Consider the following 137,699-nt stretch of genomic DNA (forward strand, 5'->3'; position numbering starts at 1 on the left):
CTCCACAACCTCGCCAATATTTGTTATCTTCTGTTTCTGTTTCCTGATAGTAGCCTTCCTAATGGGTGTGAAGTGATATAGCATTGTGGTTTTGTTTGCACTTCCCTAATGACTAGCGATGCTGAACATCTTCTCATGTGCTTATTGGCTATTTGTGTATCTTTTTTGGAGAACTGTCTGCTCATGTTCACTGTCCATTTTTTTAAATTGATTCTCTTTTGTTGCTGTTGAGTCGTACTTTATATTTTATGGATATTAATCCATTATTGGATATATTATTTACAAATATTTTCTCCCATTTTGTGGATTGCCTTTTCACTCTTTTGACTGTGTCCTTTGATGTACAAAATTTTTAAATTTGGGGGAAGCCCAATTTGTGTATATTGTCTTTCATTGTCTGTGCTTTTAGTGTCTTATCCACCCCACCCTACCCCCCACAAACCATTGCCAAATCCAATGGCGTGAAGATGTTTCCTGATGTTTTCTTCTAAAAGTTTTATAGTTTTAGCTCTTAAGTTTAGGTTTTTGATTCATTTTGAGTTACTTTTTGTATATGGTTTAAGGTAAAAGTCCAATTTCATTCTTTTGTAATGCGGATACCCAGTTTTCCCAGCACCATTTCTTGAAAAGACTGTTCTTTGTCCATTGAATAGTCTTGGCACCCTTGTAAAAAGTCATTGATCACATGTGTAAGAGTTTATTTCTGGGCTTTGTATTCCATTCTTTTGGTCCTTATGTCTCCCCTCTGCCAGCACCACATTATTTTGATTACTACAGCTTTATGGTAAATTCTGAAATCAGGAAGTATGAATTGAGTTCTCCAACTTTATTCTTTTTCAAGATTGTTTTGCCTACATAGGATCTCTTTGGATTGCACGTGATTTTATGAAGTTTCTTTTTTTTTTAATTTATACAAAAATGTCATTGGGATTTTTATAGAAATTGCATTGAATCTATAGAACTCTTTGCATAGTATTGTCATCTTAATGATATTAAGTCTTCCATTCTGTGAACATGGGATAGGTTCCCATTTATTTAGCTCTTCTTTAATTTCTTTTAGCAATATTATGTGGCTTTCATTGTACAAGTCTTTTGTCTCCTTAATTAAGTTGATTCCTAAGTATTTTATTCTTTTTGAGGCTACTGGAAATGGAAATGTTATCTGAATTTTTTTTCAAAGTTTTCGTTAATAGTATATAGAGTTGCAATTGGTTTTTGTGTTCTGATTTTGTATCTTTCAACTTTGTTGCATTTGTTTATTAGCTCTAACAGGATGTGTGTGTGTGTGTGTGTGCGCGCACGTGCGCGTGGGTGTGTGTGTGTGTATAAGCTTTATGGTTTTCTACATATAAAATCATGCCATCTGTGAAAAGAGATAGTTTTACCTCTTCTTGAGAGATAGTATTACTTCTTTTCCATTTTGGTACTTTTAATTGTTTTTGTTTCTTGTTTTTTTCTCGCCTAATTGCTCCAGCTAGAATGTCTACTACTATGTTGAGTAAAAGTGGTGAAAACAAATAAAAGCGGCAGTTAGCCTTCAGAACCCACAATTTGGATATTCTGGAGGACAAGGCCCAGGCTCTAGCATGTTGCACCAGAAACTCAGTCTGCGCCCTCATGCTGCCAGCCGCAAAGAGTGGGGATGAACGTGGTAGCCAGTGCCACCAGGGAAGGTTCCTACTAGAGTCTGGGGTTCCAAAATAGTTACCGCAGACCGTTCCTGCCAGTTCAACAGACGTTGAAGTGAAATGATGGAGTCCTAGAGCTTCCTGTTTTGCTATCCTCGGTGATGTCCCTCTCCCAAAAGTTGGATTTCTTTTTCTTTCCTGTTCACTCCTTCTAGCCTGATAAATCTTTGTTTCAATAAGGTCAAGGTCTTGGGGTAAATTCTTTGTGGGACAGTTGGTTTCCTTTTGTTTCAAAGTCACAGCCTTATCACTGATCTTGGTTGGCTCTGTGGCACTTTTATGTAAATCAAAAAACCTGAAGGGTGAGTGTAGAGAGCATTCAATTACGTTTTCTTTGCTTCTCAAATTGATATAAATCCAAATTAGGCCAAATTTTTTAAATTTATAGAAATTGTTTACATTTAAAAGCCATGAAGGACTCATTTAAAATATCTTTTTTTTTTCATGATAAGTTAATGAAACAATGTTTTAGAAAGAAACATTTTTGTTTCATCTGTACTGTTTCATAACAAACTTTTTTTGTCAGTCAGGTCTTAGCCTAATGGGGGGGAAAAAAAACCTTGCCCTGTGTCCTACATTCTTAGCACCTTTTGCATTGTTAGAATAATCTTAAATTTAGAATGTTTTTAAAATAATCAGTAACAGGACTATATCACATTTCTTATTAGGAAGCAGTTTATAACTTTATCACAAAGATGATCAATCTTGGGGCTTTCCACTTGAAGATAAACTATTCGTTTAAAATTAAAGAAAAAATGCAATGTTTCCAGCAGCCTTCGTTTTCGAATTGCTAATCTTTAACACACTCCAGGTGTGGGTTGGCTCTCTAATTACTGATATCTGCATCGATATTCTTTTTTATTTATTTTTAATTTTTTTAACATTTATTTATTTTTGACAGACAGACAGAGCATGAGCAGGGGAGGGGCAGAGAGAGAGGGAGAGACACAGAATCTGAAACAGGCCCCAGGCTCTGAGCTGTCAGCACAGAGCCCGACACGGGGCTCGAACTCATGAACCGCGAGATCATGACCTGAGCTGAAGTCGGAAGCTTAACCAACTGAGCCACCCAGGCGCCCCTGCATCAAGATATTCTTAATTCATGTTCTACTTGTGAAAAGTAACAAAGATAGATGCTTAGGGATTAATATTGTGTCTAATGAACATTTTTGTTCTTCAAGAAAGAATTCCACCCATCATGTAATGAATATACGTTCTTTTGACCAAATGAGCAGAGTTTCTCGTGCCAAGAGGTCCCTTCCAAAGTTGAAGAACCAGCATGATTGAGACAGGGCATCAAGGCTTTATCACAAATCTTGTGTCACTGTTTTCTCTGTTTTTCTAGAGCAAGCCTTCTAGAACTTTCCCCCTCCTAGCCCTGCTGAGATTCCCTCTTAGGTTTAACCTCTCGCTTTTCCTCTGGCCGAAGCACCAAAGCTCTGTGAGAACTGTGTCTTTTGAAGCTAAGAAAAAAGGGGACTCTAAGCAGTGAATATAGAGAATGAGGGGTATCTGTTTCAGCCCTTAAGAAAATGTCTCCAGCGTCAAACTGTCCTTTTCAGTGCCTGTCATTTCTGTCCCTTCAGGGCTGCTGAGGCACCGCTGGTTCAGCTGCTTCTCAGAGGGAACCCCGGCTCTCCGGCCCAGGTAATGGCCTCCGGCTGGCTCTTCACCAGCCCCATCTGAGCCGGCCCTGACGCACAGAGCTGTTTCACTTCTCCCCTTCCCAGCTCGCCCAGCCTGGCTCCGCGTTTCTCACCGTCACCCTTTCACCGCCCCCCCTTCCTCACCCCTCTCCCCCATGTGTCTCTTTCTTCCCTTCCTCTGTGTCTGCTCTTCTCAGAAGTTAGCTTACAAAGCAAAGTTGTAACGTTGAATTCCTGTTTTTCCAACTACCCTCATGTGACAGGATATCTCCTTATTGGAGGTTTTCCCTAATTTCAGAAGCCCTTTAAAAGTGAGAGCTTCCTCCACACTTCTTTTCAGCAGGGCAGCTCTAAGAACACAGTAGGGGAAGGGGTGATTGGGTGCCTGCGTTGTCTGGCTTCCTGCTTACCCCCTCCTCTCCAACAGTGGAAGGAAAGGATAAACTCTGGGCCATGAGGCTGTCCCTGCTCCTGGTTTTCGCCTGTCTCGTTCCGGTGGCTGTGCAGCTGTTGGGTAAGTTGACCGAGGTGACGGCTTTCTGACTTGGGGCCTGGAGGCGCACCTTCCTCTTTGGGTCAAGGTTAGCGGGGTCCTCTCAACGCTTGCGGTGAGGAGGAAAGCAAAAGTCCTCTGCGCCACCAGCTCTGGGGGAACCTGGTCGCCTCCTCCTGGCTGCCGGGCCTGGAAGCTGGGGACCTTGAGCCCAGAGGCTGCTTCTCAGGCCAGATGTGCCACCTGGTCCCGCAGAACCCCTGTCTCCTCCTGACATCCCCCAGTTCCCATTGTTCCTTCCCTGGTCTGTTCTCCGAGGGATTTCCTCTGTGTTTTGTGCATTCTCGCTTTCAGTTCACAGTATTTCTGTCTAACCTGCAAGAAATAATCTTGTGAGTGTTTTTGGCCACAAGGAGGGTGGGTCCTGGTGTCTTTCCTGGTGGTGGGTTTAAGGACAGGATCGTAGATCATCCTCCAAGGAGGGATTCCATGAGATTTTCACCATGCTGCTTTTTGCCTGTGAGCAAACCTTTTAATCATCCATAGTTTTTATAGCTACAAATTTCACCCTTATCAGTTTTCTAAGTTGTTCAAACTGATTTATACTTGTTTTCTTCCTCCCTTTTTTTTTTTTTTTCTGGAGACTGGCGATTACTTAGGAGGAACAGATTCACAGCTTTTCAAATCCTCAAAGACATTATCAAGTCTCTCTTTTCTGTCTCTCTAGACTCAACCTGCTTAAACTTCAGAAAGAGGGTGCCAGTTAGAATTTGCATTCTCAGTTCCCTTTGGAAATGAGATCGAAAGGGCTTCACCTTTGAAATTCTGGTTCCTGATCCCCCCGTTTTCTCCCAAATCAGCACACGCCGTCTGTGCCCCTTCTGTGCCAACGGCACTTTGTGTTCTCCATGTAACTGTGGGGGCGCAACTGGGACCACACAGATAACACAGAAACCCCAACCACCAGCAGACTGCCCGGGGAGAGTGCTGACCACAGAAAATGTGAAATCATGACGAGCATTAAGTTGCAGTGATTAGAAAAACACAAGCCAAGGCACCCTGCCCCTGCCGGGAAACTACTTAATTACTCTGTTTTCATTTCCTTGTTTATAAAATGGGGAGCATGATGTTATTTGGCCCTGTGTTTTGTTTTCTTTTTGAATTCATTAAACATTTTTTTAATATTAATTAATTTTTTATTTTAGAGAGAATGCATACACAAGTGGGGGAAAGGGGCAAAGGGAGAGGGAGAGACAGAAAGACAGAGGGAGAGAATCTTAAGTGGTCTTCATGCTCAGCACGGAGCCTGATGTAGGGATCAGTCTCACGACTCAGAGATCATGCCCTGGGCTGAAATCAAGAGTTGGACGCTCGAATGACTGAGCCACCCAAGCGCCTGTTGTTGTTGTTTTTAAATTTATTTATTTGTTTAAGTAATCTGTACACCCAATGTGGGGCTCAAAACCATGACCCCAAGATCAAGAGTCCTATGCTTTTTTGACTGAGCTAGCCGGGAGCCCCTGTATTCCCCTTGTTTTTGCAAGGATTCCGTGAGTTGCAAAATGTAATTTGTTTGTTTGTTTATTTATTTTTGAGTGAGAAAGTGGGGGGAAGCAGGGGGAAGAGAGAGAGAGAGAGAGAGAGAGAGAGAGAAAGAGAATCTCAAGCAAGCTCTACGCATGGAGCTGATGCAGGGCTCAGTCCCACAACCCTGGGATCATGACCTGAGCCAAAATCAAAAGTTGGGTGCTCAACCGACTGAGCCACCCAGGCACCCCTAAAATGTGTAGAACATAGGATGGCCCATAGGAATTGCTTGGCAAGTGCTAGCTATTAAAAGCAGGGACTTCTGGTTCCCACAGTAATCATTAACTATCCAATAAAAGCAGTATATTAAGCATTTAAGCGAGAGGTTTCCCAAGAAACCAATGCTGAGAAAGATTCTTGGAGCTTAAGAAGATATTTGGCCTTATTGCTGGCTACAAAGCTTATCTCTCAATGTGTAAGGGGGGCTGGAGAGGAGATGCTTAACGTAAGCGAAAGAACGCCATGGGGTGGGTTTAGAGGTTTAGACATCATCACAGTATTCATGTTGCAAATCTGTCTCATGGAAGGGAGTTCATATATTCTTCATGGGCCCCAAAGGTTAAAACTAAAGCCAGTGAAAAGCTTTTAAGCGTTGCCCTGTCTCAAATAGAATAGTCTGCTTAGGAGTAAGTTCCCTGTCTCTGAAGGTCTTCAGTTGGAACCTGGACGAACAATACGAAGGTTCTGTGTGTGACCTGAATTTCTAACCCAGGGCAGTCCAACAGAAACATCATTGGCCACATTATGGAGCCACACTCAAAAAAAAAAAAAAAAAAAAAAAAGTAAAAGAGAAACAGGTGACTTTGATTTTACGAAGATCTTTAATTTAACCCAATATATGCAAAATATTGTCAGTGAACATGAATGACAATAAAACATTGGAATAGTTTCACACTCATTTTTTAAAAGTTACTTTTTCAAAACACAGTATTTTATACTTACAGCCATGCATCAGTTCAGACTGGCCTCATTCAACTGTACAATAGACCCTTGGGGCCACGGGCTACCATATTGGGCAGCCTGGCTACTGATTTTCTTTATATTGACTCTTAGTGCTTTGGGGCAAGAAATGTTTCTCAACTTGCTTAGGAATTTTCCCCTCCTTGAGACAGCAGGATGCCTTACTCTGATGAATGTCTTCCTCTTCAGAGGCACAAATACAGGGGAAGCAGGGAGGTGCTGAAGGTGATTACTCAGAGAATAAAAAGCAAACAAAAACATGGGTAAGGGAGCTCCTTCCCCAATTTTTTTTTTCAACTTGAGAACCTATAATTCTGATTTTACCTTTTTTTTTGGCTCAGGCAGCACATGAACAGAGGTTAGTTGCTGGTGCATTAGCAATAGACCAAAGGTTGTATCAATTCCCTGCACCCCCTGCAGCCTCTTCCCTGGCTCCCTACCCATTAAGAAAATCCATGGAAAGTTCTCCCTACTGTCTGTCGTGTATTCTTTTTTTCAACCCAGAACGCTTTGTCCCACCTTCCTGAGAGCATCCCACATCATCAGCACCATGAACATCCACACCATACCTTGAGGGGTCAGGAGGCTCAGCTTGAGGGGGGGCAAGTTCTTACCCTTCTTGCCCTGCTACCCATTCAGCAGGAGGAATCACATTCGGCACCAACGTTTAGATCTCAGTGGGGATGTCGTCACAGTCAGACACAGTGAGAGATGCTCAGACACGATGGTTGGACCTCAGCAGAGAGGCTTAGCTCAAAATGGGATGGTCTGACTCATAAGCAATGGTGTGTTGGTAAACTTAACAATTAGTTCTCAGAAGAAAAGCACTGATGTGGGGCACTTAACTAATTGCCATGGTGGAACATTCCTGCCATGGTTGATTTCAAACTACCGATGTGATGGCCCTGGAGGCAGAGCTGGAAAAGATGCCAATAATAGATCTCACTAGCCAATGAGTGTAAAAAAATACAGTGAATTTGATCTCCGGTGGTCTTGTGCTGCGTCCAACCTCCTTGTTTTATAGGTAAGAAAACTGAAGTCCTGACATGTTAGGTGATCTTTCCAGAGTCTCACAACTAGTTACTGGCACAACCTGTTTAGTGCTTAAGACTCCTGACTCCTAATGGAACATTCTTTCTATTAAACAGAAGCAATTTTTTTTTTTTTTTTTTTTTTTTTTGCTGAATGAATGATTGGTTTAATACCAATCTAGGATTTCTTCAAGAAACTATTCCCCACTGCTGTTCCCTTGGTCATTTTAATTTTCATAAAATTTTCTTTATAATATTTCTACTTTTCTTGATTTCTAGCCCCGTCGTTTCTTCCTTTACTTGTGACTTCTTTTAGATGCCAGATTTAAGACATACTTTCTAAAGTTACTGAGCAAAACCAAGTCCTTATCATCTTTCATTTTTCAGTTCTTGTTATATTTGTCTATTTTTCCTGTTAGTGTTCCAAACTTCCTCTGATTTTTCTGAAATTGAGAGATGGAGACCTGGGTGTGTAAGACATTGCAGATATAGGTAAGATGGCAATTGCCTTGTTACATGACAATTCAGCGCCTGAGGAGGGTGTTGAACCAAATTTCTAGGTAGGAAGAGTCATCATTGGCTAGATGTGAACTTCACAGAGTCAAATGTGCTCAATCTCAGTTAAAGACAAAGACGCCTGTCTTCAGAAAGGAACTACAGGGGCACCTGGGTGGCTCAGTCAGTTGAGCATCTGACTTCGGCTCAGATCGTGATCTCGTGGTTCGTGAGTTCAAGCCCCACATCGGGCTCGCTGCTGTCAGCCCGTCAGCTCAGAGCCTGCTTTAGATCCTCTGTCTGCCTCTCTCTGCCCCTCCACTGCCTGCACTCTCTCAGAAATAAATAAACATTTAAAAAAAAAAAAAAAAAAGGAACTAGAGATCACAGGCATCCTTTGACACTCACATCTGGTCTCTGAGACTGAATCCCAAGCAGCTAAGGGAGAACTAGGAAGTCACAGAGGCCACAAAAGGAGTTGAACGAAAGGAAAGTAGTTTCTACTTCCTATGTGTCTCTACATAGCAAAGAGGGAGTCAAACTGATGTGGAAATGAGAACAGTTGTGTCCGCTTTCCTCTTGGCCACCATCAAGCATTGTTGGATGGAAAAGTTGTGTGGTTAGTTTGATCTAGAGGAGTGTAGTGGAAATCAGACCGACCAAAAGCGAGAGTAAAGAAGGTAAGAAAGCAAGTGCCCTTTCAAAAAGAATTGAAACTGACATGGAAAAAATAATGCATTCTAAGACAAATTTGCCCAGTTACAAACCAAGTTAAGGTCATTCAAGCTAAGAGCACTTTCAGATCCTTTATCACATTAATTAATCACTTTCAGGTCTTTAATCAGATCCTTACAACAGCCCGTGTGGTAAGATGGGTAAGGGGTAGTAGCCGGCTTTTACTACAGGAGAAAACGGGCTCAGAAGTCAGCTAGCCAGGAGGGACCAGAGCTGACTCCTGCCAGTGTCTTCTGACTCTGAGGCTAAGAAGTAGACAGAAGTTACCAGCCGGAGTGTGTTGACCAGGAAAGACGTACATGTGCTCAAAACAACAGTATGTCAAAGAAGGGCTTAGTCCTTCTGTTTGTACCAATTGTTTAGACTTCTCACCTGGGGAGGGGAAGGAGGGCATTAACACTGGAGTGTTTACTATATGCAAAGGGACATGCTGGGTGTCTTACCTCAATTATCTCATTTAGAAGTTCATAGCAACTCTCTCAGGGAACATTATTATCCCTATTTTACAGATGAGGAAATCGAGGCTGGAATGATTAATTTAACTGAGGCAACACAACGAGGGAATGGTGGAGCCAGAATTTGATAACAAGTTTACTGACCCCAAAGAATATACCTTTCTCCACCACATCACGTGTCTCTTGAGTTTGGAAACTCTGGAGTCTCCACCATTTCTGTTCTTCTGTCCCTTTCTCTGGGCCACTGCAACATCTCTATCTGCTCTAGTCGCATCCTGTTCTGAACCACTTCACGCTGTCTTCAAGACTGATTTCCCCCAAGTCAATGAGAACAGTTGCCGCGTTTCTAGCAATTTCTGTGTCAGGAACTGTTCTCAGTGCTTCATTTAGATGATCTCACTGAATTCTCGCAACAACCAGCAGATCTTGTTATTCTCCCCTCATTTTTCAGATGGGGAAAAGGAAGCACAGGGTGGCTTAGGAACTTGACCAAAGTCACACAGCCAGTGAGCATCAGAGCTCTGATCGTGTCATGATCAGAGCGCCGCGATACCTAAGGATTAATTAGCATGGCTGCGAGGGGAAGAAGATAGAGTGGCCTAGTGTCAACACCTTACCTACAGGTTTTGTTTGTCTGTCTGAGAGTTGGGGGAGAGGCTGGCATTCTGGGGTTGAAGATCCAGGAGAGAAAGGAAAGGAGAACGTGTGGAGAGACAGAAGGGGATAGAATCCAGGATACGGGTAGAGAGATCAGCAGACCGAGGGAGAGCTGCTGAGACAAGAATGAACTAGCCCAGGAAGGGTAGAGATATTCATATCTTTAGGAAAGGAGACAGGAAGTTGGAGGAATGTCTAGCTCCTGACCTCTCCTTTCTCCTCGAGGTCATAACCCATATTGGATTCAGAGCTGTACCTCCCCAAATAGCCGAACGCAGTGACTTAAATTATTGGGTTCTCTGACTATTCAGTGAATAAATGAAGGAGCAAAATGAAAAATAAAATAATTCTCAATTTTTCCTCTATCTTTTTTTATTTATTATTTATTTATTTAAAACAAATTTGGGGGGCGCCTGGGTGGCTCAGTCGGTTGAGCGTCTGACTTTGGCTCAGGTCATGATCTCGTGGTTCATGAGTTCGAGCCCCGCGTCGGGCTCTGTGCTGACAGCTCGGAGCCTGGAGCCTGCTTCAGATTCTGTGTTCCCTCTCTCTCTGCCTCTCCCTGACTTGTGCTCTGTCTCTGTCTCTGTCTCCCTCTCAAAAATAAACATTAAAAAAAATTAAACAAATTTTTAATGTTTATTCATTTATTTAGCGAGAGAGAGTGCACACATGCATGCATATGAGAGGGGGAGGGGCGGAGAGAGAGGGAGAGAGAAAATCCCAAGTAGGCTCTGTGCTGTCAGCACAGAGCCCAACACGGGGGTACCATGACCTGAGCCGGTATCAAGAGTCAGACTTCTGACTGACAGAGCCACCCAGGCATCACTCCTTTATTCTTTTGTTCAATCTTCCTAAACCTAACACTGTAATCCTTAGTCTTCTCCCTGCCCCCAGCACTTGGCATATTGTTTTTTTGCATATACTACGTGCATGATAAGTATTTGCTTTTCGCCTAACTTCAGTTCTGGGAGGACGCATATGTAGGTTTTACGTTCATTTACTGAGGCTTATGGACAGATTTCTTTGGGTTGCTCAAGACGCTGTCTCTGACGGTGATTTGAGTGAACTAGTTTACTTGGGAGACAGTCCCAGGAAACACCAGCAGAGGAGGGGGGAGCTGAGACCAGAAGGGAAGGTGCCAGTGACCACTGTGGACAACTGGGGTTCAGCCCTGCTGGGGCGCTCTGGGGGACAGTGTAGAGTATGTGCCTTAGCATCATCCCGCCCACCATGCCAGGGATTTGGGGCGTTTATTTCATCGATTGCTCTCAGTCACTGGTGAAGGGCTCCTCCTGGGGGGCCTTAGTTCTCCGACCTTTGTCTTTGAAGTGTGTAGGCACAGTGGGGCGGGGGCTCTGATGACCAGAAAACGTCCCCCAGGCTCACAGATGTTGTGCTGGCATTGGGGAGTGGGGCTGCCATGCACCGAAATGGCAAAAGGCAAGAAGAAATAAGTGGATTCCACTTATTTCTTCTTTGCCAGCTTCTCTATGTTGCGAAAGATTGCTTTTCATGTTTGCATGTCAGCGTCTTATTTCTTGATACTGGGGAAAGTCTGCAAATGTCTAAGGAAACATAGCATATAATAGTCATATCTCTAGATAGTCCCATTTAATAACCTAACTTTCTTTGCTTGTAAATTCAGAAATCTAATTTATTTGCTCAATGTTATGGAAAATTTTAAAACTGTTAAAATATGCTTGAAAGAATACTCACACTCGTGTTACTGGATATCTCCTCTTCGGTTATGTTGACTTGAGATATTGAATTGAAACTTACTGCTTCTTTCCTAAGTGTATTTTGACCTTTGAGGTTTCTGCCTTTGAATTAACATCAGGCGGTGTGAGTTTAGTGGCAGGGAACTTGTCTCTGGTTTGTCCTTTACAATGTCACCAGCACAGTGCCTGGCACATATGTGTTGAAGAATTAATATGAAATTAGGCAGATCGAGTTAAGATGCAAGGAGGGTCTCTTCAATTCTGCAAAGAAATTTCTGATGTGTAAGTATTTAAAAAGCAAAAAGAGGGGCGCCTGGGTGGCTCAGTCGGTTGAGCATCCAACTTCGGCTCAGGTCATGATCTGGCAGTCCGTGGATTTGAGCCCTGCGTCAGGCTCTGGGCTGACAGCTCAGAGCCTGGAGCCTGCCTCGGATTCCACGTCTCTCTGTCTTCCCCTTCCCGGCTCGTTTCTCTCTTTTCTCTCTCTCTCTCTTTCTCTCTCTGTCTCAAAAATGAATAAACATTAAAAAAAATAAAAAGCAAAAAGAAAGAAAAATACTCATTCGATCCCATAATTGAGATGGCAAAGAAATGAATCCATTGATTCAGGTGTCTTCATGTGTTAGCTTTGCAGTGCTTACGATATCAGGATTACTCTAGACAAAAAAAAAAAAAAAAAAAAAAAAAAGAATGTTTGTACATATAAAACATTGGTGGGGTTGATAGTGGCAAGAATGGCACAAAATGCCTTTTGGTCAAGGCCTTGAATCACTTTCAGCAGAAGAAACGTGACCTTTTAAATCAGAGACATTGCGCATAGAACCATGATAAAAGCAGAACTCCGTGTTGATAGTTGGGGAGAGGAATAATGTATGACTGTGAAATCATAAAGTGATAATTTTACATTTCCTTATATTGTTTAACAATGACAATATCAAACTTACACTGCTCCTTACTGTCAAAGATAAATAAAGGAAATCAGAATAGATACGTTTGAATCGAAATAGCTTTTCATTTGCAAGTACTCCTTAAAAATATTTTTTTAATGCTTATTTATTTTTGAGAGAGAGAGAGAGAGAGAGAGCAGGGGAGGGGCAGACAGAGAGGGAGACACAGAATCCGAAGCAGGCTCCAGGCTCTGAGCTGTCAGCACAGAGCCTGACGCGGGGCTCAAAAACCCACGAACTGTGAAATCATGACCTGAGCCAAAGTCAGACACTTAACCAACTGAGCTACCCAGACACCCCTCCAAATACACCTTTTATAAAAGTTTATAAATTGCTCCTCAGTAAAAATAAATGTTCAGGGGGAAAAGTAACATTAAATATACTCATCATCCTCAGTCAATTACTAAATAAAATAATGTATCTGGGTTACTAGTCAAAATGCTTCAGACTTAATTAATATTCTTTCATGCATTCAACTAATATTTGTTGAGAGGCTAGTATGCTCCAAAAAGAGAGGATAGAGTACTGAGCCAGAAAGGCTAGCTCTTTCTACTTGTAGAATTTGCATTTCAGTAGAAGGACACAGACAAAATATAATTAAATGGATTTTTTAAAGTTTATTTATTTATTTTGAGAAAGAGAGCACGTGTGGGCAGGGCAGGGGGGGTGGGGAGAGAGAGAAGCCCAAGCAGTCTTCAGCACAGAGCCTGCTGATGTGGGGCTTGAACTCGTGAACTGTGAGATCATGACTTGAGCCCAAAACAAGAGCTAGATGCTTAACCGACTGAGCCACCAAGGCACCCTGATAACTGAAGGGATTTTTTAAAAAGAACATATTTTAAGATGGTTATGAATATTATATAGAAAATAAAAGAGCACAATTAGGATAGTCTACTCACTAAGGAGTTGACACTTGACCTGGGACCTTCACGAGCATCCCAAGAATAGGGAACTCAAAATACGAAGTTTCCAAAGTGGAAGCGAAGTGTTTGAGGAACAGAAAGGCCTGTGGCTGGAAGGTGGTGGGTGAGAGCAGGGACGGCCGGCTGGATCATGCCTCTCCTAGTGAGCTACGATGTGGAAGCTGGATATTTTTCTCCTTTGGGCAGCCGTGCACTCTCGAAGGGTTGACACTGTTGGGAAAATACCATTAAAAACAAAATCTCCTCTCAACCTAGAAAACCTCCCCACAAAGGTAGAAGAAAAAGAAAACAATCTGATTATTGAATGAGCATTCAACTGGAATGCAATGCACATCACGGGCAATCTGCTAGAGAGACTACAAAGACAGACAGAAATCTGACTGTATTATACCGTTAAGTGGGAACAACCCATTACATTAGGTAGGATTTGAAATTCGGAGTCAGGTGGCAAATTAGGCCCATCTCACCCAGGAAACTCCTTATATTGCTAGGCAATATAAGGAAACTTAAAATTATCACTTCATGATTTCACAGTCATATGTTATTCTTCTCACCAACTGGTCAACACAGAGTTCTGCTTTTATCATGGTTCTGGGTGCAGGTGTTATCTTCTTTGATAATTGCATTTCAAAGAGAAGACGACCAGAGTCAAGACTATGGTGGCATGGTCTAGGGCAGTGGCCATGGAGACAGACAGAAAAGAATGGATTAGAGTGTATGTATTAGTCAGGGTTCTCTGGAGAAACAGAACCAATAGGATGTGTGTGTATCTCCTCTCTCTCTCTCTCTCTCTCTATCTATCTACCTATCATATATCTATCTACCTACCTACCTATCATCTACTATCTATCTGTCTATCTATCTATCATCTATCTATCTATCATCATCATCTTCTACCTATCTTTTGAGAAATATTTAAGGAATTAGCTCATGCAGTTGTGAAGGCTGACAAGTCCAAAATCTACAAGGGTAGCCTGGCAGACGGGAAACTCAAGAAAGAGTTGACATTGCAGGTCAAGTCCAAAGGCAGTCTGGAGAATTTTTTCTTTTTCAGGGACCTCAGTCTGTTATCTCTAAAGCTTTTCAGCTGACTGGATGAGGCCCACCCACAATCTGGAGGGTAATCTGCTTTACCCAAAGTCTATTCAAATGTTAATCTTATCAATCAAACAAACAAACCTTCCAAGCAACATCCAGACTGGGGTTTGACCAAATTTCTAGGTACTGTGACCTAGCCAAGCTGATACATAAAATTACCTATCACGGTGTATTTTTGGGTAGAGCCAATAGATTCTGCTTTTGTTCTAGAAAGCGGAGAATCCATGATGAGTCCTAGGTTTTTGGCTTATGGATATGAATGGATGATGGTGCCATTAATGAAAAACAGAAGACTGGATATTTGGTCATTAAGTGCCATCATATGCAGAGAAAAATTAAGATAGAGCCACAGATGAAAATTAGTTACATAAATTACAAGTCAAATAAGTATAAAAACCTCTGAAGGAAGAACACTAACTGTGCCCAAAGACATTCAAGCACCTTACCTTAAACAGCTGGCTATGAGCTGGTAGCGTGACTGAATCTGAGTGGTTTATAAATGCTGGCCGTGCAGTGATGCCGAAGTATGAGATGGAAGATATTATTGTTGATGAGATAGATGTTACTCAGCAAAACTATCTGAAAAGTGGAAGGTATGTGAAGATAGAAAACAACAGTTGGGATAGAAAACACAAATTAAAGGTAAAGGGCTTAGAGATGAGTTCAAAGATCTATATGACAAAATTTCTAGACTTCATTACCATTTAATTTTTTTATTGAAAAATTTTTAATATTTATTTATTTTTGAGAGAAAGAGAGAAAGAGAGAGAGAGAGAGAGAGAGAGAGAGAGACAGAGTGCAAGCAGGGGAGGGGCAGAGAGAGAGGGAGACACAGAATCTGAGACAGGCTCCAGGCTGTGAGCCATCAGCACAGAGCCCGATGCAGGGCTCGAACTCATCAACCGCGAGATCATGACCTGAGCCAAAGTTGGACGCTCAACTGACTGGGCCACCCGGGCGCCCCCAGACTTCATTATCATATTCTATTAGAAGAGCCTAGATTTACATTTGTGTGTGGCAAATTATCATAGTAATTGACTTCTAAACTTTTTGTTTTCCTATCTCCTGTGTTTTATCATGAACAAAACACCATATCATGAGTATTTTCATTTTATTGCCAACGCAGAAAATTCCTCATCTTGTCACATGAGGACATAGGCAGTAATAAGATGAGATCAAGTCTGGGAAGGAGTTCAGCTACTTGGGAGGAGCTGCGGCTTGGACATCGCATGTTCCGTTGACAGATGTCGACTCCGGAGAAGCCAAAAGGAGCAGGTGTTCTGAATTGAGACTCTATTGAGTCCCAATTCCAAGAAATCAAACCAGCAGAAACGAGAAACCCAGCCGAGGAACCCGGCTAAGGTTCAAAGTGGCACCAGATTAGGAGGCCAGACGGATTAGAGGCAGGAGGTCTCTCGCAAGTGTGGGACGAGAATGGAGATGGGAGCGAGGCAGGGGAAAATAATCTTTCAAGGCAAACGTCCATTGTAAGCCCTAAATTGATGGTCCAAGAACTGACCTCAGAATGTAAGTGGTGCTAACCCCACAGGGGTGTTGAGGACAGTAAATAGAATATGGCTTGTGAAAATGTTTTGTAAACTGTGAAAGGACTCTGCTAGTGGCACTTTTATTCCTTTGCTGTATTTCACTGATGGTTTGATTAAAAATAATGAGCTAATTTAGTCAGACCCTCAAACATCTGCAATACTACTGGCTCATTTTGAAAGACCACTAAAGTAGGAGGAATTTAGTAACACTCCAGAAGTAGTGTTTGATATTTAGGTCATAAAATGAAAAGTCAGTTCTTTTCATTAGTCTATTCTTAAAAAGAGAAACAAAAAAGAAAACCCTTTACATGAATTTAGTTTTCATGTAAGGGGAAAAAATATGCTTACCAGATCCTTTTTTTTCTCCTCCTCCTTCTTCTCCTCCTCCTCCTCCTCCTTCTCCTCCTCCTTCTCCTTCTCCTCCTTCTCTTTCTCCTCCTTCTCCTCCTTCTCTCTCTCCTTCTCCTCCTTCTCTTTCTCCTCCTCCTCCTCCTCCTCCTCCTCCTCCTCCTCCTCCTTCTTCTTCTTCTTTTTGGCAAGAGGAAGTTCACTTTTGCCAGCTAGCAGCTCTGTACTAGAAGTATAAGCCATCTCCACATACTAATTTAAATCATCAGCCCCAAATTACGAGAATAAAACAACACCGTTATATGTAGTTATTCTCATAAATATCCCCTCAAATGGTATAAGAACTTGCATTTATTTAACCTTTACTGCAAACTTGACACATTGTTACACTTACAGGTACATTTTTGCATCTTTTTGTTATGCAAAGGCTATCTTGAGCATGCCAATAAAATGAAAGTTAAAAGTATATAATAGATACTAACTTACCTCTAGATGCTAGATCTCTAAGTTACCTATTGTTGTAAGGGAAAACAAAACAAAACAAAACAAAACAAAAGTCTTCTCTAGTAGGGCTATCCAGAAAGCACTTCGTTCAAAAATTTGCTGGATATAAAAGCAAACACTTCCTAAAATAAAATCAGTTATTTTCGAAAACCTCCCTAATGTTAGAATTCAAATAGAGTTTCCTCTATCTCAAAGAGAGTAGAGGTGAATCAGTCTTCAAAATTCTATTCTGGGGAACACATGCACCTAATTTTATAGCTTATTATATTCATATCTAACTTTTCTTTTCTCAGATGGATATTATTTCTTTCTCGGTTATCTAATTTTTATGTTTACTCCACTACCCTTTGTGTGCATTTAAGGCAGGCCTTTTCCTAACGCTATAGGAGTGAACTCGCAGGTCTTGAGGATTTCCAGCTGATTGCTGGGGGCCATGCGACTGGCCCTTCCCCCCTGTCTCTCTCTCTAGCTTCATGGACCCCCTACCCCCTTCAAGGGAGCTGAGCTGTCTCAGGCAGAATTCATATCACCCCTTCTCCCAGGATCAGTTTTACGGAGAAGACATTAGGAATTTTGACCTAAACTATTCTTTGTCACATGTATCCCCTTTAACATCTTTTCTTTCTTTCTTTCTTTTTTTTTAAACAGACACGAGGCAATTTTTAATATATAATGAAGATCACAAGCGCTGCGTGGAAGCATTAAGTCCCAGCGCGGTCCAAACAGCCGTTTGTAATCAAGACAACGAAGCACAGAAGTTCCGATGGGTGTCTGACTCGCGGATTATGAGTGTGGCGTTTAAATTATGTCTGGGGGTACCATCAAAGACGGATTGGGTTGCTGTCACTCTGTATGCCTGTGATCCAAAGAGCGAATTTCAGAAATGGGAGTGCAAAAATGACACGCTTTTGGGGATCAAGGGAGAAGATTTATTTTTTAACTATGGCAACAAACAAGAAAAGAATGTTATGCTTTACAAGGGCTCCGGCTTATGGAGCAGGTGGAAAATCTATGGAACCACAGATGATTTATGCGCCAGGGGTTATGAAGGTAGGAAGCATGGACCGTCTTGCCTTCCTTCTGTCACATTTTTCTCATCTTCTTAGTTGGAACCTAACTGGAGAAAATAGGCATATTCTTATTTAGTAGAATTAGCAACTGATGATGTTTGCATTTTGAACTATCTTCTATGAAAACATGACAGTGAATACATGGTAAAAAGTCCTGAATGATGCTTTAGCAATTTTTAATTAATGGAAAGACTGTTTTTTTTGTTTTTGTTTTTTTTTTTTAAGAAAAGGCTTTTATGTGAGGTTGGTTCCTTAAGCTCTTGAAGGTTAAATAAAATCAGAGTATTTCGTTTTCTTTGATCTGGGCCAAATTTCATTCCTCTGGTGGCTGTGCACAGAAACAACAAAACAAAGATAAAGCAGAACTTGAAGCCTTTTACAAAGCTTTCTTGAGTCAGATGATGTTATCACCACATTCCAGGTTTGGACACTTGATTATTTGGGAGTGTTATCTACAACAACCTCAAGGTCAGAGGAAGAGCCTGCCTTTTGGGATAAGAGATTACCTGTTTCCAAAATTACTATGTTACTGGGGCTGCAAAGATTGCTTGAACCTGGTTATCATAGCTAATCAGAGCACCAGAGTTCAGTCTTTCTGAGGCCATAACATGTCAACTTTCCATTTTCCTTCTTCTTTTTTGAAATTTTAAAATGTTTATTTATTTTTAAGAGAGAGAGGTGGGGGGCGAGGGACAGAGGGACAGGGAGACATGGAATCTGAAGCAGACTCCAGGCTCTGAGCTGTCAACACAGAGCTCGATGTGGGGCTCAAACTCAGGAACTGTGAGATCATGACCTGAGCCGAAGTCAGACGCTTAACTGAACCACCCAGGTGCCCCATCCATTTTCCTTCTTTATAAAGAAGAGGGAGAGCAGAAAGAGAGAGAGAGAGAAAGTGTTCAGAAAGAGACTATTCGGGAGCATTTATTGAACATAATGAAGGTTTAGAAGTCATAGGAGAGATAACATTTCAAGAGAAACTTGGTTGAAAACTATAGCCGGACAAGAGTGAACCAAAGTTGAATAAGTTAAATTCCACAGATCGTAAAATAGTCCCGAGGGATTCAAAACACGAAGATTGGTGCTAAGACACGGGACTTCTTATTTCATTTAAAAATACATCACTGGAGGGGTGCCTGGGTGGCTTGGTTGGACACCGGACTTTGGCTCAGGTCATGATCTCATGGTTCCTGGGCTCGAGCTCCACATCAGGCTCTGTGCTGATAGCTCAGAGCCTGGAGCCTGCGTTGGATTCCGTGAGACAAGTATGCAGAGGGTTTAGCATAGTGGTTCTCAAACTTTAAATATGCTTAAGAATCACCAGGAAAGCTTGTTACAAGTGAAGATACCAAGGTTCCCCTCCTACCCGGACTCTGAATCAGCACATGAGGGGAAAGTCCAAGAATCTATTGAATTGTTTTTATGAACACCTGGGTGCTTGGATGAAGATGGTCCATTGACCACCCTTGCTGCTCTCCAAGCCTTTCTCAATACTTAAGATATTCCTGCTGGAAGATCTAGGCTTTCAGAGTGATCTTGGTATCTGCTCACTGTAGAGTACACATTTATCTGAAGACAATACAGGGGTATATGTAGAGCCTGTCTCTCTAAAGAAAACCTGGGGGAGACAACTGGCCGAGGTCAGGGACTATTTTAGAATAACAGAATCAGAATTACAGACTTAGAAGAATCTAAGTGTTGTCTGGGAGTTTGGACCACAGTGGAAGAGAAACTGACTGCAATTACATGGCTTGCCAGTGAAAGTGGCTGGACTAGAATGTGGTTCTTTTGGCTTCGTCAGGGCATTGTTAAATACATCAGGTTTGGGGCACCTGGGTGGCTCAGTTGTTTAAGCGACCGACTTCGGCACAGGTCATGATCTCGCAGTTCGTGAGTTCAAGCCCCGTGTCGGGCTCTGTGCTGACAGCTCAGAGCCTGGAGCCTACCTCAGATTCTATGTCTCCCCCTCTCTCTACCCCTCCCCTGCTCACCCTCTGTGTCTCTCTCTCAATAATAAATAAACGTTAAAAAAAATAAAAAAAAAATATATCAGGTTAGTCCTGAAAAGCCCATTTCTGATTGATATCTATAAATCCAGTGTCGACAATTTCTTGGCTAATTTAATGAACAGTACAACTAGCCCTGAGGTGGTCTTAACAGATTTTCCTCATACGAAGGAACAGGAACCCCAGTGGTTATGAGTGGCATAATCATATCTAAATCTAGCCTGTCCCCTATATGAGATATGATTTGGAAAACTAGTCCTGTAACTTAGTGGCACAAAAGCCAGAATTGCGTTTTGAAGTGACTAACTACTAGCTAATTGGCAAAAAAGTAATTTTGAGGTAAATGAAAATAAACCTGGCTTTGTCAGAAGGATGGGATAAGTGCATTAAGGGGGAAGGAAAGAGGGTAAGGAGCTTAACATGCGTTTTGATTTTAAGATATGTTGGGTATTGTGCTACATGTTTTACAAACTTTATATTGTCTAAATGAATTTTGAGATGTCTTTTTTTTTTAAGTTTATTTATTGAGAGAGAGAGAGAGAGAGAGAGAGAGAACAAGCAGGGGAGGGGCAGAGAGAGAGGGAGAGAGAGAGAATCCCAAGCAGGTTCTGTGCCGTCAGTGTGGAGACTGAAGTTGGGCTTGAACCCACAAACTGTGAGATCATGACCTGATCAAGAGTCAGAGGCTTAACCGACTGAGCCACCCAGGTGCCCTGAGATATCTTTTAAGAACTGTTTAAAGGCATAGGATCTGCAAAACTTAATTAGGACAACTTAATCTAGGACAAATTCTGAATATCAGCTGGTGGCAAGAGGCTAAGTACGTTGCTATAGAAGGTTGTTATTTCCCCAAATTGTTATTTCCTCTGTCTCTTGTGTTTGAATTCAGTTTTAAGAAAGCAGATATTAATCGTAAATGGTTTTCGGTGCTTTCTTTCCATGATGTGGATTAGAGAGTTATGCCCAACTTCCAACTCTTTCTCAGAGTCGTTGTTGAGGGACTCGAGTGGAGGCTGGCTTGACAGGATTTAAGTAGGCGGGGACTTAAGTTTTGACTGTGCGTTTGAGTTATACAGCTATAAGGTTATTTTTTAATCTAGAGATCGAATAGTTCTGTGATTCCAAGCAAGAGGAAGGATGGGCTCTTCCCTGTTTTGGAGGAAATGCAGAAGTCAGGTGTCAGTATAGCTGACTACTTTTGCCTCATGTGAGGCAGGAGGCAAATCTGTCCTAAAAGACAGTGGAAATGAAGTGGTCCTAGAATTGTTTCTGATAGAGACTGCTGTGTGTACTCAGAAAAAGACTGGGGTAGAGACAGAAGGGAAAGAAAAAGGGATTCCCTGGGTGGGGACCTCAGGTGTGATCTTCTTTCGGCATCCTTCTTATCGGAAAGTCAACCTTGAGAAGATTGACTGACATTCTAAGTGCACGTCGATATGTCTCTTCTAGACATGTACACGCTGCTGGGCAATGCCAATGGGGCAACCTGTGCATTTCCATTCAAGTTTGAAAACAAGTGGTATGCAGACTGCACGAGCGCTGGGCGATCAGATGGATGGCTCTGGTGTGGAACCACCCCAGATTATGACACAGACAAGCTATTTGGATATTGTCCATTGAAATGTAAGTAACGGTCCCACCAAGAAAATTTGGCACATTTCCCACGTCAGCGTAACGAGCACATGTTGCGTTTGTTGAGAACGTTTTCCCTTCCAAAATTCTTTCCCACTTATTATCTTGTCACCCTCCACCACACCCCTGTACGGGTGTCATTGTCCCCGTTTTATAATGGAGAAAGTGATCCATATTGGCCGAAGACCAGAACACAGATCTTCTGACTCTCAGCCCTGGGCTGCATCACATGATCGCTTTATTTCCACCAACTGCTTCTTTCCTTCACTTTTTCCTGTTCCTGTAGGTTATTTGCTAAGACTTTAGGGCAAATTATACTGTACACGCTGCAATGTCTACTTAAAACTGCCCTCCCAGGGATTTGCCTTTATTAAATGATAGCCCCAAAATAAAACTTAATGCCATGAGCATGTCGTCTGGTGGAGACAGAGACATGTGAGGGGCTCCTCACTTTTGTGTCTCCGTTCTGTGAAAATGATAGTAATGAATAGTAATGGCAGTGACTTTAATTTCATTTAAAAAGAGAATCATTTAATTCAACATAGCTATGAATCAAATGGAAGAGGATTATTTTCATGCTCGAAGGATTTTTAAAAATGAAAACGCAAGAATACAAAAACAAGTGGCTTTGCATGATATTGATGGGAAGCAGCCAGAACATGAGTCCTGGGTAGTCTTTCCATACTCAAGAATCTGTAAAGAAACAGAGGAGCAGGTTCAGGTGGGATGGGGGAGGGGCCTCAAATGGGGAGGCGGGGCTGGGGCTGATGGAGTCGGTGAGCGAGGGGTTCTTTGCTCCACTTTCCCTTTTATCCCACCTCCTCTGTCTCCTGCTAGCTACCCCCTTCCTTTTTACTCCCTAAATGTCTTACTCCCTGCCGCCCTTGCTCCTTCAGGCTTTCTGGGTCGCAGTAGCTTCCATTCTATGCTGTTACCCAGAACTCTTCCTCCTGCTGGCCTGCAAAGGGGTGGGATCCGGGGTGGAATCTGGGTACACTAGCAGCCTGGCATGGCCGTAAGCCCACGTCAGCTGCAAGAGCATTGCTTACAGCTGAAGTTTGGGGACCATGCACCCACCCAACGATCGCATTATTCCGAGCAATATGGGGAAGTAATTCACAAAAAAAATATTGTAGTTTCTCAAGTTAGAGCCAGAATTCTAAGAAAAATCCTTGTTTATCTCTCTCGATACACAATCCCGCTTAAAATGAATGTGATTTCTCAGCCTCGCATATTATCATAATGCTCTACTGGGGGCAGTCCCTATGTCCTGGGTGAATATCGACAAAAACTCACAGGCTTCCCATTCAGAGTGACACTGCTCTCCCGTTCTTGGGGGGAAGTAACTGTATTCACGTCTCTTAGAACCACTTTAGAGGTTTGATTCCCATGAAAGGTTTACAGATGTCTGATCTCTGTATTAGAAGTGTTTTCGTCTGAATCGAGCTATTTTTTTCCCCTAAGATAAAGCAAGACTTGTTTTCCAAAGGTAAGGAGCGTCTCTCACCTTTACTTAGTAGGAATGGTATTTTCTAAATCTGTTATCATGGAGTCTCTTGGGGATGTGGATTTCCCAGGCCTGACTACAGCATCTTGGACTTAAGTGGTATTGATGAAGGTGTTGTTAGATGTATATATGATTTAATCAATCGTTAAATGGAAGACAGATGGTTAATCACTAATCACACACACATGAAAAAAAACCCACAAAAACCTCACAACCTTGGGATAGATGTGTGTTGGATGGGTGTCCTGAGTATTCTCTCGCGTCCTTGTAATTTATGCCTTCAAAACCTATGCACACACCTTTTTTCTTGTTCAATGTAAAAATAAGATAACTCTAGGAAATGAAAGTGTCTGATTTCAACACGCATTCAACCCGTAAAGCACATTTTAGGCATCCCATGCCTTTCTTAAAGGGCTTTGCAATTTCCCAGTTTACTTCATTTTCCTTGCTTTGGGTTCCTTCCAAAAGAACATTTGATTTTACGTTAGCCTTAATTTAAACCTTAAGGTTAAGGTTTAATACAGGAAGATGAGGTACTGGCTTTTGACCTCGTGACACTTTCATATGTGCTCTTCTTCCTTGTCCATCGCATTGTTTATGACAGTGTTTCCCTTCTGTTTAGACATCTATTTTAAAGCATCGTGAGAACCGGAAAAGAAAAAGACCCTTTCTCTCGATCCTCCGTAGCTTGCAACTTGAGCTTGCTTCATCGCTTGTGCTGGTTCACTGCAGGAATTTGAACGTGAGGGGGGATGTAGTGTCAGCAAACCTATGCAAGCAGTGAGAAATAGATTTCAATTCCTTGACCTCAAGAGCCAAACATACTTTCTTTTAAATGAAGAGTCATACTGCATTCCCTTCTTTGGTTATGTATATCCCCAGACATGAAAATAACACCCCCCCCCCCCAACTTTCTTGGGATGTCTCACATTTTCTACCGTATCAGGCCTCCAGATTTCTAAAAATAGGGGTTTAAAACATCTCCATCTTCAGATGAACTCCAAACCAGTCTGATTCGAATGGTCTCGCTTACGTGGACAAGACTCCATTTGGATATGGAACTACGTGATCATTTAAATTTAACGTCACCAATTCAAATTTATTTTATTTTATGTATCTTTTTAAAGTGTATTTATTTACTTCCTTCCTTACTTATTTTTGAGAGAGAGAAAGAGAGAGAGAGAGAGAGAGAGAGAGAGAGAATCCCAAGCAGGCTCTACATTGTCAATGCAGAGCCCAGTGCGGGGCTCGAGCCTATAAACTCCAAGATCATGACCTGAGTCAAAATCAAGAGTCGGACACTCAACCAACTGAGCCAATCAGGCGCCCCTCCAATTTATTTTTATCTAAGTATATAATAATTTTATAATGAAAGCTTCTTAGAAATTTCTGTGTTGTTGCCTGAATGGAATTTTGATATATTTTTCTTCCTCTTTGGTGTGCAAAGGAACCCCAAGTTTCATGTCATACTCTGTGGTATGCGTATGAAAAAGGTCACTTCCTTGTCACATACAAAGATTTATGGCAAAAAAAAAAAAAATTAAAAAAAAAAATAAAAAAGGGGGCGCCTGGGTGGCGCAGTCGGTTAAGCGTCCGACTTCAGCCAGGTCACGATCTCGCGGTCCGTGAGTTCGAGCCCCGCGTCAGGCTCTGGGCTGATGGCTCAGAGCCTGGAGCCTGTTTCCGATTCTGTGTCTCCCTCTCTCTCTGCTCCTCCCCCGTTCATGCTCTGTCTCTCTCTGTCCCAAAAATAAATAAAAACGTTGAAAAAAAAAATTAAAAAAAAAAAAAAAAGATTCATGGCAGCATAGGGCTACATGCTAATTGGAAACTGGCCGACGTCGTGGCAGGTTGAACACCTCTTAGAAAATTTGAGAAGTTACATAATTCCTTCTCTTTCTTACAAACAAGTGAAGAAATTATTACTGCCTATGATTTGTAGGTAGAAATTTGTAGTATTAAAAAGACAAGAGGGAAAGTTTCATAACATGAAGCACACAGAAATATTTCATTTGTTGACTAATTTCCCCAACATCTTATACGTAACACACTGTAAACAATATTTATCTCTACTATTGACCTTTCATAAGGTATAACTAAGTTTATAGAGTATATTGGGAATCATAAAATAACAAAGGAAAAAATAAGCTACAAGTATTATTTTTTGCCCTGAAGGAAGAAAAATTAACAATCTGCATCTATTATTGCCTGGAGCTGCCTCGATTTAATATATCGTAGAGACAGGAAAATGAGACTTGAGGGGTTTACAATTTAAGGACAAACCACTAGTGAGGTGACATTGCCTGAATGCACGTCCAGGTCAGCCTGGCGGTGGCATCCATGACTTTGCCTTCTAATGCCTGTGACTTTGGTCTAAAAAGACCCAACTAGGACGTGCAGGCAGAATATCCACTTGCTGAGAAAAGACATATATTTTCTTTTTTTCCTTATATGTTTTTTTTCTAGACTAAGGAGCGCAGGCCGGCATCTCTATTCTTGCTTAGTATTTGCAATTGCCCCACTCCCCAACTCACCTGATCCCAAACCTCCTGACGGACAAGTAGGGAGATGATGCCTCTCTTTCCTTGCTTAGGCATATGACAAAAATTGGATGTGGCTCATCTTTTGAAAACTCCCCTCTTCATTAAGGGAGTGAAGAAAATCTCATAGGCACTTTAAGGAAAAGGAAAGAAAGGAAAAGAAATAAGCTGCAGGAAATAATGCTACTATTAGAATTGCGTACGAAACATTGTTCCCTGAAAGTCTTTTCTCCGCCTAATGCAGCCAATTCCATTTAACTTCTTTACAGTTGAGGGCAGCGAAAGCTTATGGAACAAAGACCCGTTGACTGGCATTTCCTACCAGATAAACTCCAAATCGGCTTTAACTTGGCATCAGGCAAGGAGGAGCTGCCAACAACAAAGTGCCGAGCTCTTGAGTATCACGGAAATCCACGAGCAAACGTACCTGACAGGTAATGGCAGGAAAAGAAAAGGAAGTTGTAAGTAAGTTCATGATGGTTCCACTTCCATCCGCTGGAGCCTAAGAGCAGCCAGCTTAGGGGATTATAGACGGACATCATGATGGAGTCAGTCCTGAACAGGTGCCATCCCAGGGTATGACCCACTGGCCCCTGGGATGGCAAGTGGCTTTTGTCTCCTCAGCCAACCCTCTTCCATCCGTTGCGACAGTCTCTCTAGAACCTGCGTTGAGAAGGATTCCGGGAGTTAATCTGGGTTCAGAGTAGAAGACGTCTCCGTCGCTAGGGGATGTTCTTGGACACAGTAGGGCTGCTATGCTGGTCAAACGTTCCAGGTCCAACCTGAAGCCCAAGGTTTTCTGTCAGCATCATGGCATTCAAAAGGATAAAATGAAGTAAACGCTCCCGCCACAAGCAGGGACCAGTCAAGAGCGGCTCTGAAACCCTGCGTTCCTTTTGCTTCCTGTCTCTCCAACTCCCTGACCGTACTGGTTTTCAGGCCTTATTGGCATTCTTTCCTCAAGGTGTTTGCTTTTGAAGCATTTGTTCTTGTAGGATTATGCAGATGAAAAGAGCCAATGTTTGCTTGAGATGAAAGTATTTGTTCTAGCTTCTGAGACCCACACTTGGGGAACAGAGAGAGATTAGGAGCAGAAAGGAGTGGGGAGAATAAGCATCCTCAATCCCCTGTTCCAGAATCCCCTCCCTCCAGGTCCCCCTTTCTCTGCTACCGGATTAACATATCCCTGAGCCTATGACTCCTGTGTTCGAAAAGCCCTTAGTGACTTCTTATTTTCTACCAAGTAATTAACAAAACACCTTTGCCTGGCATTCAAAGGCTGTCATCTGCCCCCTGACAGATGCATTTTGCAGTCTTGACAGAAGGGTTTGGGTTTCTCATCTTTTTTTTTAAGTTTTTTTTTTTTTTATTGTTTATTTATTTTTGAGAGAGAGACAGAGTGGGAGCAGGGAGGGGCAGACAGAGAGGGAAACACAGAATCTGAAGCAGGCTCCAGGCTCTGAGCTGTCAGCACAGGGCCCGACGCGGGGCTCGAACTCATGAACCGTGAGATCCTGACCTGAGCCGAAGTGGGATGCTTTAACCGACTTAGCCACCCAAGAGCCTCTGAGTTTCTCATCTTTATCTCATACTTTCTCACCACCACATCTTTAAATCTCCTGCCGTTTCTCGTACCTGGAATTGCCAAAATTTTATACAGCTGAAATGCAATCTTATCCATTTCCATCTGCGTTTCCCTTATTTGTTTAGTGCTTTTATTTATTTTTGAAAGTTTATTCATTTATTTTGAGGGAGTGAGAGAGCGAGCATGTGCGCACGCATCGGGGAGGTGCAGAGAAAGAGAGAGAGGGAGAGAGAGAATCCCAGCAGGCTCCGTGTTGTCACCTCAGAGCCCAACTCGGGGCTCATACCCACAAACACTGAGATCATGACCTGAGCCATACCAAGAGTTGGACGCTTAACCAACTGAGCCACCCAGGTGCCCCTGTTTACTGCTTTTATAATAGCTGCTTACCTATATGTCCCACTTCCCCTACGAGATTAGAAATACATTTATTTGTTGTCTTTCATTCATTTATTCAACAAGGGGGCTGGTATCTGTGTGTGAGGTATTATGCTAAGTCATAGGGACACAATGGTGATCGAAGCCAGTCATGTCCTCTCTACATGGAGCTTAAAGTCCAGTGGGGAAAACAGACATAAACAACAGATAAATACACGTGCCACAGAAGTGCTGCGAAGAAAGCAAACTGAATGCTATGTGGAGAATGGATTATACGAGCAAATGGCTGATATGAGGAATGTCTCATGAATATTTATGACCCCCAAGCCCCAAAGAGATTCACACAGAACCTTCCAAGGAAGAGAGTCTCAATGAATGTCTGGTGACTGACAAATGATGGTGCAGCACACACAAAAAATAATTATCTAGAAATCCAGCCTCGTGCTTGGATGGGCGGTCAGCTTACGGCAAGGAGACAGTAAGTTCGGTGGTTCTTAACTGTGAAGTTGCTTAAATCACCGGGGAACTTTGTTAAAACAAAGATGTGTGGGCACAAACTCCAGAGATGCTGGATCAGTAGGTGGGGCCCAGGAATCGGCATATTATCAGCCATCCAGCTGATTCTGGGGCATATTCACGAGACTGACAACAGAAAAGCAATCTGACCTCGCTGTGTATTCATAAGCTCAGAGAAGGAATCGTGCCTCAGTCTGCTCAGTTATTCGGTTTTGTGTTGGTTTGGGGGGCCTTCCCAGTGTTGAGACATAGTATCAGAGTGATTAATACTTACAACCATGCATAAAATTAAGGACAGAAAGCCCAGAAAGAGACACAACTAATTTCACGTAGATGATCCAGGGAGAGAAGGGATGATTTAAGACAACCCTGGTGTTATCTGTGCACACTGGCGTGGGTGAGAGAAGAACTCTCTCAGAGTTGAAATGGTTTCTGAGTCAGTGAGAGAAAGACAAATACCGTATGATTGAACTTGTATGTGGAATTTAAGAAACACAACAAAAGAGCGAAGGGGAAAAGAGAGAGAGAAACCAAAGAAAGAGACTCTTAACCATGGAGAACACAATGATGATGGTTACCCGAGGGGAGGCGGGTGGGGGATGGGTGAAATAGGTGATGGGATTAAGGAAGGCACTTGTGAGGAAAATTGGGTGAGGTATTCTGGAATTAAAATAACAACTTTACAAAGAAGTTGAAATGGTTTCAATTGGCTTTTTTTTTTTTTTTTTTTTTTTTTAGGGGAATCTGTGGGTTGTATTATCTTGACTCATCCGAGTTTTACTGGATTTTTGGCTTTCTGGAAGCCAAGGCACTGAACACAGGTTACTTTTTCACTGCCTTCCCCAGCTGCCTAGAGGAAAGGGGTAATGCTGGCGGGAGGGACAGCAGCTGCGGCAGGAAATGCTTTCCTAATCAGCCAGAGCTATTATTGTGTCCCTCAGGAGAGCCAACAAGCCTGAAGAGATTCAGAGGCTCAGTTCACCTCAGATACTTGTTTGAATCTTATCCAAGCCTCCGGAATTTTAGTCAGCAATTTTTAACTGAAATCTGGATAAGAATGACTTCTCCAATGAAATTTGGAGTATTTCCTGCTTTTCTTTAAGTCAAAAATATCATGGATTGGGGGGAAAAAGTCTGAAGGGGAGTTCATGAAATAAACAGCATTTTGTTTTCTGGAGGGAAGATATTCACGGCATTCAGGATTTATTGGGATGTATCGGGGGAAGAATCTGGAAAACAACGGTGTGAGTGAAGGACTGTGATCTATTTGGGGCAACAGGTCGCTAAAAACTAAACAAAACAAAACAAAAATACCCACAAATAGTTACACTCTTAAGGCTTATTCTATGTGAGGATTGTGAGCAGTAAATATAATTTTTTTTAAAAAAACAGTCTAAGTAGGGGCGCCTGGGTGGCTCAGTCGGTTGAGCGGCCAGCTTCAGCTCAGGTCATGATCTCACGGTTTGTGGGTTTGAGCCCCGCGCCGGGCTCTGTGCTGGCGGCTCAGAGCCTGGAACCTGACTCCAAGTCTGTGTCTCACTCTCTCTCTCTGCCCCTAACCCACTTGCATTCTGTCTCTGTCTCTCTCAAAAGCAAATAAACATTCAAAACAAAACAGTCCAAGTCATTTTTATGACACTCAGATCCAATTAGCTGTCATTTATTGATCGGCTCCTGTGTGCCAGATGCTGGGCTTTGTTTCTAAACCTCATGCCCACCTCCTAAATGAATATTATTGTCTCCGCTTTATAGATGAAATAACAGACTAGGGAGGAGAAGGTTGAAACTTGCCCAGTGCCTCCTGTTCAGAAAATAGTTGCATTGGAACCAGGTACTGTGTTTCCATTTCACTCTGCCCGGGTCCTTCTCACAAAGTGAGCAAGGCTCTGGTGGTCCCCAAAGCACTACAGAGAACCCTAATTTAGGTGTGAACAGCTCCCTGTTTCAGTGAACTTAACCTAAACTAACAGTCTGATTTCCCTTTGCCTGCAGGGTTTACCGCTCTGCCCGGTGGCACCTTCTTACATCACCCACACACGTTGCATTATATCCTCACTTCCGTCTCTACCCCCAAAACGCTGGGACACTATGTAATCCTCAATGCCTGAACCAGAGTTCTAACCACATATGTGCAGGGTTAAGATTTACAGAACCGAAATAAGATGTAGGAACTGAAAGCTGGCTCATTACCCTGATTGTTTTAGGGGCTGGCTGGAAAAAGAAGTGGACCATGATACAGAAAAGATGAAAACAAAGTGTAACACTGGACACTAACACATCATCTATTATACCTAAGCGCAAAAGCAGGCGTATCACCGTTTCAGACTAGTGTGCAGAAAAATCAAGAATTGAAACGTTCAGCGTGCGGAAGCGATCCTCTGTGTAGTAACGCTAGCAAAGCCTTGGTCTCTCTATGAAATTACAAAACCACATTCAAGAAAGAAATCTGTGGATGACGACCATCTTCTTTAAGTGACCTACTTAACACAAAATTTGAATTTTGTTTCTGAACACACTTCTTGCCGATCCTGATTCAATAAGGAGTTAAAATAATAGTCAGATAGCTTACAGTTATCGGGCACTTGTTACACGTTAGGCCCTGGTTTGAGAGGTATTTATGAATTTTGCTCTTGAAAATAAGCCTACCAGTACCTAGAGCAGGTGCGGGACGTCAGAGGATAGATAATTCCCTGAAGAAGCTATCACCTTTTCTCAGTATGCCAAACACAGCAACGTCAGATGAAAATCTACTTTACTTTTTCCTATAGGCAGTGAATTCTTTACAGTTTTGAAAAGTTACATATGCTTATATTCTTAACTAATAAATTGTTTACAACGCCAGAGGATTTGACTTCGGGAAATAGCTGTCTTTAACATTTGTGAAATGCTACTTTTGGCATCGTTTCCTCTAGCATATGCCTCTGTAGGTACAGAGAGAATTATTATTCAAGTCACTGCAATTGTAAATCATTTATGAAAAAAGTCATTCAGGGTTCAATAGTATTTCATGGAGTGATCATTAACATATAATGTAGTATCCAACCCTAGAAGGACATATCTTTTATTTATTTATTTATTTTTTTTTTTTAACATTTATTTATTTTTGAGACACAGAGAGACAGAGCATGAACGGGGGAGGGTTAGAGAGAGAGAGACACACACAGAATCTGAAACAGGCTCCAGGCTCTGAGCTGTCAGCACAGAGCCCGACGCGGGGCTCGAACTCACGGACCGCGAGATCATGACCTGAGCTGAAGTCGGACGCTTAACCGACTGAGCCACCCAGGCGCCCCTAGAAGGACATTTCTAAGGCAGTCTGGTAGACGAGTATTTCCTCTTGACACATTATAAGTTACCTGTTATGTAAATGAGGTAGGACACTATTTTTTAGTTGGTTTCTTTAACTTACCCTAAAGTGATCTAAGCAATCATATGGTACTCAAGATAGTTTTAAAAACTGTATTTTTACTATACACAAAACATAATTACTAAACTAAAAGGAAACCATTGATAAGATGACTAATTATAAAATTGATTTAATATGAGTAAATTTTTATCGCTTTAATATTATGTTTTAAGTGAAAGCAGTCATATTTGGTGCCACTCATCCCAGAGATTTAAGACTAAAGAAATATAAAGACTTCCCCTTTTGATAATGTCGTCTCCTTGGTATAGTTTACAGTAAACATTTCTAGTTTTTGGTAAGATTTCAACTTTGGAGAACCAAAAGTTGAGTCTTCGCAGGTGACAAGAGTGAGTTCTGGCATGGGCTGTTGTTTGGGAAGGAAGGACACGTATCAGAAATATCTATCTAGGTCGTTATTGTGTATTTAAAGGTGTCCTAACATTTAGAGTTATCTAGAAAGGGTAATATATCTAGAAGGGGTAGTAACTCACAGGTAAGTTTAATTTAAACAGGAATTGAATCCACTGGAGAAACCACACTGACCCTAGGTTCCAATCCTGATCCACTAATCCTCCCCGCGTGTCTTAATCTCTCCGTCTCTACGTTCTTCCTCTGTAAAATGAAGGAATTGGGCTAGATACCTCCCAAGGTACATAAAGTACCAGCATACAAGAGCTGTGCTAACTCAAACTTTGTTTCCAGAACGCTTGGTATAAATGAGTGAATCTGCATTAATCTTCACTGATTTTTACATTCCAGAGTTTAATTTCATCCTGCTGTTATTTTCTTATTTATTTAAAGAAATCTACACAATAGGGTTTACTTCTCAGTAAGTAACTCCAGTATTGAATTCAGTTCGGTTTGTTAAGCCTCAGTCCACCTAATCACAACCTAATCAATGTCCTCAAGTGGGTATTTTCACCTCCCTTTGCAAGTACCTCTCCGCCAGATGCTAAGTCAACTGAGTGCAATGTTCAGGTCACATGACCTCTAAGACAGCCATTTGCACTCTTATGGAAGTGGGTGTAATAAATGTGAGATATGATTATTTGCCACTGAGTCGCTGTAACTTCCATTCACTTGAATTGGTCACACGAATGTGTGCCTATATTAAGCTAATGAAAAATTGGGGAAAATGGTAGCGACTTTCAGAGAGCTCAGCTGGTTACATCAGAACTGGAGAGTCTGGGCTTTGGTGTCATGAGACACTATCATGGTTTGTGAGGATTAAATGAACACGTACAGCGCTCTAAATAGAGTAAGTGGTAATTCTCACCTTTGACAAGAATACCCACCTGAGGGCGCCTGGGTGGCGCAGTCGGTTAAGCGTCCGACTTCCGCCAGGTCACGATCTCGCGGTCCGTGAGTTCGAGCCCCGCGTCGGGCTCTGGGCTGATGGCTCGGAGCCTGGAGCCTGTTTCCGATTCTGTGTCTCCCTCTCTCTCTGTACCTCCCCCATTCATGCTCTGTCTCTCTCTGTCCCAAAAATAAATAAACGTTGAAAAAAAAAATTAAAAAAAAAGAAAAAAAAAAAAAGAATACCCACCTGAGTTTGGTATTTTATTAAAGACAAAGGACAGTTTTGTGTTTGATGAACTCTTCAACGAACTAAAAGGAATATAGACAGAACAGAGAACTGTGGTTTTTAAAAACGTTCAGGTAGTAACAGATGAGAGTATTTGACCCTGGAGGGCTGAGGTGCTTGTGGCTTGTTTTTTTAATCCCAGATCAGGCCTGGCACAGAGTTCGAAGCAATGTAATTATGATTTATGAAGTGCCTAAGCAAAGCGTTGTTCCTGTTAGCCAAAGATTTTGTGCTTAGAATTTAAGCAAAATCTGAATGAAAAGAAAAAGTGAGTTTTAAAAATGTCATGAAATGAAATTCTTAGAATAAGTCCTGGAATGTAAGACTGGGTAATAATTTATGAGACTGGTGAATTGAAATGTTTATTAAACATTTTTATGGTAGAGGGGGCCTGGGTGGCTCAGTTGGTTGAGCGTTCGACTTCCAGCTCAGGTCGAGATCTCATGGTCCGTGAGTTCAAGCCTTGCGCCTGGCTCTGTGCTGACAGTTCAGAGCCTGGAGCCCGAATTGGATTCCATGTCTCCTTCTCTCTCTGCCCCTCCCCTGCTCACACTGTCTCTCTCTTTCTCTAAAAACTAAATAAACATTAAAAAAACATTTTTATGGTAGAAAACTCTGAATTTTATCCAAAATAAACCTTGCGCTCTAAAATGAAGTAAAAATGTTAATGTTTGGTGATAGAGAAATGAAAAGCACGTTCATACTGGCGTATAGGCGTATTCAAGGCGGTGGGTTGAAGCCTGGTCAGATCTGGGCTAGAAGTTCGGCAGGAATCTTAATAGATCTTACTAAGAATCTTACACTCTCACCTCCGTTTCTGTATCTGCCAATGGAGACAGTAGTTGTGCTTACCTCAGGTTGTTAGGAGAATCAAAGGAGAAATGTTTAGGCATGGTTTTTTATTACTTCCTTCAAATACATTTTGAGTCAAGTGCTTAATTGTGCACTTGATTTCATTGTCTTTTCCAAATGTCAGTCTGGTTTTTGTTTTTGCTTTTATTCTATAGGATTAACCAGTTCCTTGACTTCCGGACTCTGGATTGGACTTAACAGCCTGAGTTTCAACAGTGGCTGGCAGTGGAGTGGTGGGAGTCCATTCCGGTATTTGAACTGGTTACCAGGTAGAGTTCAGCTTGCCTGTGGATAAACTCATCTAAATTCAATTTATCTGGATACCATGGAGATCTTCATCATCTCACATATAGAGCTCAAAGAAAGGAATTGGGAGACCTTACCAAATTTAGACCATTTCTCATGTTGCTTTGAAATCTGCCAACGTGATTTGTGGATACTAAAACCTTAAGGTTATACCTGCTTCCCAGGATAGGGATTTGTCTGAGAGGATAATCACACAAATCAATACAGGATTCTGTGAAAGTATATATTTTCTGAGTATCCTTGATTTGCTAGGTATTATATTCAAAATCAAATTTTTGAATTTTACAGTGTTCCAATTGAAAGTGCATATGTATAAAATGTATACTTATGAGATATATATACTATGTAATGCTATGTAGTGTATTCGAAGATTTTATATGTATTTATATTTATACACACAAAAAGTATGAAATTAAGCAAATATAAATTATTTGGGGCTGGACAATTTCTCACTGTGAGCCTTGAGATATTTGCAACGTATCTGTCATTGTCATAATGATCTTAAGGTCTACATTAACATCATTTTCTCCTGTTGTTAATCTAATAGAGTTGGATTAAAACAATATTTCAGCCACAGATGATGATATTCTATACTAGCACAATAATTTATTAGCACTTTTGTTGGCAATTTTTAGTTTAATTGTTAAACACACACACACACACGTGTGCGCACACACACACACACAAACACACTTGGGTGATGATCAAGACTTTAACAGCGTTCTAATTTTTTGGAAGACAGAAAATGCTCGGAACTAACCAACTAATCATTGGTTTAAATTGATTTGCTTTTAACTCTGAAATTCCATTTCCAGTGCGTTCCTTCCATGCACAGTTACGGGACTGTCACTAGAGTCATCTCTATTTGCCTCTACAACATGGGAAATCAACATTGTAAGGCAATATCAGATGTCAGTTTTGTGGGTGAGGATTAAAGTCCAATTAAACGGGAGAATGGCAGTTGGGCTCAATCAGATCAATCAATAACGATCATATTTTTTTTTCAGGAAATAGAGTTTACTCTTTGTTGCTTAGTTATTGTATGTTGGGCAAGTCACTTTATTTACCTTAAAGTTTTGGAGTGATGACTGTAATATTTAATTTGCATTGCACTTGCATTCCCAGAGTTCAGTGAGAAAAGAGGGGGTATAACTTCAGTGAAAGTGAGGGATGAAACTGGAATATTAATGAGAAAGGAAAAGAAATTACACCAAATTCCTGAGAAGTAGTAGGCACAAGATCAAATCACCTTCTGAAATAATAGGAGAGTTTCTTCCAACTAAAATTAGAAACCTTGTGGAATATCAGCAATGGTCATTGCATAAAATTTTGATCAAGCAACACATAACCATGGTAGCCATTTACAGACAATTAATTGCTGTATTAAAGTCCTTATCACTAACAGTGGTTCGCTTTGTATGCTATTTCACTACTTCTAAAAATTTCTGACAAAAGCTTTACGGAGCAGGTGATGTGATTCTCATCTTGCAGGAAGGGAAAGTGAGGTCCAGGTCCGGGTTATATACATGTCGCAGGTCGCAAAGCAGAGTCATTAATAAATTGTGGCTCATCACCTTGGCTTCAGGTGTGAGACAGAACTAGTTTTCAGAGTACTGGTTTTAAAATCCTACATGAACGAGCAAAAACGCACGAGAGATGTGGGTATCATTGCCTGTATCCGTTGCCTTCCCGACGTTGACTTTATCTGGTTCTTTTATCAGTTTTCAGTAAGATAGGGGATGAGGGGTTAGCAGTTAAAACTCTTCGGTAGACTGGGTTGAAAATCTTGAGAAACAATCTTAGTTTCGCGTTTACTTGATTGGCGTTTCCTGTGTCATGTTGCTTCTCAAGCTTTCCTCCTCTTGTCTTTCTCCTCTTCACTGTCATCCTCTCTGTCTCCTCTCCGTAGTTGGAGAAAGTTTTCCCATGTTCAGAAATTCTCTCGTTTGCTCTTCACAGTTAGCCTTACTTAGCTGTTTGGTAGGTAGGTGTCCACCTTTTTTAAACGTGGCTGCTTTCGAGCATCACGTCTCTTGTATTTTGTTCAGTACCTCTCTGTTATACATAACCAAACCCAGTGTGAAGGCTGTTCAGGATTATAAGCCCTAGCTTTTCTTGTTGAAATTCTGGGGGGGAAAAGTTATTTCAGAGAAGCAAGCGTGTATAATCAACATTTTAGACACTGAAATGGTCCAACAACAAGTAAAGAAATAGACACGCAACATGTCTTTTGCTCTGCAGTCAGTCAGTAAAAGCTTTCTTGGTGAATTTGCGGCAGATGACAGAATGGAGATCCATGAAATCCCAAGGATGAAGACGTGAGGTTTTGGGGGGCTATTTACTTGTATCACCTATGATAATCCCGCTGTGATTTTTCCTTTTCCCCAAAGGAAGTCCATCAACAGAACCTGGAAAAAGCTGTGTGTCATTAAATCCTGGGAAAAATGCTAAATGGGAAAATCTGGAATGTGTTCAGAAGCTAGGCTATATTTGCAAAAAAGGCAACACAACTTTGAATTCTTTTGTGATTCCCTCTGGTGAGTGATCCATTTGATCTGAAGTATGTAAAATATTATCACTGAAAGAAGAAAATCATAGCTTACATAACTGCATGAAATGAGAGGTTTTGTTGATAACTTATGGAGTAAATATAATGACGTTCCTACAGAATTTCTTTTTGTTGGTTACTGGTGATGGGCAATAACATTTCCGGAGTGTGCTGTGGTGTTCGGGCATGCACAAAGCCTTTGAAAGAACAGAAATCAGAATTCTGTCCTCACAGCAGCCCTGTGAGGTAGGCATAATTATTCACACATTCTAGATGAGGAAAAGGATATTAAGAGGATATATAAAACTTGCACATGTGACAAAACTGGAATCCAAGAGAGGAAATAAATATCTGAAAGGGATGTTTTTATTATATTCTCACTGTTTAAGGCACCGTATAGGCTCTAATGCTGTAAGTTTAGCATCTCAGATGGAAATCTTCACAGAAATGGGATAAAACATCCCAAAAGTACTAACTTACTTTTACATTTAGGATAGACTCTGGGAAAAGAATCCAATTATGCTCTCTCTTATACTTTTATAGAAGAATTAAATTACTAAGGCATTTTTGCCTTGACGAAAAGCAAACAATCTACACTTTTTTCACTATAAGCTGTTTTTGGAGAGACACTTAATGCTCTAAAGGGCTGTATGGCTGGATGGATGGCTGGATGGATTCTGCTGGAGAAACTGGACAGTGTGGCATTCTTGACTTTTCTCCTGGACTTTTAAAATCAATTTCATTGCCTGGCTGTAAAGTCAAAAGGCACAAAGTGATAGCAAATAATAGTATTTTCCTTCCACCTCTTACCTCAAACACCCATTTCTCCTCCCTGGTAAAGAACTGTTCCTGGGTGTTTATCCTCACCTGGTTACTCAATAAATATATAAAAAAAAATATGCTGATAATTATTTTTTTCTGTTTTATGCAAAAGGAAGCATCCTGTATGTATATTCTCGACTTTTTTCCACTTAAAAATTTTGGACATCTTTCCATATGATACATAAATAGCCTCTTTGTTTCTATGGCTGCACCATAGCCATTGCAGAGAGAGACCATGTAGACTTTTTCACCAGTCACCTATTAATGGACCTTCAATTTACTTCCAACTTTTTATTATTACAATCTTAGACTGACTGACTTTTTACACGTGCCATTTCATGCATGTGATCATTCCTCGCAGTGGAGTTGCTGGATCAGAGAGTGGGTGTGTTTGCAATTTTAATAGATAGAGATATGGTCGAGATCTCCAGATAAGGGTCATGGTTCTTGGGTTTGATATTTACAGAGGCACCATTTTGACTGCAGGCATTGTCCAGGAGACCTCAGTCGCCTTTGTACTTCATATCCTCTCTTCCCTCCCATAGGAGAAATAGTATGATTCTTTCTTCTTGGAAAAGCTCATACAGTTCTTCAGAAGATTTGGAATTGCCACTTTGGGGAAGAGGAGAATAGTTGTTTTATGCTTCCCTGGTACAGGAAGCAGAATTCTGGAATTTAGCCTTGTTCTTAACTCCCCAGTTGTAGGTTCCTCATCTGTAAGGGGAAATATTAATACCTGTTCTTTCTGTGAAAATTCATTCATACTGTCAAGACTTCAGTAAGTTATTCTTATCTCTCTACAATACCTGCCTTGTTTCACCTGCTAACGTTCACTTTGACATTGGTTTTTGAATTTCTCTATATTTCCTGGGTTAACCGTTCTGTCTTATCTATAAATTCAAATAAGCCAGAGCTTGGAAAAGCATATGAGAGTGAAAATGACACAGTACCCATGATTGGTGACCCTCCAGGGCAAGAGTTCTACCTTGTACCTTGTTGGTCCTTCCAATGCTACCCTGTTTGTTCCCAAATCCTGGGTCTCTAAACCTGAACTTCCCCGTTCGGTAGCCACTTAACCACAAGTGGCCATTGAGAGCATGAAGCCTGGCTAGTTTGAATTGAGATGTGCCCTATGTGTAAAATACATACTGCATTTCCAAGACTTAGCATGCGAAAACATAAAATATCTCATTATTTATTTTTTATCGATTACACGTTGAAATGAAAATATTTTGCGTTAAATAAAATATATTATTAACATTAAATTTACCCATTTCTATTTACTTTTATTTAACGTGGCTACTAGCAAATCTAAAACTATGTATGTGGCTCTCATTTGTGGCTTACATTATCTCCGTTGGACGGTGTCGCTCTACAGGAACGGGTGATCTTTTGTGGCTGTCCCATGGAACTCCTTTTCATTGGTTATCTTCATGTTTTAAGATATTTTTTAAGGTTATCCATTCAGTTTTTGAGATCCTCAGCATTTGCTGCATTTTCAGTTTCCTAGGTAGCAAAATCAAAATATCCCACCAGAGGGCTCCAGAGTTATACTAAGTTTTTTTCTTTCTTTCCTTCTTTCTTTCTTTCTTTCTTTCTTTCTTTCTTTCTTTCTTTCTTTCTTTCTTTCTTTCTTTCTTTCTTTCTTTCTTTTCCTTCCTTCCTTCCTTCCTTCCTTCCTTCCTTCCTTCCTTTCCTTTCCTTTCCTTTTCTTTTCTTTCTTTTTTTTTGTAACGTGACAGTGTGCAATATCTCAATTGTATTCAGGGGCTAGAATTTTTAAGTATGTGCATTTTTTACTGTTACAGTGATGCAGTCATCGTGGGTGACCGTTTACTTAAATGACTACTGTAAACTGAATCCTGGACTCAAACAAAGATGTGGCAGACAGTCCCAGTCTTTAAGGAAAAATGGCTTTAAGGGATTCATGAAATGAATAACAAACATTCACTGTATTGAACATTTACTAAGGCAGCACATCTGAGAACATGTACTACCAAACACATATACTAATTAACGTTCATTTGGTAATACGGTCCCTCTGTAAGCAAGGTGCATTGCTAAACTGCAGTTTGAAATCGTTTCTGTAAATGGTAATGCAAAGCTGCCATGTAGCACATATATCTTATGTTCTTTTTCTTGACCAACATTCATCACACCTGCCATATGGCAGGCCCATGCCGGTTCTAGGGCATACAAGGATGAATAACATGAGTCTCTGCCCCCACACATCTTTCCCTTCACTTTCCCCAGCTCATGACTATTACAGTACATTTTTTTGCAATGCGAAATCAAGATTTATGAAATTTGGCCGTAACTATTAGTAGTAATAATTAGGATGTTGGCCACTATGACCTATTGACTTAAATAATAATTGTGTGGTATTTGCAGTTTATAGGAACGTTATCTCAGATGCTTTGTAGTTCAGAAGAACACAGTGAGGATGGGTAGTTTAATATTAGTACGGTTAATATGGTTATATTATATATGGTTACTTTGGTTCATGTGATGTGACTTGCCCAAGGTCACACAACTTGTGGCAAACTCAGGTGTTGCCTGAAAGACTTCTGAATCTAATTCCCTGTGACCACCACAGGATCACATGCCATCTTGTGGGAGCAAGCCAGAGGCAATGGGCTGGGGCAGAGGCACAGGTGGCCAGCTCATGCTGCTGTGGTTGGTCTCTGTGGCTCGTTGTTGGCCCTTCTGCCCCTACCCATTCTATTCCCCATTTTCACCCAGTTTTTGTGCTTGTTTTCTGAGTATTGCCCTTCTTCTGAGGAATGATTGGCTCCCTAGTGTCCACAAAATCAAAGTAAATTGAAATCTTTTAAGGAACGTATTGTATGTCAAATCTTTTGTGCCTCCAACATTTACATAACATGCTTAGTACAGGTTTGCTGACGATAAAATGCGACGATCTGTTGCATCTTAGTGTGGCTTTGTAGGTATAATTTTTTTAAAAAAAGAGTTTTCACATGTAGCTTTATTTTATTTTATTATTATTTTTTAAATGTTTATTTTTGAGAGAGTGAGACAGTGTGAGTAGGGGAGAATCAGAGAGAGGAGGAGACAGAGAATCTGAAACAGGCTCTGAGCTGTCAGCGCAAAGCCTGGTGTGGGGCTCGATCCCACGAATCATGAGATCCTTGCGCCGAGGTCATACAATTAACCGACTGAGCCACTCAGGTACCTGTAGTTTTATTTTAAAATGAAAGATGGATTCGTATAGTTTTTAGTTGAAAAGCAAACCCAACCTGGTTTATCTTTTGTGAATATGTATGCCAAAGATGAAAAACAAATATTACCTTTAGTTGCTTATAACTATGAACTGTTTTTTTATATAGAATGATGGAAAATTTTGTTATAACGAGAACAACCTTCCCTCTTAAATGATTTCCAAACTCTTTTTTCTCTAGAAAGTGATGTGCCCACTAACTGTCCAAGCCAGTGGTGGCCATATGCAGGCCACTGTTACAAGATTTACAGAGAGGAGAAGAAAATCCAAAGAGATGCCTTGACTGCATGTAGGAAGGAAGGTGGTGATCTAGCCAGTATCCACAGCATCGAGGAATTTGACTTTATCTTCTCCCAGCTGGGATATGGTGAGATATGGTGGGATATGGTGAGATATGGTGGGATATGCCTAGTGAACCTTCAAATCTGTAATATGTTTTGCTCCTCCCGCTCTCCTCCCATCACTAGAAAATTTAATCATAAATGTTAAACTTAGTGATTTAAAATTAATAGTTAGATTATTTAATACAATAAATATTAATCATGCATGAAAGTAAAACATTGTTTAGAAATTTAAAGAGTTTGTATCACAAAGAGAGAATTTGACTTATTTTTCTTTTGATATGTAATCAATTAATAGGTAGTTTAAAAAATACTGTTTTTCCCTGTATAATCCGGATTCAGAGCAGCCTACCTTAAATTTGTCAATAATATTTCATTTATTGGAAGTATTTGTGTATATGTATTTTCTTTCTTTTTTAAAAGATCTTTCTCTCTCTTTTTTAAAAGTTTATTTTATTTTGAGGAGAAAGAGAGAGCGAGCATGAGTGGTGGGGGGGGGGGGCAGAGAGAGAGGAGACACAGAATCGGAAGCAGGCTCCAAGCTCTGAGCTGTCGGCACAGAGCGTGACGTGGGGCTTGAACTCAGGAACGGTGAGATCGTGACCTGAACCAAAATTGGATGCTTTAACCGACTGAGCCACCCAGGTGCCCCTGTATTTTCTTTCTTTGTGCCCATGTTTTCTCTCAGCAGAAACATCTCTAAATCTCATATTCTGGATTTTCCTTTCTTTTTTAAGTCTATGTATGTATTTTGAGGGAAAGAGAGAGCAAGCAGGGGAGAGGCAGAGGGAGAGAGGGGAGAGAGAAAGAATTCCAAGCAGGCTCCGCACCACCAGTGCGGAGCCCGATGCAGGGCTGGAACCCACCAACTGTGAGATCATGATCTGAGTTGAAATCAAGAGTCGAACTCTCAACCCACTGAGCCACCCAGGTGCCTTTATTGTCTTTGTTAACCTAGCTAGTGCTGTCACAGTGTTGAGCAGCAAAAAAACAAAACAAAACAACCAGGATATTTTATTGGGGTGGTTGGGTATTGGCCTAAATCTTTTAAAGAAATTTATGCCTCCATTGTTAGGGATGTAATTTAAAGATTATATAGAACATGTACTAAACAAAATATTGCAAAGCTTTCAAAAACTGGTTCTGTCAACAAACAAACCAACAAACAAAACACTGGGGAGAAGGAGCTGGGGACACTCACCCCGAAGGGGAGGCGGCGGGGAGGAACCTAACGATAACGGGCCTTCGGCGATACCTGCTGATTAAGTGTTTATCATTTTCTGCTTCCACCCATGGGACTTCTAAATAGCTGCAGCTGTCCATTTCCAGCCAGCAAAACAAGAGGAAATGGCTGGTGACGATGGTGAGGGCTGCTTCCTGACTCGTAGAGCCTGAACGTTGATAGGAGTCCGTGGCGAGGGGAAAAGACCAAACAGTTGACAAATAGACAGGAATTGGTAAAGTCGTCCCAGAGAGAGATTGCAAAGACCCCAAAGCACTAGGACTCCTACACCGGTGCCAGATGGGATTTTTTTCCCCTGCGCCTATGTTCCTGCGCTCACTAGGCCCTGATGGTAGCCTGCTGCCGCCTGGACGCCATTTCTCGATTTTATATTTACTCGTTCTGGAGAAACCAGACTAGACGATAATAATGGGATCAAGACTGATAGGTCTGAATAATATCACGACCTACGAGTCATGATACGTATAGCAGGTGATAAAGTGTTACAAATGAATCCGTGAAAAACGGATTCGTTAAGAGGCCATAGGCCCAAAGAGCAAATTTTGCTCTACTTTCTATAACATGATGCAGTAATAGCAGAAGCTGATATGTTTATTGCTATAGTTATGTAGCGAAGCTGGTGGCAAAGGTTGCTTCTATTTATTTACTTATTTATTAGTTTTTTATTGAAGTATAATTGACATACTTTTTATCAGTTTCAGGTGTACAACCTTGATTGCACATGTGTGTTCATTGCATCGTGATCACTACACTAAACCTGGTTACCTGCATTGACTCTGGTCACCGTGCTGTGCATTACACTTCCGTGATTTTTGAATTTCATAACTGGAAGTTTGAACCTCTTGGTGCCCTCACCTATCTCCCCCCAACCCCCTGCTTTTACTTCTGGCAACCACAAATCTATTCTCTGTATCTGAGCTTTGTTTTGTCCATACATTTGTTTTGCTTTTCATTTTAAAAAACAAGGCTTTTTAAAGTGTTTATTTACTTTGGAGAGAAAGAGTGACAGAGCGCAAGAGGGGGAGGGGCAGAGGGAAGGAGACACAGAATCGGAAGCAGGTTCCAGGCCCTAGGCTGTCAGCACAGAGCACAATGTGGGGCTCGAACTCACTAGCCGTGAGATCATGACCCAAGCCAAAGTCCGATGCTCAACCAACTGAGCCGCCCAGGCGCCCCTCATTTGTTTTGCTTCTTAAATTTACATATACGTGAGAGCAAATGGTATTTGTCTGTGTCTGATTTATTTCACTTAGCATAATACCCTCAAGGTCCATCCGTGTTGTCTGTTGTCGTAAATGGGAAGATTTTATTCTTTTTTTGAAACAAATTTTTGAATGTTTATTTTATTTACTTTTGAGAGAGAGGAGGAGGGTGCAGAGAGAGATGGAGAATAAGAATTTCAAGTAGGCTCTGCCCTGTCAACGCAGAGCCCGAAGGAGCGTTTGATCTCATAAACTGTGAGATCATGACCTGAGCCGAAATCAAGAGTCAGATGTTTAACCGACTGAGCCACCCAGGTGCCCCTAGAAAGTTTTTATTCTTTTTTTATGGCTTTAATAGTATTTGAGTGTGTGTGTGTGTGTACATGCAATGGAACATTTATATATATACATACCATATCTTCTTTATTCATCCATTGATAGACACCTAGGCATTTCTATATAGTGGCCATTGTAGATAGTGCTGCAATGAACATGGGGGTGCATATATCTTTTTGAGTTAGTGTTAGTGATTTTTTTTTGAAAAATACCCAGAAGTGAAACTGCTGTATCATCTGGTAGTCCTACTTTTAATTTGTTGAAGAACCTCCATACTGTTTTCCACAGTGGTTGCAACAATTTACTTTCCCACTAAGAGTGCATGAGGGTTCCCTTCTCTCCACATCCTCGCAGACACTCGTTATTCTTGTCCTTGTGAGAATAGTCATTGTGATAGGTGTCGGGTAATATCTCATATGGCTTTAATTTGCATTTCCCTGATGGTTGGTGATTTTGAGCATCTTTTATTATGTGTCTATTGGCCATCTATATGTATTTTTTGGAAAAATTTCTATTCAGATCCTCTGCCTATTTTAAAATCAGATTGTTTTTTTGTTATTGGACTGTATGAATTCTTTAGTTTATATGTAAACCATTAATGAATATGTGATTTTCAAATGTCTTTTTCCATTCAGTATGGTTGCTTTTTCATTTTGTTGATAATTTCCTGTGCTGTGCAGAAGCTTTTTAGTTTGATGTCCCATTTGTTTATTTTTGCTTTTGTTGCCATTGCCTTTGGAGGCAGAGCCAAAAAAGTATTACCAAGAGCATTGTCAAAGAGCTTACTGCTAACATTTTCTTCTAGGAGTTTTATGGTTTCCAGACTTATATGTAAGTCTTTATTTTGAATTAATTTTTGTGTATGGTATAAGATAGTGGCCCTGTTTCATTCTTTTGTAAGTGGCTTCCAGTTTTCCTAACAACATTTACCGAAGAGACTGTCCTTTCTCCAATCCATGAGCATGGACTATCTTTTTATTTGTGTCTTCTTCAATTTCTCTCATTTGTGTCTTAGAATTTTCTTTTACCTTCTTGGTTAAATTATTCCCCAGTATTTTATTCTTTTTGATGCAATTGAAAATACGATTGTTTTCTTAATTTCTCTTTCTTATAGTTCATTGTTAGTGTATAAAAAGGCAACAGATTTTTTATTAAATTTATTTGTATCCTGCAACTTTATTCAATTTATTCGTTTTGACATTTTTTTTCTTTTGGTGGAGTCTTTGGGGTTGTCTGTAAAATCATGTCAAAACAAATCCTGATAGTTTTACTTATTCCTTTCTAATTTAGATGCCTTTTATTTTTTATTCTTACCTAATTGCTTTGGCTAGGACTTCCAATATTATGTTGAATAAAAGTGGCAAAAGTGCCATCCTTGTCTTTTTCCTGTTCTTAAGGGAAAAACTTTCAACTTTTCACATTCAGTATGTTAGCTGTGGGCTCACAATATATGCCTTTATTATGTTACTGTACATTCTGTCTATTCCCAATTGGCTGAAAGATTTTATCATAAATGGATGTTGAATTTTGTCAAATGCTTTTTCTGTCTCCCTTGAGATGATGATATGATTTTTATTTTCATTTTGTTAGTGTAGTGCATCACATTAATTGATTCTCAGATATTGAACCATCCCTGCATCCCTGGAATAAATCCCAAAGGTCATGATCCTTTTAATGCATTGTTGAATTCTGTTTGCTACATTTTATTGAGGATTTTTTCATCTATGTTCATGAGGGATATTGGCCTATAATTGTGTGTGTGTGTGTGTGTGTGTGTGTGTGTGTGTGTGTGTGTGTTATCTTTGTCTGCTTTTGGTATTGAGGCAATATTACACTCATAAAATGAGTTTTGGAGCTTTCCTTCCTGTTCAATTTTTTGGAAAAGTTGAGAAAAGTAGGTTTCAAGTTTTCTTTGAATGTTTGGTAGAATTCATTGGTGAAGTCATCTGACCCTAAACTTTTTTTGTGGGGGGAAGTTGATTACTGATTACTTCTCCTTACTATTAATTGGTCTGTTCAGATTTTGTATTTCTTTAAGATCCAGTCTTAGAAGATTGTATATATCTAGGAGTTTATCAAGTTCTTCTAGTTTGTCCAATTTGGGGGAATATAATTGCACATAGTAGTATCTTATGATACTTTGTATTTCTTTGGTATCAGTTGTAATTTCTTCTTTTTCATTGCCATCTTTATTTATTTGCACCTTCTCTCCTTTTATATGATTGAGTCTAGCTAAAGGTTTGTCAGTTTTGTTTATCTTTTCAAAGAACCAGCTATTAGTTTCATTGATCTTTTTTGTTACCTTTTTAGTCTCTCTTTCATTTATTTTTGTTTTGATCTTTTTTATTTCATTCCTTCTACTAACTTTGGGTTTTATTTGTTCTTTTTCTAGTTCCGTTAGGCATAAAGTTAGATGTTTAGTTTTCTTTTTGTAGTTGATCTCTTGTTTCATACCATCTTCGTATATTTATTGACACTTACTTTGTGGTCTAGCATGTGGTCTTTCTTGGAGAGTGTTCCTTTTGTACTTGAAAAGAATGCATATTCTGCTGTTTTTGGATGGAATGTTGTGTATGTGTAAATTACTTACCTCCATTTCTTTAAGTTTTTTTCTTGGGTTTTATCTTGTTTCTTTTTTCTTTTTTTAATTATTTGGAATATATTCTTCTGGTTTAAAAAAATTTTTTTTTAATTTATTTATTTTTGAGAGACAAAGTGAGACAGAGCATAAGTGGGGGACGGGGAGAGAGAGAAGGGGGACACAGAATCTGAAGCAGGTTCCAGGCTCCAAGCCATCAGCACAGAGCCTGATGCAGGACTCGAACTCATGGACTGAGAGATCATGACCTGAGCCCCAAGTTGGATGCTCAACTGACTGAGCCACCCAGGCGCCCCCTCTGTTTCTTCATTTTGTTTGCCTCTCTATGTGAAACAGTAATCTCTCTCAGTCTTAAAGTGGTGGCCCTGTGTGGGCATCATCCTTACCATTTAACTTGGCTCTGCTCATTACTCGTTTCTTGAACCGTTCTTGCAATTGTTTCAGACTTATGGGGACCAGACGTACAGTCCCTCCTGGCTACCGGAGCCCAAGATTCGATGGGCATCCTTGGTGCTGGCTGTGCATGGAAATGCTGTGAGGAAGCAGAATGGTACCTGCTGTTTCTGGGGCTGCAGTAGTGGCATGGGGCATGGGGCCCTTGCCCCTACCTCTGGAAGGGCTGCAGCATCAGTGTGGTGGGGTGGGCAATAGTGGATCAGATTGATAGGGCAAAAATGGTGGCCACCAGTGCCAGCGCAAGCAAGGTAGAGGAGGAAGGTAAAATGGTGCCTGTCAACATCTTTCTCTGGAGAGAGTTCCAACAGGCTTTTGCCCCTCTGGCAGAAGTTTTAAGATGATCAAGTGAATCTCCTTTGCATGTGGTCTAGGCTCTGCTTTTTCCCCGGGCCCTGGGGTGAGTAAGTCCACATGTGAGATCTTCACGAGTGGATTCTCTGTTCCCTCCAGCTCTATGGTTCTCTTGGATTTAAGCCCCATTGGTTTTCAAAGCCAGGCATTTGGGGGGATTATCTCTCCAGTACACATCCTGAGAGTGGGGGGTGCCTGGTGTGAGACACAAACCCATTACTCCCTGAGGAGAAGTTCCATATCTGTGAGACCCTCCTGATGGTGGGTGGCTACACCCTGGTGGAGTTTTTGGCAAGACGAGGTCTCTGTTTCTCCTACCCGTATTTCAGTTTTTGTTGTACTGTAGTTGTTCAGCTGGTTCTCAGGTTCCTTTCAGAGGGAATTGTTCCATATGTAGCTATAGATTTGTTGTCTGCATGGGAGGACGTTAGTTCAGGATCCTTCCATGCGGCCATCTTGAACTGCCTCTGGCAAGGTTGCTTTTCTTAAAATTTATTTTTCTTAATGTTTATTTATTTTTGAGACAGAGAGAGAGAGAGAGCATGAATGGGGGAGGGTCAGAGACAGAGAGGGAGACACAGACTCTGAAGCAGACTCCATGTTCTGAGCTGTCAGCGCAGAGCCCGACACGGGGCTCAAACTCACAGACCGTGAGATCATGACCCGAGCCGAAGTCGGAAGCTCAACCGACTGAGCCACCCAGGCACCCCAGAGGTTGCTTTTCAATTCAGAAGAGGAATTAATAAATGTTTACTAGGGAACCCTTCCCTTTTTTGTCATGGATAAGACTTCTTTATTTAAAACCGTGAAAATAATATGGATAAAGGTAAAGAAAAGTTGTAAAATTATTATTTCTGGATCAAAAGCCTAGAAAAATTTTTCTAGCTAGTTGAGATAATTATCTTTTTTTTTTGGATATTTTTTGTACTGATTGTGGAAATAGAGTGGAGAAATTGGGACTTGCGCACCTAGGTTATGACTACATCAACTAAGACAGCTTCCCTAACAGACTCGTAGCAATTGGTTTAACGACTTTTTCCGCTTGTGTATTATATATTTTTGTAGAGTGTAGGCTGTGTTTAGGAATTACAAAAGCTAGATGGGGGTGCACAATGTAGTAAGAAAAAATGTTCTAGGGAACTCTTAGCACTTTATTTTAACTGTGGGCCTTGGGAGTTTCGGGTTTTATTTTTATTTTATTTACTTATTGCGGGGGCGAGGGGAGAGTTTAGGTTTTTATTAGCTTTGAACCTAAATCCTGAAAGGGCATATGAGGTCATTTTGAAGCCTACATTTGCTGCCCAAAAGATCATGAGCTGCCAAATTAAGTGAAAGGAAAAGGGTTTCATCCTGGCACCCTCATTCATGCCTCATGGTGCTGGAAACATCTGCTGGGGCTGGCAATGGGCCAATCAGTGACTTCTCCAAAAGCAAGTTGGGAGACAACGTTTAGGAGGAAGAGATTAAACCATTTAGGGAGATTCCTATTTAGTGTGGCATTTTTCTCATTTTCTACTACAACATCATCTTTATAGTCCTTTGGCAAGTAATTTTATTTTTGCCATTTAATTTTTTTTTAACGTTTTATTTATTTTTGAGACAGCGAGAGACACAGCATGAACAGGGGAGGGTCAGAGAGAGGGAGACACAGAATCTGAAACAGCCTCCAGGCTCTGAGCTGTCAGCACAGAGCCCGACGCGGGTCTCGAACTCACGGACCGCGAGATCATGACCCGAGCCGAAGTCAGCCGCTTAACCGACTGAGCCACCCAGATGCCCCTATTTTTGCCATTTAAAGGACAGAAGTCAAGCATTCATGATGAAATTTCCAATAGAATAAATTAGATATTCATTAATTTTTTTTTAATTTGCAAATGTATGTTTCTAGGCATGAAGACTTAGGCCTTACATTTTGTTCCATTTTAGTTGTAATATTTTTGGAATTATAACTACAGATAAGGTCAATAATGTTCTTCATAGAACTTTAAAACAAAATGATGACATTTTGTATCTGTACCTGGTTATTTTTGTTTTAATGTTTATTTGTTACTTAGTTGAGTTTGTCTGGTATTTTATGGTGAACATGATTACAGATTCATTTATATTTATAGACCAATAAATAAGTCCTAAATGTCGGGAGAGACAGCTCAACTCCTTCGTTTATGTATCTTCTCACTCCTAGTACAGTTATTAAGCTTTAATATCTGGAATGTTCTTAATAATAACATAGTAAGTAAACTAGAAGTGGTTTTTAATAGTACTTTAAAACATTCATGAGATTTAATGATAGTCAAATAGATTAATGTATAAGTAAGCTGTCATATTTCCAACACAATGAATACAGTTTGTATGGAAAGTTATTTATAACAAAAGAGTAGCTTCACAAAACAGGGGGTAATGACGGACCAACCTCAGCCTCATTTTAGCAACTCCCAGGAGATACAAGTTACACTTTTGCAATAAAAGAATACAGTTGCCTTCACAATGTAAAGAATATGTTGCTCAATGAAACTAATATTGACAACATAAAGTGTAGTTGACACGTCAGATTAACACTCAAGAGAATGGTCTTTTATCTGTTATAATCTTAAGGGAGTCGAACTTTTGTTAATAAAGCAGGGAGCCTTCCTTTCCCGATAACCTCCCGATTTTAGGAAAGAAAACATGTGTACATTGATTTCGTGTTTTTCTTCCTCTTTAGAGCCAGATGATGAGTTATGGATTGGCTTAAATGACATCAAGATCCAAATGTATTTTGAGTGGAGCGATGGCACCCCAGTGACATTTACTAAATGGCTGCGGGGGGAACCAAGCCATGAAAACAACAGGCAGGAAGATTGCGTTGTAATGAAAGGCAAGGTAAGGCGACTTTATTTGCTGATGCCTAGCAAAAGCCACAGGGTATGTTCCGTTCTGCCTCACTTATTACATATTATTATTGTTTAGGTTGCTTCTAGTCTAGGTGATCTATCTGTGTTTCTATTGTTTGGCGAAGTCAAATTTTCAAGGGGAAGAGAAAAGCAGCAGACAGAAACATTTGGTGCAGGGATGAAATTAACCAGTAACCAACATATTCGTCTTGTTCCTGTGCTGGGTTCTAAATGGCAATACGTACAACTTGAGTGATCGCATTAGAGCTTTGGTTCAACTTTTGACTGGTTGCTCTGTGCAGATGCACTTAGATCTCTTCTGGGTTTCACCGTCTGCTGTCTGTACCTGGAGAGCTACGTTTGCTCTTGTAGGTTACGTGGAGATGTCAAATATGAAAAGATTGCTTCCATGGCCTAAATAGGAGTTTAGTGACGGAAGAATATCATCAGGTTATCTTTTATTAATGGATGACGAACACGGTGGTTAAGAGGCTGGGTCTGGATGCCTGGCTTATTTTCTCATTTATGAAAAGGGCATACTAATTGTACCCAGCTTAACAGTGAGTGTAAGGATTGAATGGGTTAATGTGCATAACAAGTACCGTGACTGCCCCAAACCAGTTGTTCAATAAGTATTAGCTGCTGTTTCATCATTGTGGTTGTTTTTGTTGTGATTAATTGGTTTTTTTTTAATGTTTATTTACTTTTGAGAGAGAGAGAGACAGAGTCCGAGCAGGGGAGGGGCAGACAGAGAGGGAGACAGAGAATCCGAAGCAGGCTTCTGGCCGTGACCTGTCACATAGAGCCCCATGCGGGGCTCAAATTCACGAACTATGAGATCATGACCCGAGCCGCAGTCAGATGCTTAACCAACTGAACCATCCAGGTGCCCCTCATTGTGATTAATTGAAAGCTTAAGAAAAGAACAGGTATCGGGGCGCCTGGGTGGCGCAGTCGGTTAATCGTCCGACTTCAGCCAGGTCACGATCTCGCGGTCCGTGAGTTCGAGCCCCGCGTCAGGCTCTGGGCTGATGGCTCAGAGCCTGGAGCCTGTTTCTGATTCTGTGTCTCCCTCTCTCTCTGCCCCTCCCCCGTTCATGCTCTGTCTCTCTCTGTCCCAAAAAATAAAATAAAAACGTTGAAAAAAAAAAAAAAAAAAGAAAAGAGCAGGTATAAACTATTGAAAGGGTAGGCAGAAGTGTGTCCTGGGAAGAGGAAACCAGAAAACATCCTTCTTATAAAGAACTGAAGGACAGTATAGCTGAAAGCATGCAGTTAGAGGTGGACGGACAGGTAGGAAAGCTGGCGAGTGTTGAGACTGAGAAAACATGCCTTAGCTGAGGAGTGGCTAAACCAACTTTTTTGTTTTTTTAATTTTTTTTTTAACGTTTATTTTTGAGACAGAGAGAGACACAGCATGAACGGGGGAGGGGCAGAGAGAGAGGGAGACACAGAATCGGAAGCAGGCTCCAGGCTCTGAGCCATCAGCCCAGAGCCCGACACGGGGCTCGAACTCACAGACCGCGAGATAGTGACCTGAGCTGAAGTCGGACGCTTAACCGACTGAGCCACCCAGGCGCCCCTAAACCAACTTTTCAATGTATAGCTGTCACTCTGGCTGAAGATTGAGGACCAGATGGCAGTGGGTTGCAACTGAGTGAGAAATGAGGAACCAGAGGCAGACGATACAGAAGGAGTCTGTAGGAGACTGAAGGAGAGGAGAGGTCATTTTGATGTGCAGTCGTTGAGGAAGGGGGAGAAGGTGGAATCTGAAGCAGGCTGGGTGGCAGAGTCGTAGACCCAGGAGGACACTCCTCAGTACAAATTGGAAAAGGGAGGAGAGATGACTGGTTTCAAGGTGTGTTTTCAAGTTTGGTGTGTTGGGTGAGGGAGTTTTTCTGGAAGGCTTTCTCTGTCCTTGGTCAACCTGAAAACAGCTGACGGGAGAGGCAGCATGTAGGCCTTCTGTTGGTATAATCACCTAGGGACTTACAAGCATTTTTAGTTTCTCTCTAGATCCTTCTACACAGTGGCATGGATAGCCATAGTATCAAAACATATTGGGGCCCCAATAGCTTTTCACGTCTTTGCAGCCAGAGTCAAATTTGCTGTTTACTTATAAAATGTCAATTCACCTTTCCTTTTCACAGATGCCATTTTTCTCTTAAGAACCTCGAATCTTCGTTTTCCTTTCCTGAGACACCATTACAAGAAAATGGCCTCAGAGTGAAACAGCTGACAATCATTCATTTTTTTTCTCTTTGCTTTCCGTAGGACGGGTACTGGGCGGATAGGGCTTGTGAGCGGCCTCTTGACTACATCTGTAAGATGAAATCTCAAACCCAACCTTCAGGAACAGTAGAAGTAGAAAGCGGCTGCCGGAAAGTGAGTATAGAACATACGCAATCATTTCAGACCAGCAAATATTCTGTGATATCTTGCTTTACTTTTGCCTGGGAAAGTGTTGTATCATTGTCATAGGTAGTCAGATGTTCTAACTTTTTAAATGTTCAACTGTTTGTTGGTAGTATTTGGTATTTGTTCTCCCTGAAGTCTTCTTCAGGTGCCCTCTACAGCGAATATGGGTGCATGTGATTCAGAACGTCGGGGGGAATTCTCCCACCCCAAATGGGGGAGCTAGAACAGAGAATAAAACCACACACCCGTGGAACCTCGTGAGGGTAATGAGAGTCAGATGGGTTATGGTCCTGGAAAGAAGGGTCACTGAGGTATTATTGGTGGTCGATGATCCCACAGGTGGTAGGAACATTTCCAGAAGATAACCATGAATTTCAGATAGCCAACTCTCCTGTCATTTTTCTCCATTTATAATATTTTTGAGAAGGCTACGTCTGACGGGGATGCTTTGCAGTAGATGGCTGCATTGGGAGGGGAGAGATCCGACGAGCTGGTAGTAGCCGTCAGCCATCAGTTAAAGGGGATAAAGCTTCACCATCTTACTGCCCATCGCCCTCGCCTGTATCTCACTTGGCATTCTACCTCCCTGTAACTCTTCTAGGTCTTTGAGGTTGAAGCAAATGGCCTCTGTGAAACAGTTTCTAAACGCATAAAGAAACTACAGAAGACAGGGTGTTGGGTTCTCATTTTCCTGTTTAACTGCTGAATTGCTCGTCTTCCTCTTTTCTTCCTTTCTCACTTCTCTTGGATAAAAATAAAGTAGAAACCAATTTTCTTTCCAAGCATGTCATGTTGTGATCAGATCGTCTTGTAACAAACACCAGAAAGCTGAGAGTTCATGAAACACAATTCAGTACTGTCCAAATACACTAGAAGGAAACATTGAGCAGGGGCGCCTGGGTGGCTCAGTCAGTAAATCGTCTGATTTGGGCTCGGGTCACGATCTCATCATTGGTGAGTTCGAGCCCCGTGTTGGGCTCTGTGCTGACAGCTCAGAGCCTGGAACCTACATCAGATTCTGTGTCTTTCCTCTCTGCTCTCAAAAGTAAATAAACGTTAACAAATTTAAGAAAAAAGAAACATTGAGCAGATACAGAAAATCAGAGACTATTAGAGACATCAAGGATTTTTGTGATGATCAAAATCCTCCCTTTAATTTTTACGTTCTGGAAATTCAGCCCAGAGAAGCTTGGACTTTCTTAGGGTACCGAAGCAAGGCTAGAACCCCAGCATCCTGACCCCAGGTCTCTACACTTAGACCACTGGTTTTTCTACCAATGCACTTATGTATCCTTTGCCTAATCATATGCATATGTGTTTATGTGTGTATTATTGTAATTTTCTAGAAATAATAAATAGTCCTCAAATTTTATGACTTCTATACAATTAAAGTTTATATAAGTATACATATATGTATGTATATATATGTATATATATGTGTATATATATGTATATATATGTATGTATATGTATGTATATATATATGTAACATATATATACAGTTTATGTATGTATATATGTATACATATACATAGCCCAGTCATTGTCATATCTACATGTGATAAAATCCAATTTAATCATTAGGGTAGTAATACGAAATATTAAAAAAAATATCCACAAGTGTTTGTTTGTTGAGTGTGGTTATTATGCCACCAATGACCTTAAAGGATAAATGCTATGCTCCTAATTAGAAGGGAAAACTAAAGCCCAGAGACGTTAAATAATTTGGCCAGTTTAAAAATACCTGCTGTAGGCATGACTTCTTCAGAGAGCTAGGAAGACTAGGAAAAAAAATCCACTCACCGGTAAAGAAAGATAACAAGACTTAAAATTTTTTTTTATTTCTTTTTTGGTCTGGGCCTGGGCACACGATGACGTGATCTTTTGGAGAATTCAAAACCACAGGCCTGATTTCAGGTTCATTTTTCACTTTGTTGCTACCTTTGTGGGAAATCTAGTGCAAAGTGGTCCTGAGTCGCTGATATTCCTGGATGTCGGACAGAGGCAAATGTGAAGACTCTGTACACAGAAGTTCCCTTTTCCAGGCTGACGAGGAATCTCTCAGATGAGTTTGAAACCCAAAATTATAAAATCTACTACTGGGTGCTTTAGAGGGTGGAATTAATGAACATAACATTCCAGTGAATGTGTTTTTCTTTTAATGTGTATTTATTTATTTTGAGAGCGAGAGAGAGAGACAGACAGACAGGGGTGGGGGCAGGGGCAGAGAGAAGGAGAGAGAATCCCAAGCAGGCTCCGTGCTGACACGGGACTTCCTCCCATGAACCATGAGATCATAACCTGAGCCAAAATCAAGAGTCAGGTGCTTAACCGACTATGAATGTGTGTTTAAATATTTGCAGAAATAAAAGGTGAATTTAAAACTGTGGACCAACTAAACCAAGTTTTGTTATCTAGTGCTTTCATTATGATTCACTTCCAAATATTTTTTATTTCCATTAAGATTTATTTTATCCTCGAATTATTTAGAAGAGAGAGAGAGAGGAGAGAGAGAGAGTGTGTGGTTTTGGTGGTTGTGATGGGGATTTTGTTTGATTTTTAGTTTCTCAATAATTAGAAACTATTGATTTTAATTTCACTGCATTGTGATTATATACAGTTTTGGTTGTTGTTACTTGCCGAGACTTTCTTTATGGTCTAGTTAATAGTCAGATTTTGTAAATATTCAGTGTGTGCTTGAACAGAATGATCTTTGATTGTTCGGTTCAGGGATCTTTATATGGTGACTAGATAAACTTTAACAATTTGTATAATTCGGATGTTCTGCATTCCTAGTATTTTGTCTCCTTGACGAAATATTCTCTTTACAGTTCTGTCAATGTTTGTTTTATGTGCTTTGAACTGCATTATATCTTCCTGATGCGTCAGTCCTTGATAGTGTAATTATTTTCCTTATTCATACTAATCCTTTTTTGACCAGAAAGTCAATTTTAAATTAATTGCCACAGAAGCTATCTTTTGCTTGGCATTTCCCTAGAAATTCCTGTTAGCTTTTAATAGTTCTATGTCATCGAATGGCTCTTGTAAAAATATATCTGCATTTTTATTTTTTATCTCATTTGAGGAACTCTTGGCTTTTTACTGGCAAATGTGAGTGTAGATTTTTTTTTGCACATTTATATATTTGTATTTGTTTTACCATTTTGAGCTGTATTTCATTTACTGTTCTGTTTTCTTTCTATCTTGTTTGTCTTTTCCTGCATTCCACTAGTTCTCTGGAATATTTTTATCCCATTTTCCTCCTCTACAGGTTTGGGAATGATTCTATTTCTTTTTTTTTTTTTTTTTCAGTAGTTAACCTTATGTTTTTAACATGCATGTCTGACTTGAAGTTAATCAACATCTCTCTGCTTCCTGAACAAAATGAAGTTTATTATTCCACATAAACATTAAAACATTTTTTTTTAACTTGGAAATCATGTTAGACTGTCAAAAAATTGAGAAAGAGAGTGCAGAGAATTCCCCTGTGCCATTCACTCCCCCACCTTTGGTGAGAACTTCTCATGTGAGGCCTATAGTATCACAGCTAGGTAATTACATGGTACAATATATTAACTAAACTGCACATCTTCCGTTTTTTGGTTTTGTTTTGTTTCAAACAGGGACATTAAGGCTTATTTATCTCACAGGATTCTTGTAAGAATTAAATATGTAATACTGATAAACCTCTATTTTTAAAGTCTATCTCTAATTTTATTTTATGATTATTTTTTTAGAGTATTTTTTTTTAATTTTATTTCAATCTAAGTCAGTTAACATACAGTGCAATAATGGTTTCAGGAGTAGAATTTAGTGATTCATCCCCTACATATAACACCCAGTGCTCATCCCAACAAGTGCCTTCCTTAATGCCCATCATCCATGTAGCCTCTCCCCCCACCTCCCCTCCAGCAAGCCTCAGTTTCTTCTCTGTATTTAAGAATCTCTTATGGTTTGCCTCCCTCCCTGTTTTGACCTTATTTTCCCTTCCTTTGCCCTATGTTCATCTGTTTTGTTTCTTAAGTTCCACGTATGAGCGAAGTCATAGGATACTGATCTTTCTCCCACTGACTTATTTTGCTTAAACCACACATCTCGTTAATTTCCCATTCGTTAACGTCCCACCTGCAATTAGTTATCTTTGCTGTTTGCGCAGGCATTTAGACCTGGATTCACACACACATTTATTGGTTCCTTTGCTCAGTGTAGACTTTCAGCTCTCTTATTCCTCCTGATTTAAAATTCTTCCTTGACAAAGTAAAACTTTTAGCGATTCCTTCACTGGTGATTTCGGAGTGGAAAACTCTCTGTCCTTATCTGAAAATGTCTTGATCCACCCTTACCCTGCGTAATAATTTAGGTAGGTTGTTTTAAAATGCTGTCTGTATGTATGTGCGCGTGTGTGTGTGTGTGCGTGTGTGTGTGTGTGTGATACGATATATTTTAAAGTAGACTTCACACCCAGCATGGAGCCCAACATAGGGTTGGAACTCGTGACCTGAGCTGAGATCAAGAGTCAAATGCTTAACTGACTGAACCGCTCAGGTGCCTCAGTGCTGTGTACATATTGTTTCGTTTTCTCCTGACCTTTATTTTTGCCATCGGAATTCCCCTGTTATTAGACTAATTCTTCTTTTTATCCTTCTTTTAAAAAAAATTGTTAATGTTTATTCAGTTTTGAGAGAGACAGACAGACAGAACACAAGTGGGGGAGGAGCAGAGAGAGAGGGAGACATGGAATTTGAAGCAGGCTCCAAGATCCCATCTGTCAGCACAAAGCCCAGTGAGGGGTTCGAACCCACGAACTGCAAGATCATGACCTGAACTGAAGTCGGACCCTTAACCGACTGAGCCACCCAGGCACCCGTACTTTAAAAAAAAAGTTTACTTATTTATTTTAGAGAGAGACAGAGTGAAGGAGGTGGGGCAGAGAGAGAGGGAGAGAGAGAGAGAACTCCAAGCAGGCTCCACACTGTCAGCACAGAGCCCAACATGGGGCCGGAACTCATGAACAGTGAGATAATGACCTGAGCAAAAATCAAGAGTTGGGATGCTTTTTAAAAAAAATTTTTCTAATGTTTATTTACTTATTTTTGAGAAAGACAGAGAAGTGTGAGCAGGAGAGAGACAGAGAATCTCAAGCAGGCTCTGCACTGTCAGTGAGGAGCCTGATGTGGGGATTGAACTCACAGAACAGTGAGATTATGACCTGAGCGGAAACTGAAAGTCAGACACTTAACCAACTGAGCTATCCATGCGCCCCAAGAGCTGGGATGCTTAACCGACTCAGCCACCCACACGTCCCTAACTCTTCTTTTTAAAAAGTGGCTACTTGTATTTTCTCTCTGATTGAGTTTATTTTTTTTTATTTTATTTATTTATTTATTTTTTTTTTTAATATAGGAAATTTATTGTCAAATTGGTTTCCATACAACACCCAGTGCTCATCCCAACAGGTGCCCTCCTCAATACCCATCACCCACCCTCCCCTCCCTCCCACTCCCCCATCTACCCTCAGTTTGTTCTCAGTTTTTAACAGTCTCTTATGCTTTGGCTCTCTCCCACTCTAACCTCTTTTTTTGTGTTTTTTTTTCCTTCCCCTCCCCCATGGGTTTCTGTTACGTTTCTCAGGATCCACATAAGAGTGAAACCATATGGTATCTGTCTTTCTCTGTATGGCTTATTTCACTTAGCATCACACTCTCCAGTTCTATCCACGTTGCTACAAAAGGCCATATTTCATTTTTTCTCATTGCCACGTAGTATTCCATTGTGTATATAAACCACAATTTCTTTATCCATTCATCAGTTGATGGACATTTAGGCTCTTTCCATAATTTGGCTATTGTTGAGAGTGCTGCTGTAAACATTGGGGTACAAGTGCCCCTATGCATCAGTACTCCTGTATCCCTTGGGTAAATTCCTAGCAGTGCTATTGCTGCGTCATAGGGTAGGTTTATTTTTAATTTTTTGAGGAACCTCCACACTGTTTTCCAGAGTGGCTGCACCAATTTGCATTCCCACCAACAGTGCAAGAGGGTTCCCGTTTCTCCACATCCTCTCCAGCATCTATAGTCTCCTGATTTGTTCATTTTGGCCACTCTGACTGGCGTGAGGTGATATCTGAGTGTGGTTTTGATTTGTATTTCCCTGATAAGGAGCGACGTTGAGCATCTTTTCATGTGCCTGTTGGCCATCCAGATGTCTTCTTTAGAGAAGTGTCTATTCATGTTTTCTGCCCATTTCTTCACTGGATTATTTGTTTTTCGGGTGTGGAGTTTGGTGCGCTCTTTATAGATTTTGGATACTAGCCCTTTGTCCGATATGTCATTTGCAAATATCTTTTCCCATTCCGTTGGTTGTCTTTTAGTTTTGTTGGTTGTTTCCTTTGCTGTGCAGAAGCTTTTTATCTTCATAAGGTCCCAGTAATTCACTTTTGCTTTTAATTCCCTTGCCTTTGGGGATGTGTCGAGTAAGAGATTGCTACGGCTGAGGGCAGAGAGGTCTTTTCCTGCTTTCTCCTCTAAGGTTTTGATGGTTTCCTGTCTCACATTCAGGTCCTTTATCCATTTTGAGTTTATTTTTGTGAATGGTGTGAGAAAGTGGTCTAGTTTCAACCTTCTGCATGTTGCTGTCCAGTTCTCCCAGCACCATTTGTTAAAGAGACTGTCTTTTTTCCATTGGGTGTTCTTTCCTGCTTTATCAAAGATGAGTTGGCCATACGTTTGTGGGTCTAGTTCTGGGGTGTCTATTCTATTCCATTGGTCTATGTGTCTGTTTTTGTGCCAATACCATGCTGTCTTGATGATGACAGCTTTGTAGTAGAGGCTAAAGTCTGGGATTGTGATGCCTCCTGCTTTGGTCTTCTTCCTCAAAATTACTTTGGCTATTCGGGGCCTTTTGTGGTTCCATATGAATTTTAGGATTGCTTGTTCTAGTTTCGAGAAGAATGCTGGTGCAATTTTGATTGGGATTGCATTGAATGTGTAGATAGCTTTGGGTAGTATTGACATTTTGACAATATTTATTCTTCCAATCCATGAGCAGGGAATGTCTTTCCATTTCTTTAAATCTTCTTCAATTACCTTCATAAGCTTTCTATAGTTTTCAGCATACAGATCTTTTACATCTTTGGTTAGATTTATTCCTAGGTATTTTATGCTTCTTGGTGCAATTGTGAATGGGATCAGTTTCTTTATTTGTCTTTCTGTTGCTTCATTGTTAGTGTATAAGAATGCAACTGATTTCTGTACATTGATTTTGTATCCTACGACTTTGCTGAATTCATGTATCAGTTCTAGCAGACTTTTGGTAGAGTCTATCGGATTTTCCATGTATAATATCATGTCATCTGCAAAAAGCGAAAGCTTGACTTCATCTTTGCCAATTTTGATGCCTTTGATTTCCTTTTGTTGTCTGATTGCTGATGCTGGAACTTCCAGCACTATGTTAAACAACAGTGGTGAGAGTGGGCATCCCTGTCGTGTTCCTGATCTCAGGGAAAAAGCTCTCAGTTTTTCCCCGTTGAGGATGATGTTAGCTGTGGGCTTTTCATAAATGGCTTTTATGATCTTTAAGTATGTTCCTTCTATCCCGACTTTCTCAACGGTTTTTATTAAGAAAGGGTGCTGGATTTTGTCAAAGGCCTTTTCTGCATCGATTGACAGGATCATATGGTTCTTCTCTTTTTTTTTTGTTAATGTGATGTATCATGTTGATGGATTTGCGAATGTTGAACCAGCCCTGCATCCCAGGAATGAATCCCACTTGATCATGGTGAATAATTCTTTTTATATGCCGTTGAATTCGATTTGCTAGTATCTTATTGAGAATTTTTGCATCCATATTCATCAGGGATATTGGCCTGTAGTTCTCTTTTTTTACTGGGTCTCTGTCTGGTTTAGGAATCAAAGTAATACTGGCTTCATAGAATGAGTCTGGAAGTTTTCCTTCCCTTTCTATTTCTTGGAATAGCTTGAGAAGGATAGGTATTATCTCTGCTTTAAACGTCTGGTAGAACTCCCCTGGGAAGCCATCTGGTCCTGGACTCTTATTTGTTGGGAGATTTTTGATAACCGATTCAATTTCTTCGCTGGTTATGGGTCTGTTCAAGCTTTCTATTTCCTCCTGATTGAGTTTTGGAAGAGTGTGGGTGTTCAGGAATTTGTCCATTTCTTCCAGGTTGTCCAATTTGTTGGCATATAATTTTTCATAGTATTCCCTGATAATTGTTTGTATCTCTGAGGGATTGGTTGTAATAATTCCATTTTCATTCATGATTTTATCTATTTGGGTCATCTCCCTTTTCTTTTTGAGAAGCCTGGCTAGAGGTTTGTCAATTTTGTTTATTTTTTCAAAAAACCAACTCTTGGTTTCGTTGATCTGCTCTACAGTTTTTTTAGATTCTATATTGTTTATTTCTGCTCTGATCTTTATTATTTCTCTTCTTCTGCTGGGTTTAGGCTGCCTTTGCTGTTCTGCTTCTAGTTCCTTTAGGTGTGCTGTTAGATTTTGTATTTGGGATTTTTCTTGTTTCTTGAGATAGGCCTGGATTGCAATGTATTTTCCTCTCAGGACTGCCTTCGCTGCGTCCCAAAGCGTTTGGATTGTTGTATTTTCATTTTCGTTTGTTTCCATATATTTTTTGATTTCTTCTCTAATTGCCTGGTTGACCCATTCATTCTTTAGTAGGGTGTTCTTTAACCTCCATGCTTTTGGAGGTTTTCCAGACTTTTTCCTGTGGTTGATTTCAAGCTTCATAGCATTGTGGTCTGAAAGTATGCATGGTATAATTTCAATTCTTGTAAACTTATGAAGGGCTGTTTTGTGACCCAGTATATGATCTATCTTGGAGAATGTTCCATGTGCACTCAAGAAGAAAGTATATTCTGTTGCTTTGGGATGCAGAGTTCTAAATATATCTGTCAAGTCCATCTGATCCAAAGTATCATTCAGGGCCCTTGTTTCTTTATTGACCGTGTGTCTAGATGATCTATCCATTTCTGTAAGTGGGGTGTTAAAGTCCCCTGCAATTACCACATTCTTATCAATAAGGTTGCATATGTTTATGAGTAATTGTTTTATATATTTGGGGCTCCTGTATTCAGTGCATAGACATTTATAATTTTTAGCTCTTCCTGATGGATAGACCCTGTAATTATTATATAATGCCCTTCTTCATCTCTTGTTACAGCCTTTATTTATTTATTTTTTTTTAATTTTTTTTTCAACGTTTATTTATTTTTGGGACAGAGAGAGACAGAGCATGAACGGGGGAGGGGCAGAGAGAGAGGGAGACACAGAATCGGAAACAGGCTCCAGGCTCTGAGCCATCAGCCCAGAGCCTGACGCGGGGCTTGAACTCACAAACCGCGAGATCGTGACCTGGCTGAAGTCGGACGCTTAACTGACTGCGCCACCCAGGCGCCCCTTGTTACAGCCTTTAATTGAAAGTCTAGTTTGTCTGATATAAGTATGGCTACTCCAGCTTTCTTTTGGCCTCCAGTAGCATGATAAATAGTTCTCCATCCCCTCACTCTCAATCTAAAGGTGTCCTCAGGTCTAAAATGAGTCTCTTGTAGACAGCAAATAGATGGGTCTTGTTTTTTTATCCATTCTGATACCCTATGTCTTTTGGTTGGCGCATTTAAACCATTTACATTCAGTGTTATTATAGAAAGATACGGGTTTAGAGTCGTGATGTCTGTATGTTTTATGCTTGTAGTGATGTCTCTGGTACTTTGTCTCACAGGGTCCCCCTTAGGATCTCTTGTAGGGCTGGTTTAGTGGTGACAAATTCCTTCAGTTTTTGTTTGTTTGGGAAGACCTTTATCTCTCCTTCTATTCTAAATGACAGACTTGCTGGATAAAGGATTCTCGGCTGCATATTTTTTCTGTTTAGCACACTGAAGATCTCGTGCCAATGCTTTCTGGCCTGCCAAGTTTCAAAAGAGAGATCAGTCACGAGTCTTATAGGTCTCCCTTTATATGTGAGGGCATGTTTATCCCTTGCTGCTTTCAGAATTTTCTCTTTATCCTTGTATTTTGCCAGTTTCACTATGATATGTTGTGCAGAAGATCGATTCAAGTTCCGTCTGGAGGGAGTTCTCTGTGCCTCTTGGATTTCCATGCCTTTTTCCTTCCCCAGTTCAGGGAAGTTCTCAGCTATAATTTCTTCAAGTACCCCTTCAGCACCTTTCCGTCTCTCTTCCTCCTCTGGGATACCAATTATGCGTATATTATTTCTTTTTAGTGTATCACTTAGTTCTCTAATTTTCCCCTCATACTCCTGGATTTTTTTTATCTCTCTTTCTCTCAGCTTCCTTTTTCCATAACTTTATCTTCTAGTTCACCTATTCTCTCCTCTGCCTCTTCAATCCGAGCCGTCGTCATTTCCATTTTGTTTTGCATTTCATTTAAAGCGCTTTTCAGCTCCTCGTGACTGTTCCTTAGTCCCTTGATCTCTGTAGCAAGAGATTCTCTGCTGTCCTCTATACTGTTTTCAAGCCCAGCGATTAATTTTATGACTATTATTCTAAATTCACTTTCTGTTATATTATTTAAATCCTTTTTGATCAGCTCATTAGCTGTTGTTATTTCCTGGAGATTCTTCTGAGGGGAATTCTTCCGCTTGGTCATTTTGGATAGTCCCTGGCGTGGTGAGGACCTGCAGGGCACTTCCCCTGTACTGTGGTGTATAACTGGAGTTGGTGGGCGGAGTCGCAGTCAGACCTGATGTCTGCCCCCGGCCCACCGCTGGGGCCACAGTCAGACTGGTGTGTGCCTTCTCTTCCCCTCTCCCAGGGGCGGGATTCACTGTGGGGTGGCGTGGCTGTCTGGGCTACTTGCACACTGCCAGGCTTGTGATGCTGGGGATCTGGTGTATTAGCTGGGGTGGGTAGGCAAGGTGCACGGGGGCAGGAGGGGCAGGCTTAGCTCGCTTCTCCTTAGGTGATCCACTTCAGGAGGGGCCCTGTGGCAGCGGGAGGGAGTCAGATCCGCTGCCGGAGGTTTGGCTCCTCCGCAGAAGCCCAGAGTTGGGTGTTTGCGCGGAGCGAGGAAGTTCCCTGGCAGGAACTGGTTCTCTTTGGGATTTTGGCTGGGGGATGGGCGGGGGAGATGGCGCTGGTGAGCGCCTTTGTTCCCCACCAAACTGAGCTCTGTCGTCCGGGGGCTCAGCAGCTCTCCCTCCCTTTGTCCTCCAGCCTTCCCGCTTTCTGAGCAGAGCTGTTAACTTATGACCTCCCAGACACTAAGTCGCGCTTGCTGTCGGAACACACTCCGTCCGTCCGGTCCCTCCGCTTTTGCCAGCTAGACTCGGGGGCTCTGCTTGGCCGGCGAGCCGCCCCTCCGCCCCGGATCCCTCCCGCCAGTCCGTGGAGCGCTCACCGCCTCGCCGCCCTTCCTACCCTCTTCCGTGGGCCTCTCGTCTTCGCTTGGCTCTGGAGACTCTGTTCTGCTAGTCTTCTGGCGGTTTTCTGGGTTATTTAGGCAGGTGTAGGTGGAATCTAAGTGATCAGCAGGACGCGCGGTGAGCCCAGTGTCCTCCTACGCCGCCATCTTCCCCTCTCTCTGATTGAGTTTAAGATCTACTCATTGTCTTTGCCATTCTGTAGGCTTTTAGTACAATATGTTGAGCTTTGGATTAATTTTCTTCTCTTTGGTACTCAGTGTGCTTCTTCATTTTCAGAATGTATCTTTCTTTTTTTTTTTTTTTTTCAACGTTTATTTATTTTTGGGACAGAGAGAGACAGAGCATGAACGGGGGAGGTGCAGAGAGAGAGGGAGACACATAATCAGAAACAGGCTCCAGGCTCTGAGCCATCAGCCCAGAGCCCGACGCGGGGCTCAAACTCAGACCGCGAGATCGTGACCTGGCTGAAGTCGGACGCTTAACCGACTGCGCCACCCAGGCGCCCCTGTATCTTTCTTTTTAAATCTTGAAAATTATTGGGGCACCTGGGTGGCTCAGTGGTTGAGCGTCCGACTTTGGCTCTGGTCATGATCTCGCGGTTCGTGGGCTCGAGCCCCGCGTCAGGCTCTGTGCTGACAGCTCAGAGCCTGGAGTCTCCTTTGGATTCGGTGTCTCCCTCTCTCTCAGCCCCTCCACCGCTCACGTTCTGTCTCTCTCTGTCTCTCAAAAGTGAATAAATGTTAAAAAATTTTTTTAATTATATGGGGCGCCTGGGTGGCTTAGTCCGTTGAGCATCCTGCTTCAGCTCAGGTCATGATCTACAGTTTGTGGGTTGGAGCCCTGCATTGGGCTCTGTGCTGAAAGCTTAGAGCCTGGAGCCTGTTTCAGATTCTGTGTCTTCCTCTCTCTCTCTGCTCCTCCCCCACTCATGCTCTGTCTCTGTCTCTCCTTTACAAATAAGTAAAAACATTAAAAAAAATTAAAATCTTGAAGATTATCAGTCATTAATTTTATTTGGTGATTCTGAAACATTTCTTACTTTGATTTTCAACCTTCTCATTCTATTTTGTGTTTTCTGTCCGTGTTCTTTAAATGTCTTTTCATGTGCTCATTAATCTGCTACATTCATTCGTTGACTAATCTTTCCAAAACTGCATTTCTATATTTTATTTGGCCATTGAGTTTTTAACTTCATGGTTTTCTTTTCTACAAATTCTGTTGTGTGTTCACATCCTCTTGTTCTTTGTTGATAACATTTTGTTCTTTAATTATTGATTCTGCTTCTTCCTTTGTCTTCTTTTGTCTTCTTTTGTTAAATCATCTGAAGCATGCTTATTTTTATGTTTTTTTCCCAGAAAGGCAATCACTGACTTTCCTTGAATGTGAGCCTCACGTGGTTTGCAATTTTTGATTCAACCAGTCCCCGTCCCATCCCCAACCTAAGCCTCAAATGTCTTAGCCTCACATTACCTGTGTTGTAGAAATATTTCTATTGTGTGTTTCTGCATTTGACTTCTCTGAGTATCTAGGAGTCTCTCCTTTCGTAGACTGACATTTATTTTATGTTTTTGGCTGCGGGTGCTAATACAATGCGAATGGCATCAAGTTGGGACCAGCACCCATCCCTGGCACAGAATTGGTATTTATTTTTAACAGAAGAACTTTTTTCCCTGCACCTAGGACCCCAGGCAGATGATAAGAAACTGTCATTTCTCGGTTCTGTGAGTAGAGTTTTTCGCTCTCCTTTTTCGGAGGGGCTCCCATTAGTGGGTACTATCTTCATGTAAGGACTTCAGTTCCATTCCCCTGCCTCAAGTGAGCTGATATGCTCATTTGTATGGAGATTAGTACCCCTGCCCTAGTACCATAATCTGAGGTTCGTGCACAATGGGGCAACTACAGTCTCAGCTTGAGTATTTCCCATTCTAGGTTTTAGTTTTCGATGTATTTTCGGTAACTGGAGACAACCTCTTCTTTCTCTTGAGCTCAAGTATGGAATTTTTTTCTTTATTGTTATCTTTTAAGTTTATTTATTTATTTTTGAGAGAGGCACAGGGTGGGGGAGAGAGAGCGAGAGCGAGAGCGAGAGCGAGAGAGAGAGAGAGAGAGAGAATCCCACGCAGGCTCCATGCTGTCAGCACAGAGCTGGAAGCGGGGCTCAATCTCACAAACCGTGAGATTGCGACCTGAGCCCAAATCAAGAGTTGGGACGCTTAACCCACTGAGCCACCCGGGTGCCTCTATTGTAATGCTTTTATGTAGCATTTCTGTGTGTTTTAAGGATGGGAGAGGAACCATGCCAAATGGTGCTGCCAGAAGTTTGATAAGTATTCTCCCAGGACCAGATGATACAGTTTCATAGTCATCATCTACTTTTGACGTCAGTGGGCAAATGAGCTTGCTACTCTGCCAATTATTTCCTGTGGTTACTCATTCTAATACTGAAATCTTAGGCATTCTGTTCCGTTTCCCCAGTGAGCACTTCACACATCGCTGTTGTTAGAAGAGGTATCAGAAACCGAGAGAATGAATGCCCTGTCCCCAGTTTTGTGTCCTGATTTGTCGTATGACAAACAACATTCTACTGTTTTCTTACTCACATGAGTAATTGTCCTTGCATTTCAAACTTTTCAGATTTGTGTTCTTCAGATACCTCTGTTACTTAGCAATTTACATTTCATGATAGAGGAATTATTAAAATAATATTATTGAATAAATATCCACGATAATCTGCTTGATAACATTAATAGGGCTGGAAAAGACACGGCTTCTACTGCTATTTGATTGGACACACACTTTCAACATTTGCAGAAGCAAACCAAACCTGCGTAAATGAGAAGGCTTACTTAACAACTGTTGAAGACAGGTATGCAACTATTTTAATTCTATTTTAATGCATGTCAAATAATGAAATGGTTTCACAGAAGCCTAAGTATCACCATGCTCTAAATTTCTGTAAATTACATATGATCTTGAGGTATGATTTGCAGAAGGAGTAGCATTGAAAATCATATCCTAATTTGGATTCTTCATTGTAAGCGCTATAAAATATTTTGCTCCTTTTAGAACTTGAAAGCAATATTCAGTAACAAACGTTCATTATGTTATTATATGAATCATATAATTTCATTTCAGAAAAGTAATGTTCTAGCAAACATAGTTTATGGGCCTAACTTTTTTTCTGATCTAGTATTTTTTTAAAGCAGAAAAAGTAAAATTTATTGGTTCAAAATGCCACTTTCTATCTTTACCACTGTCTCCGCCCAAAAAAGGGTAGAGAGATTCACTGAATATTTTATTATTCCTTTACATTCTTCTGTTCATTTTCTTTTCTTTTCTTTGCTAGTTTTGCTAGACCAATAGGTCCAGAAAAATCACATGAATGTAGAGGGTTTTATATAACTTTTGACCTCTAGAGTCCCAAACATCTTTGAGGTTTTAGTTTTTATTTATTTTTCCCTTAATCTTCACAAAGCACTGGATTAGACACAGAAGAAACTTAAAGAATTTTCTTTTAATGTTTACTTATTTTTGAGAGGGAAAGAGGGAGAAACAGAGCATGAGAGGAGGAGGGGTAGAGAGAGGGGGAGACACAGAATCTGAAGCAGGCTCCAGGCTCCGAGCTGTCAGCACAGTGCCTGATGCAGGGCTCGAACTCACAAACCGTAAGGTCATGACCTGAGCCGAAGTGGGACGCTCAACCGACTGAGCCACTCGGGCGCCCCACGAAATTTAAAAATATGCATTTGATTTGTTGTAAAAAGGTCAAGACATAGTTTTAATACAGTAAGTTTTATTCATTGCTTCTTAAGGCACACCTGATAAAAGGTAAAGAATGCTACTGTTCTGATCTTCACTGAGTGCACATTGATCCTGACTAACCAATTGATGAGTTGGTTTATTGATCTTTTGGTTTATTGGAGTAGAAATTTCCCTATATTTTAGGTTTGTTTTCCTTTGTATTGTCTATATTTCTATTCGGGAGCTCGGTAACTCTGTGCTTAAATTTTGTTTCTAGACTTTTGGGAGAAATTGGGTTTAGGACTTTAAACATTTTTTCTTTGTACAGTTGTGAGAATGAAATTATTCAATTGTGAGAAGTAAACATTCCGTTATCCAGGAAACTGTGAACACCACTTTTTTCACTTCTCTTTTGCTCCGAAGAAAAATTTTTGCCTACATGGCTGGCTCATTATTTAATGTTTTATCTGTTAAGATCAACTTTGGTTGCTTTACGAACCAAATTGGGTCATTAGATGATGCCAAAGAGATGAGATCCAAAGAAAACCTTTGGAAATTGTGATTCTTCTCCTACTTCTTTCTACAGATCGAATCTCTGCTTCTCTGTATTCCTCAATAATTTTCTCTTCTGTTTCAGACCTGAGGGAAGAGAATAAAATTTGAGGGGTAATCCACACGGATTTTTCTGTCTGTATCATCTTTGATAACGTTACGACCTCGGGATTTACTTACCCAAGAACTGTGTCGGGCATTTGAAATAGTTGGAAAGTGGACTACTTTTTTAAACAGTGTATCTGAGAATGCTATAGTTTTCTCCTTTGCCTTTGCAGAATTCTCTTAGATTTTGAGGAGGGGCCGAGGGGCTGGTGAGGAGTGGACAGAAATGATTTGAGTATATTTGATTTTATTCACTCAGCTCCATGATAGTCCCCCCTCATTTCCTTAGTAGAAATTTGCATAATTTAAATGGCATATAACTTAAAACACAATATGTTTGAAGTACCAACTAAATCATAGCTCACACATGTAATTGACATGCTTTTCGTGTTGCTGTTTGGAAAAATTCACATTTCTAAATTTTAGTTAATTTTTTTCTTTTAAGATATGAACAAGCATTTCTAACTAGTTTGGTTGGATTGAGGCCTGAAAGATATTTTTGGACAGGACTTTCAGATGTACAAAACAAAGGCACCTTTCAATGGACCATTGAGGAAAAGGTTCAGTTCACCCACTGGAATTCAGATATGCCAGGTATGAGCATTGCTTGGAGGTGAGGATTTCATTCACCCTACAAGTCCATTGGGCAAAGCCTATTAGCCCTCCGTGTACCTTTCCAAATATACTACGTAGATTAGTTGTGCTTGCGGCATTTTGTATTTCATTCTCTTTTGCTTTTTCTTTCTTTCTTAAAATTTTGTTAAAAAAAATTTTTTTTAACATTTATTTATTTTTGAGACCAAGAGAGACAGAGCATGAACAGGGGAGATCAGAGAGAGAGGGAGACACAGAATCTGAAACAGGCTCCAGGCTCTGAGTTGTCGGCGCAGAGCCTGACACAGGGCTCGAACTCACTGACTGTGAGATCATGACCTGAGCTGAAGTCAGACGCTTAACTGACTGAGCCACCCAGGCACCCCTAAAATTTCTAATTAGTTCACAGTCGTCTAAGAAAACAGGGAAGTAAAACTAGTAGTTGTCTGGTATTGGTCAGTTTGAAAAATATTTATGAAATCCTAAATAACCACAGACGTTCCAGACAGTTAACTTATGTTTGTAAACTTAAAACTACATTAAAGAGATTTAAAATTTGGCCTTGCAGAGATGAGTGGAAATATTAGTATGTTTCAGGGGCATGATACCGCGCAGAAATGCCGCATCCTCCAGAGCAAATGTTTTGTTGTATCTGGGCTAAACGCTAAAGCAAGACTGTTCGCTCAAGCGCCTGGATTTACTACGTGGCTTCCTAAGTCCTGATCTTCAGAAGTTCTTTTAATTTGTATTCTCAAATTATTGACAAATAAGGAAAATAGGACAGTAATTTGGATAGTGTGATTCTTGGTGAGTTCTTGAATGTTCTGAAAACAATACGATTTCAGTTTATTTTTATTAAAAAAAATTTTTTTTTTGTAATCTTCATTTATTTTTGAGAGAGAGAGTGCAAGTGGGGGAAGGAGCAGAGAGAGGGAGACACAGAATCCGAAGCAGGCTCCAGGCTCCGAGCTGTCAGCACAGAGCCTGATGCGGGGCTCAAGCTCACGAATGGGAGATCATGACCTGAGCTGAACTCAGATGCTTAACTGACTGAGCTACCCAGGATCCCCAACGATTTCAGTTTATTTTTAAATTAACTGGGCAGGAGAATAAGAGCTGACTATACACTTTTGTTATTGTTGTTGTTGTTAAGTATCGGTCGGAGTGGTAATGGTAATTTTTACTTCTAGGCCCTACTCTTTAATTTTCCTCGTGTTGCTCCTTCAGCAGTGGGGCTCTGAAAGCTTAATCCTGGAATGTCCCTAGGGAATAAAAATGGATGAAATCAGAGCCATAGGGAATCAGAGATCTTAGAGAAAATGTTTTGAAAAAGATGCGCCTCCCCAGAACTTTGAGATTTCTCTCTAGACGCTTAATGTCCGTTAAAAGAACAATAAGAGGACATCTCACTCCAGCAAAGACTCCTACTATGTTCAAAGTTCTTTCTGAATGAATTACTATTTGGAAATAATCACACCTGTAAAACAGATTTATAAAGTATTAAGCTGATTATAGTCCCCATTGTCTATGCTTTTTTTATCCTTGAAAGCTGGCACTCATCACTACTCTGTAAAGTAGGTGGTGATATTTGCCTTGTGAGATAAGGAAGCAAGTTCAAGGGTAGTTGAGTATTCAACGAATAACGAAAATCTCTAGCTCACTTGTGTCTCCCTTTGAAGTGTGTGATGAATTTCTGTCCTGAGAGACCTCCCAGGCCTGTGGGGCGGAGGAGGGGACTCTTACAAACATTTTCTTAAAAAAAGAAAAAAAAACCCATGAACCCCCTGTTTTTGCCATTATGGTAAATTTTGTTCTACTAAAATTATTGTACCATTAAGTATCTACGTGGGGGGCACCCTGCCCGATGTTAGAAACACGAAATGCTATCAAAACCCTGACGTCTGAGCTCATAATTCTGTTAGGGATTTTGGCCACACAAATGAAAGGTCACCAACAGTTCAAAATAGTAGAAAGGAGTTGCCAAATGCGGCCGTAATTTCTCCTCTATATTTTCTCTTCACCTGAGGAGTGTATGGCCCTGGGTGACCCTCGGGTTTGACCTGCGAGCGGGGCCGGCCGGCCGTCAGTAGCTCCTGCTAAGTGAATTTTCCTTTATGTATTGAATACAGGGCGAAAAGCAGGATGTGTCGCCATGAGAACTGGAGTTGCAGGGGGCTTGTGGGATGTTTTGAGATGCGAAGAGAAAGCAAAATTTGTGTGCAAACACTGGGCCGAGGGAGTAACTCGCCCACCAGAGCCCACAACAACTCCCGAACCCAAATGTCCGGAGGAATGGGGCGCCAGCAGTAAAACGAGCTTGTGTTTCAAGGTGACTGTCATCTGCTAAGCTAAGAAAGAACGTGGACTGTGTTTCAGCCTCAAAAGTCACGCGAGGAATTAAAACGGAACCCCAAACCGCAGTGCTCAGGCTCTACCTGTAGAAAGTCTAATTCTCTGAATCTGGAAGGGGAGCTGGGCTTCTGTGTTTTCAAAAGCTCTCCTCGGGTACATGCTAATGACCGGTTGCATTTAGAGCTGCAAACACTACTCACAGCAGCTTTCTTCACGTGCTCTGCTTCGTCACCCTCCCACTGTCCCCCCCAGGCTGCCTTGCCCTCCTCTGAGCTTGCACTTTTCATGAAAATGTCTGTTTCCCCTCATGCTGTCCCATCACGTCCCATTTTGCCCTGGTCTCAGAGCCCAAGCTTTTAGGTAATTGCACTGATGAATGAGTCTACATTAATGCCAAATGGTCATCTAGGAGGTGATGCTCCATTGTTGTGATTTAGCCCCCCCTCCCCCGGTTGTTATGCCCGATGGGCGATGAGAGCGTTACTAAGTAGGGGCACGTGGCTGTTCAGTGTCCTTTAAATGACGAGTTGATATCCTGCTCTCATTTTATACCTTCCAAGTTCACACCGTCCATTTTCTCATTATGCAGTCAAGTTGACCAAAACAAACAGACAAAAACCTCAGTGAATTATGCATTTGGGTCTTTTTTTTTTTTTTTTTTTTTTCACTCTTGTAAGTCATATCCTTTCTTGAGAAAGTTAGATTTGGTCACATACAGAAATGTGCTTTTCTACCCCTTAATGATATTGTTCTTTAGCGTCCCACTCCCAGGACCTCTTTTATTCAGACCCTTTGGTCGCATGTGGCCATGGTGTGCCTTGTAAGACAGTTAGGTAAGGCTGAGGGAAAACTTGAATTACTAATGTGTATCAGAATGAGGCTGTTTAGTCTTCTGTAACTCAAGGGGTGTGGGTAGTTGGGTTAGTCATTCCCACTACTGGCAGTGGAGATTGCTAAATACTTGTTCAATCCTGATTAGCAGGTCAGGGCTAAATGCATAATTTACATAGAAGGGGATGCATTGGGCCAAGACAAGAGAGGATTTTGGAAATGGGTTAATTGAGGACTAATACAAAGCAAATCAGGTGTTCATTGTTGCATCTGGAAACTTTTGGTTTACTACACAAAGGCCAGGCTCGTCCTATACACAGCCATTCACCTGGGGGTGGTAGGCTATGGAGATTTGTAGCAGGATTTTGCGAGAAGTGGCAGAATTCTCCAGAGCTGGGAAGTGAATGAGGGTTCTGGTAGAGATGCTATCCTGGTGGATATTCAACACATTGAAATATGTGCTTCATTAGAAAATTATATAGTTTTAGAGGTCCTTACATAGGTTTGTTTGGAAATATATAGACCGTCTTTGTACATATTAAGATGTGGAAACTATTAATAAAATTCAGGTGATAGTAAATTTATTTAAGAAAACGAAGTCTTATATCATAGTCTAGCAGGTTGCAGTGCCCACAGTCTTGGAAGTTAATGATGTGGAGGCTTGCTCAAGGCACTTTTGTCCAGATAGCTCAAGTTAGGGTCAAGGTGAAGATTGCCTTGGGTTGCTTGGTGATGGCTGGGCAGCCCTAGTCCATTGGAAGCCAACCCCATTTCCCACAAGCCTGTAATGGTGGGGAGCATGACTCATGAGAAATAGTGAATGAAAATTATAAAAGTTGATGGATACAACGGACTCCTATAGTATTTGCATACTGATAGGTATTTCTTAGTCTGGAATTCCATTTCACTGTAGCCCTCTGGATAATACAAGATATTCCCTAACTTATATAATCTATTAAAATTTAATGCAGCTGTAAGGAAAAAAAGACAAGGCCATTGTAAAAGACACCAGCAATGAAATATTGAGACTGTCAGGTGTTTGTTCAAGCTAGGCAGGATAACAAACTATGCCACAATTTTTGTTTTTTGAAGTTTTCCTTCCTTCCTTTTCCTGTATCAAGAGTGTTTTTTTCTTTCTCATTTCAATGCTACTTTTCCCATCTAACCAAATTAATTCTGCCAAATGCATCAAACTTCTAAGACTTTAATCTAATTTCTTCTGTGCTCTGAAGTATTTTTATTTTCTAAGGTTTTCTCAACAAAACCACCCCACATGTTTTGTTACCCAAATACGTACTCCTACATTGATTTTCAACCAAGAGAATTACATTGTTTTACACCATAGCAGTGTCTTTCTATAAAATGAAATCTCATCAAAAGTAAATAATTATTTCTCTTGATTTGATAAGCTATGAAGTATAAAATAACTTCTGAAACTATATCATCTTCAGCTGTTTGCAAAAGGAAAACACGAGAAGAAAACATGGTTTGAATCTCGAGATTTTTGTAAAGCTCTGGGTGGTGATCTAGCTAGTATCAATAATAAAGAGGAACAGCAAGCAATATGGCGATTAATAGCGTAAGTGTCTTTTGTATATAATATTCCTTTCACCTATTTGATGCTCTGATGTTGAGAAAAGTCTTACATTTCTGAAATTGTTGACTCATAATGCTACCTTGAGTGGCTGTGTTATATCCCAAATCCATAGGACCTTTTTTTATCTAGTTTCACTTACGAATGCTTTAATTTTATCGATATAAATCCTGTGATGAATTACTCTATGAAAGTACAAGACACTCAATACATGTTATTAAGTGAATAAATGAATGACTTTCTTGCAGTGCTTTATAATGATATATTCTCAAGTGGTGGCTCCTTTTGAGGATATTCATGGGCTGTACCAAAACACACAGTGGCATACTGCTTATAGTCATTGAATCTTTTTACCTGTGTACTAATTTAGGTTTCAAAGACAACTTTCAAATTTGATTAGCTCTCATATTTGTCTCATTAGGTAACCATAGAAATCTCGTTAAGTAACCAGACTTGTTTCATCCAATAGTATGAGCTCTCTTTATGTCTTGTAAATTGCAGGGCTACCGGGACGTACCATGAACTGTTTTGGTTGGGACTTACGTATGGAAGTCCTTCAGAGGGCTTTGTTTGGAGTGACGGTTCTCCTGTGAGTAATATGATTTGATACATTGTTTTCTCACTTTATCATGTATTTATTTCGATGTTACCCTTTGGCTTAATCCAAGTCTTTGGTGAAACGTGTTTTTATGATAGCTAGTAACATTTTTCTATGCAAAAATAAATCCAATTCTAGGATCATTCTTCTGCCCCTGCCCTAATTTAGTTCTGTTCACCCAAGGTATAAGCATAACTGGCTGGATTAAAAAAAAAATTTAGAAAACTCATTTAGGTAGCTTGAATAAAATAATGCTTTCATTCTGTCATGCAAAATTGGTGTGCAAGTAGTTAAACTTCTTAAAAGTTTGGTATTTTAAAATTTTTATTTTATTTTTATTTTTTAGTGAGAGCGTGGGTGGGGGAGAGGGGCAGGGGGAGAAAGACAGAGAATCTTAAGCAAGCTGAGCAATGGAGCCTGATATGGGGTCTGATCTCACGCCCTGGGATTATGACCTGAGCCAGAGTCAAAAGTCAGACACTCAACCGAGCCACCCAAGTGCCCCAGAAATCGAGTTTTAAACAAGTGTTGGTGAGGATGCAGAGAAAAAGGAACCCTTGTGCACTGTTGGTAGGAATGCAAACTGATACAGCCACTGTGGAAAACAGTATGGACGATACTCAAAAAGCTAAAAATAGGGGTACCTGGGTGGCTCAGTCAGTTGAGTGTCAGACTTTGGCTCAGGTCATGATCTTGCATTTTTTGAGTTTGAGCCCCACATCAGGCTCCCTCCCATCAGCACAGAGCCTGGTTTGGATTCTCTGTCCCCCTCTCTCTGCCCCCCCCGTGGCTTGTGCTCTCCCAAAAAAATAAATATTTTTTAAGAAACTTAAAAATAGAACTACCATATAATTCAGTAATTGTACTACTAGGTATTTAACCCCAAAACACAAAAACACTAATTCATAGGTGTGCCTGTACCCCTGTGTTTATTGCAGCATTATTTACAATAGCTAAACTATGGAAGCAGCCCAAGTGCCCATCAACATTTATGTTTATTCAGCCATAAAATTCCAGAATATTATTCAGCCATAAAAACAAATGAAATCTTGCCATCTGTAACAACATGAATGGAGCTAGAGAATATAATTCTGGCTGAAATAAGTCAGTCAGAAAAAGACAAATATCATATGATTTCACTCATATGTGGAATTCAAGAAACAAAACAAATGAGCAAAGGAAAAAAGAGAGAGGCAAATCAAGAAATGGACTCTTAACTATAGAGAACAAACTGATGGTTTCTAGAGGGGAGGGAGGTGGGTGAAATAGGTGAAGGGGATTAAGAGTGCACTTACCATGATGAGCACTGAATAATGCATAGAATTGTTGAGTCACTATATTGTATACCCGAAACAAATATAACACTGTATGTTAACTATACTGGAATTAAAATTTAAAACTTAATATAAAAAGTTGAGTGTTTTATAGCTTCTTATAGAGCAAGAGATCTGGAAACAATTTTTGAGAATCCATTAATAACCATTGGGCCTTGTCAGCCTTCCCCATTCCTAAGAATGGGGAAGTGTGAGGCTGTGACACGTGTTGGCAGTATTTAGTGGTCTGGTCATCCAAGGAAGTGATTTTGTGTAATTTCAGTTCTACCTCCTCTTATAACCCATCAGCAACTTTTCAAGGCACTTGAGTAAGGTGATTTCTTTGATAGCTCCACTGACACTTGGATTTCATATTGATATTTCTGGAAAATGCTTAGCCTAAAACTCTGTTGGGTATGATTCTACACTGAAACCTGCAAGGGGTTCTACACCCAGCCCTCCATTTATTTCCACTGTTCTTTTAGGCGGAGTTATGTAGCTTTTTAAATGGCGTTTCGTAAGTCTTTTTCTTTTATTATAAAAACTAATTATATTTCTCTATCCTACCTATAAAGAGAAAGTTTCCAACATCACACTGAAATATTACCACTTAAGAATGGGTTAGAGGGGTGCCTGGGTGGCGCAGTCGGTTAAGCGTCCGACTTCAGCCAGGTCACGATCTCGCGGTCCGTGAGTTCGAGCCCCGCATCAGGCTCTGGGCTGATGGCTCAGAGCCTGGAGCCTGTTTCCGATTCTGTGTCTCCCGCTCTCTCTGCCCCTCCCCCGTTCATGCTCTGTCTCTCTCTGTCCCAAAAATAAATAAACGTTGAAAAAAAAAAAAAAAAAAAAAAAAAAAAGAATGGGTTAGAGATTTAGGAACACCCAATACTGACAAGTGGAGCTTTTTTGCTGGGTTTTTCCTGTATAGAATTCCCACTTTCAAGGCCCTGGATCCATTCTATCAATAAGACCAAAGAAAATGTTATAATAATAGCATATTCTATTCAGCTTTGAAAGTTTCCATGTAGTGAAAGCTGTTTCTTTACAACCCATTTTCATAAACCTTGCTTTCAAAACAAAGCTATTGCAAAAAAAGTGGATGGATTAAAAAATGTTAATATACCTTCCCTTTCTTTCTTTCGTTTAGATAAATGATTGTCAATGGCCTGATTTAAATGACTTACGTAATTAATGATTGCAATGTAATGTTTCTGACATAGGTTTCATATGAAAATTGGGCTTATGGAGAACCTAATAATTATCAAAATGTTGAATACTGTGGCGAGTTGAAAGGTGACTCTGGTATGTCCTGGAATGATATTAACTGTGAACATCTTAACAACTGGATTTGCCAGATACAAAAAGGTATGGTAACCTGTCCTCTATTCTGTCTCACATTGGAGAACTAACCTCCTCATATCCCAGTGTTTTCCTTTCATTAGCAGAACCAAACAGACAAAATAACCAAATAAGGGAACTGGCAGGGGCCATCATTTCACAGGATAAGAGTGAAGTCACTGAGCACAGATAAATGTTCCAAAGGAACAGAAGATCAAAAGGCCACCCGGGAATCCTGGATGACAGTCACGTCCTCTAAAATAGTTCCCACGAGCTGTGATTATGGCTCAGGTTCTACAGGGGTGGGAGTGGGTGGGCGTTCTACTCTGTAAGCAGAGTAATACGCATGCTGTTTCTTCTTTGGTATATTCACTCTCTGACCTATGTTAGCCATCCAGTAGGTGAAAGTTTCCCAACATCCGAATATTCTAAATGTTGATTTCTTAAATAAATATTCAACGCAAAGAACAAACACCATTTTGGGGCCCTGATGCTATTATAGCCACTATGTTTATGATTGTCAAAAAGTATCAGTGTATACTTTAAGTCGTGATCTGGGACTCAGAAAGTTCCACGTATCCAAGTCAGGCATTGAGGTCAGAGGATCCAGGTTCTTCTGTTAAGATAAAGGAACAAACAGACCTTCCCTTGAACCACAATATACATAATCTTCCTCATTTTAAAACAGTTTGTGGAACCACATTGCCCTCTGCTGTTGGAGAACCTTGGCTACTGTCCCAACTCCACTGCTAGAGACCCTGGGTTGCTCTCGTGCTGTCTGCTTGTTTTCCTCACTCCTGCATAGATGAGTGCTTTCAAAGTTTTCAGAGTAGAGGAATAAAGAGTGGCCAGTTTTTCTTTAGAAGTCTCCTAGCTACCAATGACTACATAAGTCTCCTTACATGTTATTAGTAACTCTGTTCTTCCAGATGTTAACTACATTAAGCCAAAAGCTGGGTAACCTGATTCCTTTTATCAGATTCCAATGAAGTCCAGATATATCATTAACTCCTTGGAAAGAAAAATATTTCATTTAACTTTTAGGATAAGATACATTTTTTTTTTTTCAACTTTTTTTTTATTTATTTTTGGGACAGAGAGAGACAGAGCATGAACGGGGGAGGGGCAGAGAGAGAGGGAGACACAGAATCGGAAACAGGCTCCAGGCTCTGAGCCATCAGCCCAGAGCCCGACGCGGGGCTCGAACTCACGGACCGCGAGATCGTGACCTGGCTGAAGTCGGACGCTTAACCGACTGCGCCACCCAGGCGCCCCAGGATAAGATACATTTAATAAACATAATATTCTTTGGAAAAAAAACATTTTATAAGTAAATAGTGTATCTTTAATGGCTTCAAATAATGAAATTTTAAGTAAGTCCACAGCTCATTATAAGATGTGTAATTGTCACCCTGACATTTATTAAATATCTTCTACATACCAATAATGCACATAATTTATCCTACCTCTTTACACATACTACTAACTCCTTTTAGCAGTTGACAGAGTTGAAGGTAGGCAATTTAAACCCCAGTTTGATTTGAAACTAGGCTTTCTGATTCTAAAACTCGTGTTCCTTTCTTCCCTTTTGATGACACTATTTGTTGGGTCTGAAAAGTGTCTCCCAATTTCTAGTGGCTATTACTGTACTAATTCTCTTAGCCTTCATTCTTCTCCTCTACAACATGCTAGGGCAACTGAGGAGTAGAAGAGAGGGAGAGAAGGAAGAGCTACATTTTAAGCTGTTTTGACCCACGAAAATAGGAAAATTAGAAGGAGATATGATTGCGGAAGTTCACGCGCACTTTATAATCTGGTTTTCTTTTGTTTTCCAGGACAAACACCAAAACCTGAGCCAACACCAGCTCCTCAAGACAGTAGGTGTTTCCTTATTTCGTGATCTCCACACTGATAGCCTTTTTTGCTCTTTCCTTTCCTTTCCTTCACCCAGGAAGAACAGAGTTCTTAATATCTCTGAGAACCGTGTGGGAGTATGGATCCTTTCCTCCAGACAAATGCTCATAGGCACAAAAGCAAAGCATTTTAATACACTGTGTCAAGGGCTCTTGAATCAAACCCAAGGGCCCAGGTTTTCTCTTTAGTACTCTATTAGTTCCCCATGGCTGCTGTAACAAATTACCACAAAGTTGGTGGCTTCAAGCAAAGCACATTTATTCCCCCTTACAGGTCTGGAGGTCAGAAACAGGAGCTCAGTTTCACTGGGCCAAAATTGGCAAGGCCATGCTTCCTCCCGTGGTTCTAGGGGAGAATCTGATTCCTTGTCTTTACCAACTTCTAGAACTGCATCCCTCGAAGTTAGCTTGTGGCCCCCCTCCTGCACTCTGAAAAACCAGCAATGTAGCAATCTTGCTTCTTTTGTCACGTGGCTTTCTTCTTCTGTAGTCAGATCTCCCTCTTTAAGGATACTTGCGATTACATGAGGGCCCACCCAGATAATCTAGGATAATGGCTACATCTAAATACCCTGAATTTAATCATGATCAACCACGATTTTAATCAAGATGTTTCACTTCTTTGGGTAGATTTGTTTCTAGGTATTTTGTGGGTTTTGGTGCAACTGTAAATGGGATCGATTCCTTGATTTCTCTTTCTGTTGCTTCATTATTGTTGTATAAGAATGCAACTGATTTCTCACAGCTTTCACTTCTTGAACTCAGAACATCATAGGTCCAGGTATGTAAGTTGTGTTTGCCATGTGATCCCTTTGATGAAAGTAGCACTGGGAGTTCTTTTACCCAATGATGATACATAGGACTTAATGGAGAAGATAGAGTTCCAGATCTGGTGCAGAGTGGATCTCTGCCCTTAGGTAATTCAGTCTGTGTTGGGCATAAATATCCTGCTTATTCTGGGCTCTCAGACTTGCTGATACCTTTGACAAAGCTACTCTGCCCTTTTTCCTTTGGTGCGGCACACGTACGAGATTCTTGAATTTGTCGAGGGAAACTTCATCACCCTTTTCCATTCATTTTTCAGATCCGCAAGTCACTGAAGATGGGTGGGTTATCTACAAAGACTACCAGTATTACTTTAGCAAAGAAAAGGAGACCATGGACAACGCCCGAGCATTTTGCAGGAGGAACTTCGGTGATCTTGTTTCTATTCAGAGTGAAAGTAAAAAGAAGTTTCTATGGAAATATGTAAGAACATGATTAATTTAAGAATGAAACAGTGACATGTGATAAGCAAAGATAATATCCACTACCTGTGGATTGTACCCTGTGGTGCAATTTCAAATGAGGGGCTAAATTTCAAGTTTCTAAGGTCAGGGGAAGACATGAATGCCAGAGGAGAGGTGGGTGGTGGCCATAACAGAAATGAATGACCTCATTGCATAGATATTCAATGCAGAATCATAGCATCCAGAAGCAGTTTTTAGTCTCGGCTTGGTAAGGACCCATATGTGATGACTTTGAGTTCACCAACCGGATTTTCAGAGATTATAATTCTTAACTAGTTGTTATGTATCAATCCTGGACCCTCTGATTTAGTTTAGGTTGATTGCTAATTTACAAATCTATCTTAGTTGGACCAAATTGTTGTTAAACGTAAAGCTTGATTATTCATATAAAAATACTGGTTCTTCCAAAATTATCACATAACAGTGAAGCTATAGTTTATTGTTTTCCAAAGGTATTGGCTTAATATTTCTCTTTACAAATCATCATGGCATCCTTGTTGCTTGCCAGAAAGGAGGTAAGAGGGAAAGCAGAAAAAAATACGTTGAATATAATGAAAGAATAAAAAATCATTTGCTTACAAAGGTATTCCAGTGTAGCCTGACCTATCTTTATCTTTGTGGATATATTTTGGTTTGAACTTTTTAGGATATTTCCTAATATTGCACAAATATATATGTGGACAAAGTCTTTCCTTAGATGCAAAATACCAAATGGTTACTTTGTTTTAAAGAATATCTCCAACAACCTAATTACTATAGGCATTTGCTATTGCAGAAAATGACTGAAGGTATTTGCTTTATAAATTCAGGTTCATATATAGTATGCATATTTTTCTTTTTTAAAAAAAATTTTAATGTTTATTCATGTTTGAATGACAGAGAGACACAGAGCACAAGCAGGGGTGGGGCAGAGAGAGAGGGAGGGGGACACAGAATCTGGAGCAGGCTCTAGGCTCTGAGCTGTCAGCACAGAGCCCCATGTGGGGCTCAAACTCATGAACTGCGAGATCATGACCTGAGCCAAAGTTGGACGCTCAACTGACTGAGCCACCCAGGCGCCCCTTTCTTTTTTCTTTTTTTTTAAAAAAGTTAATTTAAGGGATGCCTGGGTGGCTCATTCAGTGTCCAATGTTGGCTAGTGTCATGATCTCACAGTTCATGGGTTCGAGCCCCATGCTGGGCTCTGCGCTGACAGCTCAGAGCCTGGAGCCTACTTTGGATTCTGTGTCTCCCTCTTTCTCTGCCCCTCTCTCCCCTGCTCATGCTCTGTCTCTCTGTCTCTTAAAAAGAAATAAACATTAAAAAAAATTTTTTAAGTAAAAAAAAAAAACTAGAAAAGTTTACTGAAGTAATCTCTACCCCCAATTTGGGGTACAAACTCAGGACCCCAAGATCAAGAGTCAGTCACATGCTCTTCTGGCTGAGGCAGCCAAGTGCCCCAATATTTTTCTTTCTATTTCTATGAAAAACATAACTTTGAATATACCACAAAATTTCTGCATGAATCCCTCCTTAGACAGCAACTCAAATGGGTTGCCTCATTACTAAGTAGGTTTTGTTTAAGAATTTTCTTAGTTCGTAAGTATGGATTGAACTATATGTCAACTTCCATCTTTTAGGTAAACAGGAATGATGCACAACCAGCATATTTTATTGGCTTATTGATCAGCTTGGATAAAAAGTTTATGTAAGTACATCAAAATGAAAACAACTTTGCTTCAGAGGAGGATCTGATAAACATCTCACAGTTATTTTGAGACTTCGGCTTTGCTGAACGCATTTTTAAAAATCCTGCTGACTAGGTGATGGGCATTGAAGAGGGCATATTTTGGGATGAGCACCGGGTGTTGTATGGAAACCAATTTGACAAGAAATTTCATATATTAAAAAAAATAAAAAAAATTTAGATGTATATATATCTATATAAAAAATCCTGCTGAGCTCTCAATCTAAAAAGCGTCTTAAAAAGAAAGCAAAAGAATTTCTTAAAATCCAGTTAAATATTTTGAACATCATAATTCTCAAGTAAACAATTCAAAGTCTGATTTAATCTTGCAAAACTCTGCCTATTTTTGTTTTAGGATGTCATCACATGTTAGTAAGTCACCTGCTAAGGAGATACGTGCTGCGTATATGAGTACCGACTTTACCGTTAAAATTACGATTCCCACTTGGACCATCCTTGGTGCATAGAATTAAAGCGCCCTTTTATGTCGCCCCACTCACTGCTTTAGCAGCCCTACTTTGAAATACCCTTTCAACTGCATGAAATGCTTTCCTTTCAAAGGAATGACTGTACTGTTTTCCATTAGATGCAGGGGCCAGGAAAAGCTACGAGAGGGAGGAAATTAGCACATTTTTGGGGTTTCTTTCCTTGTTCATGAATACACATGTTCTCCTAAGTTTGAAGAACAGATATGTCTTCCTGGCTCGTGTGCAGACGTGTTAGCCACATATGTTCTGCTTGACCCTTATTGCCATTGTTGAGTAAACAGAGACCCAAACTCACACTCCTTAATTTTAAAGATCAGAAATGTTTGATGCTTCTTTGGACAAGCCCCCGTTTTTGTTTTATTTATTTTTTTTTTACATTTATTTATATTTTGAGAGACATAGAGCACAAGTGGGAAAGGGGCAGAGAGAGAAGGAGACACAGAATCCGAAGCAGGCTCCAGGCTCCGAGCTGTCAGCACAGAGCCCGATGCAGGGCTCGAACTCACAAACCGTGAGATCATGACCTGAGCCAAAGTTGGACGCTTAACCAACTGAGCCACCCAGGTGCCCCTGGACAAGCATCCGTTTTAATCATCTCTAAAATGAGAGGGTCGGATTCGATGATCTCTTGCTCTCTTCCCAGCTAACAGTCTCTGAATTTCTGTAATTTGTATAAAATAAGCCTTGGCCTGCATACCCTGGGAGAAACCTAGAATAAACACAAAAATCACACAATGGGCCTTAACGAGAAAGTCTCAATGCTCCGTCTCTCTCTATGGGTGGTTTTCTTTTGTGGGAATCCTGTCTAATCAGCACTGCGAGAGATGTTTGCTTCTGGCTACTTCCAGAGCAACTGGGATCTCCATTTCCTCTCTCGCTTCAAGACTAAAGGTAGCTTCTTCCAGGGAGGGAAAAGAAGACAGACTGTCCAAAGCCCTGGGTTGCCGCAGAGGAGCACAATGGCCCGGGAATCACCGGCTCCTCAGAGTTTTTCTGCTAGTCTTTCTAGAATCCTCTCTTCTGTTTGCTTCCAATCCTGTGCTCTGTGCATCTTCACTGACTCAGGTGTTCCCTCACGCTAGGCTGTAACCAATTATCCCGATGTTTGGATTATTATTGCTAAGGGCCTGAATTTTTTCTTTCAGTTGGATGGACGGAAGCAAAGTGGATTATGTGTCTTGGGCCACAGGTGAACCGAATTTTGCAAACGACGATGAAAATTGTGTGACCATGTATTCAAATTCAGGTAGACAACATAACCATCGTCTTGAATCTGCCTCATGGTGCGATGTGTCTTTTGCTACATCCCTAGCCTAAAAGTAGCAAGTTGTGCCCTTACATCAGGCAAGAAGAGCAGAAGAAATACTTTAAGTCTCAGCGGCATAACTGTTAGTTGGCTTAGTTGGCGAGGAGAATGTGTGCTTCACATGTGCTCTAATAAAGGACACTATCTTGTCACTTATTTTAGGAAACATTTTTTTTTTTTTTATGTTTTGATTTGAGCAGAATATCCAGAGGGTTTATCTGTCTCCATTATCTCTCTCCACATCTTTGTCTGTAAAATGAGAATAGTGACCAGAACTTGTGTGTTGTTGAGAGAATTAAAGATATGATATTTCTAAACCACTAAACAAATGCTTGGTATCTATAAGTTTAGATACGATTAGATTATTATCTTTAGCTGTTAATCGCTGTTTAGATAATATGTCTGAAACATCAAGTGTATTCTGGGCTCGTAGGAAGCTCTCCATAAAGTTGAACTATTATCGGGACGCCTGAGTGGCTCAGTTATTTAAGTGTCTGACTCTTGATTTTGGCACAGGTCATGATCCCAGGGTTGTGGGATCAAGCCCCACATCAGGCTCTGCTGAGCGGGCAGCCTGCTTAAGATTCTTTGTCTCTCTTTCTCCCTCTGCCCCTCTCTCCCGCTTGTGCTCTCTCTCTCTAAAATAAAACAACAAAATAAAATAAAACAAAGCTGAACTATTGTTAGTTTAAGTGAAAGAACAAAAGGGTACGGCATAGATCTTTCTAGTTACTTGTGTAAAAATGGTGTTGTAATCTAAGCCATTTCTGAGAATCCTTACAAAACATAATGCATTTTATTTAAAAAAGAGTGTTTTTAAGTGCAAATATGTAAATCTAATTTAGCTATTTTGTCCTCTGCCAGGGTTTTGGAATGACATTAATTGTGGTTATCCAAATGCCTTCATTTGCCAGCGGCACAACAGCAGCATCAATGCCACGGTCATTCCTACCGTGCCTGCAGTCCCAGGAGGTTGTAAGGAAGGCTGGAATTTTTACAATAACAAGGTACGAAAACAATTAGCGGTAGTCTTGGCATCGATCGATGTGGAGAGTGACAGTGCAAACTTTTCAGCTGAAAGTTAACTTTCGCTTACCTAGTCCCTTGAGAAAATTTTAGGCAAGAATAGATGAAGGTTTCCCTGTGGAAATTGAGAGTATGCTTGAAGGATCCAGATAGATGTGCCCTTTGTTACAAGGAAAAAACACACTTTGCAAAGGAAGTCCGTGGGTGATGAAACTAACTTAACCTTCTGGATCTCTGTTGGGTGATGAGAAAATGTATATTTAGCGTCGATCTGCATGAATAATTTAAATTTCTTTAGGGCAAACACTGTTATCTTGACTTAGTCCCTATTTTTGTCTTCCCTCCAAGTGTTTCAAAATCTTTGGATTTGTTGAAGAAGAAAGAAAAAATTGGCAAGAGGCACGAAAAGCTTGCATAGGATTTGGGGGCAATCTGGTATCGATCCGCAATGACAAAGAACAAGGTATGCAGACCATTGTACAATCAGTGATGCGCTTCAATATGTAACATTTTCCCGCTGATGATAGTAAATGATATTTTGGTTTTTGACGAGGCAGGGGAGAAAACCCAAACACATGTGGAGAACTATTTTTCAGTTGTAGGGAGCCTGCTGGGCATTTAACATAGAAAGTCCCTTTTGGGGCACCTGGGTGGCTCAGTCGGTTGAGCCTCTGACTCTTGATTTCAGCTCAGGTCGTGATCCCAGGGTTGTGGGGTCGAGACCCGGATCAGGCTGCACACTAACCATGGAGACTGCTTAAGATTCCCTTTCTTTCTCTCTTCCTCTGCCCCTCTCCCCTGCTCTCATGCATGCTCTCTCTCTCTCTCTCAAATTAAAAACAAAAAAAGTCCCTTTTCATTGTTAATGACAACTCTGTGAAGTAGGTTATCATCAGCCCATTTGTGATTTGTGTTCAGGCAGTCTGCTGGTAAGCAGGAGGGTTGGGAGTCAAACTGGCTATTCCCACTTAGACGCTATTCTTTTTCCACCAAGCCAGTTTGTTCCCCAAAGAGCCAAAGTAGAGAGTAGTTCTAGGAGTGAAATGGAAAATTGTTAAAATTAACTCCTAGAAAGTTCACTCCTAGAGCTAGTCTCTACTTTCACTCCTAGAACTACCCCTACAGCAGTAAATGGAAATTATAATGTTTTTTTATTGATGTTTATTTACTTATTTATTTAAAAAAATTTTTTTAAGGTTTATTCATTTTTCAGAGACAGAGAGAGCGTGAGCAGAGGAGGAGCAGAGAGAGAGGGAGACAGAATCCAAAACAGGCTCCAGGCTCTGAGCTGTCAGCACAGAGCCCGATGTGGGGCCTGAACCCACAGACAGTGAGATCATGACCTGAGCTGAAGTAGGATGCCTAACCGACTGAGCCACCCAGGCGCCCCAACGTGTATTTATTTTTGAGACAGAGAGAGACAGAGTGCGGGCAGGGGAGGGGCAGAGAGAGGGAGACACAGAGTCTGAAGCAGGCTCCAGGCCTGTCTGAATTCGGATTCTGTCTCTCTCTCTCTCTGCTCCTCCCCTGCACATGCTCTGTCTCTCTGTCTCTGAAAAATGAATAAACCTTAAAAAATTTTTTAAATAAATAAGTAAATAAACATCAATAAAAAACATTTTAAAATGCACTAAAACTAATTTTTAGATATGAACTTTGAACAAATTGAGGAAAAATTTTTAATAAAACATAAGGGTAAACAACTGCTTTGAAGAACAATGAAGGGAAAAACGCGTCATATCCATTGAGCGGATTGTTAAAACTTACTATACTGTTGACACGAGAAAGACGCTTGACTACTTTCGCATGGTCTCTTCATGGCCACCTTACCTGAAATAGATGCTAAGTTAAATAAGTGAGCCACCACTTTAAGGGGGATGCTGGCCACTGACAGGCCAGGCAGATGAAGAAACCAAATTGCTGGAGGATTTGGAAGCCACCACAGGCAGCAAGTGAGGCATGTTTGAAAGACCTTCATCTTTCACAGCCTGAAAAAGACAGGATATGGACCCGTGTGGTTCTGGAAGGAAGATTTAACACCAATGAATGGCAATTATAAAGAAATAGGCCTAGGCTCAAAATTGGGAGGCCATTCTAAGAATTAGAATGGATTAGGGGCGTCTGGGTGGCTTAGTTGGTTGAGTGTCAGACTTTGGCTTGGGTCACGATCTCAAGGTTCGTGGGTTCGAGCCCCACGTTGGGCACACTGCTTCGGATCCTCTGTCCCTCCCCTGCTCGCTCTGTCTCTCAAAAATAAATGAACATTAAAAAAAAAAGGAACTAATTAAATGGGCTGCTTTGTGAATTCGCTAAAGGACTGTGAAAATGCTTACATTGGAAAGTTCTTATTTGGATGCTATAGACTCTAGCATATAGTCTACATAGTGATTGGTACATAGCATGAAAGATGGTTAATAAGTGTTTGTATGAATGAATTTATGTGGGTTGTTAAGGGGGAGATGAGGCACTAGATAATTTCTAAGTTCCCTCTTGGTTCTGAAATCCTTTGACTTCCAAAATCATGGTACCTCTCAGAAAACATAAGAAAGAAGAAAGACACAGGAACCCAAATGGCACTCTCTCAAATGTTTCCTTTATTCCACAAAGGCTGCTGTGTGCTCTCTGGGAACATATTATCATGTCATATGATAAATCAACCAGGGTTTCGCTGAGAACCTTTGTTGAGAACCAAGTGCAGCAACTTTCCAGACACGGAAAGAAAAGGGTCAAACCGTAGCACACGATAAAAACATTTTAAGAATATAATATTCATATTTCTCTAACTGGCCTACCACATTTTGGGCTTAGCTACCCGGCGGAGAAACACAAGAATTGACTTCTTCTCTTAACCACAAAGTGCTGATTCCTGGCATAACAGAATTAGAACCTGGGTAATAGAGACGTGCAGAAGGAAACAATTTTCAGATAAAATAACATTATTCCTGGCAAAGCAAGCACACGTTGTTGAATTCTTATTTGTGGTTGTTGGCAGAAAAAGAAGTCAGGGCTAAAACACTGGCAGGTAGTTAGTTCTTTTCCACATTATTTCAAGTCAGGGTTGGGAAAGGTTATGATCTTGTTTAGGAAATAAAATAAAACCAAAGTAAATACCTTGCCATGCTCTCTTCTGTCTCTGAAAAATGTTGGAAGAAAAAAAAAATTTTTTTTTTTTTTTTACCTTTAGTTGAGAAATAAGCAAAAATCTCTGAGCTGAGTACTCACTGCCTCTGCTACTCGGCAGAATAACCATGGAGTAGTAGCCCTTCCATGGAATTACTTGTTCATGAATAAACAGATCGTTGTGTCTCTTTGGGCTTCTCTCTATTTTGCATTTTTTAGTAAAACCCCAGTGCACAGTCAGTCAGTATCCTCTTTGCATTCAGGAGTCGCGTTCAAGCGTAAGGGTGTGGAAATTGTTCTGGAGAGTCGGTGTTCATCCACCTGGGCAATCATGACTCCTGGCTGGGAGGTTGCTAGCTGTGGAAGGTGGCCGCACCGTGTGGGAGGCGGAGGAAGGGCAAGTGGACAGGGGTTGGGGCACCTGTGCCTTTCAGCCTTTTCCAGCTTCTGAATATTTGCCCCCATCCCCTCTCACTGCCACAGAATTGGGAAAGAAGCAAAAGGCCACGTTTGTTCTTCGTTCTCTGAATTGTTCTAGATCTTCTCTCCTAATGACGTGAGTGCTTAGCATCCAGTTACCCCCCTGGGTCCAAGCACACTTAGCGGATGGCCCCTGACCCCTAGCAGTTGCTGCCCAGAAGGAGTTTCAATTGGGTAGTTCTTTGGGCTCGGAAACCCAAAGTAGCGAGAATTTGACAGCCTAACGCTTCTCGTTTTGACAAGTAGTTTTCATTTTCAAAATTTTCTGGATTAAGAGCTCTCTTTGCCCCCTAGTTATTATAATTAGATCATCTTATTTAAAAAAATCACAACACCCGATAACTCATAAGATGACTGTGTATGAATTAGAAACAATACCTCTTCCTGCAGAAGGCAGGCAGTCACCCCCAGATCGGGGTGTATGAAACGGAGAGCCGTGCATGGGATGGGCTTGAGCCACCCTTTCCTCACTGCCATTGGGCAGGGCACAGCCCGGACAGCTATCTGCCCTGGCCCGGAGAAGAACCTAGACCCGTATGACGCAAAACTTGCCAAAGTACAAAACTGAAATGTTAAAGTGATTTTAAGGTTAGACTGTGTTTGTTTTCATGGTAAGTACTTTTAAATAATAAAGATGTTAATCATGGATTCAGTATTTTAAAATTCTGTATTTTGAATACTTTCCATATGTGGAGTATTTTCCCCCCAGGTTTTAAAAGTATCTTGTGCAACTTTTCTTTAAAAGTATCTTGTGCAACTTTTCTTTCAGCATTTCTCACCTATCACATGAAGGACTCCAAGTTTAATGCCTGGACTGGGCTGAATGATGTGAATTCAGAGCACACGTTCCTGTGGACGGATGGTCGAGGAGTTCACTATACAAACTGGGGGAAAGGTTACCCTGGTGGGAGAAGGAGCAGTCTGTCCTACGAAGATGTAAATATCCGTTTCAGGTCACCTCTCCGTATACTGTCAGCCTGCTTCATCATATTAGTGATGAGTCTTCTTTGACAATCTACCAGAGTTCCCCCTGATCTGGTTCATTCTTGCAGTTTTTAAGTGTTTCAGACTGAGCCAGCCTTGAGAGAAGGAGTATAAATTGAATTCAGAACTCTTCAGCTCATGGGGCAGCTGGTGGGGATCCCAAGGGATGGCCAAGCCGGCTCCACTCTGGGTCTCTGTTGTAGTCATGATGTGCACTTGAGCCCAGAGTTATCAACTTTATTTGTACCAGCTGCTTGTAAATTCTTGATGCTTGTAGTGTTGAGGGTTTATGCCCAGTACCTACTACTACTAAAGATCCCATCCTCATCATTATCATGACTGAGCTGCCATTTGTAGACTGCTTGCTACGTGCCAAACAGTGCCCTAGGTGCTCTTGTACGTTAACCTAAGAGACAGATGATTGTTTCTTTATTTTAGTGCTTTTAATCTTGTATCACTGAATAGTCAACTGGTCAATATTAAACAGCACACTAGGCATTGAGAAAAACATGAGCAAAAGACTGTGTTCTTACCTTAAAGAAGCTTACACTTATGTTAGACCTCAAGTCTTTTTTTTTTTTTAATTTTTTTTAACATTTCATTTTTGAGGGACAGAGACAGATCGTGAGTGGGGGAGGGGCAGAAAGCGCGGGAGACACAGAATCTGAAGCAGGCTCCAGGCTCTGAGCTGTCAGCACAGAGTCCGACGCGGGGCTCCAACCCACGAACCGTGAGATCATGACCTGAGCCGAAGTCAGATGCTTAACCGACTGAGCCACCCAGGTGCCCCTTAGACCGCAAGTCTTATATGGGAAAGAAGATAGTAAGGAATGCAAGTGTATAATGTCAGGATCCCTTATAAAGCCCTGTGTAGTTAGCAGGAAAGAACTTACTATGGGATGGAGTGATCTAATCAGTAAACACTTACATGGGGAGACTTTCATCTGATGCAGAGAAGGAGCACGAGAAAGAATCAGTGAGGGCTCTTTTCCTTAAGAGGTTTGAGACAATGATCCAGAAGTTAGGTGAGGGTTGGGGAAGGCCATGCTAAGTGAGTGAAGCAAGTTAACTCTTCAAGAAAAAGGTACCACGTGGGTTTGGGCAGGAGTAAATAGCTCTGGTAAAGCAGGGCTTTTATGCAGAAAAAAAGTAGGAGAAAACTTTGAAATGTTGCAAGCAGAATTTAGAGAAATTTAAATGCCCCCGGAATGAGTTTGGCTTTGTCAGACAGGCAGCAAGAAAAGGTTAGAGGAGAAAAATGATCTGATCAAAATGGTGTGTTTGTGATTAATTTGGTAGCTCTGTGTAGGGTACCTAGTGGTTTTCTGTGGAGAAATTCCTTGAATCTTCATTTACATACATGAGGGCTAAAAACTTACTGAAGAAGATGAAGCAGAATGGAGTGATAGGGGATTTGCTGGGAACAATTTCTGGATGAGAGGTGAATTTTGTGTAAAGCACACACACACACACAAATCATTACGGCCCAAGTTTCCTTTTTTGTCTTGGGAACCTAAAGACAAGCAGAAACAACAAAAACAAAATTTGTAATCTCACCACCCAGGAAAAAACACTGTTCATCTTTCGTCGAATTTGTTTCTAGACGTTTTCTGAGCGCAAAATATAAAGTCGATTGCACGGAAATGGAATCAAAACACACAGACTGTGTTGTTACAATTTTAGGAACTTGAGAGGATTAAATACAGTGTGATCGAGAGGGTGGGAGAGAACTCTTCGTGCGCATTTTGTGGCGGAAACATGCTTGCTGTGTCCAGGCTTTCTGGAGCAAAGCACAGGCTGTAAGCCAGGGTAACAAAGATAAGAAGAGCTAAGGAGGAAGATGGGGATGATAATGATGGCCCATCTACGTGTCGGACGGGGAGTTCCTGGGAGTTGAAGCTCATTATTCGAACTGACAGGTTCAAGAAGCCCAACATGTGATAAGTCAAAATCTTCACCTGACATGGGATGAAAACTTTGGCAGGTGCAGATTTCATGACTTTATGACTTGCTTTGGCTCATAGACCATCCTATGGAAGCTAGATAGTGCAAACATATCCACAACACAGAATAGAGAACTCTTTCCAGCCTGGCGTACTTCCCTGTAAGATCGCAAATAAGATGTGAAACTTTCTAGCTCTACCCCGGCAATTTGTTCTGAATCCATAATGATGCTTTTATAAATTAAATTAGCAATGAAAAATATAGATTATACTTATTTCCCTTTAACAGCAGGACACCTATTCTGGGGGTTGAATCAGGGGAATTTATGTGGAGAAGATATTGTATTCTCCTGACATTTGGTTGCTAAATTTTGATAGAGATTAATAGAATTTCTGATAGCAAAATTTCTCAGACCTGTCTCTAAACTTACCCAAATCTACCAGGTTGTTAATTAAAAATAGCAAGAGTTCACTGTGCGAGATCCACGTGGAAAGTGCGAGCAGGTGCATGGAAAGTAATGAGCAATTGAACATACTGTAAATGAAATAGGGTGATGAAGGGGCGCCTGGGTGGCTCAGTTGGTTAAGCATCCGACTTCAGCTCAGGTCATGATCTCACGGCTTGTGGGTTCGAGCCCCGCATCGGGCTCTGTGCTGATGGCTCAGAGCCTGGAGCTGCTTCGGATTCTGTGTCTCCCCTCTCTCTGCCCCTCCCCTCGCCCCAAATAAATAATGAAACATCAAAAAATATATAAAAAAATAGGATGATTAAATTTGGAGGTTAGGAATGATGGATTTTTTTGGCTCATTAATGAATTGATTTAACAATTACTGCTTCACACTCCTTTTTTTCCCACTTTCTCCATAAATGTACAGGCTGACTGTGTTGTTATTATTGGTGGGAAATCAAGGGATGCAGGAAAATGGATGGATGACACGTGTGACAGTAGGCGGGGCTACATATGCCAAACACTTCCTGGTAAGTTCTACCAAACCTCGCCTGCCCACGAGAGCTGGGGTTATTTAATATTTCTTATAAAATATTAAACCTTGAAAATATTAAAATTGAGAACCTTCTTCTCAATTTTACTGTGAACACTAGACTGCTCTAAAAACATAAAATTTTATTTAAAGAATAAATAAATTTATTTAAAATAAATAAATATATAAATAAATTTATTTAAAATAAATAAATATATAAATAAATTTATTTAAAATAAATAAATATATAAATAAATTTATTTAAAATAAATAAATATATAAATAAATAAATTTATCTAAAATTTATTTAAAGAATGGCACCTTGACAGGTTTGTTTCTCACCTCAATCCATGGATGCCCATCATATATGCCTCCTTGGTTCTATATTCTCTGCCTTTAAAAAGGTAGATCTCGGGGCGCCTGGGTGGCTCAGTCGGTTAAGCAGCCGACTTCAGCTCAGGTCATAATCTTGCGGTCCGTGAGTTCGAGCCCCGTGTTGGGCTCTGTGCTGACAGCTTACAGCCTGGAGCCTGTTTCAGATTCTGTGTCTCCCTCTCTCTGACCCTCCCCCGTTCATGCTCTCTCTCTATCTCAAAAATAAATAAACGTTAAAAAAAAAATTTAAAAAAAATGTAGATCTCGAGGTGCCTGGGTGGCTTACTTGGTTAAGTGGCTGACTCTTGGCTTGGCTCAGGTCATGATTTCATGGTTCATGAGATCGAGCCCCATGTCAGGCTCTGCACCGAAAGCACACAGTCTGCTTGGGATTCTCTCTCTCTTTTTCTTTCCGTCCCCCCGCTGCTCATGCTTGCTCATTCTCAAAATAAATAAAAGAAACTTTAAAAGAAACATAGATCTCTCTCTTTTTAAAGCTGTAATTTTTAAGGAATCTCTACACCGAACGTGGGGCTCAAACTCACACCCCCAAGATCAAGAGTTAATTCATTACGAACTGAGCCATGCAGGAGCCCCTAAAAATGTAGATATCTGCTTTGCGTGTCATTGTTTATCCTAGGAAGCCCTACTATCATTTAGTGAAAATAAAACAGAAAATGTGCATATGTACTGAGAATCAGGATGATGGTTGTATGCACTTTATGGCTGTTTCCAGTGAAACAAGAATACAATTATCTAGCTCCACAGAAAGAGGACCAACAATGAAAGGTGGTTTAGAGATGAGGGAGGGGATAGCGTGGGCTGCTACCATCCTAAGAACAATTCTTAGAGTTTGAATTAGAAGGTGTTTGTTCTCCTACATCAAATGGATTTTTCCACACTTTCTGGGGGATCAGGGAACTCAGACCAGCTCATGGCAATGAGTGAAAATCACTTAAGATATTTTCAGATGACTGGAAAGTACCGCGGGAATCCTAAGCATTCATTAATTCAGGAGCTTTTCTCTCTCCACTGTGTCTTATGGCACCAGAATCTTGGGCCACGAGAAATGCCAAACATGCCTCTGTGTCTGTGTGTCGAGGAAAGGAGGGACTGTCTTCTTATAAGCATAAGTGATAGACTATTTGCCCCCAATAAAAACTTATTAAAAAATAGAAAATATTTATAATCCTATTCACATATACATTCATGTTTTTATGCATATGTATATTCATATATATGAACAAAAACCCACTGTTTTAAAAAACACATAACACCTGTTCTTTGTTGACATTTAGAAAATGCAGAAAGGCATAAAGAAGGGAAAAAAATTCCCCACAATCCAACCACCTAAAAATAACCTCTCAATATTTTAGTTTTCCCTTATAATTGTTTTATGAATGTTTTCATAAACAAGCAAATTGGACAGATGAGCTGTTTCCTAGCTGCATACATTCCGCCACGAAACTGTTTTTTTCAGCTTGCCCTCGAGCCTCATTTGCCACTTTTAGTGGTCCTATGATTTTCTGGTGCTGTAAAGACAAACCCAGACCTCCCCAAGTTGGGAAACAGTAAGATTGTTCAGTCTCTACTGGCTGTACCATTGGAGGGTGCTGGCCTGGATCGCTTGGTTTAAGGATATTCTTTTACCAACACAAGGTGGCAGCAACAGCAGAAGAAAGGGGAAACTGCCCTTGCTGATACAAAGTTGTTACCATACCAGGCGTAATCAAAAGAACGTTCGGCATTTGTATAGCGACGGGACAAGACAGATGGTGGATTAGGTTGGTATACAGTGGAACACATCTGAGATTTAGCCAAGACAAAATTGGTAGGCAAGGACATCTAGAACCCTAGGCCAGGGGTTGACAAATTTTTGTTTTCTGTAAAGAGACAGATTGTAAATATTTTAGGCTGTAAATATCCATTCTCTGTTGCTAGCATTCTGCCGTGATATTGGGCGATCATAGACAACATGTAAACAAATGAACATAACTGTGTTCCAATAAAACTTTATTTGTGGAGTCAAATCTGAATTTCATATAATGTTTACATGTCACAAAATATTATTCTTCGATTTTTTTTTTTTTTTTTTTAATTTGTCAGCCATTTAAAAGCCATTCTTAGCTCATGGGCTACAGAAACAGACAACAGGCTGACATTTGCTAACCTCTAACTCTAGGGCATCTGTTAAGGGACACAGAAAGAAGCTCTTTGGGGGGGTCTATACAGTAAGTGGCACAAAGGATAGGTTGGCCTAAAACAGCGATTAGAAATCCATGCTGGGAAGGGCCCCTGGGTGGCTCAGTCAGTTAAGCACCTGACTCTCGATTTTGGCTCAGGTCGTTATCTCATGGTTCATAGGGTTGAGCCCTCTGTCCAGCTCTGTGCTTACAGCTCAGAGCCTGCTTGGGATTCTCTGTCTCCCTCTCTCTCTGCCTCTCTCCTGCTCTCTCCTTCTCTCTCAAAAATAAATAAACATTAAAAACAACAACAACATTTGGAAATCCATGCTGGAAGACTGAGGAAAAAGCTTCAGAAAGCCAGAGTGACTGTGGCTTAGAAGAACTCCAGCCACTGAGTCAGTTTGGTCAAGGCGTGGGGGTGCCTGGGTGAAGGGCGTAGGCAATCATCAGTGGGGATAAAGCATGATGGTGTGATAGGGGTTAAATGAACCCGGGACTAGTATCTGGCTTCGTGCCAGAACTTAAATCAGTCTCTCGAAGGTGCCTTACTAACGGGTGGAGCCAAATAGACACAAATAGATGCAAATTCATGGATAGGGTGGGACAGATGGAGGAGGGGAAGGAAGATTGTTGGTGACCTTGAAATTTGACCAAGATGGTAAAGTAAAAAATAGTAATGACAGGACGATATACACTCTTTAATTTATGGGAATAAACTGTGTCATTTCTTCTGCTCAGATTCTACATATCATTGAATTTACAAGCCTTTTTTTTTAAATTTAGAAACTTGATTACATATCTATATTAATGATCTGGATGCAGTTTGGAAATTATTTAAGTTAACCAGGCATACTGATTAAAAATCAGAGCTTTGGTTTTTGGTGTGAAATGGCTTAGGGAATATTTTTAACACCTGATGGTTTGGATTTATGCTATTCTGATTGTTTTTATAATGGAATGAGATATGGTAATAGATATAGTATATCATTGACACTCTAAGTAATGCTTATTGATAATGCTAATGAAAGATAATATTTTTCTTCCAGACTCTTCCTTGCCTGGTTCTCCAACAACAATTCCAACAGATGGCTTTATTAAATATGGTGAAAGTAACTATTCACTCATGAAATTAAAGTTACAGTGGCAAGAGGCGGAAAATTATTGCAAGCTCCACACTTCCCTTATTGCTAGCATTCTGGACCCCTATAGTAATGCATTTGCATTTATGCAAATACAAAAAGTTAATGAACCCGTGTGGATCGCCCTGAACAGTAACTTGGTAAGATGCTGGAAACATGCACAACTCGACACGATTTACAAATTGTGATGAAACAGGATTCTCTTTCTGTTCATTCTGCTGAGCACTCATTAAATGTAAGACACTGTGCTGGGCAATGTGAATGATACTAACATAAACTAGACCTCATCTTTCAAGTATCCAGTGCCTTCAAGGATCTAGCAAGCTAGTGATATATGTCAGAGATCAAATTAAATTTACATAACTTAGATTAACTTTCACACTGCTTTTGAATATTAAAATTAGATCCTGCAGCTCAACACTCTCATGTATTAACTTATTTCTCTCTAGAGTGTCACGATTACAGCTATACCATGGGAATCAAGAAAGCCGATCAGGGGCATGGTTCCTGGGTAATGAGGATACTTTTTATTTTTTTTTTGTGGCCAGTCATTCTAGAATTGTGAGTCCTGAAGTTGTGAAGCTTCTGTCCCTGTGCGAAGAACGTCACTGCAGTCGTTTCTTTTATTCCATAATAGAAAAAGGCAGGTTGCCAGTGGCAGAGAATTGGGGTGGGGGACACAGAACTAAGAGTGGTGATGGAGTTGCTAAAATACTCCTAAAATGAGTCTTCCCTGATGCCCTCTGATGCATCTGTCTTTTTTTTTTTTTTTTTTTGATGTTTATTTTTGAGAGAGAGAGAGATGCAGAGCACAAGTGGGGGAGGGGCAAAGAGAGAGGGAGACATAGAATCCGAAGCAGGCTCCAGGCTCTGAGCCATCAGCACAGAGCCCGATGCGGAGCTCGAACCCACGAACTATGAGATCATGACCTGAGCCAAAGTCGGACGCTCACCCGACTGAGCCACCCAGGCGCCCCTGTGATCCGTCTATCTTCATCCATTTAGCTAGTCAACCAGCAAACTTCCTAGTAGAAGAAATAGAAATGTCAACACGTCACTAGGAGACAAAGCCAGAAATGTTAAAGAGAGGTATCTAAAAGTGCTGCAAGAGAGAAAAGGGATCAGTCGAGTCAGGGGAGAGGGCCAAGCAGGTTTCTCTGAGAAAGCGGACTTTATTGATGTGGCCTGGGACGGTGGAACATAAGGAAGGGAGTACCAGGAAGAGAGAAATGGGCGGAAAGAGATAAAACTGGAAAGTAGGTTGGCGTCAGATTTGTAGATTTCCTAATGCTGTGCTACAGAGATCAAAATACACACTTCATGCGAAGAATATTTCCTAAGTAGGGAAGTGAATACTTAAAAGTAAGTAGTTCCATGCTGATTTCTGTGAGTAAACTTAGGCAAGACATTTTTATGTCTGTGTTGACTCTATTTTTTAGTAATTAATTTGCTTGTTAGTTCACTCATTCCCTTCTTACGCACAGGGTCACAATTCTTTCATGAGTTTAACATAAGATTTTATTATTTTTAGAAAGATTAAGTAGCTTTTCCACTATACCGACATTTATAACGAAAACAGTACTATTATCTTCCTTACATCTATAGAATTTAGGACAACATAAGCATTATTTGATTAAATGTGGTAGAATACTACAAAATTCCAACTTGAGGTAATACATGGTTTTGATTTTGTCGTTAAATCTTTGGTAATTGGCTGGGGAAATTAAATAATGCAGTTAAAATGGGACCCATGGTTCGGTTTCAGAATGCATTTATTTCATTAATATTATATATCATCTGTTGTTAGACATTGCCTGTCAAATCTTTTAGACTGGTCAAAGGATATTATTGATAAGTACTGTTTTTGATGTGGTTAATTAATTTACATGCGATCATAAATTTTGTTCCACTAAATTCAGTAAGAAGTTAAGTGTGCAAGTTGAAAAGAACAATCTGCTTTTTAAAAAATACCCAGAAGTATTTGTTATAGTTGAAAGACCATCTTCCTGGAAAGCGTGGCACCTAGGCTCCTCTGTTATCTGTCGGATCTTGCCTGAGTCATTTGTCACTTGTGCTTTTTCAACAGCTGAACAATGAGGCGAGTAGAAGAGATTAGTGTTTCTCTCCAAGGTCTACAAATGCAATGAAAATTACTTAATTTTACTGTCATTTTAGTGTTGATATAATAAATATTTTATTGGTCCTGAAGACAAAATTTGTATTTCACCCTGAAAACCTGCAAATAAAACATTTCATAGAATAAGACATAGGTTTTTAAGTCAGTGTTTTTCAAATTAGCTTTCAAGGATGTATTTATGGGGAACTCCAAGAGTCCCTCTAAAAGAAAGGGCTCTCTCTACTGAATTTCAGTTGGTAGGAACGATTTATTCCCAAATGTTGAAGATTGTTTGTCAAATCACAGTCTAAAATATACTTTTACTTCTCACTTGGTTCTTTCGGTGTTTTCTAAATGAAGCAAGACTGCACGTTAATTGTTGTTTTCGTCTTTGCAGACCAATAATGAGTATGCTTGGACTGATAAATGGAGGATGAGGTACACTAACTGGGCTGCTGATGAGCCCAGACTGAAATCAGCATGTGTTTACATGGATCTTGATGGCTCCTGGAAGACAGCATATTGCAATGAAAGTTTTTATTTTCTCTGCAAAAGATCGGATGGTAATTGAATACACAAAAACAATCAAGGGATTTGAAATTTCCTCAATAAGTGAATACACATGACTTTTGACATTATTAAACAGTAACGTCTCCTGGTTAACTTAATAAAATAATAAGGGGCACCTGGCTGGCTCAGTTGGCTAAGCAATGGCTCTTGGATGTAGCTCAGGTCATGATCCCAAGGCTTCATGGGTTCAAGCCCCGCATTGGGCTCTGCGCTGGCCGTGTGGAGCCTGCTTGGGATTCTCTCTCCCTCTCTCTCTCTCTCTTTTTGCCCCTCCCTGACTCTCGCTGTGTCTGTCTCTCTCAAAGTAAAGAAATAAACCTTAAAAAAATCGCTTTAAAGAACAAGATAATAAAACATCTTCCTTCACATAACAGAAGACTAACTTGATAATAAGCAAATATGCATAGATCCAAATAATGGGGACAGAAAATTTTCTTCATGGCTAGAGTTTATTTGCACTTTATAAACTTTTGAATTTTTATTTTTGAGATTATGTGATGTCAGATTTGTCAGGCAATTATGACTGGTTTTTATGTTGGCAGCACATCTGTATCAATATAACTTTATGAGACTAGATATCGATTAATGAGAGTCAGTGATATGAAGGTGATAATTTTCCTAGAATACAGTGAAGGGGGACTCCCTTTGCAAATTATTTTTTGGTAACTTTTTTTAGGAACTTAACACCTTCGTAAATATTTATAGATCTGCATTCTTCATTATGATGGCAATTGATTTCTATTCTACCAGAGTAGCGTCTACTGAAATACATTTAAAATGAAGAAAAGAAAAAGATCACTGAAAAGAACACCCAATAACAAAAAATGGCAGATCCAAATGATTACCGTTAGAACTTTTTTTAAAAAATGGTGAATGGGTGATGAAATTTTCCTGAGCTGCTAATCTTTTATTCTACATAGTAGAGACATGCTTCGCTTTGTTTTAAATGTCTTTTTATTAACAGAAATCCCTGCCACTGAACCTCCACAACTGCCTGGCAGGTGCCCAGAGTCTGAGCACACAGCATGGATTCCCTTCCATGGTCACTGCTACTATATCGAATCTTCATACACAAGAAACTGGGGCCAGGCTTCTCTGGAATGTCTCCGAATGGGTAGGTGCCACGTTTACTGTAAGAAAAATCTCATAATCACCTAGTCCGGATTACCATGGTACTTAAAAACACTGTACATTAAAATCCTGTGGAATGTAAACACACCAGTTTATTCTTCTTGTTAATTTCTATTGTGACAGGATGGTCCACATCATGCCTCCCCAATGTAATTTATAACATTACAGCCTCAAAATTTTAAAGAATTACAGTAGAAAAACAATCATTTGCTGAATAAATCTTTCTCACTTTCTGCCCTAGTATTCTTTTGTTCTGTAGTTTTTTTTTTAATGTACATTTATTTATTTATTTTTAGAAAGAGAGGGGAGGGGCAGACAGCTTAGCATGGAGGCCAACGTGGGGCTTGATCCCACAACCACGAGATGGTGACCTGAGCTGAAATCAAGCATCAGACGCGTAACTGACCGAGCTACCCAGGCGTCCTGCTCTAATGTTCTAAATTGTTAGGATTGTCATTCTGAGTTATCTAGAGTGTTGTGCATTGCCTTCTGACCTCCATGGTTTCTGTTGAGAAATCACTGTCGATTCTCGGGAGGATCTCTTGTTCATGATGAGTCACTTCTCTCTTGCTGATTTTAAGAATCTCTATCTTTTGACAGTTTCTTGGGGATGTGGATTTCCTTGCGGTTATCTTACTTGGAGCTCGGATAGATGTGGAGCTTGCTAGATGCATACATTAATGTTTTTCATCAAATTTCAGAATTTGGGGGGCCATTATTCCTTCAAGTATTCTTTTTGCCCATTTCTCTTTCTTTTCCTTCTTGAACATCCATTATGTATATTGTGATCTAATTGGTGATGTCCCACAAATCTCTGAGGCTCTGTAAATTTTTCTTATCTTTCCTCCGTTATTCAGATGTGATAATTTCAACTTACATATTTTCATGTTTTTGTGGTTACTTCTTTTGCTTAATCAAATCTGCTGTTAAGCTACTCTAGTGAATTTTTCCTTTCAATCATTATGATTTTCAACTCCAGAATTTTAAGAAATAATTTGTATCTCTCTCTCAATATCCTGTACTTAGTGAGATGTATCTCATACTCTTTTTTCATACTTTAGCCATGTTTTCCTTTAGTTCTTTAACATAGATGATTTGGTCTTTGGTAAGTCGAAGGTGTGACTTTCTCAGGAACAGTTGGTATTTACTCCTTGTCTTGCGTATGGGCCATACTTTCTTGGGTTTTTTGTTTTGTTTTGTTTTGTTTGCATTTCCTGTGGTGTTTTTTGTTGAAAATTAGACATTTTAAATAATATGATGCACAACTCTGGAAATAAGATTCTTTCCATTCCACAGAGTGTGTTGTTTTTGCTGTTTTTTTTTTTCTTGTTCAGTGATTTTCCTTAACTATTTTTGTAAAGTTTATATTCTTTTTCATGTGTCATCATGGTAGTTACTGCTTAGTTAGTTCAGGGGGTCAGCTAATGACAGCTTCCACACTCATACAATAGTTGACAACTCTGCCTTAGTGGGGCGCCTGGGTGGCTTATTTGGTTGAGCATCCGACTCTTGATTTTGGCTTGAGTCATGATCCCAGGGTCGGGGGATGGACTCCTGTGTCACTCAGCATGAAACCTGCTAAGGATTTTCTCTCCCTCCGCCCCTCTCCCCAACTCAGCACACTCTGTCTCTAAAACAAACAAAAACCCCCAACAACTCTGCCTTAGTGCTCACTTCCTTCTTGCAGATCCTCAAGGTTAGCCAGAGTGAGAGCTTAGAAATCTCTCAGATTTTTTGTAAATATGCACATGTACACACCCCAGTGCATGTCTGTGGCCTTCTAGATTCTCAAGAATGGATCAAAGCTTTTTGGAGCTCACTATGGACATCTTATTCCCATTTTTCCTTTTAAGCTTTTGTTGTTGTTGTTGTTGCTGCTGCTGTTTTGTTATTCTTTTTTCTTCAACTGTTATCCCTGCCTCAGGCACCTGTGATGTTAGATAATTGCATGAACACCTTCAGAGACAAGTCCGTTTACATTTGGAAGAGCTCTGAATTGGGGCAAATAAAGCCAAAGCTTTGCAAGTCAGTCTTTCCAGGGAACTGTCAGAGAGATAAAATAATGGAAATTCTTTGAAGTGGAACTTCGCAAGAGCTCCACCGCCATTCTGATTATTCTAGTGGTTTCTAGGCTGCTAGTTTTCACTGTGATTTGGGAGCTGTTCGTTTTTAAGGTGAACAGAGAGCTGAGGGTAATGCAGTGAAATTAGAGCAAGTTAAAACATCATGAAGCTCACTCTTAACACAAAAACTGAATTTTTTAGATAAGTGTCTCTGGATTGTTACACGCTGTTTATTAATCTTTACGGTTCCGAAATTTGTCAGTGTTCTTACTGCTTTTGTAGAGGATTGCCGTGGATACTTACTCTCTGTCTCTCTCTCTCTCAAAAATAAATAAGTATTTAAAAATAAATACATACATACATAAATACATAAGTAATGAAATTTTAAAATTGCAATGAAGATGGAGAAACTTTGTTTCCAATTTTAGAGGACTGCGTTTTCCTGTAAATAAAATGAATGACTTTCACTTACCAAAATATGTCATAAATATTTCGAAATGGTTATCATCCCTGAAATATATTAAACCATGGAATATGTGACTGTGAAATAAAAACACTAATCAAGGGGATAATCCAGGACCCAGTAACATGGGATGCAGGCACACGGCTAAGTGTAGGTTTTTGAGATCCGGAAGGCCTGGATCATGCCATGACCCTACCCTCTCCTATCTTCGGGATCTTGACAAATTACTTACCTTCTGTACTTTTGGTTCCTTATCTATAAAGAGGGGGTAGTGCTCATTTGATACGGTTGTTGTAAAAGTTTAGGGAGATCATACTGGTAAAGCACAAGGCAAAATGTCTGGCAGGGAGTACTTAAAATATATTAGTGGTTATTATTAGAAAGCTATAGTATTTTACTATAAACTCTAATGCTGACGCTGAATCAACCCTAATGTAGTGTAAGGTGTTGGTGCCATAGTAATCTAACCAGTCTGCCAGTATCCTATCTCATTTTACTTTCTACAATCCCATACCTAGAGGATCAATACTCCTCTAGGGCACTGCATCATTCTGCTGCCTGAAAAAAAACCCAAGTGTTCTTTATCACCACCCTAAATACCAATCTCTTGCCATCTGCAGTGAGGCCCAACCCAAGTCTTTTTTCACCTGTTGGTCAGATTAGTCCGGCCAAATGGAGCCATCTATTAGCACTCTAGGCTCCTCCCAGTAGATAAATCTATCTACCCATCTATCCTTTGTCTAACTCTCTCTCACCACAAACCAAACATGGGAGAGTCCATGTATCTGTGCACCGTGTTCCTGAGTAAGCACTATGCTTCCCTCCCTGCCTTTTCTCTTATTCCTTCTTTTCTTGGAATGATTTTCTATTCCTTCTGCTTGAAATCCTATGCTTCTTACAGCTTGAATTCTATTTTTCCATGTTCCCCTTTAGTTGTTTCACCTAAAACAAATCTTCGGTTTGACATGTCAGTTACATATCATACTTATTTCTCTTCTAATGCATCCGTCTGTCTGTCTATAATGTCTCCTGAACCATAACCTTGTTCAGACGCACTCTATGAAAACCTGAATAGACATCTTTTCCAAAGAAGACATGCAGATGGCCAGCAACACATGAAAAGATGCTCAACATCACTCATCATTGTGGAAATAAAAATCAAAACCATAATGACATGGCGAATGGCCAAAACCTGTCAGAATGACCAAAATCAAAAAGAAAAGAAATAACAAGTGTTGGCAAAGATGTAGAGGAAAAGGAACCCACACGTGCTGTTGGTGGCAATGCAAATAGCTACAGCCACTATGGAAAATAGTATGGAAATTCCTTAAAAAATTAAAAATAGAAGTGCCATATCAGCCAATAATTCCACTATTGGGTATTTACCCAGGGAAAACAAAAACACTACCTCAAAAAGATATATGCACCCTTATGTTGTTTGCAGCATTATTTATAATCATCAAGATGTGGAAGTGTCCATCAGTAGATGAGTGGATAAGGAGAATGTGGTACACACACACACACACACACATACACACACACAGTGGAATATTTCACAGCCATAAGAAGGATGAGATTGTGCTTTTTTTGAGACAACATGGATGGACCTAGAGGGCATTTTGCCAAGTGAAATAATCTAAAGAAAAATAAATACCATATTATCCTATGCAGAAATGGGATCAAAAAAAAAAAAAAGAATAAGTAAACAAATAGCAGAATCAGAATTATAAATACAGAGAACAAACTGATGGCTGCCAGAGGGGAGCGAGGTAGAAGGTTGGGCAAAATGGGCGAAGGAGAGAGAGAGAAAGAGAGAGAGAGAGAGAGAGAGAAATACAGGCCTCCAGTTATGGACTAACAGCAGACAGACGTGACTGACAAAGAGTAAAATCAATAAGATTAGGCATTGGTGTTAGAAAGGGTGGAAGCCAAGAGTGATTCTCAGGTTCAGGCTCAAGCAAATGGGAAGATGATGACGCTACGTACCGACATGGAAACAGTTAAGGAGGAATAAGATTTCTAGGAAAGGATTTTATGAGTTTTGTTTTGCACATGTTGAGCTTGATGTGCCCCTGAAACATTAAAGCAGAGTTTTCAAAAAAAGAGAAAAGACGCATTGTCTTACTCATCTTCTCATGTCCTTCAGCAACTCATTCGGTGTTTGTAATGCACATGATGCTTAAACCATCATATTTGCAGAATGGAAACTGAAATTCTTAGAAGTCAAATGTCCGTTCTTTGAAATTCTGTCCCTTAAGTGGAGAAGTCGGGGTGATTTTTATTACTTCTAAGATCAATACTGTCATTACAAAAATATTTTTAGCTGCTTAACTATAGTTCTATCATTGTGTGTGTGTGTGTGTTTCTACGTTGCAGGCTCTTCTTTGGTTTCCATTGAAAGTGCTGCTGAGTCAAGTTTTCTGTCATATCGAGTTGAGCCACTTCAAAGCAAAACCAATTTTTGGATAGGATTGTTCAGAAATGTCGAAGGTAATTTTTGCGGCATGATAAGCACAGATATTTCACAGTGGTGTTTGCAAAACAAGTTTTCAGCTCCAGAAAGTCTTGCCTTAAATAATGATTAATTGGTGAAGAATTTGAAAATTCAAACTCATATTTTCACTTACGATAAGAACTGAAATTTTAAATGACTCACGTATTATGTATGCTATCTTGGAAGCTGCCAATTAAAAGAGTGTTTTCTGTAGCTAAGTTAATTTAAGAAGCTTTAAAAAGTATTTTCTATCTTCAGAAAAAAATTAGGGGAGGATAAGTATACGTATTTGTACTAATTAGGAATAAATGTTCAACGAAAGCTGTATAAGAGACATATTCTTTTCAGGTTTTTTTCCCTATAATAATTGGTCATTATAATCTTGCAAACTAAAAGTCTGGTTGTAAACAACTATTAATTATAGTTTAAAATAATATGTGTAGAAATGTTGCACAAATAGGTAGAATTTATTTTAAGATGGGTGATTTGGGGGGCTGCGTAAGTGACCCAGTTGGTTAAGCGTCTGACTTTTGATCTCAACTCAGGTCTTGATCTCAGGGTTGTGAGTTCAAGCCCCGGGTTGCACTCCCTGCATTGAAGCCTATTCGAAAAAAAAAACAACAAAAAACCCAAAGGTGATTTTTAACTTCTGTTTTTATTGACTTAATTTGACAACCAGGAATGTGGATGTGGATAAACAACAATCCAGTTTCCTTTGTCAACTGGAACACAGGAGATCCTTCTGGTGAACGAAATGATTGTGTAGCTTTATCTGCAGCTTCTGGATTTTGGAATAATATTCACTGTTCTTCCTACAAGGGGTATATTTGTAAAAGACCAAAAAGTAAGTAAGAATGTTACTTGTGGCCCATATGTTCACAGGCCATCATTTCTTTTAAATATCAAGATGTCATGTGTGGGATTTTAATGTGATTTTACGTCCCTTGCAAGCCCTACCCCAGTGTAAGTGAAAAACCCACTCTGCCCCGGTGCTCAGCTATCCGCAGCTTTGACTGAGCAGAGAGTAGCTTGCTCAGCTGACATAATGATGTTGGTATATCAGTGCATTTCTAATGGGATACCCACACATAGGGACTGTCAAGTTGTAAGCGGTTTGGAGAGCCAGTTGACAAAGTCATCCCCACCAAGGGGATGAGGTCAAAGTTCCAGAGAGTTCTCAGAATTTGTTATAGAATAAATCATGGAAGACCAATGAAATCTCCTTCTGAGATTAAGTGGCAGACCCTGTGAAAACACAGTTTGGGGGAATTAATAGTGTGATATGCCCACGACATGGTACTACCTAAACTTTAATATTTTTATGCCAGTCCACTTTATATAACATCCTTCCGAAGAGATAAAATTAATTAGGGAATCTATTTAAATAAATGAATTAGGTAAATTAACACTCTCTCCCCAATAGATCTTGTTATTTTGGAATTAGGTAGTTCCTCAGTCTGTTCAAACTCTGTTCTGAGACACCACACTCTTTGGTGCAGTGTTGAAATCTTAGTTTATTTTTCATTCCAACACGCTGTGGTAGCTTAGGCTTCAGTGGGCCAATTTCAAAAGATCTAGTCAAGAATACATGATTATTGGATAGATTGGATAGATTTTGAGCGTCAGTATCAGTGGCTCAAATGCAACTCACTGGATCGTATTTTCAGGATTTCCATTGTATTCAAACTCTCCCTACAGCTGTAGGATGCTGATATAGTATCTATCTATCTATCTATCTAGATATATATATAGATACATACATACATACATACATTCATACGCGTCAGTCTTGTAGCCTCTATCATCTGTCCTATATCGTATAAGTCTTGTAGCCTCTATCATCTATCCTATATCATATATCGTATATATATTGTATCCTATCTATACATACATGTATCTATACGATACATCTATATCGTATCCTATCATATCGCATCATATCATATCACCATGAACAAAATATGGAGGACTCCATGTATCTGTGAGCCAAATAATACTCATTATCTACATGCAATTATTATGGGTTTTTATAAGTATTTAATTGATTTCTTATTTCACAAACAGTTGTTGATGCTGAACCTACTCGTGCATTAATTACCACAAAAGGTAAGACCATTCATTATGAAATTTTAAGATCTGTATTAGTAATGTATCAATACAGTTTGCTTGTTTTAACAACCATGATAATCCCTTCCCACACCCTGTACTCTCAGTAGAATTGCTCGGGGGTACATTAACCTTTGTCATTATGTCATCAGCCTTCCTCGAATGATGCTCTAGAAAAGCAGGCCTTGGAGTCAGGTCGGGGTTTTTACCATAGATATTACTGAAGACATTGCTGTGTTGCAGAGTTACCTTTTGGAACCCACGGGGGAAATTTCTCTCGAATCTTTGTGGGTTTTTTTTTCATTTTTTTTTAAAGCAACCTTTTAAATTTTAAGTTTATAGACAACCTGAACGTTAAGGTTCTTTACAATTTTATAGACAACTGATTTATTTCGCTTATTGTGTTAGTAGCTAAAAAAAACTCAAAGTGAGATTTAGGGTTTGCCTGCCACCTCCTTACTAACCTTACGGGTGCTATTTGTTTAATTATACTCATGATTTCAAATCTCCACTATTCTGATTTTCTCTTTTCCCTATTTTTTCTTGCTTTTTAAATGTTTATTAATTTTTTTTAATGTTTATTTTTGAGAGAGACAGACAGACAGACAGAGCATGAGCAGGGGAGGGGCAGAGAGAGAGGGAGACACAGAATCCGAAGCAGGCTCCAGGCTCTGAGCGGTCAGCACAGAGCCTCATGCGGGGCTCGAACTCACAAACCGTGAGATCATGACCTGAGCCGAAGTCAGACGCTCAACCGACTGAGCCACCCAGGTGCCCCTTTTCTTGCTTTTTAAAAATCATCATTATTATTGCTAGTCTATGTATCTTCATATGATGTATTTGTCATCAGCATTCAGTTATTTTCAAACAGCGATAAATATTTTAAAACATTGATTAACTAAGAGATGAAATATCCTTGCCACCGAATACTAATATTAACGTTTAAAATAATCCTTCATGTTACCTGGACTCCTGTGTTCATGTCCTGCATTTCTCTCTGACAAATGTCAAAGAACATTTGAAATGAAAGAATATATATTCTTTGTTTAGTTTTTCCAAAAAGAAAGTTGTATTGTTCTTCATAGCATTCTACCTTTGGCCTCCCTCCATCTTTATCCTGATGAGTTTGTTTATTTCCAGCTGACCCCAGGAGGATGGACCCTTCCAAACCAGCTTCCAACATGGCAGGAGTCGTGGTCATTGTGGTCCTCCTGATCGTAACAGGTGCTGGCCTTGCTGCATATTTCTTTTACAAGAAGAGACGTGTGCACTTACCTCAAGAGAACACTTTTGAAAACACTCTCTATTTTAACAGTAGGTTGAGTCCAGGAACTAGCGATACAAAAGATCTCGTGGGCAACATCGAACAGAACGAACATGCAGGCATCTAGTCTCATAATGTGATTTCGATATATTTTAATTTCATAACATTATACTAAAATGTTAAGGTTCTTTAATTCAATGTGATTGTCTCCTTTACAATTAGTACTGTATTGCACTGGCCTGTCCTTTTCCTTTGCCTAATTGAAGAAATAATTGCTCATTTTCTAGTCTGGCAAGGTATCTTCGTGAAAGAGAGGTAATGATATTGATGACCACTTCTAAAAATATGTTAGGTGAACACACAACACCATAATGCCAACACATTTAAGCCTCACTTGGGTGTCGGTAGTGTCGACTGCCTGTGACAGAGTGATTAGAAGAACCCCAAACACCTAATCTTCCTAAAATAGTTTAAGGTGCTCCCAAAGAAATGTTACCTATTGAATTATAATTCGGTAATTAGAAAACCATTTTGAAAATCAAGTACACGTAACTTGTTCTTTGTTGTTTCAGGTAGCATAAAAATTTAGTCACATTTTCCTCTTACCAATCCTGACTTTTACATCAGTTATTTAGAATTGCATTTGTACATGTGCAGAAAGAATGAGGCAGCTGAGAACCTGTTTTCCCCTAGCAGGGTTTTCAAGGCTGAATATTGCAAATGCGTTCTTTGTCCTGTTATATGTATATCAGGAATGCAAAGATGTGAAATAAAAATGTAAATTTGCATAACTGGGTGTACTTAGATAATGTGAAATAAACATCAAAGACAAGGTCTATTTATAATATATTTGTGCTTTGGTGATCTTGGTAAATGTAAATTTTCTTTTAAGTGTGACTTATTTATCTATTTTCTTTATACTGGTCTTTCCTCTGAAAATAAACAATTTATTACTAGATAAATTCTTTAAACTAGACCCTCCATCTGTTTGGAAAAGACGTGTTGCTAAAGCATTATGTACACAATGAATTTTTTCTCATGGTGACTTACATAATTTCCCCAGATCTTCATCTATAGCATTGATGCCACTCAGAAGTCCACAACCAAAGGCACTGTTACTGAGAATCGGATCTCTAAATATCTTTTTGTCACTTTAATAATTCCTTTTTGCTTTTAAAAATTTTACCTTAGGGTCACCTGGGTGGCTCAGCTGGTTGAGCATCCAACTCTTGATTGCAGCTCCTGTCATGATCCCAGGGTCATTGGATCGAGCCCCATGTCAGGCTCTATGCTGAGTATGGAGCCTCCTTGGGATTCTCAATCTCTCTCTCTCTCTCCCTCCCCCCACATCTGCCCCTTCCTGGCTCTCTCTCTCTCTCTCTCTCTCTCTCTCTTTCTCTTTCTAAAAAAATAAAAAAGAAAAGAAAAGAAAAGAAAAAGAAAAATTTTCCCTAAATAAAGCTTCACATACATGGTGTAATACCTGGAGGTTTTGCATCTCACGCAGGGACTACACTATCAGCCCATCCTTGCCTTTCTCAAGGGACTGCTCAATGGGCGGAGCTCCTTACCTGGGGTCTCTGGATGGGACTCCTTGGATGCCATTAAGGGGTCCATGAACGTCCAAAAAATTGCATGCAAAACATTGTACCAATTTGTGTTTGTGCCTTCTTTTTTTTTTTCTGGGAAGAAAATAGATTTTCAGGTAAGTCTGTAGTTCAAAAAAGATTAAGAAGCAGAACACTGGGTAGGGACAGGATGGACTTTCTAATACCCCAACTCAGATGAGTAACAGGTGGAAAGAAATAGGAAGTGAGAGGGAGGCAATTGTGGAAAAGGTTGCTGAGCACAAACAATTCCCTTTCATCCCTGAAACACAAGAAAACAAATTGCTTTTCCTTTCTTGTGAGAATGAACCATATTCAGTTTGAAGAAGTTCTAATGGGGGCGCCTGGGTGGCGCAGTCGGTTAAGTGTCCGACTTCAGCCAGGTCACGATCTCGCGGTCCGGGAGTTCGAGCCCCGCGTCAGGCTCTGGGCTGACGGCTCGGAGCCTGGAGCCTGTTTCCGATTCTGTGTCTCCCTCTCTCTCTGCCCCTCCCCCGTTCATGCTCTGTCTCTCTCTGTCCCAAAAATAAATAAACGTTGAAAAAAAAAAAAATTAAAAAAAAAAAAAAAAAAAAAAAAGAAGTTCTAATGGAGATGATGGCTGTAGTGTCATAGCTGTGTGTAGTGAACTGTACTACAGAAATGCCTTTCCTAACATATATATATACGTACATATATAAGCTATATATGTTAGTGTGTGTATATATTAGTATATATATTAGGAATGCTATGTATATTCCCCTAACATATAATATATATTCTCTATATATAATGCTATATATAGAAATGCTATATATATTTCTAATATATATACTAATATATTCCTAATATATATACTACATATTCTCTCTTTATATATATCCCTTTCCTAATACACATATTTGTATCTCTCAAGATACAAGAGAGCATTAGAAATGTTGAATAAGGAGTACCTAAGTGAGCATGATTTAAAAATTGTTGACACAAGTCCTTTTCATTATAACTGAGAGCTGCATCTTCACAGAAAACATTTTGGGCTTCAAACATGTATCTCAGACTTAAATGTCTTACCTTTGCAAGAAACATTCCATAGTTGGCAGAGTGCTGAGCCTTATACGTCCCACTCACATTATCCCCTCAAACATAAATTGTTAGGTCATTTGTATCTACGCATGTATCCAAACACAATACTAAACTATCAAGGGTATTTTGGGGGTGGGGGAGAGAAATATAGGGGGGAGAAGAGTAGTTGTATGCAGTTTTGGTTTTGATTATTATAGTTGAGCTGTGCGTCTTAACCAGAAATTCTATCTGGCGGTAAATGGTTAAGTGTTCTCCTCGATGGCTTTGCCCTTGCCTCAGGTTTGCATCAGCATCCAGCAGGTGGAAGATCCTTAAGGATATTGTTTTTCCCCAGTTGAGCTCATACCATGTGAATAGTCTGTAACTTGAACTCTAAAACTAAAGCTGAGATTTGTGGACACCAGGAGAGTTTTAATTCACTTTTCCGTATTTGCTAGTGCAGCTGTCTGAATATCTGCCCGTTCATCTGGCAGATATTTCTGGAGCATCTATTACATGTGCTAGGCATTGAGCTAACTCCTGGAGATTCAGATCTGGGTCAGGACCAGTGCCTGTTCACAAATGGAGGTGTAGACACAGATCATTTTACAGCGATGTGGGAATGCGCTAGTAGAAATACGCCTAAGATACTTTTTCAGCTTTATTGAGGTATAGTTGACATATAACATTGTGTAAGTTTAAGATGTACACCATAATAACTTGATATATGTACATATTGTAAAATGATGACTTCAAGGTTAGGTAGCACATCCAACCCCTCACATAATGACAATTTGAAATACACCGAAGATATTAATGGAACAGTGACGGACGCAGACGTGGTTTCAGCAGTGTGACAGGTTTCGTGGGCCTGAGGAGTTACCTTGGGTGGGGAGGGGCACTTTGGAAGAAAAATAATACAAAAAAGTAGTACAAAAGGGAAAAATCATTCAAAATGAGAAAAGAAGTCATGAGAAATTACAAATTTTTAAAAGTCGGCACGTACACCAAACATCATAATTGTACTTTAGTTTTAATAATTAACTGCTGATCTACTTTGGTTTGTTTTCTAGGATCTACCCCAAGAAAGTACTACAGACTGGTAGCTTAAACAGTGGAAGTTTGTTTTCTTTCAGAGTTCCTACAGCTTACAGTTCCGGGTGCAGGAAGTCCAAGTTCACAGTCCTGGTGGGGTGGTTTTCTCTGATGCCTCTCTCTCTGGCTTGCAGATGGCTGGCCCGCTACGTGCAGGAGTCCCTGCTGTTTCTATGTGTGTCCTACCTCTTCTTAGAAAGATACCAGCTAGATTGGACTAGGTCACACCTTAAATACCTTATTTAAAAAAAAAATTGTTTTTAATGTTTATTTGAGAGAGAGAGAGACAGAGTGTGAGCGAGGGAGGGTCAGAGGGAGAGGGAGACACAGAATCCAAAGCAGGCTCCAGACTCTGAGTTGTTCAGCAGAGCCCGAAGCCGGGCTTGAACCCACCAACCACAGGATCTAGACCTGAGCTGAAGCTGGATGCTTAACTGACTGGGCCACCCAGGCGCCCCAATAAAGACCTTATTGTTAACTTCATACCCTCCTTAAAGATCCTATCTCCAAATACAGTCATATTTTGAGGTCTAAGGGGTTAAGGCTTCAACATTTGAATTTGGTGGGGGTAGTGGGGACTTATTTTAGCCTATAACATTTTTTTTTATTGTCCATTGTATTTTTCAGGGTTTTCCAGAGAAACAGAGCCAATAGGATATTCCTGTCTGTCTGTCTATCTATCTATCTATCCATCTATCACCTATCTATCTACTTAACTATCATCTATCTAAATGGAGAAAGTTTAAGGAAATGGCTCATGCAATTGTGGAGGCCTGGTAAGTCCAAAATGTACTGGATAGGCCAGCAGGCTGAAGACCCAGGGAAGAGTTGCAGTCTGAGTCCATAGGCAGTCTGCTGGCAGAATTCCTCTCATTCAAGGAAGGTCAGTCTTTGTTCTATTAAGGCCTTCAACTGATTAGACAAGCCTCACCCACACTAGGGAGGGTAATCTGCTTTACTTAAAGTCCACTGATTTCAATGTTAATCTCTTTCAAAACTCCTTCATAGGAACATCCAGAGTAATGCTTAAGCAGGGCACCATGGCCCAGCCAAATGGACACATGAAATGAACCATCACACCCCTTTATATGGCAATGGTTTTGTGATATTTTTTATGTAAGGAATAGAAAGATAATAGAAGATAAGTCTTCAGCATGATAGATCAGAATTTAAAACAATTCTTTGATAGTTTTAAGAGGTTTCTTTATATAACTTGTTGATAATATAGTATAAACTTCAGGGTTATAGTCGAATATGGGAAAACCTCTGGAATTTCATTTATATTCAAGCACTAATACTTCAGGGCATTTATTGTGTGTGTGTGTGTGTGTGTGTGCACAACAAGTAGTCGTAAATACCTTTGAATCTGATGATAATCACTAATCAGTGTGTTGACATTTTTTTAATGGCATATTATGAAGGTTTGGGGAGGTTGGTATTTTGTGTCAAATCAGCTAAAAATTTAAATCTTTTTCTAATATGCTCATATGATTCAGTTCTCTTCATTCTCTTCATTAACTAAATTACCATATAACCGAAGAGTCTCTTCACTGCTTCAACCTGACATTAGTCTCTTCCTGTTAATAAATTATTGCTTTGGGAATAATCAGAAAATGTTCTTGCTCATATTTCCATCCTGATGTCCGAATAATCTCTACTGGTTTTATTTTGAAATTTTCAAACTTCTCGATTTCAATTTTCTATTGGTTGACTCTTTGCTTTGTTTCACATTTCCATTCGTTTGACTTTCATTCTATGCTAATCCTTTAACAAATTTTAAAATGACAAGATCAGGTATATTTTCTATACATGCAAATGTGCAGTCTGCCAATACCTATGGAAGAATTTCTCAATTGCTTTGAGAATATTCCAAAAGCGTGTTTCCAAGTCACAGGTAACATAGTATACTGGATAGAGCTGTGTACCACATTCCCAACAAAAGAAGAGAAAAAAGGAAAGCCGCATAGTGCTTTCTTTCATATTGTACATGCTGCATTATTTTAGTTTTGATCTGGCTTTGATGAGAAATGAAATCCTACTTCAATTTTTTGCCCTGTGGTAATTGTAGGAATTTCTGCAGACTGGTTTCTGGTTTCAGATATTTCAAACATTGTTTCTTCTCTAAATCCACTTAATTGGGTCCTGGGTACACCAGGCTATGCTCACGCTGCTGAATGAGTTCTGGTTTCCAACCTTCCAGGCAAGGCAGGGTGACTGGGCACAATGGATGGTAGGTAGGTTCCTAGAAGCCGTTTGTGAGGCGGCTGTTTGACGCGGCGGCCTCTCTGGTTACAGTACTCAGTTAATCAAACATGGATCTAGCTGCTCTGTGAAGGGATTTTGCAGAAGTCGTTAAAGTCCCTAATCGGGTGACTTGCAGCTGTGCGGGCCTGACTTAATCAGTTAAATGGTCTCAAAATTGGACTTAGGCTTTCCCCGGGGTAGGAGGTGGGCGAAAACTGCTGCTTTTAGAAAACAGCTTTGGCCCATGGGCTTCCAGCTTGCTCCTGCCCTTCCCTGTGGCCTTCACACTTGCTTAGCCAGTCCGCTGCAGTTACATGAGCCAATTCTTCTGTCTCTGTAGATGTTTCCCTATCTACTGTCTATCTATCCATCCATCCATCCATCCGTCTGTCCATTATCTCTCATCTTAACGTTTCCTACTGGCTGTCTTTCTTTGGCTGAACCCTGACTGATATACCATTTCTATACTGACAACCACATAAATATATTATTCCATTAAACCAACCAAATGTGTCCCAAACTCAAGGTCCCTTTACCCTGATTCCCCCAAATGCCCATGGTCACTCCCACGCTACTGGACACAAGAGAAGAGGTCATTGGAAGGGTAGTTGAAGTGGAGAGTCTGACATAATTAGGGTTAGAATATCTTACTTCTACCCATCTTATTTTAGAAACACAACCTCAGTGTGAAAATGCTGCTAGGGCCTGGTCCACTGGCGTGGCAGGGAACCATGCAAGTGAGGGCCCCCAAACTTAGGCTTCATTTGAAAACCTCACTAGAGAACCCATTCTGAATGTCAGGAGTAGTTTCTGAGAGAGGTGTCACTGGACTGGAGACCTGAACGCAATCTGGTAAGACGAGAAAAAAGAGCAGGGACGCATGGGTGGCTCAGTTTGGTTAAGCATCCAGCTCTTGATTTCAGCTCAAGTCGTGATCTCGGGGTCGTCAGATGGAGCCCTGGGTTGGGGTGCACACTGGGTGTGGAGCCTACTTAAGATTCTCTCTCTCTCCCTTCGCCCCTCCCCTGGGTAAGCACATGCGGATGCCCTCTTCCTCTCTCTCTCAAAAAAAACCCCAAAAAGATGAGAAAAAAGTATCTCAGCGGGGAGGGGGGAAGGTCGGAACAGATGGCAGACAGAGGAAAACTTGAGCAAAACCACTGAGATGAGAAACCACTGGTTGCAGATATGGAGTAAAGCGGGATGAATGTGAGAAGGAACTAGAATTTAGGGATCACGCCCTCAAATACTCACAGCAGGCAGTCTTCTGGCTGGTCCTCACCTTCCTTCATGTGCATTCACAGCACCTTGATGTGTCAGGCTCGGCCCAGGTGACCTAACCAAGGGGACAACACGTCTTACTCGTTCGTTGCCTAAACACACATAATCAAAGCTGCGTAGGTAACGTGGCCTAGCTTAAGCAGGTCCTCAGAAATGACACTCCCTCTTACTCAGAGTTACTGTCGTAGACTCGGGAAGAATTAGGCTGAGAGACTTGTGGAGACTTAGATAACTCGGGGAGGCCTGGAACAGTTGGCTTATTTCCATAACAAGACTGGAGGTGGAAAATCCTGCCTTAGTTTAGAAACGCTTGAATTGTGAGAAATGTAAGTCACCTATATTAGCGAGCATTTATTTTCCGCTGGTGTCTTAGGGGAAACCTACTGCGCTGGCTGTAAATGGACGTCTCGACCCTGGCTGCACATTGTAATCAGCTGGGCCTCGTCTCAGACCCACGAGACGAGCATCTGGGCGTGGTGTTCAGGCTTTGGCAGCTTGACAAGACCTTGGCAAACAAAAACTCCCCAGCTGACTTCATGAACTGGATAAATGAAGCACTCGTGTTAAATAGTTCACGTTTGAAGCTGTTCGTTATTCTTTAATTTTTTTTTAATGTTTTTATTTATTTTTGAAGGAGAGAGAAACAGAGCATGAATGGGGGAGGAGCAGAGAGAGAGGGAGACCCAGAATCCGAAGCAGGCTCCAGGCTCTAAGCTGTCAGCACAGAGCCCGATGCGGGGCTCGAACTCACGAACTGTGAGATCATGACCTGAGCTGACGTCGGCCGCTTAACAGAGCCACCCAGGCGCCCCTGAAGCAGTTCGTTATTCTTCAGGATTCCCTAGTAGGTCAAAATTCTTGAGAGCATGAACACATATTTCTCAAAATTAGCAGAGGGCGGTGGGTGAATTTCCTGATGGAGAATGGCTGCCCTTAATATAATTTTTTTTTTCAACGTTTATTTATTTTTGCGACAGAGAGAGACAGAGCATGAACGGGGGAGGGGCAGAGAGAGAGGGAGACACAGAATCGGAAACAGGCTCCAGGCTCTGAGCCATCAGCCCAGAGCCCGATGCGGGGCTTGAACTCATGGACCGCGAGATCGTGACCTGGCTGAAGTCGGACGCTTAACCGACTGCGCCACCCAGGCGCCCCTAATATAATTTTTTTTTTTAACCAAAAAGAAGATATCACCAAAAATAGTAACATGGTCATTTGCCCTTTCATACTTCTGGTTTTTCTTAGAGGATTTATGTTGTGTCCAAGTGTCAAATAAGAAAATTTCCTTAAAACATTGTTTTTAGTCAAGCCTGAATAGACATTATCATAAAAATGTTTTAGGAGATTCCTTCCACTGGTGATTTTGTGCAAACTGGTGCAACACATATTTTGGTATTGGAACTTCTTTAGCATTCTATAAATAACGTTTTGGATTTGGAAAGGCCCCCTGACAGGCAGTTGCTTTAATCAAAAGGTGGCACTGACATTGGAAAGGCCCCCTGAGTTGGCCGGAGATCCTGGCTGTGCTGTGGGGGCTTTTAAACATTAACGTTATTCATGGCGGCTCCGCACGATTAGATTTTGGCAACGATTATTGATCTCATTCAACTCGCTCTGTGGGTTGAGTGAAAACACCTTTCCTATCACAGCTTTCTCCTCATGGGTCTGATTACAGCGCATATACAGGCAATTCTCTAGGAGTTTCAGAGAATGCCACAAAGCTCTCACGCTCCCTTTTCTGGACTCTTAACTTTTTCTTCTTTAAGGGCAAGAAAGTTCAAGACTCTCTGGGCTGGCTCCCGATGTGGGGTTTTGGCAGGGGGTTCTCAAACGTTGATGGGCCTCAGAACCCCCCTAGAGGGTTGATTCAAAATACAGATTCCTTTGGGCCCATGCTTATGATTCTGATTAAATAGAGCTCGATCCGAGTCCTGGCATCTGCATTTCAGCAAGAATCCCAAGGGACTCTGATGCCCTCGTGCTACGATTTTGAGGAGCATTCTATTTCAGAATCATTTTGCATTGACATGGCATTTCCTCAAAGCTGTTAGAAATCTCACATAATCCGGGAGGTAGAAGCAGGCTAGCCCGACAGCATGAGAGGTCACCGAAGCTCTCCATTTTTTTCTATTCTCTCTGCTAATTAACCGGGAACTCTAGATGCTAAAACGTTTCTGCACTACCTTTCATAAACTCCCTCATACTCTCTGCTCTCTGCTGAATGTCTGCGTCCCATCTCCCCAAATTCGTATGTTGAGACCAAATTCCCAATATGATGGTATTGTGAGGGGGGCCTCGGGGAGGTGATTAGGTGATGAAGGTGGAACTCTTGTGAATGGAATGAGTGCCCTTATAAGAGAGACCCCAGAGAGCTCCCTGGCCCTTCCATCATGGGAGGACATAGAAAGCAGACGACTGTGAACCAGGAAACAGGTTCTCACCAAACACTCAATCTTCTGGCAACTTGATCTTGGACTTCCCAGCCTCCAGAACTTCGAGCAGCCCAAATGGTCTAAGACATGCCCCCAGTGCATCCCCTTTTACAATTCCTACATCCCCTTCACAATCACCATTAATGAATATGTATGAGTTGATGATTTGTCTCTCTTATCCAGTCTTATAGTCTAAGCTCAAGGAAGGGAAAAGCTACTGTGGGGCCCTAGACGGAACCCTAGATCTTTGTGAAAAGAACCATTTACCTTTGCTATGGGTGATAACTGAAAATTATCCCTATAGAGACTCCCAGCTCATGGAAAGGTCAGTTGTCATGGGTCAGGGCTTGCTCACGTTAGAAAAGGAAGTAAATAAAAATCTTCAGACGCTATGACCATCATAGCTCAGTAATTCACCTTTAGCTCCTTGAGAACTAAAAGGGAAAAGAAACCTCATCAGTTTCTTTGATAAAAATTGCAAGAAATATTTCAAAGACGGTTCTGTCTCTTCTTTCCCCTCAATTTTCTGGAAATCAGAGAAACTCTTGGCTATGAAGGTGATAGGGAAACCGGTTAAGTTCCTGTCATGCTGGACACAATGGCATGTAATCGGATGAATTCCAGATAGTCCTGAAGTGTGTTCAGCTGATTGCGATGTGCCACCCTAGGGGTTAATTCCAAAACCCAGAGGTCCTGGCTCTTGAGCTATGGGGATAGAGGAGGAGGCTTGGAGTTTCTAACAGAGAAGAAGGAAGGATGTGGGGTTGATAGTCTCCAGGCATCCACTTCTCTGAAAATGGCAGTTTGTTCATCAGGCAAGATTTGACTCCTTTCGGGAAATACTGGATTAAGAGATGAGCAAAATCTCTACAGTCCCTATGCGTTCTGTGTTGTTGATCTCGGGTCTCCATAAGAAGTCTTGATTTTTTTCCTTGGAGCGTCCAGACTTCTCTCTGGGCCTTTGCTCCCGCCTATCAGTAGGCTGTGACTAGACACGGGTTGTGCAAGAATTGCTTTCGTCAGAAGAGTCAAGTTTCCATACCCTGTGGACCCCACGGGGGCCGTCACTCTGCTGTGGGCCGCCTCCCCAGCTGGACCGCAGCCCTGCCAGAAACAACCGTCTGGCTCCAGCCAAGCTGGAGTGCGGTGTGTGTCCCACAGAGGTGGCGGGACTCCCGCCTCCACCATCCACGGGGCCACTCCTCACCCCCCGAGGACCCCCTAGGCCAAGCTTGCAGGGCATAAAGAAGGAAGCAGATCCAGTTGGGGGCTCTGCCTGAGCAGCTGACAGAGACTCCCCTGCCGAGCAACAGAGAATCTGGCATCATCTCTGAAGAGCCTCAGCCAACTGGAACTTCGGAAGCCACAGCTTTCCTCCGAGCTCCCCCTCAAGATGTGTGCAGTCATCGTGCTTGTTTCGCTTCTTCCCTGTTCTTGTTTAAAAGTCAGAACGCCTTCCCGACACACAGCAACATCTCAGCACTCAGGGGTTTCTATGAGGGCCGAGAGGAGGCAGGAGAACAGGTCTGGGGAGGCCAGGGTGGCATCAGGTAACCCCTCCTGAAGTTGACCTTTCGAGTATCCAAGCCGCTGTGTCCTTTTGGACTGTCTTCAGCCGAACATATTCCACAGTTGCCAAGCCTCAGGATATCAAAGAAACGCTTACAAAATACGCGCTCTCTCTCTCTCTCTCTCGTAAGAAACGATTTAGCTAAGAGGATAGTTCTGCCAATACATATCACATGGACCTAGACACACACAAAAAAGGAACAGATGTTTTAAAAAATGCCTAAGGAGAATGAGACTATGGTCTTGGTGGAAAGAACACAGGCACTGTTCCTCCAAGAGTTCTCGCGATCGGCCAACCTAAGCTGCTTTAGTCGCCACCACCGACCCTAAAGCACTCAAAAAGACTAAGGCAACGTAGTGCTTCAAGGACCGCTAGGGATACCCTGGGTAGCCGTCAACATCCGTGATCGTGCTGGGGGTTTTTTGGGGTGTTTTTTTTTTTAGCTCTCACTTTGTTCTCTTCACTTAATGGTATTTCAGTTTCCATTGTATCTGATAGTAACGCATCCAGTAGTAAAATGCTGTAAAAAGCCAAAGAGAAAAGTGACGACTGTGTAAACTATGAACTCAAGAGCCAAAACTATGTTTTGAGGCCAAAACCACCGCCACAGGGATGATCAACACCATCACCCCTAAGGATTCATGTCTCTGGCATCAGTGATCGCATCAGGGCATGAAGAGCTGAGTCAGAAATGAAGGCACCATCCATGCTGACCATGCAGCTGAAGGCCACACCCCAAATCGCATGCACGTTATGAGCTTACAATTTTGAAGGAAGGAGGTTGAGATATTATACTGATGACTGATGACAGAAAAATCTAGAGTTGAGGCCACAGTCAGTACTGTCTTGACAGATTGTAAAAATACGAAAGATACCAACAACAAACTCAAGATAGCCCAGATCCACTGGGCAATATTTGCTTGTTGTCACAAAGCTTCCAAATGGTAAGCAGATCCTACCCTTTGTGACCCTTTTAACTTCTCTTACCATATTTACCTTTAAAGGCTACAAGTAGCCAGAAAAGTACTTAATTAATGGACTTCAGACAGATTAAGAAGGAATTATTTGAAGGACATTTACACAAAGAACTACTTCTGTATTAAGTGTGCTTGGAAATCTGGGGGACATTTCTCCTTCTTCATTGTTCTGTTAAGTCCAAATAAGGTATTATTTTGTACATTATTTTGATGCAATTTGAGAGAAATGCCAGATGCTTAGTACGTTTGTTTTGAAATTAATTTATTACTAAAAAGTTATTCCTCTTTGGGGTGCCTGGGTGGCTCTGTCCGTTAAGCGTCTGACTTCGGCTCAGGTCATGATCTCGCGGTCTGTGAGTTCAAGCCCCGCGTCAGGCTCTGTGCTGACAGCTCCCAGCCTGGAGTCTGCTTCAGATTCTGTGTCTCCCTCTCTCTGCCCTTGCCCTGCTCACACTCTGTCTCTCTCTCAAAAATAAATGAACATTAAAAAAATTTAATAATAATAATAAAAAAAACTTCCCCCTCTTTTTGAAATAAAAAAAAAGATCATGTTATAGGCCAGGAAAAGGTAGTAACTCTGTCAACATAGGTGTAAGTGATCCCAAGTTGATCATGGACTTAATTTATTAGGTCATTGTTCAACTTGATCAGCTCTAAAGAGAGAATTCTTGTGGATCTTGACTTTTGATATAGTGTGGATCCTCCCTTTTGATATAGTGTTATATTTATAACCCATTCTAGTTAGGACTTCTGTGAAATGTATGGTGACTAATTGATTTTGTTTTTGTAAATAGTCATTTAATGAAAAGAAAAATAAGATCCTGGAAAAAGAAGTCAGCATGAGAATGAATAAATACCATGTTCATGCTAATAAATCTCAAATTTGTATCTTTAGCCTTAACTTGCGCTTGGGACTTTTAACATGTCTACTTGACTGGTCTACTGGAATATTTCACACATACCTCGGATTTAACCAAATAGAACACAGCCTTTCCCCCCATGCTGTTACCACTCTGTGCTCCATTTTGTGAATGGCAACATGAGCTATCCAGTCGTTCAGTCTAGACAACTTGGAGCCATTCTTACTTCGTCTCTTTCACTCACGCTCTATATCTGTCACCATGTCTATTCAATTCTCCCCAGATAAGCTCTTGGACTCGTCCATGTCTCCCTCTTTCTATGGCTGCTCCCCAGTCCAACCACCATTATCTCTTGCCTGAAAGACAAAAGTAGCCTGCTACCTGATCTCCATATTTCTGCTCCTGTTGTCCTCCATTTGTCCTAACAATGTGCAGCAAGTGACTTTATTAAAATGTGGGTCATATGTCACTCCACAACTCAATACCTTTCAATCGCTTTTAATTTCATTTAGAAGACTACTCAACCTTCTTACCATGACCGATAGGACCCATATGATCTGTCGCTGGCTTGCCACAGGCTCACCACCCACACACCAGCCTACTAATCCTTTCTCAGCATGTCAGAAAGTAGAACTCTCTTCCCTCAGGGACTTTGCTAATCCCTCCACTTGGAATGTGCTTTCTTCCCAGCTTCAAGAGCTAGACCCATTAGATCCTTCAAGTCATTTTCATTAAGCTAGGCTCCCATCCTGCTGTTCTTCAACCCAGCCTCCTGCTTGTTTCCAAAACACTCCTAATTCTTTAATATTTCCCTTTTATTTCTACCCCAGTGTAATGAAAGCAGGAACCAATATCTAGTTTGATTCATTGATGAATTTCTGGGACCTTCAGTAGTCCTTGCCTCATGATGGTGCCCAATAACGTTTGTTAACACCATTGAATCAATGGAAGGATTTAAATACTAAAATAATAAAAGAGGGCGTCAGGCAGAATCCAGGGGCATGTTAATATCAACATTGGGGAGCAGGATGCAAACCTACAAGGAAACTCAAAAGAAGCAGTAGGAGAGGGAGGACTCTGCTAGAATATTCTGAAAGCCAATCAAAGGACGCACTTCAGGAAGGAAGGGGGGTGAGGGGTAGGCTCTACCAAATGCTGCCACTTGTCAACCGAGACAAGGGTGGAAAGCTTTCTGCTGGATTTAGCTTTAAGAGTCATTTGTGACCTTGGTAAGAGCAGTTTCAAGAAGACTGGTGAAGGAGAAGAGAGATCAGGCACAAGTTACCGGAGGGAAAGATTTCAGTACAGTTGAGTACACGAACGGACCTAGGAGAGAACGAAAGTGTAAGAGTCCGCAGGGAGTCACCTATACTCAACCAAATACAGCCTCCCTGGGATCCACTTTTATGGAACCCAAAGCCCAAGTGAAAGAAAAAGAGTTTTCTAGAGTCACTGTGAAAATCACTTGGGGGTGGGGGAGGGTGCTTTTAAAAGCATCAATGTCCTGCCCCTTCCCTAATCCAATTCAATCAGATCTCTAGGGATGGGACCTAGATAAAGTATATTTATAAAGCATCCAGGTCCCTCCAGTGTGCAGTCTCTTCAATGTTTTCCCCTCTCTTTCTTTTGTGTATCAAAAGAGCACTTTGCAGGTGGGAGGAGTTTCCTTGCTGGGCAAACATTGAGTTAGGGCAGTGGATAGATGCCAGCAGGAAGATAAGAAGACATTAGTGGGTACCTTCACCTCTACCCAGTTGAACTGCTTTAAATCCATGCTTCCATTCATTTTTAAGAATTTGGTAGAGAACACATACCATAAAATGTACTATTGTAACCATTTTTATGGGTATAGTTCAGTAGTAAGTATATTCACATTGTTGTATAACCAAAACTCTTTCATGTTGCAAAACTAAAACTCTAACCTATTAAGCAACTTTCCAACCCCTTAGACCAAGGAAGTGCTTGAAGGCTTCTGTCTGCTGCTAACGAGCCAGAATAAGCTGTGACTCCTTATGGCATCACCTTGAAGGTCTTATTTATATGTCACCAGAGGCATCCTTGAGAGCGGAAGCTGGATGGCAATTTGTGCTCAGTGATAATCATTTTGTTCAAGGATATTTCTAACCTCCCTGCTTCACTTGATTTCACACGGACTTCTCTGTTTTACTATAGTGCTCAAGTCAACTTGCCTTTCATGGCCTACCATGGGGTAAGGGATTCCCATAGAAGACAGTGTATATACCTTTCTCATAGACGTTCCTGCTGCATTCTGTTGGACTGCTTGCTTTTCTCTGACAAGCTGTGATGGTGGGTAGTGATCATGCTCCATTCATCACTATATAAGCAGCATATAGTGATGTAGGCATGCTCAATAAATATCTGAGTATGATACTATGTAAATATACATGTAACACCTAACGCTCATTGAGACTTCCAATATGACATGGACAAGTCATTGATTGTATCGTTATTTAATTCGGGTAAATTCTCACAACAGCTCTATGAAGGCAAGTTTTCTATTTTTATCCTCTCATCACAGAAAACTGATAGAAAGTTTAGGAAAAAGACAGATATCATATGTTTTCACTCATACGCGGAACTTGAGAAACTTAACAGAAGACGATGAGGGAAGGAAAGGGGAAAAAATAGTTACAAACAGAGAGGGAGGGAGGCAAACCGTAAGAGACTCTTAAATACAGAGAACAAATTGAGGGTTGGTGGGAGGGTGGGTGAGAGGGGAAAATGGGTGATGGGCATTGAGGAGGACACCTGTTGGGATGAGCACTGGGTGTTGTATGGAAGCGATGAACCACCGAAACTACCCCCAAACCAAGAGCACAGGGTACACTCTGTATGTTAGCCAATTTGACAATAAATTATATTAAAAACAAACCAAAAAAAGAAAGAAAGTTTAGGAAAGTCGTGGAAGGTCGCACAGCTAGCAAGCGGCTGAGGTGAAAATGAAGCTTGGGCAGTCTAGCTCTTGAGTCAGTAAGCTGACTTTGAAAGAAATGAAAAAGGAAAGGAAGTAGGGACAACAAGGACTTTTATCTGTCTGAACTCCCTCCCTGGGCAAGAGGGAGCAGAGGTCATGAAAAGTGGACTAGATCAGGGTGGAATGGAACTGGCCATGAGGTAGCATTCTGGCTCAAACCAAAGGGAGAGTCAATATGACTCCAAGTCGCCAGCAGCAAAGCATGAAGTATTTCCAGAGACAGCGACCCAGAGCAGGGGATCATAGTGCGGGGGGCGCAAGAACAGCTCGTTTCCCAGCACTACTCACTCCTCCTTCTCCAGGATGACTATTCCCTGGGGCATTGGGGTGGGGTGTGATCTTCAGGATTTCAAGCTGAATTGCAAATATCAGCCCTGAGAACAACAAATGAGGTATTTCACTGTATTTGTTACATTTATCATCACCATCATGAATGAATAGATAATGCATATATAGGGTACACAAATTAAAAGATTCAAGAGGATGGGGAACCCCCACACCCCTCATGCTCCAACCCCCATCCCTCAGCCACTGGCAAGTACTGTTGGAAGTTTCTTGTATATTCTTCTAGAGATAAGCTATAAATACACGCACAAATGTGTATACATACGCATACACACACATCTATGCACAGCATTTCTCTGGAAGAATATACAAGAAACTTTTTTTTAAATTTTTTTTTTTCCTTTTTTTCAACGTTTTTTTTTTTTTATTTTATTTTTGGGACAGAGAGAGACAGAGCATGAACGGAGGAGGGGCAGAGAGAGAGGGAGACACAGAATCGGAAACAGGCTCCAGGCTCTGAGCCATCAGCCCAGAGCCCGACGCGGGGCTCGAACTCACGGACCGTGAGATCGTGACCTGGCTGAAGTCGGACGCTTAACCGACTGCGCCACCCAGGCGCCCCAAGAAACTTTTAATAGTAGTACACACACACACACACACACACACACACGAATATCCATTCATCCATTTTCATCTTTCCAAGGTTTTTCTTTTCTTTTTTTTTTTTTTTTTACACTTTCATCCCTTCTCTGTTCTCCTTATTTGAAGGGTTGTGCCTCTTTTATTAAAAAAATCCTCTATTGTCATTACAATGGTCAATATAATTGCATTACATTATCACAGTTACAATGGAGGACAGCTCAGAGATGAACATACACGATGTTTAACCAGAAGTCTTGTTACATATTGATAGCCTGACAAAAGGTATTGATGGCGAGCAGCTGGAAATCAATCCAGGATCGGGCAGTCACGGACGATCTATGGGAAGTTGAGTGAGAAGGAAGGATTCTAACAAAATCCGGGCTTTTATAATAATAACAGTAATATTCACCTGACATTTTCAGTGCCCGGTGCTGTGCTTTACATGTGCTTTCTCTCTCATTTAATCCTCACACAAAATAGGTACTATATCATCGTCTGCATTTCAGAGATTAGGACATTGGAGTTCACAGATATCCAGTAAACTGACCAAGCTCACGAATCTTATGAATGACCGAGGCTGGAATTTAAATTTACACCTGCCTGAAACCTTTTTCTTAACTCCCAGGGCTGCTCATTATATTCTCTTCTGACTCATTCCTGACCACCATGAGTAGATTGGATCGAACTTCAGTTTGGGGAATGAATGTATATCAATGAGGACAAGATGTTCTCAGCGAAGTTTGCCAGAGTCCGTTGTTCTTTTCAAATCACATTTGAAAAATAAGAACAATATTATCTTAGAAACTGGGTGATGAGAACCAGTTTTAGGTCTACATGAAGGCACCCCATCTATGATTTCTGATGCTATCCCAAAGCACCCTCCCTCCAGTATTCCCCTAGCTTAGCCTTAATCTTTTCACACTCTCTTCAACTCTAAAATCTAAAGAAATTCAGATGGAACATGCTATATAGTTTCAGAGAGAAGCTGAGTTTCCAGAAGTTCTACTTTGACAGGAAATTGGGTTTCAATAATATTATATTGACAGGATAGTTCGTATTATGTGTCAACTTGACAGGGCCATGGGTTGCCCAGGTAATTGGTTCCACATTGTTTTTGAAAGTGTCTGTGAGGGGTGTTTCTGGATGAAATTAGCATTTGAATCAGTGGGCAGAGTAAAACAGATGGCCCTTCTAAATGTGGGTGGGCCTCGTCTAGTCAGCTGAGGGTCTGAGTAGAAAAACGTGAAGGAGGAATTCACTCTCTCTACTTGAGAATCTCTCAGCTGGGACATCAGTATTCTCCTGCCTTTGGACTTGCACTGGAACTTATACCACCAGGCCCCCTGGTTCTAAGGCCTTTGGACTAGATGTATTGGGACTTCTCAGCTTCCATAATCATGTGATCCAAGTCCTTATAACCAGTGAATCAATCAGTCAATGTCTGCCTATCTTTCTATTACGTATGTGTCTATCTATCTATCATCTATCTATCTAAACTTTATCTATATATCTCCTATTGGTTCTGTTTCTCTGGGAAATTAATTAAATCGGCAGTTCCAAAATGTAGTGAATAGGGCCACTGCACTGCACACCCGTGGGGGGCACCATTCACATCATGGACTATGTGAATGATACCAGGTCAAGCTGAGGCTTCAACTTTCCTGAATCCAGGGCTCTTTACCAGCAGTTATGGGACCCAACCAGGGTTCTCCTTGTAATATAGAAATGCCCTCCAGTTCAAGGAAGGTCCGATCTAGGTGTTTGCAATGTACCTTTCACAGTAGGAATCCTGGAACGTAGCAACTATTTGCACAAAGGTGCTCAGTTTGGCAAGTGAGGCCCATGTATTAGCTGGAGGTTTTTTGTTTTTGGGTTTTTTTTTAATCTTTTCATCTTTAGAAGAGGAGGATGCTAAGTAGAATAAGAGATCAGAGCCTGGCTCCCCATGATATCATTTTCTCCTTTAGCACCTTATCATCTTGGCTGTGACTATTTCTTTTTCAGTGGTTGAGCTACTTTCTGTTAAGCTGTCTTCCCTTTTTCCCAGCAGCAAGTGTGTCCTGATCGCACCCATTCTCTTTTATCCACACAGGGATCACACAGTTCTAATCAACCTCTCCTCCTCTGGGCCATTCATTCAAGTATTCATTTATTCGTTCATCAGGTATTCATTCAGCATCCACTATATGCAAGGCACTGTGTGGAAACGGGGATAGATACAGAAGTGACAGGAAGACACAGTCCTTCCTCCTGTGGACCTTGGAGGCCTGTAGGAAAGACTGAATTTTTTCTTTAAGTTTATTTATTTTGAGAGAGAGAAGGCGTGGGTGTGTGTGTGTGTGTGCCCGCGCGCGCACAAGCTGGGGGAGGGTCAGAGAGAAAGGGAGAATCCCAGGCAGGCCATCCAGGCACCCAGGAAAAGAAATCAGTAAACAAATGATTTCGCACAGAACTTTTAATTGTTATTGAAGGACGCACAATGGAAGAAACTTACAGGAAGACGTGAGGTCAGAGGAGACCTGAGAAAGTTGAAAAGGATGGAATGAGTCAAAGCTCAGAGAAATTGCTAATTGGAGGGTTGGGTGGTCGGGAAAGAGTGTGTGGGGAGCAGTTAGGGAGGCAAAAAAGCAAGGTGGGAGCCCACTGCTTAGGGTGAGCCTGCGCCGTTTCTTAGCTCCCAGTCTTTACAAACCCCTAGTTGAGAAGGTCTCTTTTATTTTCCTTTCAATTCTCCAAAATTTAATTAAAAAGGAATTCCCTAGGGGCACCTCGGTGGCTTAGTCGGTTAAGCGTCCGACTCTTGATTTTGGCTCAGGCCTGATCTTCTGGTTTGTGAGTTTGAGCCCCGCCTCGGGCTCCATACTGATGGTGCAGAGTCGGCTTGGGATTCTGTCTCCCTCCCTCTGCCCCTTCCCACTCGTGTGTGCGGCTCTCTCTCTCTCTCCAAATAAATAAATAAACTTAAAAAAAAAAAGGAAATCCCTGGATGGGGTTATTTTTCTCACCGGAGGTGGTCCACTAAGAATGAAGTACTTTCCTCCACCCACACACAGAACACAGGACGTATCCCGAACCACTTTGGATTATCGATGTTTGGGGGTGGGCCGAGGTCTCCCACCAGGACTAGCGCCTGGGAGATCCGACAGTGTAGGTCTTCGTGTTGCGCGTAAACTGTAACAGTAACTCGCACACAGCAGGTTCTGAACGGGTGCTCGCTGAACTGCATTATTATGTGTTGATGTAAAGGTTTTCTGGAAATTATTTCTGGAACATTTACTCGGAAGGGAATCTTTTTTTTTTTTTTTTTTTTTTTTTTTCAACAAATGGCAAGGACAACTTCTGCTTTCTCACATTGACTATTCTGGGATTATTTCCCCTATCAACCCTTTATGTGTCCTGCCCTATTCTGAACCAGAAGTTGGGATCTTAGTGCTTCTCGGCCTCAGGGGTTTTGCACCGAGAAGGCAGACCTGTTTGATATCAAAGGGTCCTCTTTTCTTTCATAAGAGCCAACTTTCATCCAAAAGAGTATGCCAGGGGGCACCTGGGTGGCTCAGTTGGTTGAGCGTCCCACTTCGGCTCAGGTCGTGATCTCGCGGTCTGTGAGTTCGAGCCCCGCGTCGGGCTCTGTGCTGACAGCTCACAGCCTGGCCTGCTTCGGATTCTGCGTCTCCCTCTCTCTCTGACCCTCCCCCATTCACGCTCTGTCTCGCTCTGTCTCAGAAAGAAATAAACATTAAAAAAAAAAAAAAAGAAAGAAAGAAAAAGAGTATGCTAGGGTTCCCTGAGGATAAGGGAAGAGAAAAAAGCATTCTTGAGAGAAGGGAGAAAAAGAAGGGAAATGTCGCCTACTCCTGCATCGGGTCCGGCGAGAACTGGATCCTGGCTCACTGCCCTGCTGTGGTGCTCTGGGTGACACGACTTCAGGGAAGCGCCTAGAAGTGACAGAGGGGTTTCCAGTCTCAGCAAGGATGCAGAGTGGAAGCAAGAGAGGCAGTAAATAGAAGCAGACCACGGGAGTGGGGATAAGGAGACTCCTAGCGATGACCAGAGAACCCCAAGGACTGGCAGGGTCCCCGATGTGTGACCTGGGACCTTTCCCCCACCTGAGGATGGAATTTCCCTCCAGCCAGCGTGCTTGGAGGCTCAGAGTCAGACCGAGGTTGACACGAGAAAATGAAGAGAAGCCGTATGTCTCATGCACACGCGTGCTCCTCTGTCCAGCTGTCAGCAGCTTTGTGGTGATTATTGACGGACGGATTTAAACCATTTGGAAAAGTGATGCTTGTCCTCAATCTTGGATACACAGGTTTAACAAATACACTGGAAAGGAAGTTCTCTTTCCTCAATGGTTTACATTTTAACGTCCTGTGGGAAAAATTTCTGGATGGGTTTGAAGTGCCTTGTGCCCATCGTCAGAACTCATGAACACTTTAAAAAAAAAATTTTTTTTTTTTTCAACGTTTATTTATTTTTGGGACAGAGAGAGACAGAGCATGAACGGGGGAGGGGCAGAGAGAGAGGGAGACACAGAATCGGAAACAGGCTCCAGGCTCTGAGCCGTCAGCCCAGAGCCCGACGCAGGGCTCGAACTCACGGACCGCGAGATCGTGACCTGGTTGAAGTCGGACGCTTAACCGACTGCGCCACCCAGACGCCCCAGAACTCATGAACACTTTAAAAGCTGGTATTGGGGTGCCTGGGGGGGCCCAGTCGGTTGGGCGTCCGACTTTGGTTCGGGTCATGATCTCACGGTTGGTGAGTTCGAGCCCCGTGTTGGGCCTGGGCTGTCAGCTCAGAGCCTGGAGCCTGCTTCGGAATCTGTGACTCCCTCGCTCTCCCCCACTTGTGCTCTGTCTCTCAAAAAATAGATAAACGTTAAAAAAAAAAAAAAAAAAAAAAAGGTTTTTTTTGAAGTTGGTATCTTCCCAATATTGGCATATCTTCCCGATATCTTCCGTTCGCAGAGCCTGCCCTCTCTCTCACATAAGAGTTTGGTTCATGCATGATCATCGTATGATTGTACATTTAGCAATAGGTTCCCAAAATGGTGATTCCCCTCCTCCTGTTTTCAAATGGTAGCTGTCTTCGGTCTAACCAACACAGGTAAGTGGCTACTGGCTACCTCAGAGCTCACTGATGGTGGCCATTTTCCATTCCTGGGTGCTTGCTACATATTGCGTGCAAGTTCTTGATGCTAGGGCTACAAAAATGATGAAGACCCGGGCCCAGTAACGGGTGAGATAAGACAGACGTATATATCACCACATCCTGGGACCAGTAGGATAAAAACAAAGTCTCACAAAGCAAAGAGGATGCCGATCCTACTACCGCATGGGAATCGTGGGGCCTTTCTTTAAAAGAACGTGTTAGTTGGGGCGCCTGGGTGGCTCAGTCGGTTAAGCGTCCAGCTTCCGCTCAGGTCACGATCTCACGGTTTTTGAGTTCAAGCCCCGCGTGGGGCTCTGTGCTGACAGCTCAGCGCCTGGGGCCTGCTTCGGATTCTGCGTCTCCCTCTCTCTCTGCCCCTCCCCCACTCACGCTCTGTCTCTCTCTCCCTCTCTCTCTCTCAAAAATAAATAAACAAAAAAAAAATGTAAAAGAACGTGTTATCTGAGCTGGGTCTTAGGGAAAATCAAACCAAACAAATTATAGATTTGGCAGTAGAGGGGAGAAAGGGTGCTGACGGCCCTGAGAAAATAACTTGAATACTAGAACCTAGAGAAGCTCAGGGCAAGACAAGTGAAGGAAAGTGGCCTGGAGAAGGAGCCGAAGACAGAGGGACTGGAGGGGAACTTTTCACGGAATTGTACTGTAGACCTTGCATAGTAATTGCAGACTGATGACAGTCTATTTACTGAGCTCCTAGCTGTGCCAGGTACCAAAATGCGATAAAAGCAGGTGATACCCCCATCTTAAAAAATTAGGAGAAGGCTCAAAGCATCCATAAAATATCCTACCTGGCGCCAATATTCTTCCCACCCCCCCCACCCCCCCGGCCATGTCTCTCTGATTCCTGTTACCATCACAGCCTGCTTTAACTCTAGAAATCATCCTGGCTTGCAGTTTTCAAAGTATTGCAAAGAGCCCTCAGCTGTTGTGGAGTTCCACAAACAATAAAAAGTACTTTCCCAAACAAGGGGGTGCCTGGCTGGCTCAGTCAGTAGAGCGTGAGACTCTTGATCTTGGGGTTGCGAGTTTCAGCCCCATGTTAGAGGAGTAGAGTTTTACTTAATAATAATAATTTAAAAAATACTATCCTACTAAAACACAATCATTACTCTTCTTGCATTTATGTATTAGGATGCCCTCCTTTAAATGAAAAGTTTTAAAAGTTTATTTATTTGCTTTGGGAGGAGGGCAGCAGAAAGAGAGGGAGGGAGAGAATCCCGAGCAGGCTCTGTGCTGTCACTGCCGAGCTTCACGTGGGGCTCGATCTCACGAACGTGAGATCATGACCTGACCCGAAACCTAGACTCAGACATTCAACTGATTGAGCCACCCGGGCGCCCCCCAAAATTTTTTTACAAGAGAGCTTTGACGCTGAAACAAATACATGATTTGGAAAAGGAAAATTATTGATTTATTCCAATCCTCTTTTTTTTTTTTTTAATTTTTTTTTTTCAACGTTTATTTATTTTTAGGACAGAGAGAGACAGAGCATGAACGGGGGAGGGGCAGAGAGAGAGGGAGACACAGAATCGGAAACAGGCTCCAGGCTCTGAGCCATCAGCCCAGAGCCTGACGCGGGGCTCGAACTCACGGACCGCGAGATCGTGACCTGGCTGAAGTCGGACGCTTAACCGACTGCGCCACCCAGGCGCCCCCCAATCCTCTTTTAAAAATGACTATTTTTTCCCTCCTGTGCAAAATTACACATATTTACTATAAAAATGTGGAAAATCTAGAAAAAAGAAGGAAAAATCACCTATATATTCCTACCACCAGTGGGGAACTATTAATACTTAATTTATAGTAATATTCTTACCGTAGACATATGACATAGTTATGATCTATGTAACATTATACACAAATGTTTAAAACTAGCTTTTCTTGTTATACAATGTGCCTAATAATGGGATAAATACTGGAAAGCTCTCTTTCCATGCTGAGAAGGAAATCCACCAAGTAAGAAGCACTGAACAATTTATTTTGTAGAATTCTTGTGAATGCCATTAGTTAAATCAACATAAATGTTGAACCATCCTTTCTGGCAATATTTGAGTTCAAAACTTTTTAAACTTGTCTTTAACTTAAAGGATATTCAACAGACAGAAATTTCAGCACATCACATAATTCTGATATCTATCCTTTAACACCAACATCTTAATCTTGAGAGCAGGATAAAGGGGCCCCTGGGTGGCTCAGTCAGATGACTCTTTTTTTTTTTTTTTTAATTTTTTAATGTTTGTTTATTTTTGAGAGAGGTGGAGACAGAATGCGAGTGGGTTGGGGCAGAGAGAGAGGGAGACACAGAATCCGAAGCAGGCTCCAGGCTCTGAGCTGTCAGCACAGAGCCCGATGTGGGGCTCGAACTCACGGACCGCGAGATCATGACCAGAGCCAAAGTCAGACGCTCAGCCGACTGAGCCACCCAGGCGCCCCCAGATGACTCTTGATCTCCATTCAGGTCATGATCTCACAGTTTGTGAGACTGAGCCCCATGTCAGGCTCTACGCCGGGGATTCTGTCTCTGCCCCTCCCCTGCTCTCTCTTATGCTTTCTTTCAAGTAAATAAACCAAAAAAAAAAATTAAAAAAAAAAAAACCTTAAAAAAAAAGCAGGATAAAATGTTAAATAAGGATTCTGCTATTTTTCTAAAAATATTCTAGAAACCGCAATGGTTTGGGTTTGTGGAGTAAAAATATATTCGACGGTTGTGTACCTTAATACCCTTTCGTCTCAAATTACAAAGGATTAGAGCTTCGTTTTAGGAACAAGCAAATAAGAAATTAAAAAGGAAAAAATTCCGTGTTTTAGACTGGCGCTCAAGATTCTGAGTAAATGTTAAATGTTGAATATATCCTTCGTAATATTTGTGGCTAACCCCGGGAGGGCTTGGAAACAAGTAAAGTTGGGGTGTGGCCAGAAGATCGAGAAAGATGTTGTAAGAAGTTCCAGTGTCTCCACTTCCCCAGCAAAGAACACGGATGAAAAATACAGCCTTTTGGAATGTTAAGTGGCCATAATTACTTACATAGTTGCCTGTGCCCTTCCCTTCGACAACTCATGCCCCACGATGACCCCCACTTCTCAGTGTTCACCTCCTTACCGTACCCGTCTCCCCTGCCCCCCTGTGGGTGGGATATGTGATTCCCTTCTGACCAGTGAAATAGGAAATGTCCCTCTGCGATTAGAATTCGTAAGATTGCCAACAGTCACACGCGTTTGACAGGCCATCCTTCCCGGGCAAGTCTTCAAGAGAAACCCCAGCCCTGCCCGACGCCTGGGTTGCGGCCTGACGAGGCTTGAAAACAGAGACCGCACATCAGCCATGTCGGGGCTCCTGGCGCACAGAAATGGTGAGGTAACAAATGTGTCCTGTTTATGGTCTAAATCTGTGTCAATCTGTTATGCAGAAGTAGATGACTAATGCACCTACTGACACAGTGATTCACCCAGAGTGAGTCAGAAAAGGAGTTGTGAAATGAAGTGGTCACTGGACCTCCTCAAACCCGCTCTCCGCTTCTCTTAGCTTTTTCCATGTCTGAAAAAGTCACTTCACGAAGCAGAAAAAGACGACAACGCGGATCATTGTTGTCTCCAGGGGCACCCGTGTTTGCATCTGGCACAGACGAACGGAAGACTTGGCAAAAGGGGCCTCACAGACATCCAGATGTAGGGGCTTAGCGGTGTCACTCAATCCAAACTGCAGGGACAGGGCACCGGGGGCTCCCACCGTGACTCGTGACTCGGCTGATCACTTTCCTGTTTAGGCTCCTTCTTCGGTCTTCTGGCTCCAGCCCTTGGCCTCCGGCTCCTTAAGTCCCTGGGGCCACATGCAGTGTCGTTTCTGCCTTCCGGACGCTCCCTTTGCTGTCCCCAGCGGACTTCAGCTATGTCATGTGCCTCACTTCTCGGGAGCCTGGAAAAGTGAGGCGGATGGATAGAGGGTGGGAGCCCAGCAAAGTCTGCCCCTCAAAGCTTTGTTCCCACAGAGAGAATCATGGAAAGACACCAATGACATGGAAAGCAAGCTATAAGTGACGATTCATCAAAGCCCAATGGGAAGGTGAATTTTTGAAATGACCTATAAAATGGATCCATTTACGGCGAGACCAACCTGAGATGAATAACAACGATGAGCTTCAAAATCATGCATATAACATAATTCAAATTCTGTTAAAATAATCGAAAGAGATCAACTAAAAGACATAAACTAAAAAAGATACACATAATACAGAGGCCACTTTTTTTTATACTCTTAGGTGTTTTCTACAGTTTCTTTTTTATTTTTAAAAACTAAAAAAAATTTTTTTAACGTTCATTCTTTTTTTTTTAATTTTTTTTTTTTTAACGTTTATTTATTTTTGGGACAGAGAGAGACAGAGCATGAACGGGGGAGGGGCAGAGAGAGAGGGAGACACAGAATCGGAAACAGGCTCCAGGCTCTGAGCCATCAGCCCAGAGCCCAACGCGGGGCACGAACCCGCGGACCGCAAGATCGTGACCTGGCTGAAGTCGGACGCTTAACCGACTGCGCCACCCAGGCGCCCCTCAGATTGACATTTTCTAATTGTTACTTCCGTGTCGCAGAATCAGAAGTTGTGTAAGGTAGTCCCTACCCTGTAGGGGCTGTCTTCTCAGTGGAATATCCTGCTTTTCCTCTGAGACATCGTTTCGTGAACAGGTAGCATTTGTCTCACACGCCTGCGAGGTTGCCCTGTTAGGTACTATTGAAAAGTAGAACCTGAGATTCTATTGGTTTCAAAGTTCTATTTTTTGCTTACATTTTTTTTTTTTTTCCTCTGAGAATTTTTGGGCTGAAAGGTTTGGGGAAGAATTCGAAAATCAGAATGTAGCAGATCATTTCCTTGATGATGGGCTCTCCTCTGATTCCTCTGTGTATCCCCCCCGCCCCCCACCCATGCTGTGCTGTAAGAGAAGCTTGCCCTTATAAGTAGACTCAAGGGACCTCATCACAACCCACGGTTGCTCCATGGTGTAAACACCAGTTTCAATGCGGACGGGCCTGGATTTCTGGTGGCACCTACCATCTGTGTGACACTGAGTATTTCTGAGATGTAATGAGTTCATTAGGTTCCATCGATATCACATGAGAAAATACACATGAAGTTGCTTAGCACCGTGCCTAGGCATAAAAGACACTCACAAAATGGTAACAAACATTATTATTTAGAGAGGTTAGTGTCTTGGAAAAAGAGGGAAGAAGACCACGTAAAGGAGCACCTGGGGAGAAACTGGGCCCAGAGGTAGCTCAGAGTTGTAGGACCTCCTATTACTGCCCAAGAAACGCGCCCCCCCCCCCCCACGGCTGAATGCTGAAGAGGCACGCACAAAACCCTGTCGCCAGCTCAAAGCCTCCTCTCCTGAGGAAATTTGCTGGGAAATTGTTGAAATGGATATATAAATCTGTGATGACTACGGAAGTGAATGATGATCCCTAAAGTTGTACAGTGCACAACCTGCAAAACTGTACTGGGCATGCCAGAACTATACCCACAAGATGGCTTTCTCCTCGTTTCAGTCTCTTAAATTGCTGATGTGTTGTATTTTACGTTTCCCGGTGGGCCCCTTTAAATTCTTTCTAGGTCAAGGCAGGGAACCCATGTCAATACGTTATAAGACCTGAAGAAGTTGAAAGGTAGGATATACCAAAAGGCACAGAATCCACGCTGAAAGAAGGACTGGTCAGTCCCTGTGTTCCCTCCCACTTCCGGTCCCCTGCATCTTCCTGTGATGGCACAAAGTATCTGTACATCAAGACATACTGCAGCAGACGTGAGTGGTCCCAAGGGGGCTAAATGCCTTGTAACTATCAGTCAGGAGGAAATTAGCTCCTTCTTTATGCATTTGTTTAGCTAACATCTGAAACGTACTACCCCTCGACGTTGGCTTCGATTGCAAGTACAACCATGTTTGAGGAAGGTTGGTTTCAGGCTTGTGGGGGAAGCAGACGGCTGCGACCCAGAGTCAGGAGAAGGTGACACCAGCCGTGTTCCGCCAAGTGTCTCCTTACCCTTTATTATTCCCACTTTCTTCCGATGCGCCTGCCGGCCCTCCGCGGTTTGGCTGGACTTGGGGCCACATCCAGGGCTTCCCCCCGACCCACCTGAACGTCATCTCAATGGGGACAGGGACAGGGACGTGGTCGGTGGCTGACTGTGAGGGCGCAGCCAGCCTTGGGGGCAAACAGCGCAGGCTCGCACGTGACGGGGGGGCAGTCAACCTCGTGGGGTGTCGAGCGGCTGTGGGTGGGGTGGCTGCAGGCGGTGGGAGCAGCTGAGAATTCCTGCAGGAGGTCACATGCTGGGGTCCTATCGGGAGCGAATCCCTTAGCCACAGGGAAGCCGAGGCTGGGAAATAGGACTTCTGGGGTGGACACCGGCATAGGGGAATCGGGAAAAAGCTCCCCAAGTCTGAGAAGGGGGGCACTGGCCTGGCACCAGCGGTTAGAGCGAATCAGGATCCGGTTCCGCTGCAACCCGGCAGTTTATGCAGTGAGACCTGGGCAGGGAAGACAGATGCGGCACCTGCTCGTTTGGGGCGGGGCCAGGAAGCCAGGGCTTAATTCCGGAAGCAAGGTCAAGCCGAGGGACTGAAAGCACGCGATAGGAGGACGTGATACTGTGCTCAGTAGGTTTTTGGACTACTTTGCTCTAGTCACCTCCCAGACGACCCCCGAGGCCCCCCGGGGCTGAGATGGTCTCCCCTGTGGAGATGGAGGGGGCTCTGGCCACGTCCCTCTGTCCTGAGCCCAGGCCCTTCTCTGCCCCGACTGGGGTCACAACTGGGGGGGTCCTGACCAGCTCCTCTCGCCTCTGCTGGCCTGGTGATTCTGGACACTCACTGCAGCTCGTCTCACCAGAGAGCTCGGGAGAAACAGGCCAGGTCTCTGCCCTTGGCAGTTTAGGCAAATCGAAGGGCTCCGTGATGTGCAATTAAAGAGAAGCCGGGCATTTCTGGGAGCATTTGCCTTCCACGTTTCTGTGAGTATTAGCAGCGTTCTCTTAGGATGGCCTCACCCTGCTGCTGCCAGTTTTCATACCCAGTTAGTGACGGAGGAGCTAATCCCCCCAACTGCTTTCTCTTTTCATTTCCTCCGCCTCCTTCCAGAAGCCCCCTCCCCTCCCCACTCCTACCCCAGGGCCCGAACTCGGAACTCCGTCCCTTCCCTTCATCCTTCAGCTTCTCTTTGTTTTTCATGTACCATTTACGTGCCCTCTGTGCATTTTGAAATCGTGGGTTGTAAC

General features: G+C 41.3%; 1 protein-coding gene across 1 annotated transcript; it reads left to right on the forward strand.

The window, feature by feature from the left end:
• Positions 1-3,522: 3,522 nt before the first annotated feature.
• MRC1 (mannose receptor C-type 1) lies at positions 3,523-109,083 on the forward strand. The gene is made up of 30 exons (XM_045462925.1): positions 3,523-3,848; positions 17,484-17,885; positions 21,361-21,534; positions 25,860-26,024; positions 34,068-34,181; positions 36,609-36,755; positions 41,008-41,193; positions 50,056-50,213; positions 52,499-52,609; positions 66,806-66,921; positions 68,899-69,047; positions 71,177-71,376; positions 73,682-73,809; positions 74,326-74,413; positions 76,956-77,100; positions 78,909-78,950; positions 80,071-80,234; positions 81,895-81,962; positions 83,635-83,735; positions 84,660-84,802; positions 85,170-85,284; positions 89,191-89,357; positions 92,225-92,327; positions 95,937-96,169; positions 98,543-98,708; positions 99,680-99,829; positions 104,749-104,862; positions 105,546-105,710; positions 106,931-106,972; positions 108,113-109,083. The coding sequence occupies exons 1-30, from the start codon at positions 3,788-3,790 to the stop codon at positions 108,361-108,363; spliced, it is 4,368 nt and encodes a 1,455-aa protein (XP_045318881.1). The 5' UTR covers positions 3,523-3,787; the 3' UTR covers positions 108,364-109,083.
• Positions 109,084-137,699: the final 28,616 nt, after the last annotated feature.

The sequence above is a fragment of the Leopardus geoffroyi genome, chromosome B4, assembly GCF_018350155.1.
Source record: "Leopardus geoffroyi isolate Oge1 chromosome B4, O.geoffroyi_Oge1_pat1.0, whole genome shotgun sequence".
Taxonomy (NCBI): domain Eukaryota; kingdom Metazoa; phylum Chordata; class Mammalia; order Carnivora; family Felidae; genus Leopardus; species Leopardus geoffroyi.

What these genes read in the sequence shown, in the direction of transcription:
- MRC1 (XM_045462925.1), top strand. Translation starts at nt 3,788, where the DNA reads ATGAGGCTGTCCCTGCTCCTGGTTTTCGCCTGTCTCGTTCCGGTGGCT. An exon ending in TAGAAAGCGGCTGCCGGAAA is followed by an intron (nt 52,610 to 66,805) that starts GTGAGTATAGAA and finishes TAACATTAATAG; the next exon opens with GGCTGGAAAAGACACGGCTT. An exon ending in TTTGGAGTGACGGTTCTCCT is followed by an intron (nt 74,414 to 76,955) that starts GTGAGTAATATG and finishes TTTCTGACATAG; the next exon opens with GTTTCATATGAAAATTGGGC.